This window comes from Ailuropoda melanoleuca, chromosome X (assembly GCF_002007445.2).
Source record: "Ailuropoda melanoleuca isolate Jingjing chromosome X, ASM200744v2, whole genome shotgun sequence".
NCBI lineage: Eukaryota > Metazoa > Chordata > Mammalia > Carnivora > Ursidae > Ailuropoda > Ailuropoda melanoleuca.
In genome coordinates this window covers 51,691,484-51,820,473 of record NC_048238.1, presented here as the reverse complement: position 1 = coordinate 51,820,473, position 128,990 = coordinate 51,691,484, and the positions used below count along the sequence as shown (strand labels likewise).

At 43.1% G+C, this 128,990-nt stretch overlaps 3 protein-coding genes across 5 annotated transcripts; all 3 read right to left on the bottom strand.

Moving 5' to 3' along the window:
- Window positions 1-16,687: 16,687 nt before the first annotated feature.
- On the bottom strand, window positions 16,688-22,830 carry AWAT1 (acyl-CoA wax alcohol acyltransferase 1). The gene is made up of 7 exons (XM_002918011.2): window positions 22,691-22,830; window positions 21,692-21,799; window positions 21,363-21,433; window positions 20,258-20,462; window positions 19,404-19,575; window positions 17,445-17,644; window positions 16,688-17,235 (listed from the first exon to the last, which is right to left on the bottom strand). Exons 1-7 carry the CDS (start codon window positions 22,764-22,766, stop codon window positions 17,081-17,083), a joined length of 987 nt encoding a protein of 328 aa, XP_002918057.1. The 5' UTR covers window positions 22,767-22,830; the 3' UTR covers window positions 16,688-17,080.
- Window positions 22,831-43,114: 20,284 nt separating this feature from the next.
- DGAT2L6 (diacylglycerol O-acyltransferase 2 like 6) lies at window positions 43,115-76,713 on the bottom strand. Its single transcript, XM_002918010.4, has 11 exons — window positions 76,508-76,713; window positions 75,610-75,743; window positions 75,350-75,500; window positions 70,734-70,851; window positions 67,872-68,769; window positions 48,668-48,778; window positions 48,093-48,163; window positions 47,515-47,719; window positions 46,690-46,864; window positions 44,241-44,452; window positions 43,115-43,815 (listed from the first exon to the last, which is right to left on the bottom strand). The coding sequence occupies exons 5-11, from the start codon at window positions 67,954-67,956 to the stop codon at window positions 43,661-43,663; spliced, it is 1,014 nt and encodes a 337-aa protein (XP_002918056.1). The 5' UTR covers window positions 67,957-68,769; window positions 70,734-70,851; window positions 75,350-75,500; window positions 75,610-75,743; window positions 76,508-76,713; the 3' UTR covers window positions 43,115-43,660.
- A 1,912-nt stretch (window positions 76,714-78,625) lies between these two features.
- Window positions 78,626-101,867, bottom strand: IGBP1 (immunoglobulin binding protein 1). Of its 3 annotated transcripts, none has more exons than XM_002918009.4 (6): window positions 101,204-101,866; window positions 100,549-100,839; window positions 93,895-94,090; window positions 92,217-92,296; window positions 91,387-91,499; window positions 78,626-79,105 (listed from the first exon to the last, which is right to left on the bottom strand). In XM_002918009.4, exons 1-6 carry the CDS (start codon window positions 101,392-101,394, stop codon window positions 78,957-78,959), a joined length of 1,020 nt encoding a protein of 339 aa, XP_002918055.1. In that variant the 5' UTR covers window positions 101,395-101,866; the 3' UTR covers window positions 78,626-78,956. The 3 variants fall into 3 exon arrangements, with proteins under 3 accessions (XP_002918055.1, XP_019653886.1, XP_019653885.1); XM_019798327.2 differs by having other exon boundaries at window positions 78,626-79,108; window positions 101,204-101,865; XM_019798326.2 differs by lacking the exon at window positions 78,626-79,105 and adding an exon at window positions 87,738-91,176 and having other exon boundaries at window positions 101,204-101,867.
- Window positions 101,868-128,990: the final 27,123 nt, after the last annotated feature.

The following is a 128,990-nucleotide window of genomic DNA, read 5'->3' as shown; positions in this document are numbered from 1 at the left end:
AAATATTTTTGGATGGCCTAAAACACTAATTTGTGGGGCACCTGGGTGGCTCAGTTGGTTAAGCGTCTGCCTTCACCTCAGGTCATGATCCCAGGGTCCTGGGATCGAGCCCCACATTGGGCTCTCTGCTCAGCGGGGAGCCTGCTTCTCCCTCTCCCTCTGCCTGTTTCTCCCTCTACCTGCCACTCCCTCTGCTTGTACTCATGCTCTCTCTCTCTCTGTCAAATAAATAAATAAAATCTTAAAAAAAACCCAAAACAAAAAAACCACATTAATTTGTTAACTTCACTTTTTTTGATTACTCATGGCATAGAACACTTTTCCATATGTTTACTATTTGTATTTCCTCTTGTATAAACTGTTCATATCCTTCACCAATTGGCATGAGTAGTCTTATACATATTGGTGATCTTATATATCTAAATGTATTTATTTAACATACATGGTAACCCTTTGTCATATTTGATATACATATTTCTTCCATTTATTATAATTTTTGCTTTTAATTTTAGTTCCTTATTTTATCCTCTTGCTTTAAATCTCTCTCCTCCTGCTTTTACTTATCTTATTACTTCCTTCTCCCCTTTTACTACCTAAGTAAACAGAGTTCCAAGATCTGTCATAGTCATAGCATTTGGGGATTATTTAATCTACTCCCCGCCCCCCCCAACCCTTGATTTTCTCCTGGAGAGAACATATGTGCACACGAATACAATTCACTTGACTTAGAGTCCTTGAGAGTACCTCAAAAATCTTCCAGGGCCTGGGTACCCTCTCACTTTACAGAACAGGAAAATGGCCCAGAGATATGACTTGCCCATTACTTAGTGAGTTAGTGGCAGAGCAAGAACTAGGCTTAGCCCCCAGGTTCCCTGACTCCCAGACATCCTTCCATTACACCACACCAGCTCAGTTCTAACCTGCCCTTTCTCCCAAGTTCCACTTCTGTATCTTCAATTGCCCACTGAACAGTTTCACGTGGATCTTCCATTGTTACTTCCAACCCAAGATGTCAAAACTCCCTAAACCAGTTTCCCTACCTGTCTTGATCATTTCTTTTCACGCCATCTTCTTTCCTCAAGTCACCTAGGTTCAAAAACATTCGGGTAACTTCAATGCTTCTCTCTATTTCACAAGATTCTGACCTTTCTTTAGTTATCATGTCAATTATAATTGGATTTCCTTTATGACCCCAATGCTACCATTCTAATACTATTATCACCTTATCCCTAACTGACTGTTACAGCCTCCTAACTAGTCTTTCTTACATCCACTCTCTCCTCACAAAAATGCATCTTATATAATGCATACTGCCAGGTTAATCAGCCTTAACACTGCTCTCACAGTTTCACTCTCTTACTTAAAACTCTTTCATGGTTCCCCATTGTCTACAAGACAAGTTGAAATCCTTTGGTCAGAAATTAAAGAGAGAATTTTCAGCCTTATTTACCATTCCTCCCCAGTACAAATCTTTCTTCTCCAGCTAATTTGAGCTCCTCGTTCTTTCTCCAAATAAGACTTGCACTTTCTCAGCTCTGCACCTTTATTCTTCTTTTCCCCCACACCAGAATGCCCTCCCTTTCTTCTCCCACTGTCCTTTTCCTACCTAGTTTCCAAGACCAGGCTTAAGCCTCACTTCCTCTTTGAGGCCTTGTATGGTGATTCTTACCCACAGTGACCTTCCTGGTCACTCCTACAGTAATTATTGTCTATATCAGTCACTCAGCACTTTTATTGTCTTTGAAATTATACTATTATTGCTATTTAACTCTTTATGTATGTTTGCTTTGAGTTCCCTACTGTAAACCTCTTGAGCTACTGTGATAGAGAGGAAAGAGCATAGGACTGAAAATCAGAAGAGCCAAGTTTGAGCCCTGTTTATGAAAGTGGGGCTTAGGTGTGTCACTTAGGTGAGTCATTCAGACTCTTTGAGCCACAATTTCGTCACCCATAAAATGAGGATTATAACCTTAGCTTTAAGTACTTCAGATTGTGGTAAGGCTCTGCAAATCTAAAGAGCTAACCAAATATAAATGGTTGTTATTTTATCACCCCATTTGTTTAATAAATGGCTTAATAAACATTTGCTGTATGATTACATGTCAGTAATTCAGTTTAATGTTTCTGTTCCTAGGCATATTTCCATGTTAAGAGGCCACAGGAACCCCAAAAAACCTAAAGATCTAAGGGCACTTTAGGAACAGTGGAGATAGGGAGGGCACTGGAAAGATATTGTGAAGGAAAGTAGTCCTGTCCAGCATCTCTTGCATCCCACTACACTGGCTACTCACTAGTTGGCCTACCTGCAAGGTTAATCTGGATGTGGAGAGGAGGAGAAGATGAAACATCTGAACTTTCACTTTCCTCACATTTTCTACTACTTCATCCCATAATTCCCGATCAGATAGGCCAGATGCTTCACCCACAATGCACCTAGGACTCTATTCTCCTTCACTGATGTGATGAAAGCCAGCATATTGGTGAAGAAGGCGATAAGAAGTAGTAGAGAGAACAAGCAATTTTAGTCAGATAACCAGACTTGGCTTTGAATCTTCAATCTGCTACTCATTAGTTGCATGATCTCAGACAAGTTACTTAATCTCCCTGAGCTTCAGTTTCCTCATTGGCAAATTGGGGATAGTAATACTCATTTAGCAGGGTTGTTGTGAAGTGTCAATGGAGTAATGGATGAAAAAACACTATTTACAGTTACTGTGGGTGGGAACCCCTTTTTAATAGTTCTCAACTTTAGTGTAGTTGGATGAGGAACCAGAATTGATTTGGATTTGGTGCTGTTTAGAAGTAATAGTTAAGATCATGACAAACACTGAACCCTTGAGCGTGAGAAGCAGAAGGCTAAAAACTGATTATTGAGAGATGACCACAGTGATGAACTGGGAGGAAACAGATTGAAACTTTGGCATTGCATCAGGGGAGAAGAGAGTGTCAAAGAGAAGGACTTATAAAAGTTATTTTTAACCTTTGAATGAAAGAAAAAAAAGAAAAATTAAGGAAGTAAGCAACAGAGAATGTGTAGGAGAATTCAGGGAAGATGAAACTCTCAGAAGATAATAAAAAAAATACTTGATTCCTTGCCAACCTGCATACAAAAGATATTAGCCAATGACATTAACTAAAGAGGCCAATCTCAAATAGCTTTTGTAATCGGGGTCTGTTTACATGTATTTGTATTCCTCCTTCCCTTTTAGTTCCTACATGACTTTGCCTCTTTCCAAAGATTTCAGAATAGCCCACTGAATGAGTTACTTGCCGTAACCTACAGACCTTGTATTTCTAGTGTGAGCTGAGATGTGGTTTGTCACCAAAAGGGAGTACAAAAATACTTGAGTACACCCAAAGAGTGAGTCTGTCTATGAGGGCCCCTTGGTGTATGTTTGATTGCCAGAGTTTATGTATTTAGGTCACTAAGTGGGAAGGAGACAAATTATTTTCCCTTGAGTCAAAGGGTAAATTATTAAAATGTGAGAACTCTTCGAGACAAATAAGAAGAAAAATCTTTTTTTGGGGGGGGGTTGGTTGGCTATTACTGTACATTTTGTACCACAGTTTGAGGCCCTAGTCATGCTGTTGGAACTACTGGTGGGAAAAAGAACCAGATGTCTTTGGAAAACTAAAGAGATAAATCAACTAACTAATGCCCTCTCACAGCATTGTAATGCTGGCACCTGCTCAATTTGTTTACTTCTCACTGATATTTAACTTATTGCTCATTGTAAGCTTCATCCCCTTTACTACACCAATAACGTTTTATCTCCACTGTGAATAAAACATTTCTTTTTACACACTCTGATCTTGCTGGATTTCTTTAAGAGCATAACCATTGCTCTGGTTCTTTGAAAATGTAAGCTAGTTTGATTTTTATGAGTTTCTGTCTTTATTCATTTCTCTACTACAGTTTCCCAAAGCACATATTCTGGGACAGTAATACATGTTACTAAGTTTTTAAGGGGTTGGATTAGAACAGAGTGGCCAACATAGTGACAGGCAGATCCTGAACTCACTTCCTCCCATGGTAATCTACACCTACATATAGAACAATTCCTCCTGAAGAATAACTGGGCGCTGATTGAACAGCTTCAGCACAACAAAGGATAGAGGGACCACATAGATAGAGAATGGCAGGAGAGATTTGGATACAGAAACAATGGGAACCTCACTCCCAATGCTGCAAACTGCAGTGGGGAAAGATAGCACTGAGGAACCTGCACAGAGATTTGCCCGCCCTCAGGCACAGAAAAAAAAAGCCATGGTTTAAAGGGCAACTAGACTATAAGAGAACTAATGCTAGAACATCCCCTGAACAGCAGGGGAACTGCTGGAACACTCTCCAGGATTGGAGATGCTGGTGAGCACAGTTGTTTACATCCCCCCCCCACCTTGATGCTGCAGATTGGAACGGGGTCCGGGAACTTTAGCCAGGTTGCTGCTTTGGTGAGCCCAAGGATCCCAGCCCACACCAGCTCCAGTCATTCCCCAAAGGTGGCCTCCCCTACTCTTGACTGCCTGAGCTCCAGTTTTCCTACCAAGGTGGCCCCAGTGTGGTGTACACCAGGACACCCCTGGAATGTGTCCACCAAAGCTCCAGTCATCTTACCTAGGTGGCATGGGTACAAAGCTCCCCAGGACACTCCAGCCTTTTGCCCACTTCAGCTGCAGCCAATTTGCCAAGGCAGCCCCTGCATGGAGCATCCCGGAAACCCCCTCCCAACTGTGTCCTCTTCATCTCCAGCTGTCCCACTAGGACAGCCCCAGTGCAGAGTGCCCCAAAACTCCCAGCCTGTGCCTGCTAACCTGGGGAAGAAAACAGACATCCAGGTCCAGGAATCAACGAGAATCCCAAACAAGATGAACTGAATCAGGTACACACCAAGGGATATAATAATTAAAATGTCAAAGGTTAAAAATAAAGAGAGAATCTTAAAAGCAGCAAGAGAAAAGCAACTAGCTATACACAGGAAAACTACATAAGTCTATCAGATTATTTTTCATCAGAAATCTTGAAGGCCAGAAAGGAATGGCATGATATAGTTAAAGTGCTAAAAGGAAAAAAAAAAAAACCTACAACCAAGAATACTCTACCTGGCACGGTTATCATTCAGAATTAGAGGAGAGATAAAGAGTTTCCCAGACAAAATTTGAAGGACTTTGTCACCACTAAACCAGCCTTAAAAGAAGTGTTAAAGGGATCTCTTTAAGTGGAAAAAAAGGTCATAACTAGAAGTAAGAAATTCATAAAAGGAAAAATTTTCACAAGTAAAAGCAATCATATAATAAAGTTAGTAAACTGATCACTTTTGAAGCTAGTATGAAGGTTTAAAGACAAAAGTAGTAAAATCTATTTATATAAAAAATTAGTTAAGAGACTCACAAAATAAAAATATGTAAATTATGATAGCATATACATAAAACATGGAAGAGGAGAGTACAAACATAATGTTTTGAGACTGTGTTCAAACCTAAGTGACCTTAATATAAAAAGTTATATACTTAATATGATATATATGAACCTCATGGTAATCACAAACTAAAACTATAATGGATACACAAAAAATAAAGAGAAAGGAATCCAAGCAAAATAGTAAAGAAAGACATCAATCACAAGAGAAGAGAGCAAGAGAAGAAAGGAACAGAGAACTACAAAACAACCAGAAAACAATTAAGAAAATGACAAAAATGCATACCTATCAATAATTACTATATGTAAATGGTCTAAATGCTCCAATCAAAAGACATAGGGAGACTGAATGGATTAAAAAAAAAAGTCATCTATACGTTGCCTACAAGAGAATCACTTCAGACCTAAAGACACATACAGACTGAAAGTGAAGGAATAGAAAAAAAAAATACCATGCAAATGGAAATGAAAAACAAGCAAACAAACTTGGATAGCAATACTTACATCAGACAAAATAGACTTTAAAATAAAGATTGTAATGAGAAAGAAGAGGGACATTACACAATGATAAAGGGATCAATCCAACAAGAAGATATAACAATTGTAAATATCTATGCATCCAACATAGGCGTACCTAAATATACAAAGTAAATATTAACAGACATAAAGGGAGAAATTAACAGTAATACAATAATAGGAGACTATAACACCCTACTTATATCAATGGATAGATCATCCAGAAAGAAAACCAATAAGGAAACCGTGGCTCTGAATGACACATTAGACTAGATGGACTTAACAGATATATACAGAACATGCCATCAAAAAATCCCAGAAGAATATACATTCTTTTTTTCCTTTCTTAATTTTTAAAATTTAATTTAATTTAATTTTTAAAAATTTTTATTTAAATTCTAGTTAGTTAAATGCACTCTTTTCAAGTGCATGTGGAACATTCTCCAGGATAGATCACGTATTAGGCCAAAAAACAAGTTTTTAAAAATTTAAGAGATTGAAATTATATCAGGCATCTTTCCCAAACACAATGGTATGAAACTAGAAATCAACCATAAGAAAAAAATACTTGAGAAAACACAAACACATGGAGGTTAAACAAGATGCAACTACACAACCAACGGGTCAATGAAGAAATCAGAGGAAATTTAAAACTTCTTGGAGACAAATGAAAATGGAAACAAAATGGTATAAAATTTGGGGATGCAGCAAAAACAGTTTAAAAAATTTTTTTTAGAGAAAGGGAGAGAGAGGAAGGGGACAAGTTGGGGGTTGATGAGGGGCACAGGAAGAGAGAGATAATCTTAAGCAGGAATGGACCCTGACACAGGGCTTGATCCCAAGGCCCTGACATCATGACCTGAGCTGAAATCAAGAGTCAGACGCTTAACTAACTGAGCCACCCAGGCGCCCCAATTTCTAATCCATTTTTAGACAGTTGTGCCAGCTCTGCTGGTTTGACAATATCTTCACAAATAAAAAATGAAAAAAAAAACCAAAGTTTGGAAACAAAAATGTTTAAAGATTTGTAAAAGGTTGTAAAAACCATCTCTGGTTTACCCAAATTACCAATATGTGAAGAATCAGTAACAAACTGCCTTCGTCTTTTTTAAAAGATTTTATCTATTTATTTGAGAGGGAGAGTGGGGGGTGGGCAGAGGAGGAGGGAAAAGCGTGGCTCAACTCACGACCCTGACGTTACAACCCCAACATCAGGACCCAAGCCGACATCAGGAGTCAGACGGTCAACTGACTGAGACAACCAGGTGCCTTAGTAACAAACTGCTTTTGAATCAATTGCTGACTCTTCCTGTTTTTCTGCCATCTTCCCACCTGGCAAGCTGATCCCTGCCTACTCGGGGGCTGGATCTTCTTTGATAAATTAGGGCCCTGATAGGTATTCCTGGACACCTCAGATATTTGCTAATTTATTCACTTCATTCAGCAATATTTATTGATCACTGCACTAGGCACAGGGGGAACTTAAGTCAGACACCTACCCTATTGGTCTATTGGATGAATATTCCAACACAGTTGACAGTTATTAATGTTGATTTCCTATGTAGCAAGCATTGTCACATGCAGACGGTATAAAGCTTTCCATGCAAAAGAGACGTGATGGTGTCAGGCTACAATAGAATCTACACAATGAGTACAAGACAATTGAAAGATTTAAATTGTTTAAGATTCATTAGGTCCTTGGTTTTCAAAAGTTGCTTAAGTCCATAATAAATATAATAAAAATGATATACTGTTTTTTTTTAAAGATTTTATTTATTCGACAGAGATAGAGACAGCCAGCGAGAGAGGGAGCACAAGCAGGGGGAGTGGGAGAAGAAGAAGCAGGCTCACAGCGGAGGAGCCTGATGTGGGGCTTGATCCCAGAATGCTGGGATCACGCCCTGAGCCGAAGGCAGATGCTTAACGACTGCACCACCCAGGCACCCCTGGACCACATCTTCTTAATCCAGTCATCTGTTGAAGGGCATCTCGGCTCCTTCCACGATTTAGCTATTGTGGACAATGTTGCTATGAACATTGGGGTGCATATGGCCCTTCTCCTCACTACGTCTGTATCTTTGGGGTAGATACCCCGTAGTGCAATGGCTGGGTCATAGGGTAGCTCAATTTTTAACTTTTTAAGGGACCTCCACACTGTTTTCCAAAGTGGCTGTACCAACTTGCATTCCCACCAACAATGGAGGAGGGATCCCCTTTCTCCACATCCTCTCCAACATTTGTTGTTTCTTACCTTGTCCATTTTTGCCATTCTAACTGGCATAAGGTGGTATCTTAGTGTGGTTTTGATTTGAATTTCCCTGATGGCTAATGATTTTGAACATTTTTTCAAGTGTCTGTTAGCCATTTGTATGTCTTCATTGGAAAAGTGTCTGTTCATATCTTCTGCCCATTTTATGATTTATTTGTTTCTCGCATATTGAGTTTAAGACGTTCTTTGTAGATCTTGGATACCAGTCTTTTATCTGTAGTGTCATTTGCAAATATATTCTCCCATTCCGTGAACTGCCTCTTAGTTTTTTTGACTGTTTCCTTGGCTGTGCAGAAGCTTTTTATCTTGATGAAGTCCCATAAGTTCATTTTCTCTTTTGTTTCTCTTGCCTTTGGAGATGTGTCATGAAAAAGGTTGCTTTGGCTGATGTCGTAGAGGTTGCTGCCTATGCTCTCCTCTAGGATTTTGATGGATTCCTGTCTCACATCGAGGCCTTTCAACCATTTGGAGTTTATCTTTGTGTATGGTGTGAGAGAGTGGTCAAGTTTCATTCTTTTGCATGTAGCTGTCCAATTTTCCCAGCACTATTTATTGAAGAGACTGTCTTTTTTCCACTGGATGTTTTTTCCTGCTTAATCAAATATTAGTTGCCCAAAGAGCTGAGGGTCCATTTCTCGGTTCTCTATTCTGCTCCATTGGTCTATGTGTCTGTTTTTGTGCCAGTACCATGTGGTCTTTATGATCACAGCTTTGTAGTACAGCTCGAAATCCGGCATTGTGATGCCCCCAGCTTTGTTTTTCCTTTGCAACACTTCCTTGGTGATTCGTGGCCTTTTCTGGTTCCACACAAATTTAAGGGCTGTTTGTTCCAGTTCTTTGAAAAATGTCATTGGTATTTTGATCAGGATGGCATTGAAAGTGTAGATTGCTCTGGGTAGCATGGACATTTTAACTATGTTAATTCCACGAAGCCAGCCCTACAGGAGATATTAAGGGGGGTTCTATAAAAGTAAAAAGGCCACAAGAGTGATACAGAACAGAAAGTCACAGTCTATAGAAACAAAGACTTTACAGGCAACATGGCATCATTAAAATCATATCTCTCAATAATCACTCTCAATGTCAATGGCCTAAATGCTCCCATAAAATGCCACAGGGTTGCAGATGGGTAAAAAGACATGACCCATCCATTTGCTGTCTACAAGAGACTCATTTTGAACCTAAAGATACATCCAGACTGAAAGTAAAGGGATGGAATACCATCTTTCATGCCAATGGGCCTCAAAAGAAAGCTGGGGTAGCAATTCTCATATCAGGCAGATTGGATTTTAAACTAAAGACTATAGTTAGAGACACAGAGGGACACTATATTATTCTTAAAGGATGTATCCAACAAGTGGATATGACAATTATAAATATATATGCCCCAAACAGGGGAGCGGCAAGATACACAAGCCAACTCTTAACCAGAATAAAGAGACATATAGATAATAATACATTAATAGTAGGGGAAATCAACACTCCACTATCAGCAATAGATAGATCACCTAAGCAGAAAATCAAAAAGAAATTAGAGGAAAATTTTCAATATTTTCCCATTGAGCATGATATTGGCTGTTGTTTTTTCATATAGGGCCTTTATTATGTTGAAGTATGTTCCCTCTAAATCTGCTCTTTTGCGAGTTTTTACTATAAACGAATGTTGAATTTTGTCAAATGCTTTTTCTGCTTCTACTGAAATGGTCATATGGTTTTTCTTCCTCATTTTGTTAATGTGGTATATCATGCTGATCGATTTGCAGATATTAAACCATCCCTGGAATAAATCCCACTCTGTCATGGTAAATGATCCGTTTCATGTGTTGTTGAATTCAGATTGCTAATATTTTGTTGGGGAGTTTTGCATCTATGTTTTCCAGGGATATTGGCTTGTAGTTGTCTTTTTTTGTGGTGTCTTTGTCCAATTTGGGTATCAGGGTAACGATGATCGTAGGACGAATTTTGAAGTTTTCCCTCCTCTTTATTTTTTGGAATAGTTTGAGAAGGATAGGTATTAACTCTTCTTTAAACCATTTGGTAGACTTTACCATGAAGCCATCTGGTCCTGGAATGTTTGTTGGGAGTTTGTTTTATTACCAATTCAATTTCATTACTAATAAGAAGTCTGTTTAGATTTTCTATTTCTTCCCGATCCAGTCTTGGAAGACTGTATGTTTCTAGAAATTTATCCATTTCTTCTAGGTTGTCCAATTTGATGACATATAATTTTTGATAGTAGTCTCTTACAATCCTTTGTATTTATATGATGTCAGTTGTTACTTCTCTTTTATTTCTTTTTTTTTTAAGTTTGACAATTATCATATGGTTACACTCATTTATGGAACATAAGAAGTAGGAAGATCGGTAGGAGAAGAAAGGGAAGAAGAAAGGGGGGTAAACAGAAGGGGGAATGAACCATGAGACACTATGGACTCTGGGAAAGAAACTGAGGGCTTTGGGGGGGAATGGGATAGGCTGGTGATGTGTATTAAGGAGGGCACGTATTGCATGGTGCACTGGGTGTTGTACGCAGGTAATGAATCATGGAACTTTACATCAAAAACTAGGGATGTACTGTATGGTGACTAACATAATATAATAAAAATATTATTATAAAAAAAGTTTTTGTTTTAATTCTAGTTAGTTAAATGTTATATTAGTTTCAGGTGTGCAATATTTCAACAATTCCATATGTCACCTGGTGTTCATCACAACAAGTATACTCCTTAATCTCCATCACCTGTTTAATCCATCCCCCCACCTGCCTCTCCTCCACTAACCATCAGTTTGTTCTATATAGTTAAGAGTCTGTTTCTTGGTTTGCTTCTCTCTTTCCCCCCACATGTTCATCTGTTCTGTTTCTTAAATTCCATATATGAGTGAAATCATATGATATTTGTCTTTCTCTGTTTTTTTTTTTTTACTTCGCATTATACTAACTTCATCCATGTCCTTGCAATGGCAAGATTTCATTCTTTTTTATGGCTGAATAATATTTCATCGTGTATATATACCACTTCTTCTTTATCCATCCATCCATCAATGCACACTTGGGCTGCCATAATTTATTTATGGTAAATAATGCTGCTATAAATATAAGGATGAATGTAACCCTTTGAATTAAGTGTTTTTGTATTCTTTCAGTAAATACCCAGTAGTGCAATTGCTGGGTCGTGAAGTAGTTCCATTTTTAATTTTTTGAGAAACCTCCATACTGTTTTCCACAGTGGCTGCACCAGTTTGCATTCCCACCAACAACCTTGGATGTGTGAAGAATACATTCCAGAGCATGTACCATGAGACCAACAGTACATGAGGGTTCCTTTTTCTCCACATCCTCACCAACACTTGTTTCTTGTGTTTTTGTTTTTAGCCATTCTGACAGCTGTGATATCTCATTGTAGTTTTAGTTTGCATTTCCCTGATGATGAGTGATGTTGAACATGTTTTCATGTGTCTGTTGTCCATCTATAGGTCTTTTCTTGGGGAAGTGTCTGTTCATGTCTCCTGCCCATTTTGTAATTGGATTATTCATTTTTTGAGTGTTGGGTTGCATAGTTCTTTATATATTTTGGATACTAACCCTTTATCAGGTATGTCATTTGCAACTATCTTCTCCCATTCCATAGGTTGCCTTTTAGTTTTGTTGATTATTTCCTTTGCCATGCAGAAATTTTTTATTTTTATGTGGTCCCAGTAGTTTATTTTTGCTTTTATTTCCCTTACCTCAGGAGACATATCTAGAAAAATGTTGCTATGGCCAATGTCAGAGAAATTATTGCCTGTGCTCTCTTCTTCTATATTCATTATTTATTTCTAATTTACTATACTGTGTCTTGTGACTATAATACATGGAATTTCTACCTTTTATATTAAGAGCATTTTGAATTCAAATACTGAATAGTAGTTGTGAATGATTCATGTGCACTTGAAAAGAAAGTGTAATTCCTTGTCCTAATCATTAATTTCTTATCACTTGACAGTCTAGTCTACATTATTTATTGTATTATTCAGCTCCATACTTTTAAAAAATTAGCTTTTTGTTTACTTGATTTGTTGTATTCTAACAGCCAAGTGTTGAAGTCTCTAATCACACTATATGGCAGACCCTTGATGTATGAGGAATTCTAAAGCACATACTGTGGGACCATGAGATTTTCATCCATAAAGGCAAAGAAAGTATAACTGAAAATTTTAAGTTCCTCCTTTACACCCTTGATGGGGTTAACCATGGGTAAAGACTGACAAAATCGAGTTCTCAGTAGTAGAGCCAATGAAAGGCTATGGAAGAATGGAGCAAGGGGTTATTAATTCTGCCTGGTGAAGGCTTCACTAAGAAGATGATATTTGATATGGACTTAAAAGATGAATATGCTTTACCATGTAGAGAGAACATGTGCAAAGGCAAAGAAATGTGAAAACATTCAGAAAACATGAAGTACTCCGGGGTACTACTTTAGACCATGATAGGGAGTGATTGGAAATTCACAGGAGTCAGAGTATGAAGGGTCTTTGCTGGACTTCATGATGGACCTATTATATGTATGGGGAAGCTTTGAACTCTCTGACTGTAAGTACAGATCTTCCCTCTATGGGACAGCCCTCTGGATATCACTCAAGTACTCTGCTCACTTTCTGCCTCCATGATTACCTGTGAGGGTCCCTTTACACTTGGCCCATTAGGGTCACCGGCCTGGCCACTCTTTGTAAATGTCCCTTCCCTCACATTCCATGATCAAGTCTTACTGATTAGCTCCTTTGATGATCACCTCATAGTAAGTTACTGTGACATCTAGAGCGAGGAGCAAAACCTTAGAGTATTAGAGTATCTCAAAAATATTCAGGGAGAAAGGAGAGACAGGCAGAACAAGAGATTGCATTGTGGGGTAGAGGCTGAGGGTGAGGAGAAAAGATATGGGGGAATGAATTTTCAAGAAGGAACATGTGGCTGGTGCTAATAAGAAAGCAAAGGCTTATACTGGAATCCCCTTTATTTATTTTTATTTTTTAATTTTTATTATTATTATTTTTTACTCTTTTAGGCATAGCTCATTTCCATGTGTGCCCTGGAGATTTTTTTTCTGAAAAAGATCTGCTATAGTTTGCTCTTCCTAGACAACCCAAACAGGTGAGAACAATTCAAATCCAATTCCCCCTTTCATTCAGTTACCTTTTGGTTACCTCTTATGAGGTTTTGACTCATCCAATTAGCCCCAGTGACTACTACCAAGGCATCTCCCAATCTGATAGGCTCCCAAATCAGATCAGCCACCTTCTCTATATAACTAGCAACCTTCTCTGCCATACCAAGGGATTTGAACTTTATCTTGTAGACCAGCATTTGCAAGACTGTATTTAGAGAAACACTAAATGTTCCCTGCGATGGTAATAGGTGTTATTTGAAACAAGGGTTCCATTGTCAGGTAAGTTTGGGAAATACTAAATACTCCCTCTTGGATATTCACAAGGCATTAGTGTTGTGAAGATTCTGAAAGTATTTCAGTAAGTACATCTATCTAGCTTTGTTTAATCCAGCATCTCCCACAGTTATTTAACCACATAATCATTTTTATGTGCAATATTTGTTAACATCTATGGAACATTAATGGTACGCAGAACATAATTCAGGATATGCTGGTAGAAACACTGCAGGAGCAAAAAAGGTTTTCAAGCAAAAGACTAACAAGTCAGACTTAAGCATTAATAAGTGCACTCTGGGACCAGTGTGATGAATGGATTGATTAGAGAGAACTCTAGTAGAAGTGGCAATTGTCTAGGAATGTCGGTGAGGGCTTTGACTAGGTTGTGACAGTGGAGAAGGGAAGAGAACACACTGGATTAATATGAAGGTGGTAAAATTAACAGGATTTGGTGATAAAATGTGAGATTGGGAGGGGGAAGATGTTTCATCTGATATTGGTTATGTTGATGTTAAAGTGTTTGTTAGAGATTGGTAAATTGGATAGATTGGTTTTGAGGGAAACCACTTATGAGAGAAATCTGGGTTAGAAATGAATATTTCAGACTGAAACAGTATGAAGTGAGAGATAGGGTGGAACCCCACCAAAACTGAATATTTGAGAAATATGAAATAAGAAAAGTAAAAAAAGGCTAATCTATATTTTCCCCCTTTTTTCACTTTATTGAGATATAACTGATGTATAACATTGCATAAGTTTAAGGTACAACGTGATGATTTGGTACACATACATATTGCAAAATGATTACAGTAAGATTAGGTAACACATTCATCACCTCACATGATTACAATTTTTTGTGGTGAGAACATTTAAGATCTACTTTCTTAGCAATTTTCAAGTACATAATACATTATTGTTAATTGTAGTCATTGTATTGTACATTAGATCCCCAGAAGTTATTCATCTTGTAACTGGAAATTTGTACCCATTGGCATTCGCCAACATGTCCCCAATTCCCCTATTCCCTAGCCCCTGGCAATCACCATTCTATATACTGTTTTTATGAGTTTGGCTTTTTTTTTTCCCTTTTAGATTTCACATGTAAGTGAGATCATATGGGTTTTGTCTTTCTCTGTCTGACTTATTTCACTTAGCATAATGCCCTCAAGGTCCATCCATGTTGCTGCAAATGGCAGGATTTCCTTCTTTTTAATGATGAATATTATTCCATTATATTCCACATCTAATTTATCCATTCATCTGTCAATGGACACTTAGGCTGTTTCCATGTCTTGGCTATTATGAATAATGCTGCAAAGAATATGGGGGTGCAGATATCTCTTTGAAATAATGATTTCATTTCTATGGATACCCATATGTGGGATTCCTCGATCATATGGTAGTTCTATTTTCAATTTTTTGAGGAACCCCTGTACTGTTTTCCATAGTGGCTGCACCAATATACATTCCCATCATTAGTGCATGAAGATTTGCTTTTCTCCACATCTTGCCAACATTTATCTTTTGTCTTTTTGATAGTAGTCAGTCTAACAGGTATGAGGTAATATCTCATTGTGGTTTTAATTTTCATTTACCTGATAATTACTGATGTTGAGCATATTTTTATGCACCTGTTGGCCATTTGGATGTCTTCTTTGGAAAATGTCTATTTAAGTCGTCTACCCACTTTAAAATCAGATTTTTTTTTTTTGCCACTGGGTTGAATGAGTCTTTAAATGGTCTTTTAACTTTTGTTCTTTTTTTTTTTCAGTATAGTTGACACATAATATTATGTTAGTTTCAGGTGTATACCTTTGCTGTGTTTTTAAGTGTGTCTTTTGTTGGTTGCCTTGTGAAGGAAGAAACATCTGTGTTTTTATTTACTCTTTTAAAATTCTCGGAATACAGCTTTAAGAAACACTTTTAAGCCGAACTTAGTAAGACTTTATTTTTTTTCAAATATTTTATTTATTTAATTAACAGAGAGAGAGACAGCCGTCGAGAGAGAAAACACAAGCAGGGGAAGTGGAAGAGGAAGAAGCAGGCTCTCAGCGGAGAAGCCTGATGCAGGGCTCGATCCCAGAACGCTGGGATCAAGCCCTGAGCCGAAGGCAGACTCTTAACAACTGTGACACCCAGGTGCCCCAGGTAACACTTTAAAATATAGATATAGGGGCGCCTGGGTGGCACAGCGGTTAAGCGTCTGCCTTCGGCTCAGGGCGTGATCCCGGCTTTACGGGATTGAGCCCCACATCAGGCTCCTCCAGTAGGAGCCTGCTTCTTCCTCTCCCACTCCCCCTGCTTGTGTTCCCTCTCTCGCTGGCTGTCTCAATCTCTGTCGAATAAATAAATAAAATCTTAAAAAATATATATATAGATATAAAGTGGATTTCCCATAGTAGACTCAGGATGGTAGCAAATACCTTGGGATTATGGTGTTAGAGGACTATCATGAGGACAAAGTGACCTATGTGAAATGCCTCTGCCAAATGAAAGTAATCCTAAATTGCCTTTAATTTATCTGAAAGGCATGCTTGCTAGCTTGGTGTTGTGGAGATAAGGGAAGCCTTTATATTTGGAGACGGCAGATTACCACACAAAAACCTGTACATGAATGTTTGTAGCAGTGTTATCCATAGTAGCCAAAAAGTGGAAACAACCCAAAAGTCCATCAACTGGGGAATGAATAAAAACTGTTGTGTATATGTGCAATGGGATATTATTCAGCCATCAAAAGAATGAAGTACTGATACATGCTACAACATGGATGAGCCTTGAATATATTATGCTGAGAGAAAGAATCCCCACATAGTCTATTATTCCATTTATTAGAAATGTCCAGAAATGACCATTCCATAGAAATGCAAAGTAGATTATTAGTGTTTGCTAGTGGTTGGGAGAGTTGAAGGAATGGGAAGTGACTGCTAATGTATACTGGCTTTCTTATTTGGGGTGCTGAACAATGTTCTAAAATTAGCGGTAGTGGTTGCACCACTCTGTGAATATACTAAATACTACTGAATTTTACACTTTCAACAGGCTAAACTTATGGTATGCAAAAAAAAATCCCAATCAAAAAATGCATTATGACAAAATAACAACAACAACAACAACCAGAGTGGTGGCTACTCAGGCTGTTTGGCTATCATTTGAGTCCCTCAGGACCTGGGGGGTTGGGCTCAGGGAGGAAAGCCAGTAGCGGGCAAGGAAGGAAGCACGTTTGTGCCTAGCATGCCCATGGCAGGGCCTGAGGGGCCTCAGGATGCCCCCTTTATGTGGAATGACTGAGTGAAGCTCCTCAGGACAGCAACTATGAGGGCTTTGTGGCAAGGAAGGAATTCCTAATGTCCTCCCTTACCACACATAGTCTTTCCTTATCTCCTTTTCTCCCCCTTTTGGTTAGCAGCAAATGAGTCTCCTCTTCAAGGCACATGCTGTTGGGCATGCAAGCCCATTCGGTCACAGGAAAAGCAGCTTTTGGGTCTCTGAGCAGCCATACTGGGTTTTATGCTGATCAAACAGTTTGCACAGGGCATCCATATAGAGTGCATGGTATTTGTCCACCATTTCCTGGCTTGGTTTTTCAATTTTGGGCAGTGGCAGAGGCTCCCCGACTGGAGATGGGAAAAGAGAAGGGGCAAGTGTTAGAATCTTCTCTTCCTTTAACCTTCTTCTTTCCTGGGCCGGGTCTTCTCACTTGCCAAGTCAGCTCCCAGATTCTCCCCCTCTGTTGCCCTTTTCTTTGGTGGGGGTAGGATGGGGAGGGCTGAGGTTGAGGTCCAGAAAGAGCTGAGGTGGTCATGGGGCTGAAAGCAGCACTCACCCACAGTGACGATAGGCAGTGAGTATGGCAGGAGCCCACTGGAATCTTGGCAGAAGCCTCTTCCATGGAAGACACAAAAATAGAAACCAAAGATTCTGCGGAAGCAGCTCTGGAACTTGTACATCCAGCTGTCCTCATGGAATTGCACCTGATCATATACCTCAGTTTCTCCAAAAGTGAAGGTGGGGACCAGATGAGCCCTGAAGGAAAACCCCGATTTGTTTCTCAAACACCGGCTAGGGTGAGAGCCACTCAGGGAGAACATTTATTCCTGGCCAGTCTCCCAGCTATATAAAATCCCTGCAACATAAAGCATTTCTTCTTGCACTAAACAGGGCTTCCATATTTACTGTCTCTTGTCTTGAAATTTTCAAGTCCAGTAAGAATGCTATCCTTGGGTCAGGATCACAAGGGCAAGATAGGGGGTATAAGGAAGGAAGATGGTTTTGGGCAGAGATCCCCAGAAACCTGTATCATGTAAAGAAAAGCTTCCAGGAAGTGTCATGCAGGGAAATATCTGACTCTGTTTCTGCTAGTTGGAAGCATAGAGATGATGATAATATTGCACGGATGCATATATTATGATATGCCCATCACCCACAGGGACTATACATAAGGTATTCTGTCCCTTGAGATTAGAGAAGAGAAAATTTGTGTCCCTCTCAGGCCGTAGGTAGAGAATCAGGCTCCTGAAGTCTTCCTGTGAGAGAAGAGTAAAAAGAACATGGCTCTCTTATACAAATCTTTGTGAATTACTAGTAATCTCTCCGTACTCTGATATATGTTACCTTAGTGGATCCTCACAGCAGAGACAGTGCAGGACACAGTGGGGGTGGGGGTGGTACTTTCTTTATCTTACAGATCCAGAAGCCCAGGTTCTGAAGGGGAATGGTCACTCAGGCAGTCAGTGAGAGGCACGACCTGGGCTAGAACCCATGATTCCTTCCTTCCAGCTCAGAACTCTCTCCTCCACATTATGCTCCAAACTGACTAACAGGCCACTCAGGCAAGGTCCGTAGATGAACTACTTTCCTATGAGTCTGCAATAGGACAATTATCTCTGTGTTCAGTGGCCTGGCCTCCTGACCTCACGGTGTACCCCACAGTTCCAGATTTGGGCACCTTCTCTTTACCTCCTATCTTTATCCCTCAGTTAGAGTGGCTAATAATTATCTGCTACTTACTGTGTGTCAGACACTTTTGGTGTTTTATGTGGATGACTTCATTTAGATGACCACAATGACCCTACGGAGTAGGTACAATTATTAGTAGCCACATTGTGAAAATGAAAACACCAAGACTCAGAATGGTTAAGTAATTTGTCTCAGAGTGTACAGTAAGTTATGGAGCCAGGGTTTCAAATTAGGCCCCCTGACTTCAGATTCCATGCACATACTCACCATACTGTACTTCCCATCCCTTGTACTTACCATTAACAAACAGATCTAGATATTGATATTGATAGAAATGATGTGGGCATCATCTGTATATTAGGGGAGCCCGAGCCAAGCCCCCTGGGAATGAATCTGGGTTTCTGGTTTGGCTTCCTGAGAATTGGTCCAGCAAGTTAGAAGGAGTGGATAACATAAAACTTTTAAAAATGCTATGGCCGGGGCACCTGGGTGGCTCAGTCGTTAAGCATCTGCCTTCAGCCCAGGGCGTGATCCCGGCATTATGGGATCGAGCCCCACATCGGGCTTCTCTGCTGGGAGCCTGCTTCTTCCTCTCCCACTCCCCCTGCTTGTGTTCCCTCTCTCGCTGGCTGTCTCTCTCTCTCTCTCTCTCTCTGTCAAATAAATAAAATCTTTAAAAAATTTTAAAAAAATGCTATGGCCATCTCCCCTATGCACTAGTAAGTTCCTTGAGGGCAAGACTCATGTCCGATTCATCTTGGCATCACGTAGCACGTGAAGCTGCTCAGAGAAGGCCACCCACACCTGCCCCGGGAGGAGCACCTACCCATGCTGGAGGGCTGTGCGCACAAACCCCTTGCGCTTCTGGAGGATGAGCGTGGTGGTGTTGGGCACACTTTGCAGGGCCTCTCCAACCCCTCCTACTACAATGCCCACAAGGTTGCCAGTGCCGTGGCTTAGCAGGTAGTCGATTGCTGGCTGACTCACGGAGCACACACCTAAAGAGAGTCAAGGAGAACAGAGAGGAGCAAAAAAGGAGAGTGGAAAATGGCTGAGAGGGAACACCCTCTGCTCTATGCCTCATTGGCTTGTCTATGTGCCCTCTGTTCCCATGAGTCCCAGAAGGAGAATCAATGAGATGGAACAAAGGGTGTGGAGAAAAGAAGGCTGAGGGTAAACCCAGCATGTTTCACTTTGAGGCAATATCTCCACTTCATAGGAGGAACTAGTTTGAAATTATAGTAGGAAGGTTTCCAGTGGGATAACCAGAAGGACTTTCTGAATCCCAACTATAATCTTACTGTTTCCTTTTCCTCTATTGCCACTAAATAGCAAAAGTTATTCTTTACTGAGCATATACTCTGTGGCAGGCGCTATATTGAATGCTTTACTTGTATTATCTCGTTTAGCCATCACAGCAAGTCTGAGGTTGGACTATTATCATTGGCATCACCTTACAGATGACAGAAGTGAAACCAGTAGCTTGCTCAAGACCACACAGTAGGTGGCAGAGCCAGGATTTAAACCCAAACAGTTTAGCTCCAGAACATATGCTTTTAACTACTATGCTATGGTGGGAATGGGTGAGAGGTGGTAGGGAGGTAGGGGATGGGGCTTAAAAAAGTGTGTCTCCCAGCAGAGAAATGGGCCAGAAGCTCCACTAAGTATAGTCAGAAGTACCTTTGGCCATGAGGTACTCCCTAATAAAGGGGATCTTGAAGAACCAGGACAGTGTGGCCAAGTGGGAAGTAATGCCTGGGAAGATCTTCGAGAAGCCTGTGGCTTCAGTGCAGAAGTTGCAGAAGGCTCCAAAGGTCAAGAGGCCATGAGGGTGAACCCCCATGAGGTAGTTGTGCTCAGGCGACAGGTCTTTAGTCTTCAGGATCTGCAGCCATGGAGAGAAGTGCCAGAGGCGGTGAAATGAAATCACATGAAGAAGCAAGAGTGAAGACGCTTCAGGGATCAGGGTACTCTCTAAAGGAGAGCTTTTCAACAGATAGGCAATGAGTGGGTTTCAGGGGACCAAGATACTGGTCTCCCCAGCCCCTGGAAAACCAGGTAGGATCTGGGGCAGCTAGAACTTCTGGACCTCTTCCCCATGGCTAGCTGCAAGTAGTTTCGGCCATTTATCTCAGTGTGCTTTTTAATGCATGGGATCATTTTGTACGAGTGCTTATGTGAAAAGGTTGGCAAGCTCTGCTCTAAAAATCGGGGCAACGTTTGTTGTCTACTCCAAAGAATGCTCAGAGGATCAGCATAGCAGTACATTTCTAGATCATCTTCCTGATATTTTCTCCTCCCAACCCCCTTCCAGTTTCTGCCTAAGTAACTTCTATTGAACTTGAAAACCCTGCCTAAATATTACCACGTCTGTGAAGGCTTTTCTTACCCCTCATCTGAACTACTTGTGTACCTTGTACCAAACTATAAATACATACTTCTCTGTCCTCCTTAGATGTGAACACCTTGATCACAGATCGCATGCTACTCACTTCTCCGTACCTATAGCATGTGGTACAGAGTAGGCTTTCAATCAGTGTCTGTTAAACTGAACTGAACTGTATTTGCGTGTCTGCCTGTGCCATATGGTAGGTCATGCCAAGGGTGTCCAAAGTATGTTAGCAGAGTAGCGAGTACCCGACCGCAATGTTGGGTCCTGAAGTATGTCTAACCTGCACTGAGACTTCTCTGGTATGCTCATTTTCCTTATGGACAACCCTAGTTATTTGGCATATATGCCTAGCATTTTGGGAACTGTGGGGGATGCTGGGAAAGAGACACTTACCGTAATGGGGAAATAGTCCCTTATGTGGGTCCAGGCACACCAGTTCCTTACCCAGGCTGAACGCCTGCCACCTGAGACAGAAATATCAGTGGGGGGTGGTGTCTGTGTGTGCCAACCTCATCCCTCCCGCTCACTCAGGGGTTTCTTAACAGCATGGAGGGACCATGGCTCTGCTAGAGAGGTGGAAAAGGAAGAGACCCAAAGATGGTCCTGGCTGGCCTAAGTCCTGTGACTCTGAGAACTTGGATGGGTGGCCTGTGGCATGGTGAGTGGGACTCCCTGGTGACAGGTTAAGCTGGCTGTGTTCTTTCTAGTTCTGTGGGTCTTACCTTGCTCTGGGGTCTTCCAGTCCAGGAAAAACCAGGTAAAGTAAAGCACTGGCAGTGGCCACAGGGATGTAAACAGCAAGTAAATGAACAATGGCTGCAAGATCCAAACTGATGAGGGAGCAGGTCAGACCAAAATTGTGCTGCCAGCAGAACTTGCCCACGTACATCCCGATTAAGAGCCCTCCAAACTACCTAAGCCTCCGGTCCTGGCCTTCTGCACAGTCCAGCTCCTGCCCATCCAGCACCCATGTCTACTTGTCTACTTGTCTTTCAAACATTTCTTCTATCATCTACCATACACTAGCCCTATTTCTCTAATTCCCCATCATCCCTATCCACTCACCATCCCTCTACTCCTGCTCCCTGCCTGCCACCAGCACAAGCAGGGGGAGTGGGAGGCAGAAGGAGAGGTTAGGAGAAGCAAGCTCCCTACCTAGCAAAGAACCCGATGAGTAGCCCGATCCCAGGACCAGAGCTGAAGGGAGATGCTTAACAGACTGATCCACCCAGGTACCCCCCCCATTCACCATTCCTTCCATTATCACTATCTCCCCACATGCTACCACCCCACCCCCTCCCAGAATGGAAAACTCTGATTTAAACACAGGTTATACTTCTCCAAGTCTGTAATTCTAATGCTTCTTCTGTCCCACTCCCCATGCTTCCTTATGCTTATGGACATATCATGCCTATTCCCTAGGCGTCATTTCCCCTTTCCCGATAGTGAGGGTTAAGAAGTGGCTGAAATTAGCCAGATCTGCTCATATCCATCATGACCCTGTTCTACCCCTCTGCCTGTTCTCACCGCCTCCTGTGGCTCTATCCTTTCCCTCTCCAGGGCACTCGTGGGACTCAAGACTCCTTGGCTTTACTCTGTAGTACCATCTGAGATGATCAAAGGTTAGATATAAGACTTCCCATGAACATGAAATTCACCCCAGATCTGGCCCTGGCCTCTGACTCTGGCTTCTTGTCATGCACTCTAGGACCAGTACTCACATAAGGCAAGGTAGCTCAAGGGCCATTGCAGAAGTATCAGACTCTGGAAGTGTGTAGGCTGCTTGAAACAAGGCATGATGTTCAGGGGCCTGAGGAAGACAAAGATCCCAGGTCACTCTTCCAACCAATGGTGCCACCAGCCTCTGGAAGCTCGCTCGATAGTGAATGTATATGATCAGGAGGATTTTTCACCTGCCCTTTTCCTTCTTTGTCCTGCCCCACACCTACGACCCACTGCAGGAGGCAGGTTTTGGAGTACCAAGGACTGCCCTATCAGGTCTGAGCCCTGGGCCATGGCCACTTGCCCTTTGACTCTTTTCTGAGATTATTAAGACATCAGGATGAAGAAAGGTAAGAAGGACTGCCATCTAGTCCTAGGGACTCAGAGATCGAAAGAAGGGAAATACCTTTCACGGGCCACTCTGAAACTACAGGGATTGTGATCTCAGGGAGGTGGCTGGTGGGGAGGGAGCTCTGGGGGGTTTGTGGGGTGGGGAGCACCTAGGATTAGGATTTTGTTGAGACTATTGCCCTGAGGCAGTCTGGCTTGGGATGTCCCCCTCTTTTAACTTGCTATTAAAAAAATTTCCAAATACACACAAAACTAGAGAATGCAACAAATTTTTATCTTTATGTTCATTTTTTTGGTTCATCTTCAATAACTGCTAATATTTTGCCGTACTTATTTCATATATTGCCCCAATTTTTTTCTTGGAGTATCTTAAAGCAATTCTAAGATATCATGTCATTTCTCCCCTAAATACTTCACTGTGCATACAAAAATATAAATGTTTTCTTCCATAGTGATGCCACTATCACCCTTAACAAATTTTGTAATTCTTGACCAATACCTGATATCTAGTCCATATTCAAATGCCTCTTTACAGTTGGTTAATTTGAATCAGGATCCAAAAAGTTTTATTGATTGTATTTGAATGTGTGTCTCTTAAGTTTCTCTCTAATTTTTCACTGTAAAATAAAACTTAGATACAGAAAACCACCTAAAACAGACGTATGGTTTAGTAAATTATTATAAGACAAATGCCTTGCAGCCATCACTACATCAAGAAATAAAACCCTAGAAGCCTCTCATGTGCCCCATTTCAATCACAACCCTCTTCCTTCTCCCAAAACAGCCATTATCCTAACATTTTTTTTTCTTTTTCAAAATTGCTTTGGCTAACCAGGGTCTTTGTGGTTCCATATAAATTTTAAGATTGTTTATTCTAGTTCTGTGAAAAATGCTGTTGGTACTTTGATAGGGATTGCATTAAATCTGTTGAATGCTTTGGGTAGTATAGACTCTTTTTTTTAAATGATTTTACTTATTTATTTGAGAGAGAGAGAGAGAGAGCACGAGAGCGGGATGAGGGGCAGAGGGAGAAGCAGGCTCCCCACTGAGCAGGGAGTGTGACGTGGGGCTGATCCTGGGACTCTGGGATCATGACCTGAGCCGAAGGCAGATGCCCAACCAACTGAGCCACCCAGGTGCCCCATCCTAATATTTAGAGTAATCTTTTCTTTGAATTTCTATGGTTTTATTACCCAAGCATACTTCCTTAATGATTATGGTTTAGTCTTGCCCATTAGAAGAATTGATATGTTCCTTAAATTTTCTCTTTTTTAAATTTTTTATTTTGGAAAGTTCTAGATTTATGGGATAGTTGCAAAGATAGCGTGAAGAGTCCCCTATACCCTCCACCCAGCTTCGTCTTATGTTAACATCTTATGTAACCATGGTATAGATATCACAGCTAAGAAACCAATACTGGGACATCACTGTTAACACCAGAATTTATTCGAATTGCACTAAAATTTTCTCCTAATGTCCTTTTTCTGTTCCAGGATTCTATCAGGTCTCACATTACATTTAGTAATCATGTCTCCTTAGTCTCCTCCAATCTGTGATAGCTTAAGTTTTTTCATTTATAGGTTCCCCCTCTATCCCTTTCTTTTCCTAACGTTATTTATGTCTTGAAGAATCCACATTTGAACTGGAGAATTTTCCACAGCCTGGACTTTGTTTCCTGCATGCTCATGGTGCACTTCAGTAGGTTCCTCTGTATTTCCTGAAGATTGACATCTGGATTCAAGGACTGGATCAGACTCAGGTTTGAGCCCTTCGGCAAAATCTAAATTTGCTTTTACAGAACACCCTTCCTTCCCATCCTCTTATTTCCCATGCCATTGGCCTGTTGAAGACTGTTCTCCCTTAGAGTAAGCCAGTCTTCCAGGCCTCAGCACCAGCTCCACTAAGCGGAGGTGATGGTGTAGAGCCTTGTCCCAAGTGAGTCTCAAATACAGGCTAAAATGGGAAGAGGGAAGCAAAGCCCTCATTCCTCTCTCTGACTCCTGTCTCTTACCTTGTTGTAACTTCATGCCCAATGAAGCAAATTGAGTTGTAGGTTTGTTTTTATTTTTGTTTGTTTTTTTTTTTTTGCTTTTCACACCTAAAGACTGTATGCTTCTAAAGGCATAGGGACTATACCTAATTTGTCAGTGCCTCTGCCCCCAAGGCCCTTAGTATTGAATGAATGATCAGTGAGTATCATAGTTTGAGATAGTGTAACCTGGAGACCTGAGAGGGGGCCAAGAAGCTGCACAGAAATGGAAGATAAGGGACACATTACAAAAGAGAGGAAGAATGAGAGAAAGGAAAGGCAGCTGCTGACCTTTGAGTTGGTTTGGCAAAAGATGTGGAGGGCCCGCTCCACTCCAGGTCTTCCTGCTGATTGGATACCAGTCTGGCCCTTGAGCAGATGTTAGTACTCAGGTATTGCAGCATCGCAGCCTACATAGGTGTTGACATCCTTGCGGTTGAGGGTGGGGACTAGCCTCTGGCAATATAGGGGAGATTTAGCATTCTGTCTTTCCATAATAGAATTTTCTGAGCCCACATCAACTCCCTCTCCATGTTCTCTCATCCTTCGAAATTGCCTTCTCCTGGGACTTCTGGATTAACGTTTTTTGTTTTTAGTTTTTTGTAATTTATTTTTTTCATATAAATTTAATTAGCCAACATATACTATATCATTAGTTTTTGATGTAGTGTTCATTGATTCATTAATTGCATATAACACCCGGTGCTCATCACATCATGTGCCCTCCTCAGTGCCCATCACCCAATTACCCCATCCCCCCAGCCACTTCCCCTTCCACAACCTTGGATTAACTTTTAATAATTTGTGCATTTTCAGTTTTTCCTCTCTATTTCCTCCCATTATTTCTGAGAAAAAGGTGGCAAGTTGTTGAGAAGACACTCAGGCTACAGAGCTGACCCACACAATATGTTTTTCCTTGTAGCAGCAGATCCCATCCCTTGTTTTCGTGTTTAAAATTTATGGACTTCCTGGAGTTTTGGTTTTTGGAAGTTTTTTTATCACTGTTTCAATCTCTTCATAATTAATTGGCCTGTTTAAAAAATCCATTTCTTCCTGTTTCAGTCTTGGTAGTTTATAGGTTTCCAGGAAGTCCTCCATTTCTTCCAGGTTGTTTAATTTATTGGCATAAAGCTGTTGATAAAAGTTTCTAATAATCCTTCCAATTTCATTGGTGTTGGTCGTGACCTCTCCCTTTTCATTCATAATTTTATTAATTTGGGTCCTTTCTCTATTCTTTTGGATAAGTCTTGCCAGTGGTTTGTCAATTTTATTTACTCGTTCAAAGAACCAGCTTCTAGTTCTGTTGATCTGCTCTACTGTGCTCCTGGTTTCTAATTCATTGATTTCTGCTCTAATCTTGATCAACTGCTTTCTCGTGCATGGATTAGGCCTATCCCTCTGTTGCTGTTCCAGCTTCTTGAGGTGAGAATATAAAAACTGCAGTTTAGATTTTTCTATTCTTTTGAGTAAGGCTTGGATGGCTATGTATTTCCCCCTTAGGACTGCCTTGCAGTATCCCATAGGTTTTGGACCGTTGTGTTTTCATTCTCGTTGGTCTCCATAAATTGTTTAAATTGATTTTTGATTTCCATTATCTAGATCTTCTACTGGTAGGTGATCAGAAACACTCAAGTACCCGCAGATTTTTCAGTGGTACTGTTCAGTTGCCTTTCTTCCAATAGTTTTTAGGATTTACTGGTACAGGAAGTGGGACACTTTCTCAAGCCCTTGTTAACCTGGCAGGTGGTCAGGGAGCAGGAAACCTGGTCAGCAGAAGCAGCCTCTCTCTCCAAGTAGATAACTGGGTCTGAAGAGAGGGCTTGACACTTTTCTCCAAACAACTCAGGAAACAGGGGTTCCTGAAGGCCCTCCCAAATCCTATTAGACCCAGCAGGGTTGCTGCTTAGATTCACCTCAGCTCTAGCTCAGGGAATATATAAATGTAAATCAAGTCTGGGGCTGTGATGACATGTCAAAAAATGGGACTTGTGAGATGTGCATCACTGAAATCAGCCTGTATCCAGGAAAATCTGTTTAATCAATATGTTGGTTTCTATGGTTTTATGTTCTTTTCTTTTATTTTTGAGAAAAAAATTAATCTAGTCTCACCTGAACTAAGGGTAAGAGTGATTTCAATTTCCTAGGCCAGAGACTTTCTTGGTATGTGGGTAGTCCTGGCTACCCTGAATTATATCAAAGAAAATGGAGTGATGGCCAAAAGAAATTAGGAAACCTAGGAATATGAAAACTGGTTGTTAGTAAGCATACTGATCCTTTCTTGTCTTTCTCTCTCTCTTTTTTTAAATGTGACCTTACAGAATTAATCATAAATCCTTGGCTAATGATACACTCTTATCATTGTTTTATGATGCCCCTCTTCTCTATCTTATCTGCCTGTATTTATTGATTCATGTTTTTCTGGTAGGGATTTCCCTCTTGAGCACTGCACACGAGAAGTAGTGTCTTGTGTGTGGGTCACAACCCAGAAGCTAATTATCTGGTCTTGGCCTTCACTTCCTTTTCAGAGACCTGAAGAAATCTTCTTGATGACAGAGCTTTGGTAATAGAGTTCTTGTTTCCCTTATCTTCAGTCTCTGGGCAGGTAAGGATTTATCAGAACAGCATGAAATCCTCAAATGAGTTCTGTCACCACAGGATATTGACAGAAAATAGCCAAAGCAGGTCATGGAGAAGGATGAACATGTATCAATAATCTCCCAATCAAATGGCTGGTCATATGGAGATCTAGATATCAAAAACAAGTTGAAGCTCTAAGATCTGGGACATCAACAAGATATGGAGGTCAAGGCAAGAGTAAAGCAAAAAGCAAAGCCATTCCAAAAAGTGACATGGCCAGGGGAAGCCATTCAGTTCTGGTCCTAGGTCAAAGGTGAGTGGGGATCAGAAGAACATGTGATCTTGATCTCTGTCTAGGTGATTAGAACAATCAGACAAGGGTCTTGCCCTTTCCCCACCTGTTTTGACAAGCCAGTCCATCTTGTCATGCAGTGTCACTGGCCAACCCCAGCTTATCCACCAAGTGACACTGCCTGCCTCTGGCTATCTGCCTATTCCTTCTAACCTTGTTTTGCATTCTAAACAATTGGATGAATTCAGGCTGTATGGTGTGTGCAGAAATAGCCAAGCTGGGGGTGGCAGGGAGCAAGGATTTGTTTATGCAGTGTGATAGCTGCGGGAGTGAAGACCAGAGTTTGCAAAGAATGAAACTGTCATATCACAGAATGTGGCGAGACAAATGCTAACTGGGAAGCCGCTTCAGTTTCTCTAATGTCATTGGACTCTGAGCAACTAAATCCGTCAGTCTGAAGAGGAATGGTTTATGGACTACAAACTTTCTGGTGCCTACGCGCTCATCCTCAAGGGAGTTTTTCTAACTCACAAGTCCAGGCACAGGTAACAGAAGAGCAATTTATCTCAGAGGTTATATGCCTGATATAGTAGTTTACCCCCACTGGCACCTTGATGTTGCTGGAAGATCTTACTTTCCCACCCTTTTCACCTTTGGTGCCAGAGAGACTACAGGAGTCATAAAGAATCATAAAATTCTTCATCATATCTTCTGGGAGAAGCTAGCTGGTGTGGTTTGACTTTTTCAAGGCCCCACCTATATCTTACAAGGTATAGTACAATTCCCAAAGTAGTTGCTGGAGGGCTTTCCTCTCCACTGCAGGGTAGTGGTGAATTACATCAGCTTGTATTGTCCTTAACCTGTTATAAAAAAACAAAACTTCATGTATGGTTTATTCAGCTCACGGGAATGAGAAAAACACCTGTTATGTCCCAACACCATGACCTGTCTATATTTTGGCGACAGGGAGATCTAGGAGGGGCCAAGATCTACAAGCTGAGCCACATGTTGCAAACTCAAATGTCCCTAGGGAACAGAGATACTAGAAATGAGGGGACAGGCTGAGAGTTACAACAGGGAATGGCGGGGATTGTGGCGAACTAGAAAGGCCATGATCCTTCTAAAACACTTCAAAGTTGGTTCCCAACTTCTTTGGTAAATAAGTTCAAACATACAAGAAAATGGAAAGAATAGAATAATACACATGTGTATATCATCTACCTCTTCAACTCAAATCAATTGCCAGTACTTTGCATGTTTATTTTATCACTCTATATTTGAATGTATGTACATATGTGTGTGTGTGTTTTCTTTTTCTGAACAATTTCAAATTTTAAAAACAACAATAACTGTACTGTTTAAACAAAACACAACTGCAAACAGATTTGGCCCAAAGGCTGGTAATTTGTGACCACTGGGGAAGAACTGGTATGAAGGTCACATGCCAAGTGTGGGGTGCCTAGCAGTCTAGTCAACATCAAGAGATCTGACATGAAACAAAGGGTGGACCAGCAGAAATAGGCCTGGGCTCTCAGCTCTTCCCCAGCCTTCTTGTTCTAAAAAGAGTATATAATGCTTTTCAGATTGGCTAGGGGTTTTTTTCTTTGTATTATTGTGAAATATATCATATATATAAGAGAGTTGAAAGAATAATCATGAGGACACTTGTGTATTTACCACCGAGCTAAAGAAATAGTATGCTATTTGTGGCTTCAAGGGCCCTTACATGCCTCTCTTTAATATTCCCCTCATCTCCTCCCCCACCATGAAAAACCATGATACTAATGAGTTTGTCTATTATTCCCTTGCTTTTATTGGTGGTTTTATTATATATGTATATATGTGTCCATAAACAATAAAACATTGTTTAGTTTTGTCTCTTTATATATATATATATATATGTATATGTATATGCATATATATGTTTATGTATACATATATAAGATGGTACTCTGCTGTGGCTTGATTGTTTTCACTCAACACTAAGATTTTGAGATTCATCTCTGTTGATATATGTAGCTCCTCTTTCTGTATTCCATTGTATGAATATGGATGGATGTACAACGATTTACACATCCGTGCTCTTATTAATGGATATTTGGGTTGTTTCCAGATTGTTTTTGCTACTACAAACCATGTTTCCAGGACATTCTTATATATGTCTTCTGGCACTTATGTGTAAAAGTTTCCTTAAGATACATGCTTAGGAGTAGAACTGCTGTGTCATAGGTTCTGTGCATATTCAACTTTACTTTAACTGATTTTTTAGTTTTTGCTAATCAGTTTAGTGTTGAATGCTACCTTGTGGTTTTAACCTGTATTTCTCCAAGTACTAAAGAGGTTGAGCATCGGTTCATATATTTATGGGCCATATTTCTTCTGGAAAATACCTGCTTATGTCTTTTACTCATTTTTCTGTTGCTTGTTTTGCTTTTACTGCTTTGTAGGAGCTCTTTGATATAGCCCACATTCTAATCCTTTGTCAGTTAGGTGCTGTGAATGTTAATATACCCATCTGTAGTAAGGTATAGAGGACATAGCCTCTGGAGCCAGACTGCCTGGGTTCGAATCTCAGCTCCACCCTTCGCTAACTGTAATCTCGCACAATTAACTTCTCTGTGCCTTAGTTTCCTTAACCTCTTCATTTTTCTTATCTGTGGAGTACCTAACTCATAGAGTTATTGTGCCAATTAAATGAATTAATATATGTAAAATACTTAGAATGGCAGCTGGCCCATGGTAATCAACATATATTTCAATAGAATGCTTTCCAAGGGCAGTGATTTTTAATGTTGTTTTGATTTGTTCATTGATTTATCCTAAGGACCATTATCAGTGTCTGGCACATAGTAGGTACTCAGTAATATTTTTTTAATGCATGCTCTTTCTCTTAGTTTGTACATTGTCTTTTCACTTTCTTTAGAGATGTTTCAAAGTTATTAATTTTAATGTGATTGAATTTATCAATTCTTTCCTTTAAGGTTTGTATTTTTTGTGGGTTATTTAATAAAAATTCTTCTCTACTTTGTGGTTATGAAGATATTTTTCTACATATTTTTCTAAAAATTTGTAAGTTGTTTTTTCTTTTTAAAAAAGATTTATTTATTTGAGAGAGAGAGAGAGTGAGAGAGAGCATGAGCAGGGGGAGGAGCAGAGGGAGAGGGGAAGCAGACTCCCTGCTGACTGTGGAGCCTGACACAGGGCTTGAGCTCAGAACCCTGAGATCATGACCTGAGCCAAAATCAAGAGTCAGACGCTTCATGGACTGAACCACCCAGGCACTCCAACCAACTATGTTTTAATGCAGTGTTCTAAGTACTGGGGTTACAGCAACAGTGTAGACAAAGTCCCTGTTCTCATGATGCTTACATTCTGGGGAGAGAAGACAAGAACAGGTATATAAACATGTAATGCCAAGTGGTAATACAATCTGTGAAGTAAAATAAATCAGAATAAGGGGGATGGAGAATGGGAACGGGCTGCCATTTTTGATAGATTGGTCAGGGAAGGCATGTGGCTATCTAGTGGAAGAGCCATTCCAGACAGAGGGTACAGCAAGTACAAAATCCCTGAGGCAGGAGCATCTCTGCTCAAGAAATTTATTCAAGAAACAGCAAGCTGTTCAGTGTGGCTGGAGTAAAGTTAGCAACAGGTAAAAAAAAAAAAGGAAATATAGTCAGAGAAGTGGTGGTACTATTAACCATGATAAATCTTTGAGGAAATAATTATTTTGGCTCATCAATGACTGCCTGTTGGGTAGAAGCAAGGCCTGGAGTGGATTCCTATTATGGTCTCCTGGTCTCTGGTTTATCTTTCCTTCTATACTACTACCCATTTCATGTTTTGAAAATTCTTTTTGTACTTGACACTTTCAGGGGCCCTCTGTTGCTTGTAAGATAAAGGCCAAATTACAAAGTCTCTGAAACCTCACCCATGCTGTTCCCTCCACCTGGAACACCTTCCTACCTCTTCTTTGTTCAAGGTCACATGACCAAGACAGTCAAGACAAGAAGTCAGCTGTCCTGACTCCCAGTGGCAATAATCAGAGCTTGTTCAAACTAGAATGATTTGTATTAGTTAGGATGTAGGTTCAGTGCACGTGATGGAGATCCAAACTAAAATGTAGCCTAAATAAGGTAAAGATGTATTTCTCTCTCTTTCGGACATCATGAGGTGTCTAAGCTGTTTTGCAGGTCTACTCAGTGAAGCTGTCAGGGGCGCAGGCCCCTCCATCCCTCATTTGAGTAGTCTACATTTGCATCATCAAAAATGGCTCATCTCGCTAGACTATTGTAGCAGCATTTTAATGATCTCTTTGCTTTAGTATTTGCCTTTTTAATTTATTTATTTAATTATTTATTTATTTTTGAGAGAGAGAGAGAAAGATTGGGATCGCAGGAGGGAGAGGCAGAGAGAATCAGAGCAGAGCCTGGCATGGGGCTCGATGTGGGGCTTGATGTGTGTGGGGCTCCATGCAAGGGTTCCATCTCATGACCCCGAGATCATGACCGGAGCTGAAATCAAGAGTTGGAGGCTCAAGTGACTGAGCCACCTAGGAGCCCCTGGTATTTGCCCTTTCAAATTCTATTTTTCACAAGGCAGAGGAAGGCTTCTAAAATTCAAGGCAGATTTTGCCTTTCCCCTGTTCAAAACCAATGATGAATATCTTCCTCCAATGATGTATATCTGGAGACACTGAAATGGAGTGATTTCCAGGATATATCTAAGTGAAAAAAGATACAGAATAGCACATACAGTAATGCAACCTTTTGTCAAGAAGGAGGGGATATAAATATATCCATACAACATACAAATATATACAAACAAATGTTTCTAATTGTAAGAACTCTAGAATAAAAACCTCAAATTAGCAAAAATGCTTACCTGTAGAGAGAGAGAAGGAACAGATCAGAGGGAGTGGAGTTGGAAGTGAGATTTATCAATATACTGCATTATGTGAGCTAGTAAGTGTGGATGGAATGATAGAAACAGGAAAACGTTATTGTACAACTTCTGAAGAAATAATTGTGCCATGCAAAGATCATTACTGACTGATAAAATCACGGTATGAAATGTTGATGTGGAATGTACAATGAAAAGTTTAGGTTATCAGCACACGTATTTTGGATCAATCTTAGAAGCACTATAAGGAAGATAACCCCAATGCGCAATGCCTACCTATACCTACCTTTAAAATATTCTCCCCTCCAAAGGTGAGCCTGAATCTAAAAAATCTGAATCTAAAAAAGCTAGCTCTGGCTAGCTTCCAGTTTAGAGAAAATAGGAGAAATAAAGGACCAAGTTAAAAGACACCATGAGGAAGATAACAGACAAATCCAGAATTTGGGACCTTGTATAGGACAGTGATCTTTTATACCACTGAAGTCAGTGGTGTAAAAAAATGGGGGAGGGGAGAGGGAATGCTGCTCTAGATTTAAAAATTTATTTAAAATAATTTAAAATATATTTATATTGTAAACCAACTATAAAAAACATTTTGAAGGCAATGAGGGAAATTTGACTATGGACTAAGTATTAGATGGTACTAAGGAATTATAGTTAATTTTTTAGGTGTGATAATGACTTTATTGCTATGTAAGAAAATGGTAATTCTTTTATTCTTTTTCATTATGTTAGTCACCATACAGTACATCATTAGTTTTTGAGGTAGTGTTCAATAATTCATTATTTGCATATAACACCCTGTGCTCATTACAACATGTGCCTTCCTGAATACCCATCACCTGGCTACCTTGTCCCCCCACCCCCGGAATCCTCAGATTGTTTCCTGGAATCCATAGTGTCTCATGGTTCCCCCTCTGACTTCCCCCCTTCAGTTTTCCCTTCCTTCCCCTAATGTCCTCTGTGTTATTCCTTATGTTCCACATATGAGTGAGACCATATGATTATTGTTTTTCTCTGCTTGACTTGTTTCACTTAGCATAATCCCCTCCAGTTCCATCCATGTCGATGCAAATGGTGGGTATTCATCCTTTCTCATGGCTGAGTAATATTCCATTGTATATATGAGCCACATCTTCTTTATCCATTAGTCTGTTGAAGGGCATCTCGGCTCCTTCCACAGTTTGGCTATTGTGGACATTGCTGCTATGAACACTGGGGTGCATGTGCCCCTTCTTTTCACTACATCTGTATCTTTGGGGTAAACACCCAGTAGTGCAATTGCTGGGTCATAGGGTAGCTCTATTTTTAATGTCTTGAGGAAATTCCATACTGTGTCCCAAAGTGGCTGTACCAGCTTGCATTCCCATCAACAGTGTAAAAGGGTTCCCCTTTCTCCCCTTCCTCGCCAACACTTGTTGTTTCCTGTCTTGTTAATTTTTGCCATTCTAACTGGTGGAAGGTGGTATCTCAATGTGATTTTGATTTGTATTTCCCTGATGGCTAGTGATGTTGAGCATTTTACCTGAGTCTGTTAGCCATTTGTATGTCTTCTTTGGAGAAGTGTCTGTTCATGTCTTCTGCCCATTTTTTTACTTGATTTTTTGTTTTTTGGGTGTTGAGTTTGAGAAGATCTTTATATATCTTGGATATTACTCCTTTATCTGTAATGTCATTTGCAAGTATCTTCTCCCATTCCATGGGTTGCCTCTTAGTTTTTTTTGACTGTTTCCTTGGCTATGCAGAAGCCTTTTATCTTGATGAATTTCCAAAAGTTCATTTTTGCTTTTGTTTCCCTTGCCTTTGGAGACATGTCATGAAAGAAGTCGTTGTGGCTGATGTTGAAGAGGTTATTGCCTATGTTCTCCTCTAGGATTCTGATGGATTCCTGTCTCACATTGAGGTCTTTCATCCATTTTGAGTAATTCTTTTAGATGTGACATATGTAAAGGTGAAATTTACTTTAAAACACTTCAGCTAAAACAGTTGGAATAGAGGAAGCAAGCAGCAATATCTTTTTAAAAATTAATTTATTTTAAGTAATCTCTCCATGCAGTGTGGGGCTCAAACTCATGACCCCAAGATTGAGAGTTGCATGCTCCACTGACTGAGCCAGCCAGGAAGCAGCAGTATCTTGATAATTGTTGAATCGTGGTGATAGTTTATAAAGGTTCATTACACTATTATCTCTAGATTTATATATGTTTAAAATTTTTCATAACAAAAATAATTGTAACCCTTCCAGCAACATCTCATCTCACTTAGTAGAATATCCCAAACCATCCCATTGGCCTATGGGGGCCCCACTTCATCTAGCTCTTGTCCACTTCTCTCGCCTTATCTTCCATTCTCTCCCTGTTCATTCCACTCCATCCAGTTACCAGGAAATCTTGCTGTTTCCTGAACATGCCAAGTAGATTTCCTCTCAGGCTTTTGTCTTTGCTGGTCCCTCTGCTAGGACTGTTCTTCCTCCAACATTAACATGAATTGCTGCTTCACTTTAGTTAGATCTCTATTCAAATAACACCTTTCCAGGGAAGGCCTCCCTCACCAGCCTCACTTAAATAGGACTCCCCATCACACACTGGTCCCTTATTGGCATTTTTTTCTTCATGGCACTTATCACTATGAGATGGTGTTGCTTGCTTGGTTGCTTATCTGTCTCTCCGAGCTAGGATGTAAGCTCTGAGAGGGCAAGGTCTTTGTTTTATTCAATGTTACAATCCCAGCATCTAGAATAGTTCCTGTCACATAGTAGGAACTCCATAAGCATTTGTTAAATTATTGACAGAATAATGTTATCATAGCTTGAAAACACTAGCTGTGTGGGACAAATAACAATTTAGGGTGACACATTTGCTGAACTCCTAATCCTCCAGGAACAATGTGTGCTATAATGTCCTATATATGTCACCTGGTATGAGAGATCCTCGGGATAAAAAGTGAGGCATCTCCCAGACTCTGCTTGTCTTCAGGGAGGGCTTGTTTGCACAGATGCTTTTGGGTTGTGTCACCTGGCTTACCTCCAGGCTGTTGGGTTTATCAAGGGGGTGGAGTCCCCCTCCAGCTTTTAGAGTAACTGCTCTGTTTCCTGACTCACCCTTTCCTTGTCTTAAGCCATCCCTAAGCTGAGTTTTCTTCCAGTTACTGGGGAAAAGAGGAAACTGGTCATTGAGATAAAGCTCCACCAGGTCCTGAGAGACAGAGATTAGTCACTAAAAACGTCTTAGTTTTTCCTCAGACATTATGCCTTGAGACTGTGGTGGTTTCTGTAGTGGAGGCCCAAGAAAGGTGGGTTCCCTGTGAGAGTCTTGGACCTGGGAGCAGCAGTGAGTCTGAAGGTCTTTCCCTCCCCCTAACAAGGAACATTCTCCATCTATTTCCTTCCAACCTCTCTCCATTGTCCCTCTTAATGATGTCTTGTTATGCAGCCCCTGGACCGTAGTGAGCTTAGGTCCATGGCACTCCAGGGAAGCCTGTTCAGAAATGCCTGTGCAGAGATCCCATTCAATTCTTCAGCTCAACAAATTCTGAGGGGAACTTGACTTTGCTGCATGCTCAGACAATAGTGTTGTGCCATTGGGTTGGGGTCTTGCTTTACCCTAGAAAGCACCAGGGCCCAAGGAAAACTCTTTCAGCCCTCTTATTTGAGTAATTTACTGTTGCATCCTAGCTAACACTGGTACTATTCTATTTTAACATGAATATTTATAATGTGTTTTAACATCTAGTGTGCTAATTCCTCCATATTACTCTCAGTTTTCAAAAATTGTATGGTTATTTTTTTTAAGGAGGCTCCACACTGGGCATGAAGCCCAACGTGGGGCTTGACCTCATGACCCTGAGATCAAGACCTGAGCTTAGATCAAGAGTTGGATGCTTAGCTGACTGAGCCACCCAGGCACCCTTGCCTAGTTATTTTTTGACTGCTTATTCTTTTGGATGAATTTTAGAATAGCTTTCTTAAGTGCCAAACAAAACTATTAGGATTTTAATTGGAAGGGCATTAAACTTCCAATTTAATTTTGAAATAATAATTCTTTTTGGAAATAATCAATAATTAATATCTTAACAATATTGAGTTTTCTCATGCAGGAACAAGGTTTATATCTCCATTTATTTACCCATTCCTTTATATATCTCAGTTTTTGTAAATCTTTTTCCTATTATGTTTTTGAATTGGTTCTTATTAGTATACAGGAAAAGGTGATTTTGCATATATTATTTTGCATTTAACCACTTGACTGACCTCTCTTATCAATTCTAACAATTTCTCAGTTTATTCTCTTGAGTTTTTAAAGTAAGCCATCATTATTGTTTGCAAATAACTTATAACCTATTGATTCCTGGACCAAGTTCAGGCATTAAGATGTCGTAAGGTAAACTCATATCCTATCGGTACAACATAATACATTGTAATTTGTTCCTGAAAATTCATCTCACACTGTAAAAATATTAAAATTGGTAATGAAATAAAAAAGAAAATCCAAAGATATGCTTTTTTAAAACTCTCATTAACTATATAAAACAAAACACAAAATAGAACTGCTGCATCATAAGTATTTCTTTTGAAGCTTTATTTTTCCTCAGGGGCTGGCCTAAGATGTTCCATTGTGGATATGTGAAAAACCACTGAATTGTACACTTTAAGAGGGTGAATTATATGGTGTGTGAATTATATTCCAATTTTTTAAAAAAACAAAAATGAAAGTCCTTGAATTTCAGAATGAAGATGTCATATTTTTCTGCTAAATATTCCTTAAGTAAACACAGGCACTCTTTATTACTCTTAGGACCTTTGCATTTTAAAATAGGGTCATCTTTCTGAAAAGTTTTTGTTGTCAATGACATGTGTATCGACACATGACATATTTGGAGCAGGATAATTTCTGGGGCATCTCTAACAGTGACCCTTTGCTCTCCTATTTCAATGAAATCTTTATGGCTGAGTTCCTTAGAAAATCTAACAATTCAACCACCTCTGATTTATAGCCAAGTGTGTTTCTTGGCATTGTAGATTCGTGACGGCATAACATTACAAAAAGTCCTGTTTCGTTGATATTAGACACCTGTTTGGAAATAGCAGCCTTCCTCCCCCAGTTCTGATATTACAACTGATGGTTTTCTTACTGTAGCTATTAAATCAGAAGTATACTCTGCTCGGGAAAAATATTTTCCTTTGATATCTCTCTCTGCCTATTTTTATGTGTTATTGAGAGACAATATTTTTGTCAAAATTGTTGCTCACCTTATTTTGTGTTATGGAGTCAAAAGTCAAAATATCATATTTTAGTTTTAAGTTATGGCTTTTTCTTGTTTTTTAAAAGTGATTTGGCATTTCTTTTCTCATGTATTACAGAGAGTGAAAAAGCCACTGTATTGTAATTTGTTAACAGTTGCAATACTAAACTGATAGAATTCATAAAAGAAAAATTTGGTAAATTCAACATCACCAAAACTAAAAATATTTTCTCTGTAAAAGACCTGTTAAGAGGATAGAAAGACAAGGTACAGACTGGGAGAAAGCATCTGCAAACCATATATCCAACAAAGGACTAGTATTTAGAATATATAAAGAATTTTCAACAGTAAAGATCTAAAAGGGGCAAAAGACATGAAGAGACATTTCAGTGAAGAGGATATATGGACAGCAAATAAGCACATGAAAATATGTTTAACATCATTAGCCATTAGGACAATTGTAGTGTAAGTGCTTGACAATTAGCTTTTGGATTGCAACATAAATGCCTGCCATTAAGCTTTTGATTGCCAAAACATCCACAACAAAGACATTCATCTCAAATAAACACATTACCAGCCACATAATCAGATAAAGAGCCAGGCAACCCCAACCATGAAGTTCCCTTTTAGAAAGCGCTGGTGACCTAGATAACTGACTACGGGACCCTACTTTTCCCTTCCCAAGCTTTAATTCCCACTCTTATGTCTTAAATTCACCAATTAAGAATGAACCTATGAAGCCCTAGGCACCCCACCCTTGAACCCCGTAAAGGCAGAACCCCAGGTCTCCATGCCCTTTCTCTCTATCTCTACCTATGACCTCACTGTGTGGCACCTGGTGTGCTGTGTACTCTCCAGAACCTGAGTAATAAACCTTTTTTTTTTCAAAGCTCCCTGATGGTTGTTGCTGAGGTGTGTCTTGCAATCATAATAAAACCCACAAAAACTGGGCCAGCCACAACATTGACTCCAGTGCGGAAATGCCTCTGTGGGCTTGCCACAAGTCGTCTGGGCCCAGGTGAGTGGCTCCAGGCATTTCTAGCCTCAGCTAGACTGATCTGAAACTAAAATGCAAATTACAATTACAATGAGATATCACTACACACGTAATGGCTAAAATTAGAAAAACAGTGACAATAGGAAATACTGGCTAAGATGCAGAGGAACTTAATCCCTCACGTATTGCTGATGGGAATGTGAAGTGGTACAGCCACTCTAGAAAAGAGTGTGACAGTTTCCTATAAAACTAAATGTGCAATAACCATACTTCTAGGAGTTTATCCCAGAGATATCAAAACTTCCATTTATACAAAAACTTGTACATGGATGTTAACAGCAGCTTTACTTGTAGTAGCCATAGCCCCAAACTGGAAACAATACAGATGTCCTTCAATGGGTAAATGGTTAAACCAACTCTGGTGCATCCAGATCCCAGAGCCCTACTCTGCAGCACAAAGGAATGAACTATTGATACATGATGTCTTGGATGGATCTTAAGGGCATTACGCTTAATGAAAAAAAACAATCTCAAAGATTACATACTGTATGATTCCATTTCTATAATATCCTTGAAATGATAAAGCTATAGAGATGGAAAATAGATCAGTGATTGCCAGGGCACAGGGATGAGGGCAGAGGTGTGTGATTATACAGGTGGGGTTCTAAGTAGTTACTCTATGGTGATGAAACAAATCTAGGTCATAAAGGTAATGGGGTCATACAAATCTGTATATGAGATCAAATTGCATGTATACACACACACACACACACAAATGAGTGTGCATAAAAATGGTGAAAGCTGAGTAAGGCCTATAGTCTAATTAACAGCGTCAATTTCCCGTTTTGATATTTTACTCAATTATATAAGATATCACCATCATGGGAAGCTGGGTAAAGTGTCCAATGGACTACATTTGCAACTTCTGTGAATCTGCAATCATTTCAAAATAAGAACGAGTTCTCAACATTTGCTGCAACATGGACGGCACTGGAGGAGATAATGCTAAGTGAAATAAGTCAAGCAGAGAAAGAATTATCATATGATTTCTCTCATCTATGGAACATAACTAGGAAGATCGGTAGGGATAAAGGGATAAAGGAAGGGGGGGTAATCGGAAGGGGGAATGAAGCATGAGAGACTATGGACTCTGAGAAACAAACTGAGGGCTTCAGAGGGGAGGGGGGTGGGGGAATGGGATAGGCTGGTGATGGGTAGTAAGGAGGGCACGTATTGCATGGTGCACTGGGTGTTATACGCAACTAATGAAACATCGAACTTTACATCAGAAACCAGGGATGTACTGTATGGTGACTTACATAATATAATAAAAAAACATTAAGAAAAGGAGGGCAAACCAAAAAAGAAGTATTTTTAAACAAAATGTGTATTTTTAAACTTTAATACAACTTTTAATACAACCCACACATTTTTCCTTAAAAGGCTGATTTTTCTGAAATGGTACTTTTTCCAGATATAGTTATATACTGTAAAATTTGCCAATTATGGGGTGCTTGGGTGGCTCAGTCGGTTAAGCATCTGCCATCGGCTCAGGTCATGATCCCAGCGTCCTGGGATTGAGCCCAGCATTGGGGGTCCCTGCCCAGCGGGGAGCCTGTTTCTCCCTCTCCGTCTGCCTCCTGCTCCCCCTTCTTGTGCTCTCTCTCTCTCCCTGTCAATATAAATAAATAAAATCTTTTAAAAAATTTTAAAAATAAAATTTGCCAGTTTAAACTATACAATATGGTGGATTTTAGTTACTCACAAGGTTGCACAACCATCATCACTATCTAATTCCACAACATTTTCATCATCCCCGAAAGAAACTCCATACCCATTAGCAGTCACTCCCATTTCCCCTCTCCTCCAGTCCCTGATAACCACTAACCTACTTTATGTCTCTCTCTCTCTCTTTATCTCTATATTTGCATATTCTGGACATTTCATAGAAATGGAATTATGTAATACACAACCTGTGTTTCTAGCTTATTTCAATTAGCATAATGTTTGCAAGGTTCATCCATGTTGTGACATGTATCAGTACTTCATTCCTTCTATGGTGGAATAATATTCCATTGTATAGATATACCACATTTTGACTTTTGGGTTCTCATTTTTTTTTTTGCTATTATAAATAATTGCGCTATGATCATCCATGTACAAATTTTTGCGTCGTGATGTATTTTCAATTTTGGGGGTATATACGTAGGAGTGGGACTGCTGGGTCATAAGATAACTCCATGTTTTACTATTACAAAGGGGCTGCACCATTTTACATTCCTAACAGGAATGCCTGCGAGTTCTAATTTCTGCATACCCCTCAATAATACTTGTTATCATCTGCCTTTTTTATTATAGTCATCCTAGTGAGTGTGAAATGGTATCTCACTGTGGTTTTGATTTGCATTTCCCTAATGATTAATAATTTTGAGCACCTTTTCATTTGTATATCTTATTTGGAGGGATGGCTATTCAAATTCTTTGCTCACTTTTTAAAAGATTTATTTATTTTTAGAGAGAGAGAGAACGTGAGCAAGAGAGAGCATGCATCTGCCTGAGAGTTGGGGGAAGGGGCAGAGGGAGAGAATCTCCAAGCAGACTCCCTGCTGAGCACAAGCGCAGAGCTGGCCCTGAGCTTGATCTCCCGACCCATGAAATCATGACCTGATCAGAATCCTGGAGTTGCACACTTAACCAACATTGGGCGCCTGAGCCACCCAAGCACCCGCTTTTGCTCACTTTTAATTGTACTGCCTCTTTGCATTGAGTTGTAAGAGTTCTTTATATATTCTGCATGCTAGACTCTTATCAGACACATGATTTGCAAATTTCTTCTATTCTGTGGGTTGATTTTCACTTTCTTGATAGTTTTCTTTGAAGCATAAAAGTGTTTAATTTTAATGAAGTCCAACTTATCTATTTCTTCATTTGTTGTTTGTGCTTTTGGTGTCTTATCTAAGAATCCATTGCCAAATCCAAGACCAGCAAGCTTTACTTTTTTGATTTCTTCTAATAGTTTTATAGTTGTAGCTCTTACTTTAGGTCTTTGATACAATTCCAGCTAAATTTTGTATATGGTATGAGGTAGAGTTCCAACTTCATTCTTTTCCATATGAATATCCAGTTGTCCCTGCATCATGTATTGAAAATACTGTTTCCCCCTATTGAATTGCCTTGGCACCCTTGGCAAAAATCAATTGGCCATACACATCTGGGTTTGTTTCTGGATTGCTAATTTCAATGTATTGATATAAAAAGTTTTTTTAATGAATAAATTATTTTCCCTGAAGTCTAACCTGGATCCACCCTGAGTAGAATCCGTGTCACTTTGCCCACACTTACGAACTACTTTAAGTGGGGTACCATGGGTCCTTATTTAGGAAAATGAAGCTGATCAACAGGTCTCTAGGAAATGAGGAATGGGAGGTGTGGTGGTTGATGTATTAGAAAGACCTTTGGATTAGAATTAGCAAGACCTGGGTTTGCATGCTACTTCTATCCAGAGCCATGTGACTTTGGGCAAGTTACTTAACTTCTTTGAGTTTTACCTACTGTGAAATGGAGATGACAGCAATCTCACAGGATTGGTGTTGGCATTAAGAGACAAAGATTGTGAAAATGATGGCATAATCCCTGTAACACAGTAGGTACTTGACATAAAGTAGACTCAGTCTGTGCATGGTCTTGTGGCTCCCTTCTTTCTGACCCAGGATGGTTATGCGGGGTTAGGAGAGATGGACAACTCAGTGGGTATCTATGCCAATTCTCCCAGTTTTGCTCCTGTCTCCTACACTGTGTAGCACCTCTGGTTCTTCCCTCTCACCTTTTCTGTCAGAGGAAGTATAAAGGATGGATGAAGAAGAGGAAAGTGACTCCCCACAGACCAGTTCCTGGCCAGGTTTGAGGGAAGCCCAGGAATGACCACAGTAATTAGAAACTAGTCATAGCCTGTTTTATATATCTGTAATTTTATTCTTTTTTTCAAATTTTTATTTAATTTCTAGTTAGTTAACATACAGTGTATTATTGGTTTTGGGAGGAGACCTTTATTTTTATAGAAGAGACAGTGTAACTGCATATAGAAGTTTTTGCCAGTGTAGACGTGGGTCACAACTGAGGGAATCCTTTCCGCTTGGATCAAGAACTACAGGTCAGGTCCCTGGTTTACCTTGTTATATTTCCCAAATTATAAAGAGGAGGAGGAAACAAAGCATTCTTGTTCTCAACAAGACTTCTGAGCCTAAATCTACATAGTGATGGCGTCACTAAGGTTTGGGAGGAAGGAGCAGTGGTGTTCCTTGGCTTCTCATTCCTTTGATCAGAGAGCTGGCTGGAGGCAGGGGGCAAAGAAGATCTGTGGATTCCCAAGACTCTGCTTTCTAAAGTGGGTTGTTTCCTACTCTTCCTCTGCCCCTCTAGGTCCTTCCGCCAAGCCAGATTCATTAAGTGCTTTCTGGCTTGGTTGTCTTCCTCTCTCACGCCTGAGATCCTCCTCTCTCCCCAGATTCTTCCTTCTGGGTAGCCCTACCTGGATTCCTCAATGCTCTAGGAGTTTAGTAATGGGAGAGATCTAGTTCCTGTTATATGATTGTCAGCTCCTGGGTCTCAGGAAGGCCATACTGAACTTTGTGCTGGTCAAACAGCTTGCGCAGGGCACCGATGTAGAGTGCGTGGTACTTGTCCACTGTCTTCTTGTCTGGCCTCTTAATCTTGGGGATTGGCAGGGGCTCCCCGACTATGGGGAGGGAGAAGAGATAAGCATCAGAGCCTCTCCTCCCCAACTCAAATTACCCATCCCTCAGAAGGAGCCACATACTGAAACTCAGTATCTGTGTGTCCCCTTCCCATCCTTTGTTTTTCCCTCTGTTCTAGCTCCATCCCATCCCATCTTCTCCAAATACCTAATCTCATGCTGAAGAGAATGAGAACAAGCTCAGAAGAGTGATGAAGGAATGCTTGTGAATAAAGATGCTCTCATGGCGGCTCTTAAATGGCTGCAACTCTTATCTGTTTAGTTGTCCTGCCCACCCTGCCCTCAGCCAAACCCACTGGAATTCCCATTGCCCATCCCAGCTGTTTGCTGGGCCTCCTGGACTTGGTGGATGACCTGGGTGGGGGGACTCAACAACGAGGGTGGTCCAGAGGTATTGGAAAGCTTACCAACAGTGGTAATGGGCCGATTGAAAGGAAGGAAGCCCCAGGACTCTCGGGTGAGGCCCCGGCCATGGAAAGTACAAAAATTTAGTCCCAGGATTTTTTTGAATGTGGCCTGGAAGGTTTTTTGGAAGAACCTTATCCATGTGCCCTCAGGGAAGGTCTCTTGATTGTGAACCTCGTTCTCTCCAAAGGAATAGGAAGGGACAAGGTATGCTCTGCAAAGAAAGGAGCAGAAGTATTAACTCTCCCAGGGAGCTCCCCCTAGCAAAATCCTCTCCAAGATATGAAACCTTTCCAATAACCCCATTATAAGACAAGAACCCAAGCACTCCAACAGCTACAGCTTTGTGTCTCATTCTTGCCATGCCCCACCCTTCCAATGAACCCTTTTGGGGGAGCTGCTACACCTTGTCCTCTGATAAGAAGAAACTAATCTTAGGCAATCTAACTGTTTTCATTGCACCCAGCATCCAGAGTGATCTTCCTAAACTGCATGTCTGGACATGTCAGTCCTCCCTTTAAAACTCTTCCAGAGATCCTCACTTCGTATCATGCTGCTTACCATGGCTTCTGTGCTTTAGCTTTTGTACTAGCTTCCCCTCTCCCCACCCCTTTCTTGCAATCTGCTTAGCCATACTAAGTGTGCCAAGTTGTTTCTTGTCTATGCTTCTTCGTACATTTTGCTCCCTCTGCCGGAAATCCCTTCCTTCTGTCTTCACATGGCTAATTCTATTTTGCCCTTCAACGCTCAGCTACAATTTCAATCTCTTTAAGAAGCATTTTTGACTACCTCCAATTCTGTCTCCTCAGTATGAATTAGTTACCCTTCAGCTTCTCTTTCTCCACTCTAACACTATTCTAACTCATTATTACAGTTATCTCCTTACCTAACTCCCTAGTTGTCTGTCAAGCTGAATAAAGTTGGGAAATTTGTCATTCATTTTTGGATCTCTAGGGCCTTGAGTTTTGCTTGATATGTTGTAGGTCCCCTGAGTTCTTTCTCCCTTTTGGTCTGACTGGCAACTCCTACTAATATTATAGCTCACAATAAAGATGTCACTCACTTATGAAACTTCTACTTTGAGAGTGAAAGTTTTTCCATCAGTTGTTGCTCCCATAGGACTTTGTACATACCTCTATTATAGCACATCATTCATTCCACAAATACTTATTATTGAGCTCTTTCTATGTGTCAGTACTGTATTAAGCCCTAGGGACCCAACAGTGAACAAAATGGATTAAAAAAATCTCTCGCAGTTTTTCTTGAGGGAAGAAGACAGTAAACAATAATAACAAATAAACAAAAAACTAGATATATAAATAAATAAAATCAGTGATATATAAGAAGATGATAAATGCAACAGGAAAAAATAGAGCAAGATGGTCAGGATAGAACTTAATGAGAAGAAACATTTATGCAAATACCTGGAGAAAGTGAAGGAATGAGCCAAGCAGTTATTTGGAGGAATAGCATTCCAGGCAGAGGGGACAGCTCATGCAAAGACTCTAAGGCAGGAGCATGTGGCTTGTTTGAGGGACAGCAAGAAGACCACTGTAGCTCTAACAGAGTGAGCAAAGGGGAGAGCAGTGGGTGATGAGGGGTAGCTAAGGACCAGATTATTTAGGGTTTTGCAGGTCCTCTTAAAGACTTTGGCTTTTGCTCAAAGTGAAATGGGAACATTTGGAGTAGTGACATAATCTCACGTTTAATGGAATCATCTTAGCTACAGTTGAGAATAGATTCTTGGATGCGGGGGAGGCAGAGAAAGAAGCAGGTAGAGCAGTTAGGAGACCGTAATAATCCAGGGGAGAGATGATGTTAGTTTAAACCATGGGAGGTTATATTTGAGATGATAAGTGGTTGGCTTCTGGATATTTTGTAGTTTTATGTGTGCATATCTGTTGTTCCCATGGGACTGTCAGTTTCTTAAAGGCAAGGACCAGGTTTTATTTATTTTTATATCCTCAAAGCCTAGTACTATGCCTGACACACAGAAGGTGTTCAATAACTGCTGAACGAATGCATTCTACTTTTCAAACCAGATTATATGCTCTTTGGGGGCAATAACCACGTCTTCTTTATTTTTGCAATCCCCACAGCCCCAAGCCCAGTGCCTTCCTTGCTCTGGGTAGGTTTTCCAGGCCTCTCTGTTAGTGGGTTGATATAGAGTAAAGCTCCACTTCCCCAGACCCCCGGCTTACTAGGCTAATGGGCAGAAGGTAAAGGTCTTTTCCTACTGTTCTTTCTCCAACTTCAAGTAAAAGAAGTGCCTACAAATGTATCTGGAGCCCCAAACACAATTAAGACACAGTGCGAAGGAGCAGAGGGAAACAATCAGAGTGAAGAGAGAGCCCCTTCTAACAGGTTTCCAAACGAAGGAACCATTCTGGAGAGGTGTTACAGAGTACCCATGGCACCCTGACAATAGGGCACCAGAACCTGGGGACCCACCCTGTCTTCAGTGCCAACTTCACGAAACCTTTACGTTCTTTAAGGTAGATGGTAGAGGCTCCTGGCCGGCACAAGAGGGCTTCAGCAGCTCCACCTGCCACAATAACCACAGCATTGCCTGAGCCTTTCTGGGTCAGCAAATACTTCAAGGCCAAGCCACTCACTGGGCACACACCTGTGAAACCAAAGAGTCAAGTGGCATAACAAACTTGATGCCTGAGACTGGGAAAAGGGGTTCCTCTGGGTTCTTCATGCTGGAGACAATTCTGTTTCCTGACTATTGTTGTTTCCACTCTTCTGTCTTTGACCTCCACATCCTGGATTAGCCCTATCCTGAGGTTGGTCCTTAGGGTCAGCTGCTTGCCTTGGGGGTGGGGGTCTGTTATACTACAGTTGGGCCTACCTTGAGTTCCTCTGCCTACTGCCTCTTAGATCGATAGTGTCCACTCTCCCCAGTCTTACAGCTCTGGAAACTGTCCAGAGTTCTCTCCCTCGGGGTGATCAGGACTAGCCACTAGCCATCACCAACCTTCTGCTTTCCACTGTGGCTTTGATCCTGAACTCCAGCCTTCTGATTCCTCCTCTGAAAGGATTCCTGGCAACTCTTATAAATACCTATAAGTTATCCTACTGACTAACTAGCCCTGCCTCCCAGATCTTAGAACCTGATGCATGGCCACATACTCTTGTTACTGGCCCAGCGTGTCCTGGACTCATATTCTACTAAGTCCTCTTCCAAGCAGGATGTGAGATGTGGACTCTCAGGACTTATTGGGGTTGTAGCTCTGAGGTAGGTCAGAGAATGGAATGATTTCTTATACTCACCCATTGACATCACATAGTCTCTCACAATTGGGATCCAGAAGATCCATTCCAAGGTCCCTACGGAAGGAGTGATGGCTGGGAAAATCCGAGCAAAGCCAGTGGCCTCAGTAGCAAAATTGATGAACACACCATAAGAGACAATGCCATGGGGGTGATTGGCAATGATATAGTTGTGTTTGGGAGAGAGGTCATGAGTCTTCACCAGCTGTTGGAGGGAGATTAAGTCAGAACGGTGGATAGGAAGAAGGAAGAGAGGACATGTGGACCCAGATACCAGCAGGTATCCTGTGTTTCCCTTGGGGAGCCCCAAATCCCTGTTCACTGAAATGTCATCATTGTCACAGGATTGCCAGGGGTTATAATGCTCAGGGAAGCTCACCTGGGTTTGCCACTGTGAAGAAAGGCTGTTATCCATTCATTTCCCCACCTGCCCATCCATCTTGGATGCCTACTCTGCATTACACTTCTGGGCCTTGACTTTCACTGTTGGTCACTAAAGCCTTTGAAAACATGGAGCTGAGTGGGGAGGGAGAGTCTGGGCAACAAGAACCAAGGGCACCAAAAGGAAGGGTAGTTACCTTTATTGGGAAATAATTTTGAAAATACTTCCAGAGGGTCCAATTTCGTACCCAAGCTGAACGCCTACCACCTGTGGGTACAGAAGGGAAGGGAAGTGCAGGTGAGATACTGCCAGTCCCTCAAACCTCTCCCAGAGGTGGAGGGTTCTTACAGTCCTCAGGTCACAGAAGAGGTCCCCTTTCCACCCTTCCATATTTCTAGAGCACAGAGCTGTAGGTATTGTCTCTGAATCCAACCCCCCAAAAGATATAGGAAGCCCCTGATCCCCTGTAGCCAGCCAGGAAGGTGATAGGAAAACATCCCAAGGTTGGGGGCACCTTCCTGGGAAACCTGGGAGAGATCTCTGTTCCTTGCTGAGCTTTGCTCTCCTCCTTCCTTCTCCTTCCCTCTACCCCTATTTGCTTCTTTCCATCTTTCCCGCCATCTACCTACTTACCTCTTTTCCTTTCCCTTTCCCCTTCTTTCCTCTTCCCACCCCTTCTCTCTCTGCTTCTCCCACTCTCTCCCTCCCTTTCTCTCTCCCTGTGGTTCCTCCTCGGCACAGACAGGGACCACCACTCTTCCTGTTTCTTACCTTGACTGTGGGTATTCCAATCATAGGCGAGCCAGGCTAAGGCAAGCACAGACAAGATCCAGAATTTAGTGAACACCAGAAAGTAGGGTATAAGAAAAACGGGAATCGCTCCTGAGGGGACACAAAGGTTCAGTTTCCTTCGGTTTCCTTCAAGTTTAATATAATTCTAACTCCCATCTCTGCTCTATACTGAAGGAGCAGTTCAAGGCTGGTGTGAGACCCTTCTCTCCCTTTCCCCTTACAACCCCTCCCAGCTCTGCTGTAGTCCAGGCCAACCTCTGAGTCCCTGGACCTGAGGTCCCTTTGCATAACCATGTCGTTCTCAGAGGAAGCCCTCAGCTGGGGTCAGACTACAGCACTACCTTGCAAGTGGCTTGGCAAGACAACACCTTGAACCAGTGGCTGACATCCTCATTCTGGGACTTCAGGAAATCCTTTCTAAAAGCTTGACCCTCCTTTCTTTGTGAAACTGCTAAGTCAGTACATACCAGAGGAGAGGGGCTGCCTGAAGTGTACAGGCTGCTTGATGCTGAGAAGAAAACACATATTTAGAAAGTGTTCAAAATGTCTCAGAAATCCAGAATGGGGATTATTATCTCTATTAGCAAAGGACCACAGTAGGCTTTGAAATATAAACATGACACATCTCTCAGCAGTGGGAATTAAATTCCATTTTGAAATCTGCATTTATGAGAAAGGCTAAGTACACATGTTGTGAAAGAGAAAAGACCCAGCTAAGGGAATGACTTCTTTGGCCAGGTAACCACATCATAGTGGATAAGATTTCCAGAGAAGGGAAAAAAACTCAAGAGTTACTTAGCAGTGGATTTGTCTCTTGCATTTTGGACACAGATGAAAATAAGAAGAAAAAGATGGAATGGTCCTTTCTTTAAAAAGTCATATTATGGAGTAGAAGAAACCTTAGTGATAGGCTGAATGCTCTCTGCAAAAGCTGGCTGAGATGGTTGTTATAAGCATGCTAATTAAATAAGAAATAGTGGTGGGAGGAATTTCACAGGAAGCTTTCCATGGATAAATGTCCTGCTACCTCTGACCCTCACAGAAGATGAGAGTAATTTGCCAGGTAAGCTTCAGAAGAAAACTCAGCAAGAATCATTATTAATTAAAGGTAGCCTAAGTGTATCATTTCTTTTTTTTAAAGATTTTATTCATTTATTTGACAGAGAGAAAGACAGCCAGCAGGAGAGGGAACACAAGCAGGGGGAGTGGGAGAGGAAGAAGCAGGCTTCCAGTGGAGCAGGGAGCCCGATGTGGGGCTCGATCCCAGGACCCTGGGATCATGCCCTGGGCCGAAGGCAGACACTCAACGACTGAGCCACCCAGGCGCTCCCTAAGTGTATCATTTCTTTTATATCTTACTTCAAATAAATTTAGTTTGTATCCCCAGTATTTAGAACAGTGCCTTGCACGCAGGTGTATAGCAAATATCTATAGACTGACTGAAAGATAAATAAATGTTTTATCTTTTCAATAATAGGTAAACTTAAATGATTAGTGTTTAGGCAGCATTTGTGTTATTTATATGTGATGCTATTTAAAAATCATAGATGGATAGTGTGCCTTATATCTGATCTCTTTCAGTTATTCACAAGTCTTAATGGTAGTCTAACCAAGAGCTCTACTTCCATAAACACTATCCTCCTTGTGGAATCTATTTGAACTGCAGGTGTGACCATAAAACAAATGCAGCCTGTTTGAGTGTCGCTGGTGTTACAGTGACATAAGTGCGACTTAAAGAGATAGGAGAAACGGAGGCCAAACATAGAAGAGCTAAAGCTTGTGGAACAAGGAGTTCTGTGACAGAAAGCAAAGGTATTTGAGGTGAGAATGATGAAGAACAACCATTTGTGCACATGTATATGTGACCCTCCCTTAGATATTATGGCCCTGACACCAGGAGATGCTTCCAAAATCTTATGTGTTCAAGGAAGATGTTCACATAAGGCAGGCTTTAAACTTAGTTTGTATTGAAGATGGTCAAGCCATTCTAATAGATGTGCGGTGTGGCATCTCATCATAATTTTAATTTGTATTTCCCAAATATCTAATGATGCTTAACTGCTTTCCATGTGCTTATCTGCCTTCTGTATATCCTCTTTGGTGAGGATATGTTTATTTCACTTTGGTCCATTTTTCAGTTGGGTCTTTTTCGTTTTGTTTTTACTGGTGAGTTTTAAGAGATCTTTATACATTCTGGATACAAGTTTTCTGTTGGATATGTGATTTGTAAACATTTTCTCCCAGTCTGTGTTTAATTTTTATATTGTTCTCTTAACAGGGCCTTTCTAAGAGCAAAAGCTTTTAATTTTGATGAAGTCAAATTTATAATTTTTTTCCCTTTACAGATTGTGCTTTTGATGTAAAATCTAAGAACTTTTTAACCTCACTTCAGGTCATGAAGGTTTTCTTCTAAGTTTTTTACTAAAGGTTTTACAGTTTGTGTTTTACATTTATGTCCATAATCCATTTTGAGTTATTATTTTTTTTTAGTAAGAATGAGGTTTTGATCAAGGTTCATATAGTACATATGGATATCCAGTTGTTCCTCCATTGAATTGCTTTTGCATCCTTCTCAAAGATTCAATTGGCCATTGGAGGGTTCAAGATGTGGTATAGAAGGATCCTAAACTCACCTTCTCTCATGAACACAGCAACTCTACAGCTACACAAGGAACAATTTCCTCTGGGAAGGACCTGAAAGCTAGCTGAGCAGATCCTCCACAACAAAAGACAAAAGAACCACATTGAGATAGGTAGGAGAGGTGGGGACACAGTCTAACAAGCAACCCCCACATTCAGGAACAATGACCCACAGTTGGGAGGGAGTCTTATAATCTGGAGTTCGTCCCTGAGGAGTGAGGGTTTGTGCCTCCTTTCAGGCCTCCCAACCCTTGGGAACTGCACCAGAGAGATGAGATCCCAAAGTGTCTGGTCTTGAAAACCAACAGGGTTTACTTCAAGGAGAACCGTAGGGCTATAAGAAATGGAAAATTCACTCTTAAAAGGGCTTGTGCACAGACCTACTTGCCCTGGGACCCAGCACAAAAGCAATAGTTTGAAAGGTGCCTGGACCATATGTGGAGACCGATTTATTAATCTTAAAGCATTTGCTGGAGAAACAGAAATCTGTTTGGAGGCTTTCCAAGGATGGAGGCACCAGTGGGTGTCATTTTTGAGTTTTCCTGCTTTATTGGTGTTGGTACTAGCAGGTGACTTTTCACACCCTACCTCCAGTCTGCTAGCTCCAGTAGGACTGACACCCCCTCCCATGCACTGCAGGTGCAGCCTACCCCACTGCAGTTGGGCTGGCCAAGTGCCCCACCCACACGTGCCACAGTTGTGGCCCACCAAGCCATGGCCAGCAAGCACATGCAACCCATACAAAAGACACCCCTTGAGCACCTGGCTCTCTTGGCCAGGGGAAATGCATTTCTGGGCCCCATGAGTCCAAATCAATTGGAGAGATAGTCTTTGGCAGGCTACCACCCACAGGGCACTGCACAAACAGCAGACTGAAACAAACCCCTAGTCTTCATATGAAAAAGTTTTATTTTCTTGTCCTGAAGCTTCAGATTGAGGGGCAGGCTCCAGTTTGCCACACATCCGGGGTCTACAGAGGAACCCTCCAGGGAATATGGATAGGGAGACACCATGTTAGTGCCCTTCCTTGTCCTCCCCACAGCTGGCTGATACCACTCAGACAGGAGCTTGAAGTCCAAAGCCACAATTTTTCCAACTGTTGCCCAGGAGACACCTCCAGAACGCCTTGTCTGGGTATCAGCAGGGTTTATATTGTAGACTCACAATACTGTATACATTTGCCTACCTTAAAAACTGTTGCCTGAGATCTGGCTTATAATTAGCCTGAAATGAAACTGTCTGAGATCTCTCTCTTTAGAACAATGACAAGTGTTGGCCTACCCTCAACAACTGGAACCTATCAAGAACAAATCAGGCTACTTAAACAATTACAAAGGTCTCAGGAACAATCAAAAGCTAGAGAAAGGCTGAATGATAAGTTTAATCTCCCATACAAGGCCACTCTTTCAAGACTGGGAGAGGTAGCTGTTACATAGAAACAATCATAGAGGGTCAAGCAAAATGAAGACAGACGAATATGTTCTTTTTTTAAAATAATTTTTACTTTGTTATATTAGTCACCATACAGTACATCAGATGAATATGTTCTAAGTGAAAGAACAAGACAAAACGTCAGGAAAAATAAAAACCTTAAAAATGGAGATTATCTACCTGATAAAGAGTTCCAAGTAATGGCCATAAAGATGCCCACTGAACTTGAGAAGAATGAACACAGTGAGAGCTTCAAAAATGACATAGAAAACGTAATAAAGTACCAAACAGAAGTCATGGAGCTGAAGAATACAATAACTGAACTGGAAAATACAGTAGAGGAGTTCAACAGCAGACTAGGTAAAGCAGAGTAAAGGATCAGTCACAGGGCAGAAAAACTAACACCAAGCAGCAAAAAGAAAAAAATGAAAACAAGTGAAGGTAGCTTAAGGGGCTTATGGAACAATATCAAGCAGACTAACATTTGCATTATATATGTCCCAAAGGAGAAGAGAGAGAGAAAGGGGAAGAAAACTTATTTGAGAAAATAATGGCTGAAGACTTCCATAAACTAGGGAGGGAAATAGACAACTCCAAGAAGCAAAGAGTTCCAAATATGATGAACCCAAAGAAATCTATACCAACACAAATTATAATTAAAATGTCAAAAGTTAAAGAGAGAATATTAAAAACAGAGAGAGTAGCCAAAGTAAGCTTGAGAAGAAGAAAAAAGCTGGAGATATCACAGTCCCAGATTCCAAGATACTACAAAGCTGTAGTAATCAAAACGGTATGGCACTGGCACAAAAACAGACACATAGATCAATGGAGTAGGATAGAGGGCCCAGAAATAAATCCATGCTTATATGGTCAGTTAATCTATGACATGGGAGGCAATAATATACAAGGAGGGAAAGAGTCTCATCAACAAATGGTGCTGCGAAAACTGGACAGCTACATGCAAAAGAATGGAACTGGACCACTTTCCTACACCATATACAAAAATAAACTCAAATTGGTTTAAAGACCTAAATGTGAGACATGACCATCAAAGTCCTAGAAGAGAACATAGGCAGTAATATCTCTTACATGAGTCATAACAACATTTTTCTAGATACATCTCCTAAGGCCAGGGAAACAAAAGCAAAAATAAACTATTGGGACTACATCAAAATAAAAAGCTTTTGCACAGCAAAGGAAACCATCAATAAAACATAAAGACAACCTACTGAATGAGAGGAGAGATTTGCAAATGACATATCTGATAAGAAGTTAATATCCAAGATATATAAAGAACTTACATAACTCAACACCAAAAAATAATCCAAATAAAAAATGGGCAGAGGACATGAACAGACATTTTTCCGAAGAAGACATACAGATGGCCAACAGACACGTGAAAAGATGCTCAACATCACTAACCATCAGGGAAATGCAAATCAAAAACCACAATGAGATACCACCCTATACCTGTCAGAATGGCTAGAATCAAAAAGAGAAGAAATAGCAAGTGTTGGCAAAGATGTGGAGAAAAAGGAACCTTTGTGCACTGTTGGTGGGAATGCAAGTTGGTGAAGCCACTGTGGAAAACAGTATGGAGGTTCCTTAGAAAATTAAAAATAGAATTACCATATGATCCAGTAATTCCGCTACTGGGTATTTATGGAAGAAAAGGAGAAACACTAATTGGAAAAGTTATAAACACCTCTATGTTTACTGCAGCATTATTTACAATAGACGAGATACAGAAGCAACCCAAGGGCCCATCCACAGATGAATGGATAAAGAAGATGTTATATGTATATGTGTATATATACATGATCTTGCCATTTGTAACATGGCTGGACCTGGAAGGTATCATGCTAAGTGAAATAAGCCAGTCAGAGAAAGACAAATACCACATGACTTCACTCATATGTAGAATTTAAGAAACAAAACAAATGAACAAAGAAAAAAGATACCAATGAAAAAGAGACTCTTAAATACAAGGAACAAACTGGTGGTCACCAATGGGGAGATGAGTGGGGGGTGGGATGAAATAGATAAAGAGGATCAAGAGTACATTTATCTTGATGAGCAATGAATAACGTATAGAATTGTCAAATCATTATATTGTACAGCTGAAACTAATGTGACACTGAACGTTAATTATTCTTTGGTGAAAAAAGAAAACAAGCAAATAAACAAAACCAAAGTGCTGAAAGGAAGAAACGTCCAACCAAGAAAACTCTACCTGGCAAGGTCATCATTCAGAATTGAAGGAGTGGTAGAGAGGTTTTTACATAAGCAAAATTAAAGGATTTGATCACTACTAAGCTGGCCTTACAAGAAATGTTAAAGGGACTTCTTAAAGCTGAGAAGAATGAAGGGGGGAGTAAACAGAAGGGGGAATGAACCATGAGAGACTATGGACTCTGGGAAACAAACTGAGGGCTTCAGAGGGGAGGGGGTTGGGGGATTGGGATAGGCCGGTGATGGGGATTAAGGAGGCACGTATTGCATGGAGCACTGGGTGTTATACGCAAGTAATGAATCATGGAACTTTACATCAAAAACTAGGGATGTACTGTATAGTGACTAACAGAATAATAAAATTAATTAAATAATAATGTTTCATAATTATAATATAAAATATATATTATATATAAAATACTAATAATTAATAATAAAAAATTTTAAGATATTTTTTCTGTTAAGAACAAATATACGATAAGTACTTCAGCTGTTCAGTGCACTGTGGGGAATATTTTTTAGAGTACTGCAGGAGAGCACAGCCCAGGGATGGGGCCTGGAGCAACTGGTGCTCGACTTGGGAAGCATACAGGTATACTTTCTGCCACGACAATCACTGTCTTTGTTACCTTTTTTTGAAAAAGAATATATCCATCCTGCCTAACCCTGAGTTTTCGAGCACCACAGTTGTCCTGGGAATTAATTGCATCTCATAGGTCATCTGACTTCCCATTTCTAAAATGGGGGTTTTAGCTCTGCTGAACACTACAGGTAGGTAGGTCTCCAAAGTCTACTAGTGGAGAATGTTGAGTCAAGAGACTTACTACCATGACACCTGATTGATGTGCAGAGTGGGGAGCTCTGGAACGTGGGGCCTGATTGTGACGGCTCAGTAAGGACAGCCCTGAAATGTCTATGGCCAACCCCTGATACAGGAGTGGCCCACAGTACCATTGAGATCTGCCAGCTGTGGCTGCAGGTTCTCAAGGGGGCATTCCAGAATAGAATAGCACATGTTGTCTGCAGTTCTCGATGATTGAAAATTATTAAAAATAGGGGCACCTGGGTGGCTCAGTCGGTGAAGTGCCTGCCTTTGGTTCAGGTCATGATCTCGAGGTCCTGGGATCAAGCTCCAAATCAGGCTCCCTGCTCAGTGGGTAGTCTGCTTCTCCCTCTCCCTCTGCTCCTCCCCCTGCTCATGCATGCTCGCTCTCTCTGTCTTTCTCAAATAAATACATAAATAATCTTAAAAAAAGAAAGTTATTAAAAACATTTAAAGATATTTAAATTGTGAATCTATTGATAAATATTTATGAACACTGAAACATAGGCCTGTACTAATCTCCATGCATTAGCAATATTGACTGTAATCCTACATTAAGGAAACCACTGTGGGGTGAGTGGTTAATCAAAGCTTGATTAATAGACACAGGCACCATGTTCCATCCCCATGATGGTGAGCCAAATGAATTGGCCTGGCTACTGCTGTGGTCACATGCTACAGGTTGAGCAAAATGATATCATATTTTGATGTGTGTGTGCACAACAATGTGGAAGCCAAAACTGGCGTATTTTATGTAAAATGTTTCTATTTTTTGATTTTTAAGATTTTATTTCTTTATTTTTATTTTAGAGTGTGAGTGGGGGTAGGATCAGAGAGAGGGAGAATCTTAAGCAGACTCCATGCTGAGCAGAAAGCCCAACACAGGGCTCAATCTCACGACCCTGAGATCATGACCTGAGCTTAAATCAAGAGTCAGACACCAAACGAACTGAGCCACCGAGGCGCCCCTTAAATTTCTATTTTCAATTGTTTAATGCTAAAATATGGAAATGTGGTTGATTTTTATGTGTGAGCCTGTATCCTGTAACTTGGCTAACCTCCTTTGCTAGTTGTTGGAGTTTTTGTGTGTGTGTTTTTTTAAAAATAGATTCCTTGGGATTTTCTGCAATCATAGCATCTGTAAATTAGGGCAGTTTTTTTTTCTTATTTTTCAGTTTGTATGCTTTTATTTCTTCTTCTTCTTCTTCTTCTTGTCTTATTGCGCTTGCTACAACTTTTAGTATGAGGTTGAATACAAATGGTGAGAGTGGACATCCTTGCTTTGCTGCCAATCTTAGGGAGAAAGCTTTCAGTCTTTCATTAAATATAATGTTAGTTACAGGGGCTTTTTTTATAGATGTTCTTTATCAGTTTGAGGAAATTTCCTTCTATTCCTATTTTGCTGAGTGGTTTTATCATGATTGAAATGGAAGTTTATCAAATGCTTTGTTACATCAGTTGATATGATCATGTGTTTTCTCTTCCTTTGTTAATATGGTAGTTTACATTGATTTTCAAATATTTTCACTTGCATTCCTGGGATAAAGCCCACTTGGCTGTGGTATATTATGCTTTGTATTACTGGATTCAGTTTGCTAGTATTTTATTGAGGTTTTTTGCTTTTATATTTATGAGGAATATTGATCTATAGTTTTCTTTCTTGTATCATCTTTGTCTAGTTTTGGTATCAGGGTCTGGCCTCATAAATGAGTTGGCAAGTGTTCCTTCCTCTTTCATTTTCTGGGAAAGATTGTGTAGAATTTGTGATATATCTTCTTTAAAATGTTTGGTAGAATTTGCTGTTGAAACCATCTGGGCTGGCAGTTTTCTGTTTTGGAAAGTTTCTTATTTTCCAAAATTAAAAATTTCGTTTAATTAATACTTATGGGTTATCTATTTCATCTTGTGTGAGTTTTGGTTGTTTGTGGTTTTTGAGGAAGTCTCCAAATATCATTGTTAGTTTGTCTATTTTTCTTTTCAGTTCTGCCAGCTTTGGCTTCATGTAAATTGAAGTTCTGTTGTGGGTGCATCTACATTTGGATAGTTATATCGTCTTGGTAAATTGACCCTTTTAACCCTGGTCCTGACTTAAAAAGATAAATTTAAACTTGCACAGCCTCAAATTTCTATTGATTACTTGCTTAAGTTAAAGATGGTACCGATATGAATCTGAGTGGGTCCTTTCTTCAAAATATCTTTGATTCATCTTACCTGCTCACTTTCCCCATACAGTAATAGCTAGTATTTACTGTATACTCATCATGTAAAACTAAGCGATTTACATGTATATTTTAATCTTCATGAAGACTCCATTAACACAGCAACTAATCTCATTTTGTATATGAGGAGCCAAGGTTTTGAGAGGTTAAATAACTACCTGAGACCACAAAGCTAGCTTGTGGGTGAGCCAGGGTTGAGAACCCAGACTGTTTTACTCCAGAGACTGCACCCCTTAACCTCTAAGCTCTAATTATTTTTCCCTTTAGGCAGTTACCAATTCCTGGCAGTTCTGTCCTCCAAACACCTTTCAAACGGTTCTATTCCCCACTCTCATGCTACCACCCAGTCTCAGCCACCATTATCTCTCTCCTAGATGGCTCCCAATGTCTTCTAAATAGGCTCCCTGCTTCCATTTCAGCCCTGATGCAGCTAGCATGTTAATGCAAATCTCACTCTGTCGCTGTACAGCATACAACCAAGAACATGACTGGCTTGTCAAAGAGGCGTTTCTGTGGCTTTGAAATTACTTATTGGTTCTAAATTGACTGTAAATATAAGAATGTGCGCTAGTAAATGGTAATTTACTAATTCAACATCGAACATGGCTTCTGATGTGTCTTAAGGAGAAGGCTCTTAGGGTCTTGTAATCTTGGTTTCGAAGGCACTCTGTGGTGGAGCCCTTGGCCACCCCCTTGTTTTCTGCATTCCACCATACTGTTCTGTCTGTTCCTCCAACTCACTCTGGTCTCTAGCCTCTGGGCTTCTGTGCATGCTGTCCCTTTCACCTGGAAGAATCCTTCCTCAGCTCTTTCCTGGCTGGTTCCTATTCATCTTTTAGGCCTCAAAATAAATGTCACAGTTGAAATATTTTGGAGCTCTCTTTGACTTCTTTCCCTTTCCAAAAATTCTCTCTCTCATTCATTGCCCTGCTTCCATCTCCATTGCTACTGCTATGGTTGAAGCCTCGATCTCCTCTGGTCTGGACTGCAGTCTTTAGTCTGCTCTTTTTGCCTGCTGGTGCCTTCCCTTCTGGTCCATTTCCCACGCTACTGCCAGATTTTTTTTTTTCAAAACACAGTCATAATGTTGCTTGCCTCAGAAACCTTCAATATTGGGGCGCCTGGGTGGCTCAGTTGTTAAGCGTCTGCCTTTGGCTCAGGGCGTGATCTCAGTGTTCTGGGATTGAGCCCCATATCGGGCTCCTCTATTGGGAGCCTGCTTCTTCCTCTCCCACTCGCCCTGCTTGTGTTCCCTCTCTCGCTGGCTGTCTCTCTCTCTCTGTCAAATAAATAAATAAAATATTAAAAAAAAGAAACCTTCAATATTTTCCCACTCCTGGCAGAAAAAAGTCTAAACATATTAGATGTGTTTGGCCCTCCATGGACTATCCCCACACACCTTCCGAGCCTCATCTCTAACTGTGCTGACACTGCTTATGCTCTAGCCCAGTATTTCTCAAAGCATTGTTCCCATACCACTGTAGGTATGCTAGATGGTCTGAGGTGGTATATGGATGGAAAATTATTTTAATGTACAGTGAATAAAAGTGAACTTACAGTAGTGATATAAAATTTCTGTTAAAATACATTAATTTAGGGGCATCTGGGTGACTCAGTCAGTTAAGCGTCCAGCTCTTGGTTTTGGCTCAGGTCCTGATCTCAGGGTCCTGAGATTGAGCCCTGCATTGGGAGTCTGCTTGAGTTTCTTTCTCCCTCTCCCTCTGACCCTCCTGCTTATGCTCTCACTCTCTCTCCCAAATAAATAAATAAATAAATCTTTTAAAAAATAAAATACATTAATTTAGGTAACAGCAATGAGTCAATTTGGGAAAAAATGTTAAGTCATAACAGCACAGGTAGTACTCAGCTGTGGGAAAAAACAGAGGATGGGATGTGAATGGCTGGAATATGGGAAACAGAAGCCCAGCCACTTTATTCTACTCTCCATTCCCTTAACCCACTTTGCAGTTTCACATCTCTGCTTTTGGAGATGCTATTCCTTTATTCTGACTACTCTCTCTTCAACTTTCTGCCTATCAAAATTCTCTCAGGCTTCAAGGATTAGCTGAAATGATACCCCCTTAAATGATATTTTTGGCGTTTCTCTGCTCAGAATTAAGGGTTGCCTCTTCCACACACCCACAGTACATTACTTATGCTTCTTTTTGGTCCTGTTTCATTTTGCTGTTTGTGTAGTTAGTACCTCATATGTCTGTCCCTCGCCCTGTTAGACAGTAAGCTTCTTGAAAACAGCCTTTAGCACAGTGCCAAGCACAGGGAGATGACTCATGATAAATTTTTGTTACATTAAATTGTAACACATGGAGAAGTCTTATTTCAAAGTTCACAGAGCAGCAGATGAAAGCTAACAGGGACAGAAACCAATAATGCTCTTATTCCAAACAAGGAAAGGACTTCTGGGGTTCCAAGGTATATATGTGTGTGTAAGGCTATAGGCAAACAGTTATTTCCAGTGAAAGGAAAAGCCCAGTGTCCTAATTGGCTGGATCCAAACCTTTAGAAAGCCAAGAATGTGGTTAGTTTGTCACAGATGAATTCCTGTGACTTTGTGATTACTTATTAGATCTACATTAACCATAAATATAAGAACTTGTGAGAGTAAATGGTAATTTAATAATCCAACAAACTTGGAGCACACTTCATGTGAAATCTCTGTGCTAGAAGCCAAGGGGACAAGGTTGGGGACTGCAAGGAAGAGGGTGAAGAGAATAAATAAGGAAATGATGAAAATAATGTACATGGTCATTGACACCATGTATCAAGCATTTATTATTAATAAGCATTCAGTTCAGCACTTAATGTACATTATCTCATTTAATTCTCTCATAACCCTAACAGGTAGATAATTTTATGTATGTATGTATGCACGTATTTATGTATTTATTTATTAAGGATGTATTTATTTATTTGAGAGGGACAGAGTGTGGGGGGAAGGGGCAGAGAGAGAGAGAGAGAGAGAGAGAGGCAGAGAAGTAGATTCTCAGCTGAGAGAGGAGCCTGATGCAGGGCTCCATCCCAGGACCATGAGATCATGACCTGAGCCAAAGTCAGATGCTTAACTGACTGGGCCACCCAGGCGTCCCAGAAGGTTAGGTTATTGATTTGTGATCTTTCTTCTTTTTTGATTTTTATTATTATTATTATTATTATGATTTTATTTCTTTGGGTCCTTTCTCTTTTCTTTTTTTTTTTTTGCAAACTTCCTAGGTTTTTATTTATTTTTTAATTATGTTCACTTAGCCAGCATATAGTACATCATTAGATTTTGATGTAGTGTTCAACAATTCTATAGTTGTCTATAATACCCAGTGCTCATCACAACACGTGCCCTCTTTAAAAAGACTTTATTCATTTATTTATTTTAGAAAGGGGGAGGGACAGAGGGGGAGGGAAAGGAAGAGGGAGAGAATCCCAAGCACACTCCACGCTGAATGTGGAGCCCAACAAGGGGCTTGATCCCAGGATTCCTGGGATCATGACCTGAGCCAAAACCAAGAGTTGGAGACTTAACCAACTGAGCCACCCAGGCACCCCAGGTAGGTAATTTTATTATCCTCATTTTACATATGAGAAAAGTGAGGTTCAGAGTGGTCAAGCTTTGGGGAAAAAAAGCTCCAACCTTTCGGAAAAAGTAGGTGGCAATTGTTGAGTCTTTGCTATGTGACAAGAGCTATTTTAGGCACTTTGTGTATGTTAACCTATATTGATACAGGTAGAAAAGAAAGGTTTTGCCTTCCAGGAACTCACATTCTAATGGGGAAGATTGATACCATAAATAATGGATACATTCAAGAGGGTGAAAACTATATAAGTCAGGGTTCAAATGTCATTTTTTAAAAAAACTTTTATGTATTTATTTGAGAGAGAGAATGAGAATGAAAGAGAATGAGAGAACAAGTGGGGAAGGGGCAGAGGGAGAAGCCGACTCCCTGTGGAGCAGAGAGCCTGACGTGGGACTCAATCCCAGGACCCTGGGATCATGACCTGAGCTGGAGGCAGACACTGACTGAGCCACCCAGGTGCCCCTCAAATGTTATTCTATGGGAACCCAAGCAGAAGACCATTCCTTACTACTGGGGAACCTAGAAAGGCTTTTCGTAGAGGGTAAGAATTAAGTTGAATTTTGAAGGAAGACTAGGATTTTGACATTAGTGGAGGAAGATTAGTGGAGGAAGAGCCTTCCATGCATGAGGAAGAACTCAAAGAAAGACCTGTAGGTGGAAGAGTCCCAGGCCCATAACACTATAACCTGCAAAAGTACAGGAGCGTGGGAAGCCATGGAATAGGAGACGGAGTTGGGAAGGAAGCTGGGGAGATTAGGCCTGATGCTAGAGGGAAGATGATTATTAAGAAGAGAGGCAGCATGATCATATCTGTGTATCAGGAAGATAATTTGGGATAACCATGGTAGCAAGAGAAACTGTAGGCAGGGAATCAGCTAAGAGTTGCAGTAATTTAGATAAGAGGCAATGGGAACTTGAAGTAGGTTACTATTTCTCAAACCAGTTTGAAAGATACTATGGAGGGAGAATTTTCAGAGCTGGACAGTTGATCAGATGGTGGGGGGGAATGAATGGTGCCTTAAGGAGCCTGTGCGAATGCTGGGAATGTATCAAAGTCTCTGTGTGCCTAATTTTCTAGGATCTAGTAACTTGTTATTCTTCCTGAAGGTGCAATGAAGTCAGCACCTAGGGTGCCTGTCTCAGAAGTGGTTGTCATTTCTCTGTTGATCAAATGACAAGGTTGGCAGTGTCTTCTGAGGTCTAGTGGTTGGGCTCCAAGTAATGTCAATTTCTATAACAGAAAGGAAGAAAATGAACATCTATTGAGGATTTTTTTGCCTCTTTGGTCTTCAGAATGGCCTTTAGAAGCATATACTATGTTCTGTTTCTACAGTGGGGGAGAATGAATGACTTAACTTGTGAAGGTCACATAAAAAATAATAGTGACTTACTTGCACAAGGTCACATAGCAAGCAAATTGCAGACCTGGCCTGTCTGACTCCTAAGACTCTGTTCTATTTCATGTAGTATCAGAAACCAGAGAAAGAAGGAAGGCCTACCTCCACCTAAAAAAAAAAAAAAGGACCAGGAGAGAGGAAAAAGAACAAGAGGTATACTTAAGATCTCTACTGAGGAAGAAGAAATCTAGAAGAATCATCAATTTAGTGTCAAGCCTGGTCTTGTGAGAAGTAAAAACATGACAAGACATGGCTCCTGTTCTCATGCGGCGTATTGGATAGAGGGGGCAAAGGATATAAGGGTTGCTACCTAACCTATTTTTACAAATTGCTTTGGACTTTCAGAGGTGATGTAGTGTTGGGTTGTCTAGGAAATGTTACAGAGAAGACATGACTTGAGCAATATCTCAAAGGATGGATTGTCCACGATTAGTCCAGCAAGAATGATCAAAGCATCTTTCTAGTGGAGGGAATAGTCAGAGCAGAGGTGAGGGAGTGGGAGAGTACCCTTTACGTTTGTTCTGTGAATAGACTGCCTGGAACACAATCTCTAAAAGGTTAGAGCCAGAGAGAGGGGGAGGGCCTTGAATGCCCAGGCTTACACATTTGTACTTCACTGAGTAGGTAGTGGGAAAACACTGACTATTTTTGAGCAGAAGAGGGCTGTAATCAAAGATGTTTTCAGGGGCGCCTGGGTGGCACAGCGGTTAAGCGTCTGCCTTTGGCTCAGGGCGTGATCCCGGCGTTATGGGCTCGAGCCCCACATCAGGCTCTTCCTCTATGAGCCTGCTTCTTCCTTTCCCACTCCCCCTGCTTGTGTCCCCTCTCTCGATGGCTGTCTCTATCTCTGTCAAATAAAGAAATTTTAAAAAAAAGATGTTTTCAAAAGATTCTACAGGGAGCAAGCAGTAGAATAGATTGGAGAGGGTGGAGAGTAGAAGGTAGAGGGCCAGGAAAGAGGATATTGCAACAGTTTAGGTAGATAGTGATACAAGCCCAGAAAAGAAGAGACCGATGGAAAGCCATCCTCTAATGGAAGCTGGCCCTCAGGGGGCTGTTGGGGCCATTGCCTAATTCTAAGGCTCATGAATGTTTGTATTTCACATCTCCCCCAAACTGTCTTTCCATTCCTCTCTTCTCACTTTCTCCCTCTTTCTTGTCCCTTTGCCTTTTTTTCCTCCTCTTTTCCCCTTTTTTTGTCTCCCATTACTTTCAGTGATGTTCAGTAATCAGCCATGATTCTGAGCATCGTTTGGGAAGGAGAGGTACTGAGGGAGGCTCTGAGCAAGAGAGAGGAATGAAGGAAAGTGGGTGAGAAAGAGGAGAAAGAAGGAAATTAAGAAAGGAGGGAAAGAAGGAAAAGAGGGAGGGAAAGAAGGAAGGTAGGGACACTTTCCTGTATGGAGCATTTACTGTAGACCAAGCTGAGAGGATGGGAATACTGAGGCTTAGAGGGGTCACAATACTTGTTGGAAGTCACACAGCTAATTTTCTTCCAAGTTTGACAAATTCCAGAATCCACGTCCTGTTCACCATGTTTCACGGTTTCTCTTTTCTGCCTTCCCCATCCCCTCAACTTGTTGTAATACTTCTTCCCCAAAACCGTAATATCACTTCACTGTTACTCTTTCTTTCACTTACTACAGTCTGTCTTACATAGTAGTGACTTGTGTATGTGTCCAGCATGATGCATAAACTGTGTATAATAGTGGAAATGATTGCTTTATCTTTGTTCCTAGATAATAAGGAGTTGGTACTTGACTCATCGTAGTCTTGACAAGGACAGTCACCGTCTTGTGATTAGTATTTGCTCTGTAACTACTGAACAGATGTGAATATTTTAGGCACCTCTGTGGGCATTTCACACTGTTAGGTGCTACAGCTACCTCAGTAACCTCCAAGACCCAGGATTCATGTTGTAAATTCTAGCATAATCACTAAAATAATAGAAACTCGATATATAACATTTAAATTAGTAGAGGAAGACAAATGGAATGATAATCAATTTAAAAGAAGTGGAGACAAATGGCCAACAAGCAAACAAGCATATGAAAAGCTGCCCGACACCACTAATCATTAGGGAAAAACAAATCAGAATCACCATGAGATATCATCACATTCATTAAGATGATTCCTGTTTAAAAACAAAACAAAACAAAACAAAAAACAGAAAATAAAGAAGTGTTGGAGAGAATGTGGAGAAATTGGATCCCTTGTATACTGTTGGTGGGAATGTAAAATTGTGCACCTGCTATGGAAAACAGTATTGCAGTTTCTCAAAAAAATGTTAAATGGAATTTCCATATGATCCAGCAATTCCACTTCTGGGAATATCCAAAAGAATTTAAAACAAGATCTCAAAGATATATTTGAACACCCATGTTTATAGAAGCATTATTTACAATATTCACACGACGGAATAATATTCAGCCTTAACAAGGTAGGAAATCCGATCACATGATACAACACAGGTGGAACTCGAATACATGGCAAGTGAAATAAGCCAGTCGCAAAAGGACAAATGGTGCGTAATTCCACTTACATGAAGTACCCAGAGGAGTCAAATTCACAGAGATGGAAAGTAGAATGGTGGTTGCCAGGGGCTGGGAGGAGGGGAACTCGTGAGTTCTTGTTTAATGGGTACAGAGTTGCAGTTTTACAAGACGAAAAGAGTTCTGGAGGTGGGTGGTGGTTGGTGATGGTTGCACAGCACTGAATGTATTTAATGCTGCTAAAATGTACACTTAAAAATAGTTAAAACGGTTGATTGGATGTTATGTGTATTTTCCCACAACTTTTAAAAACTTTCAAAACTACAGGAGAAACAAAACATTCACATCTGTTATTAGTGTTTTCACTGAAGACACGTAGGTGCCATCCTCGGTCCCTGACATCCCCACTCCACACCTCAAGCTCCTCCAGTGCGACTGGAAGCTAGTAAGATGGGCGTGGGCATTATTAGGTGGTTAACCTTCATGGGCCTCTGGGCCCTTACATATTCAGGGTCGGATATGCCTTCTATCCTCATCCCTGTATAGAGACAGTGTCCTTTGAGATGGGGAGAGGAAGAGAGAAAAAAATACTTTAAAACAAATAATTTTGTGGTCAAAAAATGAAAATGTTTTATTGAAGAGAGCTCCCAGAAGAGTCAGAACAGTCTGGGCACTTGTGTTTGAATACCACACAAAGGCTTTCTGGGCTGGGACAGACCCCACCCCTAAAGGGATGAGCTTACACAGTTCTCCCTCTCTTGACCTCTTTTCCCTGCTCTCTAATCCCCATCTTTGCCCACTCTTTCTGGCATCAAGACTTGATCACCATGATGCCAAGTCTTTTAGGACATTCCTGGGCCCCTCAATTTCCTAACTGAGGGCTGGAACTTGTCAAAGCGGTCTGTTTGAGGAAGTTAAAATAAACACAAAGGGAAACACAAAGAAAATATGAAAGACTAGAAGCAAGTTTACAGAAATATCGTTTTTTTTCCCTTAACACAGCTAGAGGCAGGTCATTGATAGACTGAGAGCTCAGCATGATTTGATTTCAATAAGGCTCAATGAGTCATCATCATTTGGGGGTCATAGACCCCGTTGGCAGTCTGCTGAAGCCCAGAGACCTCTTCTCCGAATACTATCTTAAATACCCCAAGTAAAATATACAGACTTACAAAGGAAATGCATCATATTACAACGCAATTCTCAGAACATTATAAAAAATGTGATAGAGTAACATGGGCTTCTTGGCTTATGTATTAAATAATCAGACCTAATGGTGGTTCCAATAACTACTGGAATTTTGAAGTAGTCATGAGCATAAATGAAATTTCACAATGTCTGCAACAACGGGCACATGAAACGTAAACTTGTGATGTCTGTTACTGACAAATTCACTGGTGCTGCTAGCAGTTCTTTGGTTTGTTGCCTACATTCATTTTTTCAGTTTGAGGTCAGTGAAAATAACAAGTAATTTTTTCTATCCAAATTCAAAGTCGCCCCCCCCCCCCAGCTCAAGTTCTAGGTCTATAGGTCTTTGGTTAAGAGTCTCTGCTCTAAGGGATGATATAGCCTCCCATAGATTGGCATTGGCTGTGCTCAGGATGGCATTTCTCCCCATCCGGTTTCCAAGCTTGGTCCTTGTAATTGACTGTCCACAAAGTCCTGGCTTCTGGCTGGGAAAAGCAGAGCAGAGAGCTCTCAACCCGTTTGCCCAGCACTGGTAATTGCCATGCTTTGAGTCCACTGCACAACTGGCCCTTTATTAAAATTCTGTCTAATGAGTCACTCAGACAGCTTCCAGACTTCCCAGAATTTTCTCAGCAAAGTTTTATACTGGAAAATCACCTTATGCCTACCTAGTAACACCAACTCTGCAAGCCACCACCACCTCCACCTCCATCCCTGAATAGGACTCTTTTTGGCTAGTTCAGAGGGGGTGGGCAGGGGGATGGGCTAAATGGGTGATGGGTATTAAGGAGGGCATTTGTTGGGATGAGCACTGGGTGTCGCATGTAAGTGACGAATCCCTAAATTCTACTCCCGAAATTAATATTACCCTCTGTGCTAACTACCTGGGATTTAAATGAAGACTTGAAATAAAAAAAGAGGGGGCAGTCCTGAGAAGGCTGTGGTGATCTTTAAACCAGAGTACCCACAGCCTCACTCATGGCCCTTGTGCCCCTCCATTGCAAAGAGAGAAATCTAATAAACTCAACAGTAGCCCCCTCTCTCTGCGTGGAGAGGCACAGTCCTTCCCAGAAAGAGGGGACCAACCAAATAATCTTTGGAGCCTTCTTCATCTGGAGTTCCTGGCCTCTTTCTTGGTCTGTTCCCATGTGCTCTCCAGCCCTTGGGATTCACTCACCTAAAAATATGTAGACTGGGATCCACTGCAAAACAGACAGGGTTTGGAGGCATTCCTGAAGATCTAGTCTGGAGAGGAAGGCCATGACTCTGGTGCTCTTCTGTTGTGCCAAGAAGCCCAAACAGAATGCCAGCACCTCTTAGGCTGGGCTGATTATAGGTGTTTTGCTCTAGTCTCTTTGAGTCCTTTTAGCTGCTTAAGATTTTAGGCTTGACCTAACCTTTATTCCAGTCTTCCCTGTTGTCGGCCCTGGCCCCGCCCCAAGCTTCCTACACACACCAGGTTTCAGATCATCCCATCTAATCTAATATCTCTCTAATATATAGCCTTGCTCCATGTGTGCTCCATTGCAATGAGGCAGATATGGCCTTGAGGTGCTTCTGGCTGTGTGTGGGGAAGTCCCTGATAAATGAGTACAGGAAAAGACAATGGTTAAGACCTCAGATAAGACCTTTGAAAAGCAACCTTTCCCCGCTTGAGAAAGGAGACCTGGTAACAATACTTGTTTCTGCCCTAAAGGCTGCTCCCTGGCTCTTGCTCTCTTCTGCGGAGACCTACCCAGTCAACCTGGGCCTTTTTCTGCACAGATGTCTAGACTTCTCAGATCCGTCCTGATGCCTCTATTCCCAGGGGCTCTGTACCAGCAGCCAGATACCATGTGCTAGAGTGGACGAAGCATTATACAGAGAGCAGACTCAGGCTCCAGGCCCGCCTCCACCATGTTATTCCCATGACATCTTTGCCAATTACTCCATCTCTCTAGATCTCGGTTCAAGCATTCGTTGTTGGAAGGCAGTGTAGTGGTTAGGGACATGGATTTGAGAGCCGGGTAGCTGGGGTTCAAATCTCAGCTCTGCTGCTTACAAGTTGGCGAACTTCTGTGCCTTGGTTTCCCCATCTGTAAAACAGGGATAATGATAGTACCTACTTCATAGGGCTTTTCTGAGGATTAGGTGAGTGAATGAATGTAAAGGGCTTAGCATAACGCCTGGCACACAGTAGGCACTGTGTGTTTCCTGGTACTATTTGTTTAGCTTAGGTAATGTCTATGGATCATCTACTATGTTTCAGGCTAAGAGGCCTGCTTCTACACATCGCCTTTACAAAATTAAAGACTGTCCCCAGGACCCAGCCCTCTGGATGTATTATTTTTTTTTCTGTAAGTATCTATTGAGTGACTACTGTTTGCCAGGCACTGCTGTAGGTGCTGAAGATTTGGCGGGGAAGAAGATGGACATGATTTCTGCCTTCATTGAACTTACAGTCCAGTGGAGGAGACAGACATTAAGCAAAAGAAAATGACAGAAACATCTATGCACTTGAATGAGTGATAAGCGTCTTAAAGGAAAAGGCCAGTATTCTCAGCATAAGGCCTTGAATATAGAAGGTGCTCAAAAAAATCTTTTGAACATAATCAAAAAGGTTGCTAGGAAAATCAAATACAAAAGTGGTATCAAGTATCCTACAAGTGTGAGGAAATATTGATTCCTTAGCCTTTTCCAGGAAGATTAGCAGAAGTCTATCTTCCTCCTTAAACCCCACTGTGGTTTAGAGCTCCCTGATTAGATTAATAAGATTTTTCAGAGTTGGGGTGCCTGGGTGGCTTAGTCGGTTAGGCGTCTGCCTTCGGCTCAGGTCATGATCCCAGGGTCCTGGGATCGAGTCCCACATCAGGCTCCTTGCTCCACAGGGAGCCTGCCTCTCCCTCTCCCTCTGCCTGCTGCTCCCCCTGCTTGTGCTCTCTTTCTGATAAATAAGTCAATAAATAAATAAATAAAATAAAATCTCAAAAAAAAGAGATTAAGATGTTTCAGAGTAAAGCTTAGGGAACTTTCTTGGTATGTTGCAGGGGTGGGCTTTCATTCCCCAATGTACCCTAGATGGCCACCTAGCACGTCACCCCATTTGTCCACTTCCTCTTGCTTTTCTTTCCCTAGCTACCTGGGGTTCTCAAGCTGCTTATTGGGGCTACTTGGCCACATACAGGGTGGGATGTATTGGAGCACGTTTGCTAAGAATTTTCACGAGAGGAGGGAGAGAGGTAAGCATGGCAGGCGTGGGTCTTCTAGGGGAAAGCGCAGATGTGGAGGGCTGGAGTCTCCAGCACCGACAAGATCCACAGTGCTGAGAGTTCCACGTCCCCCTAAATATGAGCTCTGTACCCTCCTTCACTTTCAGATGGGTAAATGGAAGAGGCCTAGAAAGGACTCAAGGTCACACAGGGCACCGGAGGCAGGGCAAGAACAGATCGGTTTCCATTTCTGTCTCCCTAATGTCCAGCTCAGGGCCTCAGGTACGGAGTAGATACCCAAGTAAATGCTTGTGGAACAAATGAAGGTGATCTGATCTCCTGGTTCCTCCAGCAAGATGGACAGGCAGGCCTGAGCCAAACCCCTGATTGGCCACCCTCTTCTCCCCAAAGCAGAGAGCATGCTTCCGAGCTGGTGTTTTCTACAGCCACATGGACAAGTATCAGAGATACCAGGGAATGTAGAAGAAGCAGGAACGAGTGAAGTAGGCCAGCAGACAAACCCTGAACAGGCAGCACTCAGGATTTCCCAGTTACAGTTCATCCAAGCAACCAAAAAAAGCCTACCTGCCTTACAATAAGCAGTACCAAAAAAAAAAAAAGGCTGGCTGAGAAGCACAAAGTTCTGCCAATTTCTTTTTTTTTAATTATGTAAACTTCTATTTCTTTTTTATTATTATTAATTAGGTTATGTTAGTCACCACACAGTACATCATTAGTTTTTGATGTAGTGTTCCATGATTCATTGTTTGCTCATAACACCCAGTGGTCCATGCAATACTTCTGCCAATTTCATTCGTAAAACATTTAAGGCTGATGTGATTCTAACTTACCTCAAGAAACTCACAGTCCAGGGTGTGAGATAGATGTAATCACTGACGCCTGTGGGGTACTGTGAGGCGCACAGAAGAGGGAAGCACCCACCAGCCCAAGGAGTTCAGGGATGGCTTTCTGGAAGAGAGGATGTGGAGGTGAGGGGAAATGAACTAGACGCAAAGGGCAAGAAGGGCCGTCTAGAAAATTCCGCAACTAGTTTATCCAACCAAAACGAATGGGGATCTGGGATAGGCTGGCAAGCCAAGGAGTTTCTAAGGAGCAACAGAAAAACAAAGAAAGGAGAAAAAGGGAAGGAAAAGAAGATCGAGGGGACTGGGGAGCTAGAAGGAATGGTGGAAGTGAGGGAAGCTCAGAGACAGAAGCAGCCCCAGGATTCTCTTTCCTGGATTCGAAGGTCCCCCCTCAGCCTTCAGATTGACTCATTTCTGGAGAGGTTTGGATATCTGAGGTTTTGCCATCACAAATCATCTTCTGATCTTTCCCCTTCTGCCATACTATTATTGGGTTAGGGATTGTGATTTCAGTTCAATTAAAAGTATTTATGGAGAACCTATTTAATGCCAAGCACCAGGAGAGGTACTATAGAAGGTACATAATAGTCCTTCATTCACAACCTTTTTATTGAGGTCCTTCCATAAGCTTGGTATTGTTCTAGGTTGACAACTATGTGTGCATGTGTGATGGGGTGGGGGGGCAAGCAGAGAGAAAAAGCAGCGCACACAGCATCAGTACAGGGATGCGGGCTGTCAGAGAATTACAAAGAAGACAGAGGGGATGGCTAGTAGCTGTGTGACCTTGGACAAGATACTTCTCTGAGTCTCGGTTTCCTCATTTGGAAAAAGGGACGAATCATCTTTATACTGTGAGGATTCGTGGTAATGTTCGTCAAGCTCCTTGGGCAGTCAGTGTCTGACACTCGGGAGCTGCTCGATGGGACTGGTATTCAGCTGTAGGAAGGTGGTATATGTGATGGGCTCCAGCGGGCAGAGAGGTAGGGAATATGATCCCCCCTCCCCGGTGCCCAGTAGACACAGAAGGATGTTTGCTCTGGCACCAGGGACTGGTTTAGTGTGACAGGAGCCTCAGGCTTGTGGAGCGGAGTAGAAGGACAGAAGGCTGGAAATTTTAAGTGGGATGTTTTTCTTACCAACCTCTTCATGCCCAGAGGTCAGGGGGTCTAGAGTCTCGTGAAAGTAGACCCTGGACAGGTGATTCCGAGGAGGCGCCTGTGGAGGGGGACGGGGAGGGGAGGGCAGAACAGGGTGGGTATTTCAAAATCCCATGGGAGTCACTGGATCACTTCTCAGGGCAGGCAGACCCTGGGGGACAGTGGCATCTGGGACCTTGGTTCAGGCTAAGGTGACCAACCATGTCTGTTTCCAGGGACTGAGGATGTGGGATGTTCAATGCTAAAACCGGGATGGTTCGTCCCCTAGTTCAGGTGACTGTCACTATCTCCTACACTTCAGCAGGCTTCTCCCCGCAGATCTCCCTTCCTTTCTGGTCTCCATGCCGCAGCTAGAGGATTGCTGCCAAACTCAGCTATTTGCATCTGCCCAGTTTTAAACCCTCCAAAGTCTCCCGCGGTCTCAGGCAGCAAGTCTGAGCCTGGCGTCCAGAGCCCTTTCTACACCGGTTTCTGCCTTCCTTGAGAGTCTCATTTCCTATCACTTTCACGCCCCAGTAGATACAGCCTCCTTTCCCCAACAGGAAGTGCCCCTTCCTCTTTTGGGCCTTGGCCCCTGGTTGTCTCTGACCAGCCCAATTCCCACCCTCGCTCTCTCTACCCTGCTCTCCCCTCTCGGTTCCCAAATCATGCCTACTTTTGGAAGAGAGCATATCAGGAGTTAGTTTGGGATCGTAGACCCCACCTCTACACCCAGTTTTTTTTTTAAAGATTTTATTTATTTATTTGAGAGAGAGAGAAAGCAAGTGAGAGAGCACGAGCAGAGGGGGAGGGGCAGACTCCCCATTGAGCAGGGAGCCCAATGCGGGGCTTGGTTCCAGGGCCCTAGATCAAGACCTGACCTGAAGGCAGATGCTTAACCAACCGAGCCACCCAGGCATCCCTCCACCCAGTTTCTGCTGCACTGCTTGGTAAGCTTTTGGTATATTTATTTTGAATAGTCAGTATATTCATGTGATTCAAAATTCAAAAGGGGCTATAAAGAATTCAGTGAAAACTCTCCTTCCCACTCCTGGCCTCTAAGCACCCCCACACTTTTCTCCCTCTGGGGATCTTTCATGTGCACACAGAAAATAAGATAATTTCCTTTGTTACATGAGTACAGGAACAAACAGGGAAAATTTGGAAACAACACGAGAACGCTCACAATCTGGAGCTGGCTAAGTAAGCTCTTATTGTAGCAACATTATAGACAAATCTGCCGTCATTCAAAGTCATTAAAATTAGGGGCGCCTGGGTGGCTCAGTTGGTGAAGCGTCCAGACTCTTGGTTTTGGCTCGGGTCGTGGTCTCAGGGTCCTGGGATGGAGCCCCCAGGCTCCATGCTCAGCTCAGAGATGCGGGAGATTCTCTGTCTCCCTCTGCCCCTCCCCCCCCCCCCCCCCCCGCCCCACGCTTGCTCTCACTCAAAAAAAATAAGTACATAAAATGGTTTTTTTAAATGTCATTAAAAGTATTGTAAGGCAGACTCTGTACTCTACGATACGCTAAGCTGTAAAAGCAGACCTCTCCACTGAACGCACTTTGTAAAAATGTGGTCTCTTCAGTGACAGGATGAAAGGATGTCTGAGAGAGAAATGATTGCTGCTTTAAGGTGAAGAGATTCCGGGCTGTCTTTTTTGTAAAGTTGTTTGAATATGAAAAGAAAGAGGCTGGATTGTTGTGAATCTGCCTGATGAAGAAGTGTGATTCATGATGGGAGTCATTCACTCAGTAATTCATTCCGCAAACACTGAATGCTTGCTTTGTCAGGAGGAAAGAGCCGGAAACAATGCGGAGCTTGGAGCTTCTCTGGATAAGCACTAAGCAGGCTCCGGGGACCCTAAGCAGCTCTGAGGGAGCGAGAGGGGTGGGGAGTGCACCGAGTTCATCTCAAGGCTCTTGAATTTGAGTTAACGTGTGTTCCTCAAGAGGGGCTGTGTAGTGGATGGTAAGATCTAGGTCTGGGAGCTGAGCAGAAAGGTTGGGGCCAGCGCTGGGCGTCAGGAAGCCGGAGGTGGGTGGAGCTCACGCAGGGCGGAGGTGGACAGGTAAGGAGAAGACAGGTTACGTAAAGCTGGTGAAGGGTCATTCGGCTAATCTCTCAATGTCTCTGAGCCAGGGCCAAGGGCACCAGGGTAGCAGAGGTGGCATCTGCTGCTGAGTGTGCAAAGAAGGGCCTCAGAGTCCAGGCAGCAACTGTTCCTCCCAGCACTTGGCCTCCAAGCCTCGTGCGTTCATGGCCCGGGTCTGGTTTTAGTTGTCTAGGAAGGCCTTGGACCAAGGGTGGCTTCGACTGGCTTAAAAATATGGAGGGGCCCCTAAGTAAAAGCCTGGAGTAGAGGGTTTAAAAGATTAAAGATCAGGGGCACCCAGGTGGCTCAGTCGGTGAAGAGTCTGACTCTCGATTTCATCTCAGGTCATGATCTTGGGGTCTTGAGATCAAGCCCCACATCAGGCTCCACGGAGCTTGCTGGAGATTCTTTCTCCCTCATCCTCTGCTCCTCCCCGCCCCTCAAATAAATAAAATAAATAAATAAATAAATAAATCTTTAAATTAAAAAGAAAGAAAAAAAAGATTGATGATCAGCTAGGCCTGCAAGGGGAGAGCAGGTGGGCCTGGCATCGGGAGCAGGAGTGTTTCCCTGCAGGTTGAGGGATTGTGGGGGCACCGGGAAGGGGAGGTTTCCGAGCAGGGGTTTCCCCCTGGCCAGCAGGTCTCTGATATGTCCCCCCCAAGGGCCTGTTGGGCAAAACCTAAGGAATTGTTGCTCAAAACTTAGAGAAGGGGGGGCACCTGGGTGGCTCAGTCATTAAGCGTCTGCCTTCGGCTCAGGTCGTGATCCCAGGGTCCTGGCATTGAGCCCTGGGATTGAGCCTCGCATTGGGCTCCCTGCTCAGTGGGGAGCCTGCTTCTCCCTCTCCCTCTGCCGCTCTGCCCACTTGTGCTCTTGCTCAAATAAATAAGTAAAATCTTAAAAAAAAATAGCAATGCTTTGTTAAAAACAAAACCACCTAGAGAAAGGGGAGGGGTTATTCCCAGAGCAGCTTGCCACTGAGGTGTTGCTGCCCACCTTCCTCTGTCCCCCGCGCTTCGTGATTCCCAGGGAAGCGCTGCTGTGGACTGGATGGATGTGCTCTTCAGAGTCCTGCTGACCTGGAATCCAGGCCTGGCTGTACCACCTAGGGCTGAGTGATCTTTGGGAAATCACTTCTGTGAGCCTCAATTTCCTCATTTCAAAATCGGGGTTATCATAATATCCTCTTTGGGCTGTCGTTGTGAGGATTAGAAAGAAGGTACGTCTCCTAGTATATAGCACAGCAGCCATTATTTCTCTTCGAGATACCGCACAGCAGTAGGCTAGCCTCAGGGATTGCGGAGTTGTACTCTCTTTGAGGGATTTATTGCCGCTTGGGACAAGGAGCTGAAATCTAAGACATCGCTCACCATTCTTCCGCATACATTTGGCAAAGGTGGCCTGGCGAGCAGATACGTAAAAACTGGTTCTCCGTTTCCAGGGCGCATAACCATTTTCTCCCTTTGCTGGTCATTTCAGCACACAAAGAAGAGCATTTTACAAACCCTCTTGCTGGTGGTGCTATATGGACAATAGATTGAGAAAGTGTTAGAAGAGGCAGGGGTTAAAACAGTTGTGAAACGCTGGATTAAAAAAAAAATGCATCCCCTCCTCTGTCCCCCTCGCTTACCAGCAGCCTACAGCTCACTCTTATTCCTCACTCTTGTGCCACGTTTTATAACTGTTCAAAGTGTGTTCACATATTTGATTTCATCTGCACCTCTCTTGGGCCTGTGAGGTAAGTAGGGCAGAGGCTGCCTGCATCTGGAAGGGGCAAAGGTAGACAGAGATGGGATTAGAACCCACATCTCCTTGTTAGGGTGTCTGAGTGAACTGTCCCCAGGTTAAGCCGCACCTTCCATGAATGGGTTAAAAACAAAACAGTGAGGAAATGATGTGCAGGTGTTGGGGAGCTGTTTGGGCCCGGAGACAATGGTAACAACACCAGCTTGCCCTAGAGCGTCCAATGGTGATGGATGGCCCTTGTGCTGTCGAGCAAGCTGGAGACCCAGAGTAAGCAGGGAGGACTGTGGAGCTCGGGGCGGGGGCGGGGTACAGAGAGGTGGATTTAGTTCCAAAAGGTTCCCCCTTTGCAGGTTGTTTTAAATGACATGAGTGACCTGGGTGACCAGGGTAGCCTGGGGTCACTCTGGACCCTTGACACCAACCTCTTGGCCTTGCCATCGGCTCTTTCAGTCCCCGGCCCTCTCTTTCTCACCGGGACGTTGGGAGGAACAAGAGTGAAAGGGACAAACGGCCGCAGAATGGCACGAAAAGGCAGTGCTAGGCCTTCGCCTTTAAAAAATCGATTTGGCCTCCCGGGAGCGCTATTGAGGACAAACATTTTGGCGACACTGAGAGGTTTTGCACCATGGACTTCTTGGCTGCGTGGCTGAGCCGTTTTTTCCTGAGCCCGCTTCCTTCCTCATAAAATGAAGAGAGCATCTCCTGCTTGACAGGTTGTCAGGACGAGACAAGCAGCTTTTGTGAAGGAGGGCGTTTGGTAAACTATGAAGCTGTGTTACTACCTGGTGAACTCCCGGCCGGGAGCCCGCCAAAGCCAGCTCTCTCTAGGACCCTGAAAGACCCAGCGGCGGTGGGCGCGGAGAAGGTGGTTCTTTTTTCGGGCTGCGGGTGCGGCGGAGGAAAATGGAGGAAGATGGGCTGGCTCACCGCCTCTGTCTTCCTACCCCCCAGCTGAGGGGGAAATGGCGGGGGAGCTGGCGTAACCTTTTACTTTGGTGAGTCAGCTAAGAAGGAATTTCCAGAGCTCCAATGATGTATAAGTGGTGGTTTGAGTTTGGAGTTTTAAAGCTGCTCCCTCCCTTTTAAGCAGCTTTAAGAGGCACACAAGCACAAAGCAACTGGGAAGCAAATGGAAAATGACAGAAGCCCCGCTTCCTAGTATGAACTTGAGGAAATCAGCTTCCCGGGGCCTGTTTTTCTCTCCTGTAAAGTGGGGACAATGCTCCCTGTTTCGCAGGGTCATTGCCATTCCCAGTATGTGGAAGGGCTGGGTTCCGGGCCCGATACCTGTCCCTTTCCTTTCCTTTCCCTTCCTCAGGGACAGACCGTGATCACTGAGCTTGAAGCGGCTCCAGTCTGTTCCAGTGGCCGCCACTACTGAACGACCCCCAGCCGCGGCTCATCCCCTGACAGGGAGGCAACAGGAGCAGTTTGGAGAAATTGTATCGCCCAAGATCACACAGCTTGCAATTTGTAAAGCCAGGATTCAAACCCGCCTCGTCCAGGCTACCTCCTAGGAATCAAGAATATGTGAGGGGGCTTAATCGAGCTGGATCTTCTGGAAGGCCCATCTTTAAATAGAACTCGGACCAAGGGGGTAACCCCAACCTGGCCCATTTTAAGAATGAACTCAAGGTGGAGTTTCAAGGGCAGGAAATAGGCCATCACGACAGGAAACCTGGCAGTAATTGGAAGAGAGCTAAAAGTGAATGCTTCCCAAATCCTTGGGGGAACTTAATCTGTGCTCTAGCAGTTTCAGGAGCTTATGTTGTGAGGGTAAGGGGGGTCCTCTACTAAACAGTATACAAATAGATTACTGGTAGTCTTCTGTCCTCTCTCACTAAACACGACCTACTCATCGCCTGACCGCCCTCCACTCGCCACCCCGTAAACAAGAGGGACTTGAGTCTCCTGTTCAAACCTAAGCTAGACTGCAGAGGCTAGAATAGGAAGGCTGCGTCATCTTCCTCTTAAAAGAAAACCTAAGGGGCGCCTGGGTGGCTCAGTCGGTTAGGTGTCTGCGTTCTGCCCAGGTCACAATCTCGGGGTCCTGGGATTGAGCCCTGCAATGGGGAGTCTGCTTCTCCCTCTCCCTCTGTCCCTCCCCCCTGCTTGTTCTCTCTCTCTCAAAAGCTTAAAACAAAAACAAAAACCTAAGTGTGCCTAAGCCACATAGAACAAAGGCGTCTTTTCTACACGGATCACGTTTCAACACATGGCTGCTTTTGTAGGCTATCAACCCAAGAGCTGAGGACTTCTACCACAGAAAGTAGGAACCCTCCCATGTCATCTGTGCCATCTCCTCCCTCCGCACCCAGTTACTGGCATGGCTGCAAGCACCTTCCTACCCAAGATGACTGCCATGGCCCATCTCCCATCTTTCTCTGTGCGGGCTATGGCGCAGCACAGGCAACCGGGGCCAGGACGGTCTTCCGACTGCCCGCTTAGAGCTAGGCCACAGCCCGAGCTGCTCTTCACCTTGAGGGTTATGGCAAATAGTTCCAGGAGAGTCAAGGTCCCGGCCCCACTGCACACATAAGGATGACTCTCGCGGCCCCTTCTCTCTCTCCTTTCTCCTGGCCGAGGCTCACTAGCTAGAGAGGACCTCTGTTCATGTTATGGTTCATTCGTTTACAGCTCCAATTCCCGAAAAACAGTGCTGTGTGGCAGGGAAAGTCCTGGCTTCCGCACCCGCCCCTTGTAAAGCAGTGTTGGGTCACTGCACAGCTGCTCATTCCTAGGACAGGAAGGAGAAAGCAAGCTCCAGCTCCTCTGGGCAGCTCTGATGTTGGAAAATTCACTGCCCACAACAAAGGGAGATGACCAGGATCTCCCTGAAAGCTCAGGGCCCACAGCTGACCCCCCAAAAAAGCAGCTGACCCCCAAATTTCTGCACAGGCTCATGTAATAGAAGGGACTTTTATTCTTATTTGTTTTAAAGATAATTCACACAGCCATTGATTATATAGCCACTTCTCAGTACTTTTCTCTTTCCACTTTAGAACTGGAACACACCATGATGAGGAGGAGAATGCCCAAACAAGGACACCGGCTCATCAGCTAGGGTACAAACACACTCAATTGCTTGACACCTTACTGAACGCAAAGCAAGATTAAGCATCTTTGCCTTCGTTGTACGCAGCTGAAGCAGGAGCCGAGGGAGGGGAAGACTGCACAGCTTTCCTCGGCAGGGCAGATGTGAGTCCTGTAGGCCCATCTTGCTGTGGGGGGCTAACCCATGTTCTGTCGGTTGCCGTAGCCCCTAGGATGGGTGTCCTTCCAGTCATCCCACTTCCGAGCTCTATGGAGTGTCTGTTCATCATCCTCATCCTCCTCCTTTTGTTCCTGATCTTCCTGTTGCTGAGTACTTCTTTTGAGCTCTGCTGGAGTGGGAAACCGAGAAAGCAGGGCTGAGAAACTGACGGAACGTCAGGGGCCTTGCGCCACTCTGAACACAACTGCGTACATAAGGTGAGAACAAGGCAGGCAGCTGCTACCTGCCCACCCCGGGGCCAGGAGGATCGCGGAGAACACTTCTGGTACTGAATACATGACCTGTTAAATCATAGTTAAGAAATGATGCTCTGGGGGCGCCTGGGTGGCACAGTGGTTAAGCGCTGCCTTCGGCTCAGGGTGTGATCCCGGCGTTGTGGGATCGAGCCCCACATCAGGCTCCTCCGCTATGAGCCTGCTTCTTCCTCTCCCACTCCCCCTGCTTGTGTTCCCTCTCTCGCTGGCTGTCTCTATCTCTGTCGAATAAATAAAATCTTAAAAAAAAAAAGAAATGATGCTCTGAGTGATCCGCATAAGAAGGCAAAACCAGAAAAGTTGAATTCGCAGAATGAATTCTATTTTGGGAAAGATTTCTTGCTAAAAAGGCCAAACACCGCCCCTCTCCCCCCACCCCTGCATACACACAAAACAAAACCACCAACTGCCCAGCAGAACCCCAGCCAGCCAAAAAGACTCAAGCAAAAAATATTTCTCATGTCATGATTTGTGGTACGTCAGGAAGGAGGGACTGCAGGTGACTTTCCCCCCTCCAGCCAGGTCCTTTATTACAGCTACACATTTCTGTGCGTACGCGCGTGTGTGTGAAATTGTAAATCACGGGGCAGTTGAATGTACTAGAAGACTATCTGTGCTCTTTGACACTTGTTTAGAACAGGGCCTGAAGGCCAAGTGGCACCTGTTATGCAGTGTACACCCAAAAGAAATTAAAGCAACTGCCACGTCCCTCTCTTGCATTCATTTTATTTTCCCTTTGTGACGTAAAGGAGCATTTCCCCGCTACCCTGAGTTCGCCCATGAGAAAGATTCTCATTACTATGAGAAAAAATGAAACACGTGGGAATCCGATCTCTTCCAACAGCTTATGAGCTTTGTGTTTTTTTAGAACAATTTTTATTGTAAAATAAAAGATAACAGAAAACACACACACACAATTTTTAAGTTTTTACACGGAAGCTAGACGTTTGTACTCTCCATCTGGGCCAAGAAACAGCTTCTGTACCTATCCCAAAAGCTTCTCCAAGAGCATCTTCCAAACGGTAACCACCCCCCCAAACGGTAACCACTATACCAACTTTTAAAGTACTAACTTCCTGAAGTTTATTATAGCTTTATGACCCAACTGTGCATCCGTAGATGCCAGAGATGTCCATTTGTACCTTTTTTTACTCAACGATTTTTAGTACAGAGTTGTGAGACCATCGCCAATGAAAAACAATTTCCATCACCCCAAAAAGCTCCCTTGCGCCCAGGTACCGTTGATTCACATTCCTTCCCTCCCCCTAGCTCCTGGCTGTCAGCAGGCTACCTTCTGTCTCTATTCTGGAAATTTCCTATTGATGGAATCAAACAATATATGGTCTTTGGGTCTTTTTTCACTTAGCATAATGTTTTTAAGGTTAGTCTTGCTCATTTACAAATATTTTCATATCTTCCTAAGCTACAGGCTCCAATCCCACCCCTTTCTTTCCTTACAAGTTATCTGTTGAAGAAAACTGGAGCACTTGACCTGTAGAGTTTCCCCAAGTCTGGATCTTGCTGACTGCATAGTCATGCTGCAGTCCAACAGGGTCTTCTTTGTTTCTGCAGACTGGCAAGTGGATACAGATGCCTGATCTGACTCATGGTTGATCCCTTCGGAAGGAATCTAGCGGGGGCTGCGTTCCCTCATCAGGTGGTGCATAACATCTGGGTCTCATGTGTTGTGATGTTAGCAGCTGTTGATGCTTAATGCCTGGATTCACTGATTTTCTGGGGGTTTCAAAAAGTTGATACTCCTAATTTTAACATTTCTTGATTAACTAGAATGCTTTTCCAGACAGGCTTCCCCTCATCTACTACTATGTAGTTGCCCAGGGGAAAAAAGACAAGATAGACGCTTGATTCCTTCAATTTATTTAGTACTTGTCAAGGTAATCGATGGGTTCCTTATCCTCTGAAACTGAACAATTTTTGTTTTTAAATATAATCATGACTCATGGATTTGATGGGTTTTAACCAACTGCAATGATTTCTAAAAAATATGTTTAAAATAAGCTTTTAAATTTTAGAATAGTTTTAAATTAATAGAAAAAACAGAAGTTAGCAAGGAGTTCCTTCCTCTCTGTACCCGGTTTCCCCTATTATACTACTTTTTTCCTGAGCTTTTACCTAACATCCTTTTTGGTTCCAGGATCCCATCCAGAATGCCACAGTACATCCGGTCCTCTGTCTCTTTAATCTCTGTTTGGCTGTGACAATATCTCAGCTATTCCTTGTTTTTGAGCACCTGGGCTGTCTGGGGGAGTACTCATCAGGTATTTTGCAGAATGTTGCTTGATTTAGGGCTGCCTGATGTTCTTCTCATAATTAGACCGGGGTTATGGGTTTGGGAAGAGAGTATCATACAAGTTGAAGTGCCTTTCTCATCACATCAAATCAAGGCAACACACCATCAACATCACTTCTCACTGCTGATGTTAACCTAGATCATCTGACTAAGGCAGTGTCTCTAAGGTTCCCAACTGTGAAGTGAACTGAACTCCTCCCCCCTCCTTCCACTGTTGTCTTTGGAAGCAAGTCACTAAACAGCCCACACTTCAGGGGTGAGGAGTTATGCTCCACATCCTTGAGATGGGAATATATACATACATTATTTAGAATTTTTCTGTAGGGGAGCTTTGTCTCTTCTCCATTTATTTATTTGATCATTTATTTCTTTCACTATAGACCCATGGATATTTATTTGATTTTTTGTATTGTAATCCAATACTGTTATTTTCCTGCTCGAATTCTTCCCACTTTGGCCAGCAAGAGTTCTTTCAGCTGGCCTGCGTCCCATTAATAGACCTAAATTGCTTCTTTGTTTTTTGTTTAGTGCTTCTGTATTTTCTAGGGCTAAAAGCAAGCTTCAGGCTCATCTTGTATATTCTCTGCCCCAGCCTAGAAGCAGCCATTTCCCTAAGGGGCCCTGGTGGTGGTGGTGGTGGTTGTTTTTTTTTTTAATCAGAGAATGATTTTCGAAACCCAGGTGTGGGCTCTGGAAGTGCTCATTGCTATTGACAATTACCCTCTTTGAAGCCAGTGGAAACATTTTCAAATTGGCTTCTGAATCCTACTGCTACGACCCTAGTTACCTTTGAAAATTTCTTTCCTGTCTTTATAACAAGATGTTTCCAGCTCATCTTGTCTACTTCCTGCCCCAGACCTGGAATTAGCAATTTCTCTTAGACATCCTGATTTCTTTGAATGGGAATGGTATTTCAAGACCACAAGCTGTGTGTGTGTTTACTCCTCAATACAATTTCTCATGAGTTACTCTTCAGCACTACCGGTTTATTTCTAACTTAAACTTTTTTCATCTGTATTTTTCCACACTAAAAGTCTTACTTCTCAAAGACAGAGGAGGATAGAATTAGAAATCTCCTAATTGCTCACTTATATTATCTCACGTTACACACGGTGTTGGAATAACACTAACATTCCCACCTATATAATTACTGAGAACAGTTCTTTTTTTCTTGCATGTGCCTTCCCCAATTCTCCATTTTTAAAAACAGTTGTACTGTATCTACATTACCTGAGCACTGAGCAGATAAACGCTCCATACTCTACTACCTCCCTTTTAACTCCCCCTTTAGTCTTAGTTCTACAAGTGACTAGTACTCGCCACCAGTCCTTAGTGGATGTCTTTCTCATCATTTCGGTTGTCTGAAGCTCATTCTCTAGCAAATTCCTTCGGAGGCGATCATGGGAACAATATTTCCTGAGCTCCTGTATGTTGATAAATGTCCGTACCCTTTATACTTAACAGTCACTTTTACCAGGTACCACGTCCTTGGCTCACATTCCTCCCCTTGAGTACCGTAAATATATGTTACTCCGTTTTATTCTGGCATAAAGCATTGGTGTCACAAAAGTTGGAGGGTGATCGAACTTTCTTTCCTTTATAAATCATCTGCTGTTTTTGCTGAAATGTCTGAGGCATTTTATTTTCTTCTTTAAAGTCTAGTTAAATTTTATGACAGTGTGTCTTGTGGTTGGTCTCAGGTACATGGTGTGTTTTATCAAAGTAAATGTTTTTTTTTTAATTCCAGGAAAGTTTCTTTACCATTAGTTTTTAGCATTTATTCTTTTTCCTTGCTTTGGTTTTCTTCTGCAGATAATCCTACTATCCAAAAGTCAAAACCTCTTTGCTATCTTTAATACCTGCCACTTTTTCTCAAGTTGTTTATCTTTGTTTCTTTTTTATTTTAAACATTTTCCCTTTTACCTTAGCCAGGCATTTTCTGTAATGTTTACCCATTCTTGTTTTCTTCTGGTTTAGCTTTCACTTCTGAAATAATTCTTATTTCTCCCAAGTTGTCACCACATTTCTCTGTTTTATGAATCCTATTTTATATTGTTTGTTCCTGTCTTATACAGTTTTCTTAATGCCTTCCAACAAATTTTTAAACAGTATATATATTTTTTAGCAGTACACATATTAACTTCATCCAATTTTTAAAAACAGTATATGTTTTAGATTTGTTGTTTTTTGAGTGTGTCTTTCTGGAATGCTTTTGACCTCCCACCCCCCATAATGATTTTGTGTGGGATTATGACCTTGGTAATTTTGTGTTTGATTTTTTTTCACAGCTTTATTGAGGAATATTTCACATACCATAAAAATCCACCCATTTAGAGTGTACAGTTCAGTACTTTTAGTATATTTGGAGCTGTGCAACCAGCATCTGCTGTTCATTCTTACGTGGGATACGTTCTCCTGAACTTTTAAGAAAGTATGGTTCAGGGCGGCTTTTCTAACTTCCCAGAGGCTTCCCTTCTACCGTTTTTATGTCTGGTGAAAAAATACGATGACTTGCTTCACTGGCTCTGGTCCTCTCGCCCACTTTTATCTGAACCTTCCCTTTCCTTCTTCTTTATGGTCCCTGTTCTACTCAATGTCAACTCTACCCTCAGCAATTTCCCCTCCGTGTGGGACCCTGGTCCTGGAAGCAAGTTCTGGGGGGGTTCTTTCCAGGACTTCACTAAAGACTGGACTTCTCCATCTCTTTCAGACTCTGCCCACAGATCCCTTGTACACCCCTGTTTTTGTGGAGGGAAAAGCTCCTCCCATTTCAACTGCTGTCCTTAAACTGGACTGCCACACTGTGGAGGGAACGTGTTCGCTGTTTTGGAATTCTGCTGTCAGGTCTCTCAGGTGGGTCTGTCAACACTTTCTGCTTTCTCCTGCACCGATGCCAATCACTTGTTGATCTTGTGGTTATGAGCGACTTGCCCTTATCCGTTTTTATTTTGAAGTTCATGGGGATACATTATGACCTACTTTACTGAAAACGTTGCCCATGAGGGGCGCCTGGGGGGCTCAGCTGGTTAAGCGTCTGCCTTCAGCTCAGGTTATGATCCTGGGGTCCTGGGATGGAGTCCCGAGTTGGGCTCCCTGCTCAAGTGGGGTGTCTGCTTCTCCCTCTCCTTCTGCCCCTCCCCCTGCTTGCTCTGGCTCTCTCTCAAATAAATAAGCAAAATCTTTAATAAAAAGAGAAAAATGTTGCCCGTAAGTTTCTATGGTGTTATTAAATATCCATGTAGACATATACACAAACATAGCACAGCTCAATGAATTTCCACGTCTGAACACACCTATGTAATCAGTACTCAGATCAGATGGAAAACACTAACTCCACAGAAGTCCCCCTCAGGTCCAGTTCCATTCATGATCCCCCACTAAGGGTGAACACTATACTGGCCTTTAACCAGCCTATACAAGTTTCGCCTGTTTGTGTACTTTATATGAATGGAATCAGAGAGTCTATATTCTTTTGTGTCTGGCTTTTCTCACTCATGATTACGTTTGCAAACTTCTGCTATATTTGCCACTGACAGCTCAAGAACTAGAGGTAGTTTAACCTCATTGCTAAACAGTATTTTATTATGTGAACACACCCAGACTTCTTTATCCATTCCGTCATGTATAGGCATTTGAGTAGCGTCTAGCTTGGGGTAATGCAAATGATGCTGCTATGGACATTCTTGTACAAGCCTTTTGTGGACGTAGGGTCTCATTACGCTTAGGTATAACCCTAGGAGTGCAACTGCCAGGTCACGAGGGCGCACCAACGTGTGACTTGTATGCATCACGTCCACCGCACCCCTAGATTCTCTATGTCTGTTATTGTTTCCCTTCCTTGCTTTACTTTGGGTTTATTTTGTTCTTGTTTTCCCCAACTTCTTAAACTAGACCCGTAGGTAATTAACTTTCCCCTTCTCTTTTTCCTAATATAAGTCCTGAAAGTTACACATTTCCCCATCAGTATGGCTTTAGTCGTATGCCACAAATTTTGTCATTCGGTTAAAAATACTTTCTCATTTTCTTTGTGATTTCTCTTTGACCCATGAGTTATGTAGAAGGATGTCGCTGAATTTAAAAATATCTTGAAGACTTTCTAGGTATGCTGTTACTGATTGCTAATTCAATTCCATTGTGGTCAGAGACCATATTTAGCGTGATTTCAATCTTTCAAACTTATTGAGACTTCCTTGATGGCCCAGAATATCGTCTCACTTGGTGAATGTGCCATGTGCATTTGAAGAAAGGTGTATTTTGCGGCTGTTGGATATACTATTCTACACATGTAGAACAGGTAAAGGTGGCTGCTAGTGTTGTCCAGATCATCTACGTCCTTACTGATTTTCTGTCTAGGAATTCTTTCAATTAGTGAAAGAGAAGTATTACACTCTCCAACTATAACTGTAGATTTCTGTTTCTCTAAGTCTATCAATTTTTAATTCATGTAATTTAAAAAAGCTTATTAGACATGAACATGTTTCTCACTGCTAGGTCTTCCAGATAAATTGCTCCTTTAATTGGTCTGACATGCCCTTGTTTATATCCCGTAACACATTCTGTCTTGACGTCTACTTTATCTGATGTTACTACGGCTACTACAGCTTTCTTATACTCACCGTCAGCATGGTATATTCTTTTTCACCTTTGCACTTTCAACCAATCTGTGCTTTTAAAATTAAAATGCATCTCTTGCAGATAGCATGCAGCTGAGCCTGAAATCAATCTCTGATTTCTAATTTGGAGGTTTATGCCATTTACATTTAGGATAATTACTGATATGACTGGAATGGGATCTGCCATTCTGCTACTGGTTTTCTATTCACCTCATTTGCTTTTTTTTTTTTGCATCTCTATTCATTCTTACTTTCTTCTCTCTTATTTTCTCTACTGACTGTATAGCTTTGTTTCTTTGCATTATTTTTTAAAACGGACTTCACTTTTTAGAGTAGTTTTAGGTTCACAGTAAAACTGAATGGAAAATACAGTGTTGCCATATGCCCCCTGCCCCCACAGAGGAACAGCTTCCCCCACTATCAACCTCCTATACCAGAGTGGTACATTTGTTACAATCAACGAACCCACATTGCCACATCAGTGTTGTCCAAAGTCCACCGTGTACAACAGGGTTCCTCCTTCGTGGTGTACATTCTATGGGTTTGGAAAAATGTGTGTAATGACATGTATCTGCTACTCTACTATCATACAGAATAGTTTCACTGCCCTAAAAATCCTCTGTGCTCCATTTGTCCCTCCTTCTCCTCTAACCCCTGGCAATTGCTGAGCCCTTTACTGTCTCTCCAGTTTTGCCGCTTCCAGATAATATGTATGTAAGGTTTTTCCATGTCTTTTTATGGCTTGATAGCTTTTTTTTTTTAAAGCACTGATACTATTCTATTGTCTGAATATATCACACTTTATCCATTCAACCTACCGAGGACATCTTGGTTGCTTCCAAAGTTTGGCAACCATGAATAAAACTGCCATAACCACCTGTGTGCAGGTTTTTGTGTAGACCTCAGTTTTCAGCTCATTTGGGTAAATATCAAGGAGCAGGACTGCTGGATTGTATGGTAAGAGTTACGTTTAGTTTTGTAAGAGACTATCTTCCAAAGTGGCTGTACCACTTGGTATCTTGACCAGCAGAAAATGAGAATCCCTGTTGCTCCATATCCACACCAGCATTTGGTGTTGTCACTGTTCGGGACTTTGGCCATTCTTACATGGGTGTAGTGGTATCGTGTTTCAGTTTGCAATTCCGTAATGACATATGATGTTGAGCTTCTTTTCATACGCTTATTTGCCTTCTGTAGATCTTCTTTGGTGAGGTGTCTACTCAGGCCTTCTGCCTATTTTTTAATTGGGGGTGTCTGTTTCCTTATTGTTCAGTTTTAAGAATTCTTTGTATGTTTTGGATAAGAGTCTTTTTTTTAAAAAAAGATTTTATTTATTAGAGAGAGATCACAAGCAAGGGGGCAGGGTAGAGGGAACAGCAGACTCCCTGCTGAGCAGGGAGCCCCTGATGTGGGGCATGGGATCATGACCTGAGCTGAAGGCAGACACTTAACCAACCGAGCCACTGAGGCACCCCTGGATAAAAGTCTTTTATCGGATATGTCTTTGGTAAATATTTTCTGCCAGTCTGTGGCTTGTCTTCTTATTCTCTTGATGTATTATTTTTTTTAAAGATTTTATTTATTTATTTTATTTTATTTTAATTTGGGGGAGGGGTGTGAGCAGGGGGAGGGGCAGAGGGAGTGTCCCAAGCAGAGGGCGTGAGCCCTACACAGGCCTCGATCTCATGATCCTGAAATCATGACCTGAGCTGAAATCAAGAGTTGGATGCTAAATCGACTGAGCCACCCAGGCACCCCTTGATGCATTATTTTTAAGTGGTTGCTCTAAGTAATACAATATTCCTTCCTAACTTTCCAGTCTACTTAGAGTTAATACTGAACTATGTGGGAGGCAGCCTCAAAGATGGACCCCAACTATCTCGGCCTCCTGGTAGTCATGCTTTTACGGAGTCCCTTCCCACACTATGTGACCAACTGAATATGGCAGAAGTTATGGTACATCACTTCCAATGTTAGGTTATAAAAGACACTGGGGCTTCTATCCTGATCATTCTCACTCAGATCTTTCACTGTGGGTGAAAGGAAGCTCCTAGCTGTGAGCGACCCCATGGAGGGACCCACAAGGGGAGGCCTCCTGCCAATAGCCAATGAGCTGGAAGCAGATCCTCCAGGCTCAGTCAAGCTCTCAGAAGACTGCTGCCCCAGCTGACAGCCTGATTACAACCTTAAGAGATCCTAAGCCAAAATCACCCAGTGAAATTGATCCTGGATTCCTCACCCTCAGAAAATATGTGACAATAAATGTTTATTATTTAAAGTTGTGACATTGTAGAGTAATTTGTTACACAGCAATAGATACTCCGTACTACTTTACATAAAACAAAAGAATCTCACAGAAAATGGTTCCACCCAGTCTGTCATTTTTGCTGTGGCTGTCAGGTATGTTACATCTACATACAGTAGAATCCCCCCTGGACGATATTATAATTTTTGCCTGAAGAAGCCATATGTAGTTCGTTCCCTTCAGCCTAAGAAACTTCCTTCAGAATTTCTCATAATGCCAGTTTCCTGGTGAAGAATTCCTTCAGCTTTATCTGAAAATGTCTTAATTACACCTTCCTTTTGATGGATATTTTCACTGGGTCTAAAAGTCTGGGGTGACAGGTCTTCCCGCCTCCCCCAACACTTACTAGATGTTGTTCCACTGTCTCTGGCTTCCGCTGTTTCTAATGGGTAGTCAGAAACAACTCATATCATTGTTCTTCTAAATGTAATGTGTCCTTTATCCCTGGCTGCTTTCAAGATTTTCTCTTTTTCTTTGGTTTTCAGCAGTTTGACTATAATGTGCCTGTGTGTGGTTTTCTTTGTATTTAACTTGCTTGAGGCTTGATTAGATTTCTGAATCTGTAAATTTGTGTTTCACTGATTTAGGCAACATTTCAGCCATCATTTCTTCAATTTTTTTTCCTGGCCCCTTCTCTCTCTCTCTCTCCTTTCCTACTGGTATTTCAATTGTACATATGATAGAACTTCTTACCTTATTCCACAGGTCACAGAAGCTCTGTTCACTTTTTTCCAGTTTTTTTTTTCAGACTCAGTGGTACTGATCTATCTTCGAGTTAAATGACACTTTCTTCCGTTACTGTCAATTTGCTATTAAGCTCATCTAATGGGTTTCCAAACTGAAGATACTGTATTTTTCAGTTTCGGATTTTTTTTTTTTGTGAATAGTTTCTACTTTGCTGCTATTTCTTTTTCCTAGTTTCTTTTTTTAAGCATGAAAATAAAATCTTTATTTTCAATGATTACCCACCAATAAGACAAAGTTAGGTACATCACAGTTTTAGCTCTTGACTCAAACTGAACTAGGAAGCAGATTTACATCCATCAGATACAATTAGTGGGCCAACTTTTTAATGTTCAGGCTATCTTGAAAGCTTGCATCATACATCGCTGGATTCTCTAGTGACAGAATGCTAGTAATGGCTGACACTAAGGAGAATCTGTGAAGTGTTTTTAATAGGAGATATTTTCTAATTGTTGCTAAAAATTAAGAGGGTTATAAACACATTACATGTCCAGAAACAAGTTAAGATACTTGAAAGTCTACCCACAATGATTTAGGAATGTGTATGTTATAATCTCAAGAGGGGTCAACAGTCCACATGGACTAAAATAATACTTGCCTCTGGGAAGCAGGTATGTTTGTAAATATAAAATTATATTAGACATCACCTGCTGAGATTTCTTTTCATTCATTACAAACATATTTTCCCCTCTGCCCTTGAGCATGCAAATAAGCTGCTTTAAAGTCCTTGTCTGAAATTTCAACATCAGCGTCATCTAGGGTTGGTCTCCACTGACTGCTTTTCCTCTTGAGCATAAGTCACATTTTCCTATTTTTCTTTCCCCCGTATGTATAGTGGCTTAGGATTAAATCCCAGACTTCATGAATGGTAGGTTGTTGAGACTCTGAATTCTGTTTCATTCCTCTAAAGACTATAATTTTTCATTCTAGCAGGCAGTTCGTTTGTCTAGAACCACAATTCTAAATTCTCTTTCCTTTGCATTGGGCAGCAGCTGCATCCTCCATTCAGTTATTTTAGCCCTATCTAGGACACTTGGAGACTATCCTGGGCATGCACAGCTTAGGTGTCAGCCTGAGATTTAGGCGAGGTGTATATAGAGAATCAGGGCTCCTCCTCTGTGGTTCTCTCCTTTATGGGATCTCGTCTCATTTCTCTCATTTCTTAACCTAAGACTGTACGTTTCTATCCACCTTTCACCTACCCCCACCTATCACCACAACTGCAGACTGCCAACAGGTGAGAAGCTGTAAGAAACAAGAAACCCTTCCAAGTGACCACTTTTCTCTTCTCTGTGCTATAGTGGAAATAGCCCTGGAATTGGGAATTTTAAGACCTGAATTCAAATCCTAGCCTGGTCACTTTCTAGCCACACTGACTTTGTGTAGGCCAGCTCTCAGACACCATTTCCTCATCCTACTATGGGGATAGAAATGTTTGCTTCACAGGGTTGTTAAGAAGATCAAATGAGATAATACACAAGATAAGGAAACAGAGGCTCAGAGGGGCTAGATGATGTCCTATCTATTAAGTGGCAGGAATAACTGGTTACCCCAGGTCTGTCCACGCTTTTTCTAATATACCATATTGCTTCCATCTTTATAATGGCCAACCTCTCCACCTTTCCCTTCCAAAGATGCCTCCAAGTATATACCATGATCTAATTCCCAAGTTGGGCACCAAGAATACAGTTAAGTCAAAGACCCTGCCCTCAAGAAATTTCAACCATTCCCTTCTTCTACGTGTTGACTGCCCTCCAGCCTGTGTCTGCTCTTACTCGTTCTCTAGGTCCTTTGGGTAGTTGTCTTAATTTCTTCAGTCTGTAATTTTTATCTGTGGGAGGGACTGGCCTCGAAACAATCTATTCTGCCATTAGCAGAGGTGGAACCGCCATCCATGGGACTTTCGCTTTTGCTCCCTAGCTGCTCAGTCTGTTTTTAACGCCAGGACATCTGAAAGGATTCCAAAATCAGGCAGTCACTGCCCCCATCCTCCCAGAATCATCTGCTATTTATCTTAATAATAAATAAAGTAAGAAATACTGCCTAGAATCTTTGTCCACATTACTTCTGCTCCTAAAGGGCAACAATACTTGGTCTGAATTTAATTGCTAGGGAGCAAGGAACCAATAGTGTAACTATTTTCCTCCTCCCCCTGCATACCTGTTGGTGTCTTGGCTATGCCTTGATCTGGTAATGCTCCATATTTCCGATGCTGATCATACCAGTCATTCACCGTCATAGAGGCCAGACTTGGGTAACCAGCTCCGAATACTCTGCAAAAATCACATTACGTTTAGAAAATGAAACCTAAATTGCACTATTAAAAAGCCTCTTCTCTTTAGTGACAAAACCTGTGTCTGTTTCATCCTTGCTCCCCTGCCCAGCTATCTTCTGAGGAGCTCTGTAAACTCCTGTGAGGATATGTAGAAAGAGGCATCCAGGAAGGTGCGTTAAAGTCAAGAGCTTTCACGAGAAGATAAGTAGCTCAGGGTCATCGCCCGGAACGCAAGCCCAGAGACCAGTGTCCCACAGAGCAGTGGTGATAGCATGGAAGGGGTATTTCTAGTTGGTGGGTCTAAAAGGGACAGAGGAAGGAGACTTTCCTGCCACCCTATAGAAAAGCATCTCAAGAACTCAGAATTAAATCCTAAATAGGCAAATACGGCCTTTTGAGAATTGTAGCTGAAGGCAATATGGGAAACAAGTGAAGTATGCAATTCTCCATCAGATTCCCTCCCTCTTTCTGATTTATTTATTTTTGTTGGTTTCCTTTCGGGCCTATTGTTAAGCTTGAGTTTGTGAGGGAAATGTCTGATGAAGAGAGATGTACAGAAAGTATTAGAGATACCATCCCTCTGATGAAGGAACAGCCACCACAGGCGAGGACATGGCCTTTTAACAATGCCTATTCTGTCCATTACTCATGCACCGCAACTGAACCATAAAAGCAGGGGGCCTACAAAGGCAACCCACTTACTAGTACTACCTACTTGGCTTGGGCCACATTCCGAGTGAGAACGAAGGGTTTCATTGGAGGTCTGTCCTGACGAGGTGAATGAGAAGTTGATGCCTGGAAAGGAAATTAAGTTATCAGAAGCACATTTTTGCCATGTTGCCTACCCCACTATGCATGCTCTTAGGTCTTCAGGTGCTTGAAGAGCCCTAGATTCAAACTTTGCCTGCTCCCTATTTCTCAGTCTCTCAGAGAGAGCAGCAGAATACTTATGGCAGAGGCCGCTTAGCTCTCCTGAGGAGGCCAGAGTACCCTGCTGAATGAAAAGGAGGAGAAAGCTCTCCCAGAAATCATCTCACTGAAAGTAAAAAAATTACTTGGCTTTAAAATCTTCCCTCCAAAGAAGGAGATTCCAAAGGCTTTTCCATGGTCCGGCTAAATCCCTTGAGCTGAATTTGAAGTCCCTTTCCTCAGCCTGGCCTTCAGTGCTAAAGCTGAATTATTAAGACCCTTCTTCTAAAACCCCCTTCCAATGTAATTATGCAATTGTGCAATTGTGAAGAACCCCTAGGTTTTTAGAAGAGGGTGTTCCTAAAGGCAAGGGGGAAAGAATGTGTTGGTAGTTTTCATATAGCGTTGTATAGAAATGTTTGAAGGAAACTTGGCTATCCGGGGGCATACTGAAACAAAGCATGGTCAGAGAAAAGGAGTTCACTTGCGTCTAGGTTCATCACTTCCAGAGCCAATCCCAATACCAAATAAGAGAGCATTAAACAACAACGACAAACAGGGCAGGGGAGGACCCAGGAGAGTCCAGCCTTAAAATGCCTGCAAGCCACTCACCTAGATATGCTCTAGGGGCCTTATGGCCTTAGAATCCTAACTGTTTATTCTTTGATCCTTTAACAGGAGGAACGAGGTTGATGTTACCCGGAGGCCTACGCTCCTGGGATAATTAGTACAAATCAAATTAGGAAGAGATTTCTCTGAGGACTTAAATAAATGCCTGTGGTGAGCTGATAAATTCAACTCAATCCATGTTTGTATGCTGAACCAAAAAGTAAGTGGCAGCAGAGCCTAATCTTTTGAAGCAGCAGCTGCAAAACAGGGTGATGACTTTCAAAGACTGCCAAAGCTGTGTCACACCAGGTTTTCTTTATCAGTATACCCAACATCTTCTGCATGGAAAAGTCCTTCTGTGTCTCATACTTGGAGGATCTAAGGGGGTGAGAGCGCGTCATTGTGTAAGGTTAAATTCGGATTCCTCCCTCCAACCTAAATATATTCCCGATCATTCCTTTTATCTTCTTCTTTCTACCTTTTTCTCTCCCTCCTCCCTCCAGTCCCACTTTCCCTCTCCATTCCCATCCCATTCCTCTTCTCCTTTGATTATTGCAGTGAAGCACAGCTTTTAAAGGCCCACCTTCCTATGCATTCCCTTCAACGGTCATGACTCCCCACAGCCCGAACCAACTTAGGTCACGAAATCACACATGGCTTGAAGTGTGTCACAGGTCAGAAAGCGCTGGGGAACGCTACTGGAAGCTAGAGAGAAAGCTGCCCTAGGGATCCTTCCGCCTTCCTCCACTAAGTTTAATAAGGACAATGATTTTATGGAGACTTCAAAGGATTTTTAAATTCAATCACTCTCCTGTAGAACATTCAAATCTCTTGACAGCACCTTTTTGAGCTATATAGGCAGTGACCAGGCTTACCTCTGTTATGGAGTCTTTTTCTCTCAGGATCTTTATCTCCTGGTCGATGCTCTCAATCTCTTCTAAGCTGATACCAATCCATCTTCGAAGGTGAAGGAGGTAATATTCACGAACACACTCGTCATCTGCTTGGCCACCTTCCACAGCTGATTTCAGTGCAGACAACCTATGCTCCAGCTCCTTCTTCTGCCTGTATCTGTTTCACACAAAAGCATTAGCCACGAACTTAAAAATAAAGAGATATTCCTTCAAAGAAGGCCACCGTAAGGGGTTACCTTTGCCAAGGCACCAGGCAGTAAGTACGCCAGTTTCCACTTTGGAAAAATACTAGAGGCCCCAGAACTCGCCACCAAGGCTGCAAGTCCTCAAGACTGCCAAGGCAAGGAAGGGATCAGCAGGGGCTGCGAAAGACATTCTAAAGCCAGAAAAATACGGAAGTGACCTGATCTGAGCAACTCCTCCCATCCTCTTTAGAGATGGGAGTCCCTCAGCCATTTTATCGCATTGACCCTTACTAACTTGGATACTTAACACTGGTGTCCACTGGGGAACTGCAGCTTCAAAGGGTCACAGAGTCTTCGGGGTTGCTTATCTGCCACTGACACAGGAAGTCCTTGGGAAAGAGCCTAAAAAAAGTGGTCATCTCTTCTTCTCTTCTGGGCAAAACCACCTTAGCTCTTGTGGCTCTTCCTTCTACTAAGGGAATCCTATTGTTTGAACCAAGGAAACACTCTCTTTTTTTGGGTATTTTTCTCAAGGATGAGGTGCTAGACTAAGTGCTTTTATTTATACAATCACTTTTTTTTTAAAGTAAGCTTTATACCCAACATGGGGCCTGAACTCATGGCCCTGAGATCAAGAGTCACATGCTCTACTGACGGAGCCAGCCAGGCGCCCCCTGACTCACCTAATGTAACGTACAGACTCACAACCATCCTGCCTGCCTTCTTCAGGATGCATTCATTCCCTGAGAAAGTACTTCGTGAGCACCTACTGCGTGACAGGCACCGTCCGCAGGGCCGGACACCAGCAGTGCACACAAGAAAGTCCTCGTTCTCCTGAAGCTCTCGTTCTGGTGGAAGCCGACAAAAATAGGTGATGAGTCAGGTGGCAGTTAAGTGCCATGAAGCAGCAAAAAGCAAGGTACAGTGGGTAGAACGGTGGTACCAAAGTATAAGAGCTATTACATACAAGGCGATCAGGAGGAGATGATGTTGGAGGAAAGACTTCAATCAGGAAGCAAGCCGTGCCAGTATCTGAAAGAGGGTTCTCGGGAGGGGGGGAAGAAATATGATAGTCCTGGAGTGGGAGAGAGCCTGGCTTGAAGGGTTTGAGAAACAGAAAGTAGGCCAGTGTGGCTGGCATGGAACGAAGAAGAAATGATAGTAAGTGAGGTGAGGGAGAAAGCCGGAGCTACAATCTGTAGAACCCTGTAGGCTGTAAGACCCCAAATATCAAATGCCATGATATTTTGAGACAGGAAAGCCACTGGAGGCTTTTGAATAGAATACATGACATGAATAGAGTGACATGAAAACTTGTTCTATATGGGCCACTCTGGCTGTCGTGCGGAGTGCAGACTGGAGGGGAGGGGAGGCAAGGACGGAAGCGGAGAAATCAATTAAGAGGCTATTGCTACAATCTAGACGAGAGATAGTGACTTGAAATAGGGAGATGGTGAGCTGTGGATGTATTTAAAATATAAAACAGATTTACTGGCTGTAAAGGCTTGAGAGAGAGAGAGAGGAGTCAAGGAGAAGTTCCACAATTTCCAAGAGAAGTCTTTTGAAATACCTCTGGCTGGAACCCCAATCTAGATCTCTGGAATCAGACGCTTCTCTGCAGGTGTTCACCCAAATCTGGAGTTCTTTTTTTTTTTTTTAATGATTTTTTTATTATATTATGTTAGTCACCATACCAAATCTGGAGCTCTTAACCTGAGCTCCACACAGACAGTCTGGGGGGAAGGGGGCCTTGAAGTCCCTGAAATTTTATGCAGAATTCTACTTTTTTTTTTTTTTTGGCCTGGGAGAGGTCTATCATTTTTATTAGGTTATCAACAAGGTCCATGACCCATGAAAAGTCAAGAACCACTGGTCTGGAGACATTCTTTATTATACAGACCTTTTAGGCTCTTCTGATCCTTTCACCCAACAAGTGGAACAGTTTCTATGTGGTTACCCATCACTGTCACAGCACCACCATCCATAGCCTCTGAGCAAAACACCACAAAGGTAAACTCCTAGTTCACGAACGCTATTACAGGTATCACTTGAGAACATTAAATTCCGGTCCCACTCCTACCCCTGCCCTTTTTCCTAGATGTACCTATAGCAGGAAAAAACCTACCAGGGCCTTACAATGTATACAATCCAGGGTCAATCTGGGCCCATTTACGGTCCTTTGAATAAGGTTCCTGTGCTTCCTCGCCCATTCTCTGTGCGCTCGCAGTCTAACCGCACTCACGGGCTGCTGCTTCACTTCCTCGTTCCTGTGACTTACGCTCCTGTCATCTTTGAAACTTTGGCTCCTCCACTCTTGCTTTTTTTTAGGCCACTATTTTTTGAAACCTTTTTGGCTTAGCCAAAGAACCCTTTCTTCTTTATGACAGCTTATTTGGAAGTCCAATAAGTAATAAGCAGATAAAAACCCACCTTAGTTAAATCAGAGGAGGGCTCCCAACAACCCCCCTACCCAGGCATTGTGGTGGATTCTTAGAGCTCCAAGGAACAGACTGAAAACCACTGCCCTAGACCTTTCATCACTGTTCTAGATTTCCCACAGTGAGTCATTACATGGAAACACTCCCTACTACCTTAGAATCCCCAATGCCTATCACCCTTCTGACTCTGGACAACTTTCCCCACTCCCTTTTTCTGTTTTCAAGCTGCTGCAGAGAGCTAACGAATTATAAATTTGTGCCAAATGAGTCAACAACAGATTCAAATGATCAAACTTTGGCTGAGCGGTCACTCGTGCTCAGCTACCCTTCTGTTCATCTTTGGTGGATTCCACGCCACCATCACACTCACCGATGGCCAACCGATACAGAATTCAACGTCCCTCTTTACCTTAAAATCTCTGTAGTTTCACCTTTCCTCATCTTTAAGGAGCTAACGCTGTCTTTACCAGGGCCAGGTCTTTACCACTCCACTTTTGCTGTCGATCCTGTCCCTACCCACATCTTCCCAGGCCTCTTACTGTCAATCATCCTGTCATCAGCAGTTACAACTTTTCACTCTACTGGTGCCTTTCCCCTATCCTAGAGAATGCCTTCCCTCAACCCATGTTCTGTCCTTTCAAATGACCACTCTTCTCTTTTCTGTGCTATAGTGGAAAGAACTGGGAATTTGAAGACCTGAGTTTAAGGCGTAGCCTGGACAATTAGGAGGTGTGTAACTTTGTGTTAACATCTAAGACCAGTGCAGTGGGACATATTCTAAAACTTTCTTATTGTGGAAAGGAATGTTGCTACCATCAAGAGTCTTAAATACTCAAACCCTTTGATCTAGTCACTAGTCCTTCTAGAAATCTATCCTACGGAAACAGTGACAGAGGCGTTAAAGATGTCTGTTCATAATACTACTTAGAAGAGCAAAGACAAACAAAAACAAATAAAAAAGACCCCTACCTATACATAGTCTAAGTATTTGACAATAAAAGATTAGTTTGAATAATTATGGTACAACTATGTGATGGAATATTATGCAACCATTAAATATCATGGTTTCAAAAGACATGGGGAAATGTTCACAATATAATGTTAGCTCGAAAAGGATAAAAAAACTATATATACAGTATTATTCCAAATGTATTAACTAAAATAACTATGTATCTGGAAGGAAATACATCAGGAAGTTAACAAGGATCATCTCTGAGTGCTAGGATTAAGGTCTTTTTGATTTAAAAAATATTTTTTCCCCAACTTTCTACGATGAGTGTTATCACTTCTACATTCAGGAAAATCTGTAATGTCTGTTTTTAAGCACAATTCAAGGCTCATCTCAAATGCATTACATGCTGAAACCTCATCCTCATCCCTCCAACCAGATGTGCTCACTCCCTGGTCTTTCTCTACAACCCCCTGGCATCTAGTCCTGTTTTTGGGTGTACTATAATTATTTGGATACCAAACTCATTGTTTAAACTACCTGTTACATGCCAATGGGCTGCCCCCATCTTCTTACAAAAGATAGGATGCTGAATTCCACTTCCTATCAGTCTATCCCGTTTCCTCAAAAATTGCTCACTGTCACAAACTAACTGTGAACTACACTTCGTTATTCTTTTGTAGACCATACCATCTGAAATTCCGTTATTATTTACTAGCTTATTGTCTGTCTCCTTCACCAAAATAAAAGCTTCATGAGGGCATGGATTTTATCTGCTTCTCCATTACTTAGAATAGTTCCTGGCACACAAGAAAGGCTCAATACATATTTGCCAAATGAATGAATCAATTTTCAGCTCCGCAGCCCAGACCCCTCCTCTGATCTACACGCTACCAGATACCTCTACTTGGAGGACTCCTAGATACCTTAAATGCAACATGGCTCAATACTGGATTCATTTGCTCTCCTATCCCGATTTGTTCTTCCTCTTCTATTCCCCATCTTTTTTTTTTTTTTTTAAGATTTTTTATGTATTTATTTGACAGAAAGACAGCCAGTGAGAGAGGGAACACAAGCAGGGGGAGTGGGAGAGGAAGAAGCAGGCTCCCAGCGGAGGAGCCGGATGCGGGGCTTGATCCCAGGACTCCGGGATCACGCCCTGAGTCGAAGGCAGATGCTTAACGACTGAGCCACCCAGGCGCTCCATTCTATTCCCCATCTTAATGAGTTCCACAAGTCATGCACCTATGACAGAAATATGGACATCTTCCTTGTTGCCTCCATCGACCCCACCTCCCAGAACTAACTGATCACCAGGTTTTCTGCAGATTCAACCCTTCTAAATAAATACATCCCCCTCATCTCTTCTGCCATTGCCGCAGTGAGGCCTCATCACTGTGACCTAACTCCGTCACACTGCTTCCTAACTGCTGCCAGTGTGTGCTAGTCAAAATGTAAGTATGACCCACATTACTCCTTAAAAAACTCCCAAACCAAAAACCTCCAGGGGATCCCAGTCACCAACTGAAGTTTACGTTCTTTGGCATGGCCTACTAGCAAAGACGTTTACAGAATATTAACTCTGTGCCAGATACTGCGCTGTTTTATGTGCTATCTTATGTTTCTTAATCCTACAAGACAAGTACCCCGATTACTTTGCACACGATGTCACACATGAGGAATCCTGAGGCTCAGATAGGTTAAACGAGTTGACCAAAGTCCAAAGACTTCTAAGTAAAGCTGGGTCTCAGACCCAGGCCCTGACTCCACAACCCGTACTCAGCTAGGAAGGCAGAACAGCAGCTGACTTGGCATACTTATATACTGCATCCGCCACTGTGCTAAGTGCTTTTTATGTATTTCTCTTTTAATCTTCAAAACTACCTTATGAAGAAAGACCTATTATTATCCAATTTTACAGCTGGGGAAATGAAGGCACCAAGAGATTAAGCAACTTACCCAAAGTGAGAGTGATTAGACGGTGGAACTGAGATTCAAATCCCTCCCCAAGTTCTTAGCAGCAGGGCTGTTCCTCTACCTTCCTCACATCCCAAGCTCTCCTTGGTCTGGACCCCACAACAGTCTTCAACATCATTTCTTCCCCCTCTCCATCAGCCCCCCTTCATGTTCTAGCATCATCTAATCACTTACAGTTGTTCCCCACCCACACATCCCCACCCCAGCACTGTGCTTTTTAACACCCCTGTGGCTTTACTAACACTATTACCTCTGATGGCTAATGCCCTCCTTTCCTCTTCCTCTAGATAAAATTCCTATTCATCCTTACACAAACTCATCAAAGGAGTCACCTCTTCCAGGGAGCCTTCTCCTCTCTCCTGCTCCCTCTTTGGTTAGGTGTCCCTCCTTTCTGCTCTCACAGTACCCGTGCATTTCTCTATCACATCATTTTATATTGCTACTTTGCTTTTATACCTCTTTTCCTCACTAGACTATACACTCCTCCAAGGTGGAGACCACCCATACTCATATGAACACCCACACTCAGTTTGTATGTCCAGTGCCTAGAGTAGCTCCTAGACACTGTGAGCACTCATTAAATGTTATTTAAGACTGAGAGTAAGCAACTTGTTCAAGGTTACAGGATGAAGCTGTGCTAGGACGAAGATTAGTTCAGGATGCTACACACGCGATCCATTAATGTTTGAACAGAACTTCTCACTCAGCAGATCATCAATGGGTTATAGCTACAAGATGTTGTGCCCTTCAGAGATATCTACCCTACTGTACGTATGAATAATGCTATGCTGTGATGTGGGAAAAGATTGGGAGACACTATGCTAAACTACATTCTGTTGTTGGCAACCATGGGGCAATAGGGGTTAGATGGCTGGGTTAGGTATGACTGTCTCATCAAAAGCAAAGACTTCTTGAAAAACTCAGGACAGCAGACTCTCACCAGGGCCTAATGCTCAATAGGAACCAAGAGTGACAGACACCACTGTTCCCCTCCCTGTCCCCAAAAACATGCCCCCCCAACAGCACTGCCATTAAGGCAGTCCTCAAATTACAGCTATTGACCCACCTCTCTATTTTAGCCTGTCTTTGAGACGCCATAGCAACGAGGTTAGGATAGGCCATGGAGGAACTAGCAGTGTTATCAGTTGAGTTGTTCTTGGCGTTGGGCAGCTCAAACTCTGCCACCTGATAGCACTGGCACTGAGTTAAGTAGTTTAAAAAATGTTCTCGAGCCCACTGCAAATGATCTAGACGCTTGCTGGGGTTGACTTGTTTCATGGTCAGCACTCCTTGAAATGCTGGCACCATCAGGTACTTGAGGTCGGTGGAGGCAATCTCTTCCAAATCTTCATTTCGGCTGGAAAGAGCAAAGAGGCGGCTGTGAAGCCTGGACGGGCATTCACACTGTAGCCCTCGCTTCCTGTGGGAGGGGAGGGCTGCGGTGGGTGTGTGGAGGGAGAAGGCAGGAGGAATGAAAGTGGCTGACCGCTCACACCCAACGCCTATGCAAACAGCCAACATCAGGGAGCAGAGTCGTGGGATATCAACGACCTCGAAGGCAGGTGGAGAATGTAAACAATGTACATAAGATCGCAGTGGGAGGTAGGAATAAAAGGCTCCTAGGCCTTTTTAAAGGGTCTCCTCCACCCAGGCTCAATGGCTCCACCCTTAGTAACCATTATTACCTCCGTTCTCAGCCATTATTACGCGGTCCCCCATACCTGAACAAGTCGAGCTGCGATAACATTTCGGCAGCCTTCTTAAGGAGGTCGAGTCCCTTGAACACCTTCTCCTGGATCATTCGGGAACCGGTGGGTTCAGTCGCTACTTCCACTTCGTCTAGAAGCTGCTTGCTGGTTTCGAACAGTTCGGGGAGCCGCGGCAGCAATAACTGGTCTTCAGCTGTAGCCATCTTGGAGGGAGGAACGCTGAAAACCTCACTTCCGGGGTCAAAGGCAAACTTGGTAAAGAAGAACTCCGCGAGCGCGAACAAAACCGGAAGGAGCTCCGTATTGGTCAAGCCGCCCCATTGTTACCAAAGCGCCAAAGGACTTCCGGAAGCCGCTGGTCGCCGGCCCTGGCAACCGTTTCCATAGACTCATCTTTGCCCGCTGCTGCCTAGCACAAGTAGTAGGCATCTGCTAAAAGCAAGCAAGCAAGCACAGCCCTGCGTATTGTTTTACAGGTCGCTCCTCGTCGCTGACGCCGGGCTGGGAAGTTCCGTGGACTCTGAGCTTAGCCGTCGGCGGGACTAGGTTGAATTCAGAGCGGGCGCAGGTGCGCTGCGGGGGCCGGTCTAGCGCGCTCCTGACCTGGCGAGGCGCTCCCTCGGTTGAGGGGCCGGGCAGCCAGCGGCTCCAGCCGCCACGCCGCTCCCCGGGTTCGGTCGTCAGCGCGCGAGTGTGCCAGTGGCGCCCCCCTCAGGCTTCCGTCCATCCAGCCGCTAGAGTCCCGGGCTTCTCCCAGCCAATCCTCGTCCTCCCTCTTCCCCTTCACGTCATCCCTCCTCCACCCCACCACGCACACCCTGCACCCCTAAGTCCTTTTGGCCCGGCTCCTACGCACAATCACACCCGCCCACCCACCCCTCCCTCAAACACCCCTGCGGCCGGCTCCTACACCCCCCCACACACACACCCCTGTCCCTCATACACCCTGGTAACCTGCAATTCTAGTCACTCCACAGCCAGCTTCCTCTCCAAAGTTACTTGTTTTGTGAAAACTTCCTTGAGCCCCCTCCCCCACCAAGCAACTGAACATTTTCACTTTTTGTGGCTGGCTGTCAGAGCACCTACGACAGCGTATCAGAGCAAGTGACATACCAAGCTATTTTCCTTACCAGAATGAATCTGATTAGTTTTTATACCCCTCCAGCTACCCCAGTGCCTGGGTCTTATCTAGTGCTCGGTGTCCTAAGAATGGAAAAATAAGTGATCAGTTGGGAGGCAGCTCAAAAGTGCAGGACTGCGTTGTTCAATAGTGTAGCCTCTAGCCACAGGGGCTATTGAACCCCTGAATGTGGCTACTTTGAGGTGAGATGTGCTGTAAATGGAAAATACACACCCAATTTTGAACACACGAAAAAATATAAAATATCTCAATTTTTACACTGACTTGTTAAAGTGCTAATATTTTGTATATGTTGGGTTAAAGATATTAAAATTAATTTCACTTTTGTCTTTTCACTTTTTTAATGTGCGCACTAGAAAACTTAAAATAACATGCAGGGTTCACATTACATTTCTACTGGACAGCGCTGATGTAAAAATATAATTCCAAGACTTTGACAGAAGGGGTGTCATTGCTTTGAACGAATCAATAGAAATACATACTGATTAACTTCGGACACACCCCAAGTTGTCATAGGGGATTTAAGTAGAGCAAAATGCACACTGCCCAACCTGGAAAATCAGCTTTTAAACTAAATATATTTTAAACCAACTGTAGTTGAGAAGAAAAAAAAATTCATGTAAAAACAACTAGAGGGCAATATAGGACAGTAGAGAACTAAAGGATCTGTTGTATTGAATAGGCTGTCAGAAAACTAAGCAATGACAAGTCATTCCACGCTAAGAGTACTTCAGAAAGCTTCTTAGACATGATCTGCGTCAGAATGTCAAAGCTGGAAGGGGACCTCAAAAAGCAGAGGAAAAAACTGAGACCAGAAAGGTTAAGTGACTTGCTCAACCAGTTGTGACAAAGCCAGTAGCTTCTAAGTTCAATTGTTTTTAACCCATCAATCTTAGATGGAGTAGGATTTAAAAAGATGGAGAGGGGCGCCTGGGTGGCACAGCGGTTAAGCGTCTGCCTTCGGCTCAGGGCGTGATCCCGGCGTTATGGGATCGAGCCCCACGTCAGGCTCCTCTGCTGTGAGCCTGCTTCTTCCTCTCCCGCTCCCCCTGCTTGTGTTCCCTCTCTCGCTGGCTGTCTCTATCTCTGTCGAATAAATAAATAAAATCTTTAAAAAAAAATAAAAAAAAAATAAAAAGATGGAGAGGACCTTTTAAGTGGGACGTGATGAAGCCCCAAGCTAAAACACTGCTTTGCCAAAGGGAGAGGAGAGTAGGGCGTAAGTGTAGGTTGGAAAAGCTTCCCGGGTGATTCTAATAAACCTCGCCTGGCAAGCCCCCAGCTTCAGAAGCTGAGGAAGAAAGGTGGCTCTGGCGAATTACCCATTTGATTTGTCTGGCACCTCTAATTACTCTAGTAAACTGAACTTTCAGGGTCAGCCTCGGCCAGGAATACAAAGAAGTACTTGTGGGGGAGACTTGGAAACTCAGTAATTGTGAGACTAGGGGCGCCTGGGTGGCTCAGTCGGTGAAGCGTCTGCCTTTGGCTCAGGTCCTGATCCTGGAGTCATATGATTGAGCCCCATGGCGGGCTCCCTGGTCAGCGGGGAGTCTGCTTCTCCCTCTCCCTCTCACTCTGCCCCTACCCCTGCTCCTTCTCACTCTCTCTCAAATAAATAAAATCTTCTAAAAAATTGTGAGACTAAAGATAATCTGTTTCTGTGCATTTGCTGTTGCCTAAGAGAAAAAAAAATATATATATATATATACCTGCAGAATTTGAATTTGCTCCTAAACTTTGTGTGCCCTTTTTCTATGGCTTTCAAAATGACAGTCTTTATAGGAGTTGCCAACTGCCTTCAGAGTACATATTCAAATTGTCATTTTAAGTATAGCATCGCATCCTATTTTGAGATGATTGCAGCTTAAAAAGTGGTTGAAAAAAAGTAATAATGAGTTGTTTACTGCATTTCTGTGTGTAAACTTTATCACATTTTTAAAAATCCTAGTTTAGGGGAGCCAGAAGGGCCCTTGGAAATCATGTAAACATAATGGTACTTAAACTTTTTGTAATAGCAGAACTCATTTTCCAAACCAGATTTGAGACCAGCCCATAATTTCTGAAACAGCTGCTGCGTTTTGAAGTGGATACGCAGAGGCCTTCCAACTCAGCCTCTGGCCCACCTTTCCGCCAACCTGCTCAGTGGCACCAAGGTACCTCTAAGGGGCTTGAGGGGCTCTAAATAACACAGTAGAAAAAACACTAATCAAGCACGGCCCCCTCATTTAGCTGATAAAGAAACCGAGGCAGTGAGACGTTAGGTAACTTGCCCAAGGTCACACAGCTAAGACGCTTATCTAAGCAACAGTATATAGAGTGAGTTGGGATGAGGAGAAACTAGATTCCAGCAGAAGAGTAGAAAGCATTTTAAGTAATCTATACATGACTGTAGAAATGAGACACTTTACAAGTATTCTCTGATGTGACTCCCTGCTAGACATGGCGGATGTTCATTTGTCGTGTTTGGATCGTAACACAGATTTGTTAGCTTGGAAAACCAATTGTGTGATTCCTGAGAGAAAAGTTAAAGTAGACCTCTTCCTGCCTGTCTGAATTGATGTGCTTGGCAGCTTAGACCTTCTTTAGTCTGCTTTAGAGGATCAGTTGCTTTTTTTGTCCGGAGCAAGTAATACTCTACAGATATTTGTACCTGAAATGCCAGCAACAGCAGTAAATGAGATCAACTTGTGTAGAGGGTAAAGCCAAGAGCAGGCTGTAACTTGCCAAAAAGTATTTGTGGAATCCTTACTTTATCCTTAGTGTTCAAACTACCTTCACCTAGGGTTTTTTTTTTTTTTTAAGTAATCTCTATGCCCGACATTGGGCTCAAACTCACGACCTCTACCGACGGAGCCTGCCAGGTGCCCCTTCCCCGAGTATTTTTGAGATCTGAACTGTCTAACTAGTGGCAAGAAGTTTATTAAGCCGTGACAGAAAAAACTCCAATACAACGAAGATTGCATTAAATGAAAGATTTCAATTCCTATTTCTACATCCAAATGTTAGGAATGTTGTTCAGCAGCTGGAAAGAAATGTTGTTCAGAAAGAATGTTGTTCAGAAAGCTGGAGACTGGGATTTGAGTCCCACCTCTGCTACTGAGGAGTAGCTGTGTGACCTTGCAGAAGCCCCTTGCTTCCCTCTTTCCACATTCCTTGTGTGCGATAAGCACTGTGAATTCAAAGGACAAGAAACAGGGTTTGAGCCCTTAAGGCGCCCATGGTTCAAAGGAAGGGACCTGTAAACAGATAACTGAATCATGATTTGGTAAGAATGGAGGGAATAACTTTGACCCTGAGGGGGACATTCCCTTTGATGAGGGAGCAAAAGGCAAGCTGAGGGCAAAGCACAAGTTGACATCCCATAACCCCCCCTCCCCCACTCCCCTGGTGGGATATGTGTGACATTCCTCGGGCACTTCAGGCTGCCCTAAAACTAAGGGAAAGGAAAAACAAATGGTTAACTGATAAAGATCACAGCCCCGAAGGACATGAGTTTCCATCAATTTACTGTCTTAGTGATATACAAGGAAAAAACATTCTTATCAACAGCCTTACTTTCAGAGACCCATAACTCAATTTCCTGGAGCCCTAACACCACCCTCCCCTCCATGAGTGATGTGGGAAACTAAGGCAGAGGGGAGTGTAAACAAAATTACATTTCTCTATGACCTGCAGCCCACTGACAAATACTTGAGAGAGAAAGTCCTTTTGGGAAACTCCCTTTTTCCTTACCTTCCCCCAAGTCTCAAGTATATAAGCGGTTGCCCCTCACACTTGTAACGCAGCTTTCTGCCCACGGGTCCTGTCCCCACGCTTTAATAAAACTACCTTTTTGCACCAAAGACATCTCAAGAATTCTGTCTTGGCCGTCAGCTCTGGACTCCAAAGCTACTCAAAACCGCATCACGTTAAAGGTCAGACTCTACTTGACTTACAAGATTCTTTCTGATCTGATGCTGACATCCTTTTCAGTCTCTTCCTCTGTGGAACCTAAGCTCTGCCTTTAGCCGACTCCCTCCTCCTTCTCCAAACCTATCCTGCTCTTTTAGGCCTTTGTGCATTGATGTGGGCTGTGCCTTCTGCCTGGAATGCCCCTCTCTCCCTCGTCTGCCTGGCAAATTTCTATTCATTACTCATGACTTAGCTCAAGGATCCCTTCTTCCAGGAAACATTTCCCTGATCTTTCACCTGTAGGTGAGTCACCCTCCTCTCAGCTCTTAACAGCACTTTACTCATCTCCCTATGATAGACAGTATGGGACAATGGTTTTCCCTACCCACAGCTGTCTCTCACTAGACTGGGAGCTCCTTGAGACCAGGGAGAATGTCTTATTCGTCCTTGTTTACCTCACTATAGCACTTCACACCTGTTGGGGGGGACTCAATGTTAAAAGAATCATGTTCCATAATATAATAATGCCTAACCTTCTCTGAGTGCTCACTTCTGCCAGGTGATTATGCAAAGTACCCTCCATGCGCTTTCTCAGTTAATCCTCGCAACTTCCAGAAGTTGTTACAACCTTGTTTTACAGAAGAGGAAACTGTGGCTCAGACAAGCTAAAGTAACTGGCCCAATAGTGTTTGCTTATCATGGGATTTGAACGCAACTCATTGAATTTAGATCCGATTCCAGAGCTCAAGCTCTTAACCACTACACTACACTACAGAAGAGGGGGGATTTTACAGACCCAGCAAAGAACAAAAGAGGACATGAACATGTAAAAGGTCTGGGTTAAAAGTAAAAGGAAGGAAGATTGGATCAGTAGGCTGGTCCACGTTATGGAGAATGTATAGTCAGCCAGGGGAATGTAGATTTAGCATAAACAATAGGGAGGCAACTGGTTCAATGAAATATTTATTGAGGACCTATCATGTGCCAGCCACTGTGCTAGCTGCCAGGGTATAAATATGCATAGTCTTTGTTCCAGAGGCTCTAACAGCTAAGGTAAAGGAGAGAGATAACAAATGATTTCCGTGTAATGTGGTAAGTGCTGTTACAGTGACACACGGAGGGTATGATGGAAACACCCAGGAAGGGAGCCTAGCGGGGGGTTCATAGAAGGACTCTCAAAAGAGATGATGCCAAAACTGAGTCTTGAATGGTGACACCATGTGTAAGGGAGTTTGAACCATTCTGACATGCTTGGAACTTACAGTCTGAAGCAACAACAGGTAGGAGATTAATTCATTCACCGTGTATGTACTGGATGCCTGCTATGTTCAAGACACTGTTCTAAGGCACTGGAATGAACAAGACAGACAAAACGCCTGCACTCGTGGGTCATGAAAGGCAAGCAGGGGCTACTGCATGCCCATTTGTATAACACTTATTTCCCAAGAACTAAGATAAACAGTGTCTTAACTGAGTTCCACAGAAGCTCGGAGAAGGACAATAGTAGATACAGTTGTCCAGCCTTTCCCAGAGTACAGAGGCATACGGGTGACGTGAGAGATGAATTTAGGTGGTACATGGAAGAACACTGAAAACATTTCAACAGGTCTAAGTGAACCCCTAGTAGCCCTCTAGCATCAGAGAAAGCTTCACTTCCCCTGGTTCCCTAGGTGACTCCACTCCCCCCCACCCCCGCCCCGTCGCCATGGAGATGAGAGGCTTCATTTCTCCAATTCCCCTACCTCCGCCCCTAAGTGAGCCTCAGAAAGCCCCCTCCCCATCTCTGTGGAGAGAACTGCATGCTCCCCAACCTTTCTTCCAAATTACATCCCGCTTCTTAGGCTGTCACCATAGAAACTAAAAGTCTCGTCCCCTTTTCCTAGTCATCTCCATGGTGACCCTCAGCCCTACCCCCAGCATGGTACCAGGATCAATGTCTACTAGAGGTCTAGAACCCAGGGAAGGCTGGAAGAAAGGTGAGGGTGACTCCTTGCTGTGGCTGCAGCCTTTGTCTCTGTTGTCTCCTGGCGTTGAAGGCATGGTGACCCCTCTTTCAAAAAAGGGGGTTAGGCAAGTACAGTTTACAGAGTACCAATTATATGCTAGGCACTGGGCTAGGTACTCAAACTCATAACCATCTATTTTACAAAGCTTCAGGAAGAGAAGCTTACGGAGATGAAGGCACTTGGCCTATTGCCCCCACTGAGCCCCTTATCATCCTCACTGAAACTGGGGTCCAAGAGGATTTTATTTCCACCATTCTCCTTTGCTATATGGCCTTGAACAGGTAGCTTCCTGTCTCTGGGCCTCATTTTCCCCATCTGTAAAATAAGAATGTTGGACTCATTGTCATCTTGAATATCCCCCTTATTAATGTCGGATCATAGTAGTTCTGATCTTCTCATTGATTTTTCAGGTACGAATGGTGGTAAATCTTTTAAGGTGTTCTCATTGTTTCTAAACTGTCATAGTGGAGGTCCCTGAACTTTTTTGATCAGACACTCCAAGGTTTTGTTTAGAATCTCTCAAGGTCTCTTCTAGGGTTTTTTGGTTTGTTTGCTTCGAAATTCCCATTTTGAAGTAATTCACAGGAGGTGGTAGGGAGGTCTTGTGCATCCGTCACCCCACCTCTGCCAATGTTGGTATCTTATATAATTGTACTCCAGGGTCAAAGCCAGTCAGCTGACGTACAGACAGTCCACAGAGCTTACTCAGATTTCTTCAGTTTTCCATGAACTAACTGGGGTGTGTGCGTAGTTTTGTGCCATTTTGTCACATGTGGAGGTTCACGTATCACAGCCGCAGTCAAGGTACAGAACTGTTCCATCGTCACAAGGAGTCCTTGTGTTGCCTTCTTAGAACTACACTTGCCTACTTCCCTCCCCTCATCTCTATCCCCTGGCGGCCATGTTATCTGTCTTCCGTCTCTAAAGTTGTGTCACTTCCAGAATGTTATACAAATGGAATCATATAGTACGTAGACTTTTGGAATTGGCTTTTTTTCCCCACTCAGCATAATTCCCTGGAGATTCATCCAAGTTGTTGCCCGTTCATTCCTTTTCATTGCTGAGTAGTATTTCACGGGTTTAGTGGTTTGTTTGCCCATTCACCTGATGAAGGACATCTTGGCTGTTTCCAGTTTGGGACTGTTCTAAACAAAGCTGCTGTGAATGTTGATGGGTTTTTTTGGTGTGTGTGTGTGTGTGTGTGTGTGTGTATAAAAGAGGTCTTTCAAAGAGCAGAAGTTTTGAATTTTGACGAGGCCCAATTTATCATTTTTTCTTTTTATGAATTGTGCTTTTGGTGTCAAGCCTAAAAACTCTTTGCCTAGCCCCAGGTCCCAAGATGTTCTCCTATTTTCTCCTGAGAATTTTATAATTTTACGTTTTACATTTAAGTCACACACTTTATATTTGAAGTGATCCATTTTGAGTTCTGTTTTGTATAAGGTGAGACGTTTAGGTCAAAGTTTCTCTTCTTGCCTATGGTCTTCCAACTGCTCCAGCACCGTTTGTTGGAAAGACGATCCTTCCTCTACTGAATTGCTTTTATACCTCTGTCAAAACTCACTCGGGCAGATTTGTATGGGGCTATTTCTGGGCTCTCATTCCTGTTCTGGTTTATGTGTCTACCCTAACAGTACAGCAGAGCATAGGCTTTGGAGACAGAAAGCCTAGTGCCACTTGCTAGCTTGGGTAATCCCAAGCAAGTTACTCTCCCGCGGGCTTCCCACCTCACTCAGTATATAAAACAGGCCTACAGAGCCCCCCACGATCTAACCCCTGCCTACCTCTCTGTGCTTATCGCCTATTACTCCTCCCCTTATTCACTCTGCTCCAGCCACACTGGCCTCCTGACTGCTTCTCAATCATGTCACATATGCTCCTACCTTAGGGTCTTTCCCAGGCTGTTTTCTCACCTCCTTCAGGTCTTTTCTCAAATTTCACCTTCTCAGTGAGGCTTTATTTAAAAAGGCAAAGGCTCTGCCTCTCCCCTTTCTCTGCTTTTCCTCCACAGCATTCGCCGCCATCTAATATACCATGTCATCTACAAAAAAGGTAGATTCTCTCCCACCACGAGAATATGAACTCGATGACGGCAGGCGTTTTTGTTTTGTTCACTGCTGTATTCCCAGTGCCTCAACTGTGCCTGGTGTGAGATACCTTTGTTGAATGAAGAAGCGAGTGGAAAGATGGATGGATGAAATAGTGATTGAATGAAGGCTGTGAACCAGGGCCCAGCTCACTTGCCTCTTTCAGGCTGACCACCAGATGGCAGTTGGAGCCTGAACTCCGGCCTCATTTGCTCCTTGGGATCACTAAGCCCTGCCACCTGTCAGTCTTGCCCAGGACTGTTCGATCTTCTCTGTCCAAGCATGGCCAAGGGATATTGTGTGGGGTGTTAAGGTGAACAGTGTCAGTACCTGAAGATGTGCATCTTTTTTTCTTAGAAAGGTACTACTTTCTGGGACACCTGGGTGGGTCAGTTGGTTAGGTGTCTGACTCTTGATTTCGGCTTGGGTGATAATCTCATGGGTGTGAGATCTGGGCATGAAGCCTGCCTAAGATTCTCTCTCTCTCTCTGCCCCACCTCAAAAAGAGAGAGAGAGAGAGAGAAAGGTACTAGTTTCTTTCCTGTCCCACCCAGCTCTCCATCTCAGATGGAAGAAGTCACAGATTCTGACCATTAGGCTGCCCCAAGGTCACTTCTGTAGCCTCTAGGACATCAGGGCACATGGACCTAAAGGAATTTCATCTCTGCTTCTGCCCAGCCTCAGCAAGCTTCTCCTAGTATTACTACAACCTTTACACCCTTTACCCTAAGCGGTAAAGACTAGATACTTCAGTGCCAGGGTTAAGCCTTTTGAGTCAGCCTGGGTTTGGATATCCCTTGCACTGCTTGTTAACCCTATATCCTGGGTGTTGTTGGGTAACTGACCTAGATTCCTCAAGCCTTAGTTTTCTTAGCTGTAAGATGGGGACAATAGTGATAGCATGAAGATTCAATGGGATAACGTATGTACAATGTCAGCAGAGTGCCTGGTATAGAATAAAGCTCAAGAGGAAAAAATCAGGAGCTGAGGTGGGGATAAACAAGACCAGACATGCAAGAACTGGCCAGGGAGTTTGAGGAGGGTGCCCCTTAGGTGACTAGGAGTCCGAAACCAAGAAAAGGTACAAGGTCAAGGAAGGTTTCAAAAGAGAGATCATGTTTCAGCTGCACTTTATAGGAAAGTCAAACTGAAAAGAGCATTCCAAGAAGAAAGAATGGTATGTGCAAACAAAGAAGTGTGAAACAACATGGGCATATTCTGGTAACTGTAATTAGTTAAGTATGACTGAAATGCATGTTTCTTTTTCTTTTTTTTTCTTTTTTGAAGGTTTTTATTTATTTACTTGAGAGAGAGTGAGAGGAGAGAGATCACAGAGGGAGAGGGAGAAGCAAACTCATTGTTGAGCAGGGAGCCCGACATGGGGCTCGATCCCAGGACCCTGAGATCATAACCTGAGCCGAAGGCAGATGCTTGACTGACTGAGCCACCCAGATGCCCCTGAAATGCATGTTTCTTGTGGGGGAGTGACAAGAAATAAGGACAGATAAGCAGGGGTCTGATCACAAAGGGCTTCACATGCCAGGTGAAGGAGGCTGCAGTTGATCTGCGGGGTGGTTGGGAGTCATTAAAGAGCTTAAAGCAAAGGAAGTAGATGGCTATCATGGCGGGCTTAGTGGTCTAGCTGCTGTGAATGAGAGCAGGTGACAGATGAGGTGGGCTTCAACTAGAAAAATTGTAGCGGAGATGGAGACCAAGGGATAAAGTCCAGGGATTTGTTTTCGGAGGAAGAAAATCGGCCACCAAGTTTTTCTAAGAACTTGCCTGAAAAGGGAAGGAGAGCCAGAGAAGGAAGTCATAGTACAGTCTTGTGTTTCAATACAGCTGAGACCTGAGGCTCTTCTATCCCCCACAGGGCTTGGCACCAATGAATTGGGTGAATGGGTGGAGGGCACCCAGCACAGATACCTGCCAAGTGGTAGGGCCTATGCCAGATCCAACCTAGCTACCATCCTCAGACTTTCCTCTCATCTCTGAGCCAGAATCCCATGATACAGGGGCTGAGAGGCTGGCCAATTTACTCAGAGCTTAGATTTCTCTTCCACTGAAGGGGTTTCCCTGTAATGGCTCCACAGAACTGAGGAAAACAGGCCAGTCAGGGCAGGGATCCCATGTTGTTCATTTCCTGGCACCTCAAGATGTTAGAAAACCTGGCAACTCTCCTCTATTTCCTTTTTCACTTTCGAAGGTCCTTGTTTCCCTCCCCAGCCTCTCTGCCTTATGTTTCCCCTGGGGAGAGCTGTTACTTCTTGCTTTTCTCATCCTGTATCAGCACTTCCCACCGGGCATGGGCCTATTTATAAATACCCAAGGTCCAGCCAAGCTCATGGTTTGGAGGAAAACCAAAGGAGCCCAAGAGAAAGGCCCAGGCAGAACTCAGCCTGCTCCCGGCCTTGCTGTCTCTGAAGCCCATGGGTAGTAGCCCCAAGGCCGCTACCTTCCCCATGCTGGGGACTTTTGCCTTTCTGGCCCACTCTGGGGGGCAAATATGGGAGTCTGTGGTGCATAAGAAAGGGACAAAGGAATAGCTACAGATGTGGGTACTTTGTGTTAAGTGCTTTATAGATGTCACTGCATTTTTTTAATGTTTTTTTATTATATTATGTTAGTCACCATACAGTACATCCCTGGTTTTTCATGTAAAGTTCCATGATTCATTAGTTGCATATAACACCCAGTGCACCATGCAATACGTGCCCTCCTTACTACCCATCAACCAGCCTATCCCATTCCCCCACCCCCTCCCCTCTGAAGCCCTCAGTTTGTTTGTCAGAGTCCATAGTCTCTCATGCTTCATTCCCCCTTCTGATTACCCCCCTTCTTTATCCCTTTCTTCTCCTACCGATCTTCCTAGTTCTTATATTCCATAGATGAAAGAAACCATATGATAATTGTCTTTCTCTGCTTGACTTATTTCACTTAGCATTATCTCCTCCAGTGCCATCCATGTTGCAGCAAATGTTGAGAAATCATTCTTTTTGAAAGCTGAGTACTATTCCATTGTATATATGGACCACAACTTCCTAATCCAGTCATCTGTTGAAGGGCATCTTGGCTCCTTCCACGATTTCTATTGTGGACAATGCTGCTATGAACACTGGGGTGCATATGGCCCTTCTCTTCACTACATCTGTATCTTTGGGTAAATACCCAGTAGTGCAATGGCTGGGTCGTCATAGAGTAGCTCAATTTTATCTCCACAGCAAGTCTATGAGAGAGATGTTAGTATCTTTATTTTACAGATGAGGAAACAGACGCAAGGAAATTACCGACTTTGCCTAAGATTATTCAGCTGGTTGATGGTAAAGTCAAGAATCGAACTCATTTGTTTTTACCTCGAAACTCATTTTACCAAGTAATATATTTGTGGGGCAGGGTGGGCCATGGGGGTGAGTTGAGGGGTGGGAAAAGAACCTCCCAGGTTGACCCTTGTCCCAGGAGAAGGGGTAGAAATTGGGTTCTCCTGTCCTGGGTGGGTACCCCATCTCCAAGAAAGAATAGTGAGGGGTAGGCAGTGTCTACCCAAGGAATCCAGAAATGGATACAGTGTTGCCTCTCTCCTTTCTTCATCTCCCCCCCACCCCCGCCGGCCCCACCATGAGCTCCTGCAGCAGAGGCTGAGAGGGCCCACTCAGGTTTGCTGTTCCCTGAGATGAGCCTCTTCCTCTTGCTGAGCCTTTTGTTGTTCCAGCTATAAAATGAGAGCATTGTCAGAGGAATGGTCTCTAAGGTCTCTTCCTGCTCTAATGCTCAAGGACTACATTGATTGTATTGCATTGTCGGATCCCCTGATTCATTCGTGGATAGAAACAAATTTCCTGTTGCCATAGAGAACAAGGGCCTTTTGAACTAGAAAAAGATACACTCAAGGAGGCAAGATAAATAGTGGAAAGGGCACGGGCTTTCAGTCAGTCAGACTTGGGTTAAAATCTGGTACACTGGGCAGGTCACTTTGCTTCTCTGAGCATCTTTCATCATCTAGAAAGCAGGAACAACCACCCCTACTTCTTGGAGTGAGGTCATGTATGTGACAGTGCCACGGAGGTGCTCAAATGAATGGGGTCCAGCTCTTGCTCCCTGACTCCTCCTCACTCTCTAGCTCACAGGATACTCTTCTCTCTCTCCCACCCACTGATGACCAGGCCTTGTTTCCTGCCGGGCTTCCTTGGTTCCAAACTTTTCTGTCAGAGCTCCCATGGAGTGTGGAACAACTCAACCTCTCTCACAACCTTCTAAAAGCCCTAGGGGTAGAGATGGTGCAACTGAGGCCAGACCAAGGCTCAGACTTTCAGGGCAACCAGCTGGAGGTTCTGGCCTCAGAGGCCCTTCACTGGCTTTCACTGGTCCAGCTCCCCCATCCTGGCATCCAGCCTCCTGGACCATCACCCTCTGGCTCACGACAAAGCGTTCCAGTTCTTGTGTCACCTTCTGGTTCTGGACCTCTCGACCAACTGCCTCAAGAGTGATGTGGCCAAACTCCACTCATTTGAGGGCCTAAATTGCTTAGACAACCACATGACTTGTCTGGCCTGGGGCACCCTTTGCTGTAGGGCAACCACCTGAGCAGCAACTACATTCGGAAAATGTGCTCACCTTGGCCGGGAACTCTCATCATTGCATCTCTGCCTCCCAAACCTGCGGCAGCTCCTCTTGAGCCCCAGTGGCCAGCAGTTAACTGCAGCCAAGGAGGGGGATGGGGCATACCAGTTTCAGGTATCAGACCTGCGTCATCACTGACTGAGTTCCTTTCCATTTTTCCCCACCCCATACTATCTCCTCTATCTTAACCTCTCTGACGACCACCTGGCCTTCCTTGAATTAAATCTCCAGTCCCCAGCTTAAGGAGGTTGCCAGGTGGCACCAAGGGATGACCAGGAGGGAATCTGAGAGTGGCCATGATGTCACATCCAACCCAAATGGTATCATCTTGGCACATCCCACTTGACCAAAGAGAGCAGAGTTTCCAAAACACTTTCTTGGTAAGCTTCCTGCCCTTCAGCACCTCCGCTTGGCCTGGAACTGTCTCCAGAATGTGACAACCCAGTGCCCCATGGCATCCCCAGTTCCGAAGCCAGATCCTAGCTCTCTGCTGTCCTTCTGTCCTTGACATCCCTGGGTATCCAGGGGAGTATGATTCAGTATTTGCTCAGCTGGTACTCTGAGATTACGCCCAAGCTGCAAGCTGTGGATTTAAGGGACCAGGATTTGCACCTGTGTTGGAAGCATGGTGCCATGGGGGAAGAGCCCCTCAAAAGGCACCCCTAGCCCTTTGGGGCAGCTTTCCTAGCGAAGCATTTGGACCTCCAGAGGAACAAACCCAGGGTCTTATGGTCAGGAGTCTGCTCCTGACACTCTTCATTCCCTGGATCTCTCTGGCAATGCAGGGCTGACCTTAACCACAGGGACCTTTCAGGCCCTGCAGTTCTCTTCGGGGAAGCTTTCTCTGTAGGGTAATAATATGAAAGGCTCCGAGGCATGGCCTCCTTGCCTGAGCCAGGAGCTCAGTCCCTTGGCTTCTCTGACCACAAACTGATCAGCTGTCCCAAGGGCCTTGGTTGCTCTCCCGTGGCCAGTCTGGACCTGTACCTCCAGGGTCTATAGGCCCTGAAAGGGGTGACCCCAAGGGTCTATGCCCCAAAAAAGCTTAGAACAATGTGTATGACCATTTGTAGCAATATTCTCCACAGCTGGGTGCTTTGCTTAGGGCCAGTGTGATGTTCCAGACTGAAGAATATGTATCTTGGCAGTAAGAAGGGCTCTTGGGCCGGACTAACGGGTGACCATAGTTTACCTCTGTATGAGGCATGAGGGCTTCTGGGCTACATGGACCTGGATGGTGGCAACTGGCCCATTAGCCATCTGCTCTGGTTTGACCATCCCGAGAAAGAGTTATTGTTTGCCTCTTGGTTTGGAGTTCCAACGCAACAATGTCAGCCCAAGGCCCGAGTAGGAAGCTGGGAGGAAGACGGTGGGTGGGATTTTTTGCAAGGCATGGCCCCAAACCCCTTGGGGCAGTCAGGAGAAGAGAACGAGGATATATTGAAGGAGGATGAACACAAGCAGGCTGCAAGTGCTCCCTGTGTACAGAGGTGGACACATGACAGCTAGAGCGTGGATCCCCAGAGGGCTTTACAGAGGTCATGTTTGGGTCTTTAAGCCAGTGTGCAGCCAGAAGATGAAATGAAGATGTGCAGCCTATGAGAACTACAAGAGACCTGCAGACACACCTTCCCCTACCCCCTACCTGAATGCGCATGCACCTTCTGTGTAGACATCTCCCTCCCTTTCTGGGAAGCCCGTTCTGACTTCTAAGACAGGCTTTTTTCCTTGAATGGAGTCCAGATCAGCTTCCACTCCTGGGTTCCAGCTCTGTCCTCTGGGGCCACATACAAATGCATTTGTTCTCTCAGACTCTGATAGAAGTCTGAAGACAAGAGACCCACGGTCCCTTGAATCCTCTCTTCTCCAGGCTAGACAGCCCTAGCTCTTTCACTCAATCCTTATGGTACTAAAATGTCACCAAATGGAACGTCTCTGTGCCTCAGTTTGCTCATCCATAAAATGGGGACTAAACCAGGTAAGACGTGCAAAAAGCTCAGAGCAGCATATGGCATATTGTAAGCATTCAGTAAATGTGAGTCATTGTTATTAAACTTGTATTTCTACTTGCCATTTGTAATGACGTGGATGGAGCTAGAGTGTATCACGCTAAGTGAAATAAGTCAGTCAGAGAAAAAAATACCATATAATCTCACTCATATGTGAAACTTAAGAAAGAAAACAGATGAACATATGGAAAAGGGGTAGAAGGGAGAGAGGGAAACAAGTCATAAGAGACTCTTAACAATAGAGAATAAACTGAGGGTTGACGGAGGGATGTGGGGGGGGGGTGGGCTAGATGGATGAAGGGTAGCAAGGAGGGCTCTTTTTGGTATGAGCACTGGGCATTGTACGTAAGTGATGGATCACTGAATTCTATTCCAGAAACCAATGTTGCACTGGATGTTGAGTAAAATTTAAATAAAACATTTTTTTTAAAAAACTTGTATTTCTAGATTTGATCACTCTTTGAAGTCAAAAGACTGTGCCTTATTAATCTTTGTAAGCCCAGTGCTTTGTCCAGTGTCGGGCACACAGTAGGCATTTAATTTATGTTGGCTGTGAGACAGTGACATGGTCTCTAGTCCCTGTCTCTACTGTCCCTGTCCCCTCTACTCACTTTCCCCGAACATATTCTAGTTTGTAACCTTTAATGCAGGAAGCCTAGAACTAAATACTGTCTAGTCATTTCAGGTTCAAGTAAATCACAGGTGTAAAATCTCAGGATCCCAGAATCTTACATCAGCGACAGACCGTAAAAGTCATTTATCCAGGGCACCTGGGTGGCTCAGTCGGTTAAACACCTGCCTTCAGCTCAGGTCATGATCCTAGGGTCCTGGGATCACATCCCACATGGGGCTCCTTGCTCAGCAGGGAGCCTGCTTCTCCCTCTGTCCCTCCCCCATCCATGCTTGTGTTCTCTCTCTCTCTCACAAAAATAAATAAAATCTTTTTTAAAAAAGTTGTTTACTCCACAGAGTCCGCCTTCATCCCCCAACTCCTCCATCTGATGCTACAGGCCCCAGCAAGCTGTCATCCATCTCACGACTATCCCAGTGAGCCAGGTTCTGGGAGGACAGCAGTTCTTCTGGGGGCTGGAGCCCTGTGACCTCAACACACACCAGAAGAAGAGTTAAGGGGCTTGGTTTAGCATCCTGACTGAGGGGGCTCCTGGTGGCTCACGTCATGATCCTGGAGCCCCAGGATTGAGTCCCGCATCGGGCTCCCTGCTCAGCAGGGAGTCGGCGTCTCCCTCTGACCCTCTCCCCTTTCATGTTCTCTCTCTCACACTCTCTCTCTCAAATAAATAAATAAAATCTTAAAACAAACAAACCCTTACATCCCGACTGAGGCAGACATCTGTGCTCTGGGCCACTTCCTTTCCCTTGATTTCTAAGTGAAATTACCTTTTTATTTTTCTATTTTATTTTTAAAAGATTTTATTTATTTGACAGAGAGAGAGAGAGTGCACAAGCAGGGGGAGCAGCAGAGGGAGAGGGAGAAGCAGGCTCCCCGCTGAGCACGGAGCCCAACGTGCCTCGATCCCAGGACCCCGGGGATCATGACCTGAGCCGAAGGCAGACACTTAACCGACTGAGCCACCCAGGCACCCCTGAAATTACCTTTGTAAACGTGTGTTTGTCACAGGAACAAAATGGGCATTTCTGTGTCTGGCTGGGCATGTGGAGTGAGCAGTGATGAGAAGGAGTGAGAAAGAGGAGAGAGAGAAGAGTGTTGAGGGGGCGTGGCAGAGAGAGGGAGACAGAAGAGAGACAGACAGAAAGCGACAGAGAGAAACCAAAAGAGACACATGTACACACACAGAAACAGAGAGCAAGGGAGGGGAAAGACACACACACACACAGAAAGAGAGAAGGAAGAAAGAGACTGAGACACATATACACAGAGACAGAGAGAGTAAGAAAGAGAGAGAGAGAGAGACACCCCTAAGCCAGCAAGACTAAGTGAGCATGAGATTCAGGCTGTCTTTGTGTGGAACCTGGAACCCTTTCCCGCCCAAATGATGACCCTGAAGCCTTTTGGGGAAACATAATTGGCTACCTAGATTTTCCAACAAGAAAAACTCCAAAGGCCAGTCAGTCGCAGACCCTATAACTAGCAAGATGCTTGTCTCCCTCCTATCAGCTGCCCCCTGAATGTGGTTCCCTTGGGTCCTGGTTGATAGACTGGGCATTGGAGAGAGCAGCCAGATAGCCCTTTCTGCAGCTACCCCATGGCAAGAATATACATGCAGGCATCTCTGGAGATGCTGGCCTGCAAAAAGTATGCCAGTTTCCCAGGCCAGAGTGATGCTCTGGCACTGAGACCCACCAACCAGACAAAAATCCCCTGTGTCTGAAGTCTAGGGGAGCTTGGACTTCCCACCATGTATTGTCCCTACAACCACCCGGTTTGGCCTATGGCTCCCTGAGCTTTCATTCTCAAAGAACCCATATGAAGCACCTGGGCAAGGGTGGGGGGGGGATGAGCCACGCGTGAAAGGAATCCAAGGCTAGGCCTATGCTCACAGAAGAGTAACAGAAAAAACAGCCAAAGGGCCGTTGAGGCATAAAAGTCATGTGATAAACCGAGGGAAGGGGTAACCAAGGCAGAACAAATCATCAACAAACACACCAACATTACTTTCAAGAAGAAGGATAAATGCATACCTGACAGCAGAGTGTGACCAGGAGAATGGGCAGGGCAGAGCCAGCAAATTGGCCACTCTTCGAACTAATCAGGAAAGGCTCCTTGGATAAAGTGGCATTTCAGATTGCTGAGCATGTCTGCCCTCTCTGTAATGTGATTAAAATTGGTTCAGAAATGTGTGCTATATTTCAAGTGAGTGCTGTGCTTAAAATGTAATTGCATTTGGCTGCGTATTTGACATTCTTGAAATTAGAGCAGCTTGCATGCAATAAGGAAATTTGTCTAGAATGGAATTTGATTTTTAAGCCAACACATGGAAGAGCGGTTGCCATCTGAGCCTCTGATGGACGACGGTTCCTCCAGGGCTGGCGCTCTCTTTGCTCTTCCCGTTCATGCTGGGACTCCTCTCCAGCACTCAGCAGGAGGGATGCTTCTTGACCTCTGACTTCAGAAACCACATTTCTCCTGGCAGTCAGAGTCTGAGCTATCGTGACTCCCTGATCTCGCCTCTCTTGCACATCTGCCAGCCTCCACTGTCCGCCAGGCTGTGGCAGTTAGGGACTGCGTCTTTGTCACCCAGGATCAAAGACCTCGTTCTGGGATCTGGAACACCCAGCTCTGGTTCTAAGGTCATCTTGCTTTGCTCTTCTTTGTCAGAACCCAAAGGAGCTAGTGGGATTGTTGGCTGATTCTCTCGCTGTCCACTCTGGTGGAGGCTGAATGGCTGCTCAAGATTCTGTCACTGCCTCGGGAGGGATGGTGAAGAGAAAGGAGAGCGAAAGAGGAAAACAAGCGGTGTCCCAAACCCTGTTCAGACTAGACTCTGGCTGGTCAGCCGTGCCTTTGTCCTTGAGGGTTATAGAGGAACAACCTGCCTGTGTGACCCCAGAATCCTAAAGCTGAGAGGGACTGCAGGCATCATCTAGTCAGTCAACAAATATTCACGCACATGCCATGCGCCAGGCACTATGCCAGGTGCTGGGGTTACAAAGCTGAACAAAATAGGCCTTGGCCCTCCCTCAGGAGTTTCTGGTGCAGCGGGGGTAACAGTCTTGGTACAGAAATGCACAATCATGTCATTACTTGTAAGTGCGAAGTGTTCAGGCAAAGTACAGGTACTTGGCCGGAGTTCAGTAGTCTGGAAGGCTTCCCTGCAGAATTCGTATTTAAGGTCAAGGCCAGTAGGGGGAGAAGTTAGCTGGGAGAAAGAAGGGTGGGGGATGGGGATTTGTGAGGGCTCACCACAGCAGGGAGCAAAGTTCAAATTACCTTAGGGACTGACTAGGTCCTCCTAGAAAAACTGCACCTCAGGCCCACTGTCTTGCAAATGACTGCTTTTAGTCACAAGACCAGGCTGTGGCAAGCCTGGTGTAGACATATGATCACCTCCCCACCCAGCCCCAAGCAAGCCCATGGACCAGAAGCATCAGCTATGTTTTTAATGGACAGTACACCGCCAGCCTGGCAGGTGGATGGAGGGCAGCTTTACCTAACCTTTTTCTTATTTAAAAAAAATATTTTATTTATTTATTTGACAGAGAGAGAGAGGCAGCGAGAGAGGGAACACAAGCAGGGGGGTGGGAGAGGGAGAAGCAGGCTTCCTGCTGAGCAGGGAGGCCAATGCGGGGCTCGATTCCAGAACGCTGGGATCATGACCTGAGCCGAAGGCAGACGCTTAACAACTGAGCCACCCGGGTGCCCCTACTTAACGTTTTTCTGATCTTGTTTTCCTTTCTTGAGCATGGCATCTAGAAGCCTCCAGGTTGTCATCACTCCAAGGCATGGGCTGGCCTCTGTGTATCTCAACTTTCCTTAGTGAACATATTCTGCCAAGCCAAGTGAAAGGAAGGAACACTCACTGAGCACATGCTCTGTGTCAAGTAGTTTTACAAATATCTCATAAATCCTCACAGTACACTGAAGAGGTAGGTACCACTTTGTTTTTGTGGATGGGGAAACTGAGGCACAGAGCAGGGAAGTAACTTGCCCCAGGTCACAGGGCTAGAAAGTGGGGGAGCAGGAATTCCAACCCAATGGGACTGATTCTCAGAGCAAGCTTTTCCTGTAGTTCAATACAGCCTCTGTGACAGGTGTGATGTCCCTACCAGGCAGCAGTTAACCTGGGAGCAGACCCCACCAGGTCCTGTTTGTTGTCCATCCTAGGGCCTAACTTCGTGTCCAGCTGGGGCTGCCATCACCATTCTCATCACACCTGTGAAGGACCAGCTGGCAGAGACCTTGGCTCCTCTAAATTCTAATCAGGCTTGATCCAGCACAGAGGTGCGATCTGACGGGGAGGGTGCCAAGAGACAGGCTTGTAAGGATATCATTTGATGCCTCTTGGGGATGAGACTCCCTCCACCTGTCCAGAGCATAGAGTGAAAGGCTTAATGCTCTGGAGCCTTGCAAGCAGCTCTGCCTTCCCCCAGGGGGAGTCTACTAGTTCTCAGAACCCTTTCCCCCACCTTGGGATCCTGGGTGTTTCCCACTCCCAGCTCATTTGACTCTGTGCTCAGGTTGTGCGCAATGATGGACTGCCCAATTTTGAAAGTTAGCACAATTCCTCTTGGGGAGGTATTTGTGCTTCCATTATGAAAAAGGGCTAGAAGGTGTGAGAAAATGAAGCACAACATCCTGTCTCTTCTGTAGAAATGAGCTAGGTTTTACTCTCCAATGACACCTCTCAAGAGTCCCAAGGGGGTTGAGGCAGGCTTTCCTATCAGTGCTTATAAACCTGGGCTTAGGTCTGTTTCCCTAGTGGATGGGCCGCTTGTGGAAGAACAGTCCTTTCACTGAGCACTGTAATTCTAGCACTGGACACCCTGACAGTACACACTGGGTCCTGAAATAAAGGGCTCATACTTACTGAAGACTGCCTTATACCCAAGGACTGAGCCCAAGAAACGTACTTTCCCGGGCAGGTAAAATTTTTGTCTGGGGGAGAAAGATCACTTGGGAAAATAAATGCCAACTCAAAAATGTGCTTAAGGAATAGAGAACACACTGAGGTGTTGCCAAGTAGGAGGTGACAGTGACAAGCTGGAGTAAAGGATGTGCTCTAAGATCTCTTCCAACTGGGAGAGCCAAGGATGTCACAAAAATCAGAGCAAATCGATCCTTTGCTCTGGCTTGAGTGACAGCTTGAGAAACCATCCTTTCCCCTCTGAAATGAGTTTCTCTCCCCAAACCTAGGGACAGAGTACTGGGCTTGGGACTGGATTTCTAGAATTAGAACATATTCTCCGTGGCAAAATATGTTTTCCCATCACTAAATCTCCGTATCATTACGACCGCTCTCTTTTCCAATCTTCCTTTTCTGGAGGGAGAACTAATATGTAGGACTCTCCTGTGGCCCAGAGCCTTTACCCAGTTCACCTCCTACCTCTCTGACCTGGGGTTTGTCCTGGAGTCTACTGGCCAAAAATGACTACAGCAAACCTCTGTTTAACATGTGTGTATAAGGCACGGCGGGGACAGGGGAAGGCTTGAAATAGAGATGCCAATTCCTAATTGTGTTGAATGAAGATAAATGAGCCCTTTGTTTCCAAGGGAGAAAACTGAGGAAAGTGCCAAGGAAGGCTTCACTTGGGCAAAGTGGTGTGTGTGGGGGTCCTAGGTCATAGGAGTCCAGAGGCACCTGAAGAGCAAATGATTTATCCTTTTGTTCTCTTCTCAGAACCCCTGAGGCCTCTACCAAACTTAGATCAAAACGAGGGGCTTCAAAGAAGGGGCACCTGCACCCCAATGTTCATAGCAGCATTGTCCACAATAGCCAAACTGTGGAAGGAGCCAAGATGCCCTTCAACAGACTAATGGATAAAGAAGATGTGGTCTACGTATACAATGGAATATTACTCAGCCATCGGAAAGGATGAATACCCAACATTTGCATCGACATGGATGGAACTGGAGGAGATTATGCTAAGTGAAATAAGTCAGCGGAGAAAGACAATTATCATATTTTCACTTACATGTGGAACATAAGGAATAGCAGGGAGATCAGTAGGAGAAGGAAGGGAAAAATGAAGGGGGGGAAAACAGAGGGGGAGATGAACCATGAGAGACTATGGACTCCAGGAAACAAACAGAGGGTTTTAGAGGGGAGGGGGAGTGGGGGAATGGAGTAGCCCGGTGATGGGTGTTAAGGAGGGCACGTGTTGTAATGAGCACTGGGTGTTATATGCAAACAATGAATCATGGAACACTGCATCAAAAGCTAATGATGTACTATATGGTGACAAACATAACATAATAAAAAAAAAATGAGGGGCTTCACGGTGCGCCTGGGCGGCTCAGTCATTAAGTGTCTGCCTTTGGCTCAGGTCATGACCCCAGGGTCCTGGGATTGAGCCCCACATTGGGCTCCCTGCTCAGTGAGCCTGCTTCTCCCCCCTGCTGTGCTCTCTCTCTCTCTGTCAAATAAATAAATAAAATCTTTAAACAAACGAACAAAATGAGGGGCTTCTCACAAAGAATTAAACACACGCACACAGAGTGGATGTTGATGCATAGACGTCCCAGACTGGTGGCTGCTAGGTGTCTACCCTCTGCATTTGGTGTTATGCTGGGTCTCAATCCAAACAGCTTAGAATTCATTGAGTCAGTGTCTTTCCTTGCTCATTTATATTAATCCTGATAAGCGTTTGAGTTTGCAACTCTTATTACAACTCTGCCGTGGAACATATGACCACAGCAATAACCCTGATATTTGTATAAGAATTTAGATCCATGGACCAGCAGCAGCAGCGGGACCTGGAAGCTGGCTACAAATGCAGAATCTCAGGCTCCTTTTTTTTATTTTTAAAGATTTTATTTATTTATTTGACAGAGAGAGACAGCCAGCGAGAGAGGGAACACAAGCAGGGGGAGTGGGAAAGGAAGAAGCAGGCTCCTAGTGGAGGAGCCTGATGCGGGGCTCGATCCCAGAATGCCGGGATCACGCCCTGAGCCTAAGGCAGACACTTAAGGACTGCGCCACCCAGGCGCCCCAGAATCTCAGGCTCCTGAATCAAAAAGATCCTCAGTGATCAATGTGATTCGATTCTCAGTGAAGTTTGGGAAGCGCTTGTTGAGTAGACCATGGACAACCACTGTGGGAACTTGGTCAGAGTTCTTGGGCCTCTGGGTTACCTGCCACTTTTCCTGCCATGTCCCCTCCCATCAGAGATTCTATACCCTAAATCCTAAAGGGCCTATGAGTTTGTTTCAGGGACAGCAAGACAGCAGGGAACTGGAGAGATGTATCTGACTTTGTAGGCAGTCTGGGAAGGGAGAGATGATGGTAGCTGGAAGAGAGAACTACGCACGGACCCAATCCCTGGAGCCTAAGGGATACTCAGAGTGCTCCCCAACATCCGTTGCCTAGTATGTTAATTATGACCGGGCTACCAGATATTCAAATAGGGCTAACAAAGCCAAGGGTTATGGAAATGAAACCAGGCTGCTGAAAACTAACATAGAACAATGTGTTGTATGCTATAAAGTTCAAACAGCCACTTAAATGTTCTCTGCTATAAAGCTGTCATCCAACCGCAGCTTGCATTGCACCAGTGACAGGGAGCTCTTTACCTCCCAAGGTATCTATTCTGATTCATGGTTGATCAGTACTGTTAGAAAGTCCTTGTGTGAGCTGAAATATGCTTCTCCATGGTTTCTATCCATTTATGGGTCCTAGCTCTCTGGCTCCCACCCCACCCATCTGCTCTCGCTGTCTTGCAACAGCCTTTCAAAGGTACAGAAAAGACACTGCCTTCAGTCTTCTCCAAGCTAAACAGCTCCAGTTCCTGTAACTGTTTTTCATGGGACCTGGGTTCCAGCTCTCTCCCCAGATCATCTGTGCTCCCCTTAACAAGCAGGATTAAGTGCAAAGGTACATCAAGAGAGAACAAGAGAAGTGTCTCTGTCAACCAGAGACCCTAGTAAGTGGGTACAGCCCTCACTCTGCCACTTCCCTTTTTGCCTTGTGAGCTCTCCTCTGGTCACAAGACTGTCTTTTCTACTCCCCAGGTTATTTTCATGAATCTGCTCAAATATTCCATTGCCTAACCCACTTCTCATACGCTACACTGTCGGTGGCCCTGGGCCCTCCAACTGTGGTGAATAATAAACAGAGCAATACTAATAGCTAATATTTATTGAGTGGTGAGTGTTTATTATGTTTTGAGCACTTTACACACACTAGTGTATTTAATCCTCACAGCAACAGATGAGGAAATTGAGGCACAGAGAGGTCAACTAACTTGCCAAAGGTAGCATGGGAAATAAATAGCAGTGTTTAGAATCTAGCTCCAAAGCCCACATGCTCAGCCACTGTCACCTTTGAGGCCAATTTCTCCCGTGTGTCCACAGACCACCTACATCAGAATCTCTTGGAGAACATATTTAAAACTTCAAGTTCCTGGGGGAAACTACCCCTTCATGCTCTGTATTGCAGGGTAGACCCATCTTCCCTTCATCTCCCGGGGCCTGTGGGTCTCATAAACCAGTAGGTTTCTCAAACTCAGGGTCATTGGAACTGCCTTCAGAGTTTGTTAAAAACACAGACACTGGGGCTCTATCTCCAGAGTCTGCCTCAGTAGGCCTGGGGTGGGATCCAGAAATGAGCAATTACCATCATTTTACCTGTCATAAACACTGAGTAATCCTCACTTGAAGTTTTCTCCAGCTTTCTTTATACTCTCCTGGCTTCCTTAGGGCTCAGCAAAGGTCCTCACCATGCCCTTTACCTGATGTGGGACCTCTCAGCTCTCCATTGCACAAAACTCTTTCTTCAGATCTTAGAAGGCACCTTTCCCTTGGGCAAAAGTGTACATGGATGGGTTCTTGATCCACCCTCCGCTGGCCTTCCAGGTGAGGATTAAGCACTTTTGCTCTCTTTCCCCTTCTCTCTGGCTTCTCTCCTCAAGTCATAAATGCACTCAACACTGCCCACAACAACAAAAACCCCAAACTTCCTGCTTTCTGCATGAATTACTGTTCTGTCTTTTCATTCACCATAAATTTCTTGAAAGAGTAGTTTATAATCTCCCTGGACAAGTTACTTACCCACTCTGTACATCAGTTTCTTCATCTGTGAGAACTATAATAGTACACACCTCATAGGGTTGGGGAGGGTTAAGTTTATTAATATACATAAAATGCAGACAGCAATTATTGGCACATGGCTAAGTGTTCATTATAGTTATTAGCCATTACACATGGTAGTTCTTATTTTATTCTTCTTCTTCAAAATGCCCAACAACCTAGTCTCAATCCTCCTCCTGAAATTCTGTGACCTTCAATTCTGTTTGACTTTCCCCTCTTTTTTGTTTTCAGTATTATTTATTGAAGAATAACACATATATAGGAAAGTGCCCATTTCATAAGGATACAACCCAGTGAGTTTTTCCACAGGAATATATCTGTATGTACTCAGATCAATAAATACAGCAGTACCATTACCCCAGAAGCCTCCCTTTGTAAAAATTCATTTTTTTAAGATATTATGGTTTTTATGTAATACCTAAAAATTTAGAAGGGCAATTAATTTTACCGTAAATTACCTACCTATTGCTTGTATGGTCTTATTTTACAAACTACTTTGTAGCTCCATTTTTCTATTAAGTTCTGAAGACATAAAGCTATTTTTAGGAAAACACTGAATTAAAAAAATTTAATTTGAATTATTCATTATAATGATTTTCAGTGCCTTAAGGAAGATTTTAACTTTTAATCACGTTAGCTGTTGTGTATAGAGTTAGCACGCTACATCACTGAAATGTTTAAAATTTGAACATTACAGCAAGCCTGTTTGGGGAAATTTTTATTCACTGAAAAAACATCACAGCTGATTGTTTTTCCATTAAAGCAAAAAGAAAGCATTTGAAAATTAAGGTTTTTTTTTCTTATTTAAAGAAAGACATTTTGTTTGCAGAAAAAATACTACAAAATCATTTAAATGAGTCTCTCGTGTCTGTGGGCTCTGGGAAATAAACTGAGGGCTTCAGAGGGGAGGGGGTGGGGGAATGGGATAGGCCGGTGATGGGTATTAAGGAGGGCACATATTGCATGGTGCACTGGGTATTATATGCAAATAATGAATCATGGAACATTGCATCAAAAACTGGGGATGTACTGTATGGTGACTAATATAACAAAATAAAAATTATAAAAAAAATAAATGAGTCATGGTATCTAGGAATCGTTACACTGATGTGTTGTTAATGAAAAACAATGTAAAATGCTCACTGGCAATAATCTGGAGAAATTCAATTCACCTGTAATTCCACTGGGAGGAAACCTCTGTTAATATTTGGTGTCTATTCTTGCCAAGGTTATTCTATGCAAATGGAACTATAACAGCTGCTCCCCAGTCCTACCTGCCTATCACCCTCCCTGCTTTGGTCTCTGGGGACTTCCCTTCTATCTTCAAAGATGAGTGCGGGGAACACACCAAGGCTAAAAAAATTGACCTGACTCAAAGTAAAGAGAAAACAAAAACAAAACAACAAAGCAAAACAGAAAGTTCTTAAATTTCAAAGCTTCTGCTGCAGTTTCTGTGTGTGTGTGTGTGTGTCACCAGGGTTTAGTGGGTCTGCTTTTAGACAAGGCGTTGTAGTTGGCCTCAGGTCTCTACACCAGTAGAAGCAGAGGAAAGACACAGAAACTGCTTTGCAAACTATGCAAAACTCAAAATCCACTGTTGGTCTGAATTCAGAAAAAAAATACATTACTTTTAAAATGCTGATTTAGATTTTATTATCTCTGAGAATTGGTGCTTTCCTTGAAAGGGGTGGGATGTGCCTACGACAAAGAGAGAGGCTATGAACTCTGATCAAATAGTTTATCCAGTGGGGAATGATGGGGAAAAGGAGGCCGAGCACATTACATCTGCAGAAAGGGTGCCAGAGCCCCCCACCCCTGCATTATCCTACCGAAGCTCCAGTCTCATTATTAGCAACTGAATAATTCTGAGTTTGGTGACAGTACTGTTGAGAGTTACTGTTGGGTGCTGTTGACATATGCTTAGTTTGCTACTGACATTATTTAATTTTAATTTTATGTTTAAAAATTGAAACTATATTTATATTTTGAATAAGCAATGCATTCACACCCTGTTCTCAGCACTGAGGTTGTCTCCTCAGCATTTCTCATGTATCCATTCTAAGATAGTATGCACTCGCTCATGCTCACTTGTGCCTCCTTTTAGTTTGGTTCAGAGGTACAAAAAGCTTTAGTGTACAAAGGTTGTATACATGAAGCTGGGACACTGTATTTCGCTGGCAATTTAAGGGATTTTTAAGAGCCAATCTCAGTGAACCATTTCCTCAGTTACTCCAGCCAAAAACCAGGGAATCACCCCTGATCCTGCCTTCCTCCTTACTGTCCACATAAAACGAATGTTAATTCCATTCCCAGTGTTCATCACT

Coding starts and splice junctions, on each gene's coding strand:
- DGAT2L6 (XM_002918010.4), bottom strand. CDS start 67,956: ATGGCCTTCCTCTCCAGACTAGATCTTCAGGAATGCCTCCAAACCCTG. Junction 47,720..48,092: donor AAAATTATTTCCCAATAAAG/GTAACTACCCTT, acceptor TCCCTCCAACAG/CTGGTGAAGACTCATGACCT. Junction 46,865..47,514: donor AGACTATGTGATGTCAATGG/GTGAGTATAAGA, acceptor TTGGTTTCACAG/GTGTGTGCCCAGTGAGTGGC.
- IGBP1 (XM_019798327.2), bottom strand. CDS start 101,394: ATGGCTACAGCTGAAGACCAGTTATTGCTGCCGCGGCTCCCCGAACTG. Junction 100,840..101,203: donor TCGCAGCTCGACTTGTTCAG/GTATGGGGGACC, acceptor TGCTCTTTCCAG/CCGAAATGAAGATTTGGAAG. Junction 92,297..93,894: donor AAAAAGACTCCATAACAGAG/GTAAGCCTGGTC, acceptor TTTCCTTTCCAG/GCATCAACTTCTCATTCACC.
- AWAT1 (XM_002918011.2), bottom strand. CDS start 22,766: ATGCCTTGTTTCAAGCAGCCTACACACTTCCAGAGTCTGATACTTCTG. Junction 20,463..21,362: donor GGGACTATTTCCCCATTACG/GTAAGTGTCTCT, acceptor CCATGGCTGCAG/ATCCTGAAGACTAAAGACCT. Junction 17,645..19,403: donor CGCACAGCCCTCCAGCATGG/GTAGGTGCTCCT, acceptor GTTTTCCTTCAG/GGCTCATCTGGTCCCCACCT.